Here is a 113718-nt window from a genome sequence, read left to right as displayed (position 1 = left end):
CTCCAGACTGACAAGGATCCATTAATCATCAGTCTTTGGAAGCAGATGTTGAGTAGCTACAAATACACTCCACTGTCCTATCATCCAGCCTATATTTCCCCATCTTGTCAACAAGGATATTATGAAAGACCATCTGAGTCAGCATCAGAGGCACCAGCCCTGAGAGGCTGGGTAGAGAGCAAACAGTCATCTGAAAGGATGTAATTAACCTGTGTTTTAGGGCAAAGAGGAGCAACAATGAATGCTAGTGTTCCTAAATTAAGGTTCAGAAGTAAGCAGGAGGGAAAGAAGAGTCAGAACTCCTCGGGTGACTTTTCCTCAGTGGCTGGCTTTAATCTTCATCATCTTCATCTCAGCTTCCCCTTTATGCTGTGGTCAAGCCCTAATCATTGAATTTCAAAATTAAAAAGCCACTCAGTGGTTCCTCACCCACTGGAAAACCTTCTGTGGTTCTCTACTACAATTAGGATCAATTACAAAATCCTCAATCTGGCAGAGAAGACACAAAATCTGACCAAAATCAGCCAGTCAATAGGCATTTATTAGGCACCTAGCATTTCCCAAGCCCAGGGCTTAGCCCATGGTGAGGCAAGAAACAATCCCTGTCCTCAAGAATCTCACATTCTGATAGAGGAAATAACATGTAAATAACAAGAAACGCGCCAGATATAAAGAAAGATGAAGATGGTGGAAAGGGGAAGACGGGCAGTGAGAAAGACCTTGGGCAGAAGGATGGATTTGAGCTGAGCTTTGAAGGAAGTCAGAGAAATTGAGGCAGAGATGAAAGCACAGAAACTTACTTTTCAGTGCAATTCAGCCTACTTGTATTAAGTGCTAATCATGTACAAAAAGCAGCTAGGTGGTGCCATGGGTAGAACACCAGAATCAGGAACATCTGGTTCAAATCCAGACTCAGACTTTACTAGCTGGACAAGTCACTTACTCCTATTTGCCTCAGTTTCCTCATGTGTAAAATAAGCTAGAGAAAATGGCAAATCATTCCGGTATCTTTGCCAAGAAAACCCCAAGTGGGATCATTAAGAGTGGAGAGTAGGATTCCAGAAACGACTCAACAGTAACAATTGTGAGCAAAATCCCATGCTAGGCAATAAAGATCTAAAAACCAACAAGGAGTTTTTACTTTTCTCACCTTTTTAACTTTCCATACTCCATCCAAACTGCTTTACTAGTCGTACTTCCAGATTGATACTGCATTTCCCCACCCCGGACATTTGTATAAGGTATCTTTCTATTGCTGGAATATATTCTTCTAAGAGGTCTCTTCCTTAATGAAGCTTTCCCTAAATCCCCCTAACGATCCCCTCCTCCTCCAAGGAGCTCCTTACATCTCCTCACATCATTTATGCCTAATCTTACCAATAACTAGATATTTGAGCAGAGATAAGTCACTAAATCTATCTATCCATCTGGAAAATGAGGGTTGTTAAACTCCAATATTCTACAATTGGACTGTGAAATGACTGAGATCCAACCGTGGCCAAAGGCTTGCTTATTGATTTGAAATGACCAGATGAACTACATCCTTAAAAGAACTAGAAATGTGTCTGCTAAGCAATTATTGGTAATTTCTAAAAGACTATGGGAAACAGGAGAGAGACTGTGAGATTTAAGAAGGGCAAATGTTGCCCTAATTTTCAAATAAAAACAAGTGAGAACTCTGCCTATAAACTATAGGTCAGTGAACTTCACTTTCCTTCATGGGGAAATTCTACAATAGACCATTTGAGGGATGGTCTCTGAATATCCAGAAGAGGAAGCAATGATAACAAAAAACAAAAATAAATACAACTTCATCAAGTTCTAAGAGGATAATATTTTGTTTTTAGACTGGATCTAAAAGGACAGCTTTTTATGAACTATGATGTTCAGCTCTAGAAATGTCCTACCCCAGAGCAGGATTGGGAAGAATATATACAGCTGAAGATGGCTAATATTAGAGCAGCTAGGTGGTATGGTGGATAGAATGCCAGGCTTGGAATCAGGAAACCTTGAAATCAGTGTGACCCTGCACAAGTCACTTCACCCTGTTTACCTCAGTTTCTTCATCTGTAAAATGAACGGCAAACCTCTCCAAGAAAAATAGAATCTCGAAAACTAGGACCCAACTCAATAACATGCCTGATATTTGAGAGACAGTCTAATAGACATAATAGCTACTATTTAACTAGATTCCCCATATTCTCTTCCTGTATTGTTATATTATTAGAACACTAAGTATCTGAACAATATTATCTCAGTTCCCAACAGAAATGCTTTCCTTAAGCTGTGAATTAGTGTTATGTTCCCAGGCTTTATATAGAGGGTTGATATAAGAATTCTCTATTTGAATGGTATTTCTGCATCTTTTGCAAAATTTGTAATTGAAAATATCAACCAATGTGTCACCTAGTATCCTTTATTCAAGGACCCATGGGACAAATCTCTGCTAGAGTTTAGTTCTAGGAAGAAGTTTTTCTCTGCAGAGCTACATGCTTTCTTGTCAGAAACAAGAAAATAATGAAACATAATGCATTTTGTAGCTGCCTGGAAACTTAAATTTTAGTCAGTGTCTCAGTATATTTATCAACTTGTTTTTTGACGCCTAGTAACAGCTCCAAGAAATGTACTTAGATCCAGATCCTCCCTGCTCCAAGCTGATGGTTATATTTTTATTGTGACCATTTATACCTCAGAAATCTGCAAATACTATAAATAAGGGCTTAGTTTATTATTTCATTGGTGTTCTAGACTTAAGAAAATTAATAATGTAATAACTTAAAAGTGATTTTTTTTAAAGTTAGTTGTTAACTGTGATGGACTTGGCTCTTTTCAACAATGAGGTGATTCAAAACAATTCTAATAGACTTGTGATGGAAAGATCCATCCATATCCAAGGAAAGACTGAATGTGGATCAAAGCATAGTATTTTCACCTTTTTTGTTGTTGCTGCTGTTTGTTTGTTTTCCTTTCTCATTCTTTTCCTTTTAGATCTGATTTTTCTTTCACAGGATGATGAATATGGAAATATGTTTAAGAGAATTATTCGGTTTACCTATATTGGATTGCTTGTTGTCTAGGGAGGGGGGAGGAAGGGAGAAAAATTTGGAATACAGTTTTGCAAAGATGAATGTTCAGAACTATCTTTGCATGCATTTGGAAAAATAAAAAGATAATATTCAAAAAAGAAAAAAAGTTGTTAAACCTTTACCTGCTCACCACTGCATCTACCTCCTCTATTTTACTCATATGGCCTCTGTTTTGTTTTTATTTCTAAATCTTTCTGCTCTATGTTTAACTATATAATCACAAACATTTCTGTAAGAAGAAAAGAACTAGGGAAGTAGAAAAAGAAAGGGCTCGTCTGGGCCCAGAAGGGTCAAGATATATTTCAAAGTAAGAGAGACTTAGATAAGAGAAAATAAAGGAGTATTTGATGATGAAGAAGAAGTAAATTCTGGGAGGAATGCTTACATAAGAAAGCCCCCTGCAGATTATGATTTAGGTGCTTTTCAGAGATTATTGCCAATTTAACCCTAGGTATCTTGATTGTATTTAATTAATTGAGCATTGCTCCTCATCCCCTCCCCTTAGATTGTTAGAATCTTGAGGGACTTTCTTTGGATCCCTTATGCTTAACTTGGCACATATTTTTGTTGTTCAGTCGTATCCCACTCCATGTGACCCTATGGACTTTTGTCCATGGGTTTACGTGGTAACAATCCTGGAGTGGCTGGCCATTGCCTTCTCCAATGTGTCCTCACTTTACAGATGAGGAACTGAGGTATATAGGGGTTAAGTGACTTGCCCAGAGTAACACAGCTAGCAAGTCTGAAGCCTAATTTAAGCTTCCCAAATTCAGACCCAGTGCTCTATCCAATTCACCACCTATTTGTTGAATTGATTTTTTCCAGACTCCTCCAAAGCCCAAAATGACTAATGAAATTTAACAGGGAAACACAAGGAAACAAAAATACACACATAAATACCCTTCAGAAAATAATCACTCCTCATTAAAATCCTTGCAAATTTGTACTAGCATCTGAGTAGCTAAAAATATTCTTCTGAGCATTTGTTCAGGATAATTTCAGTCCTTCCTACCTTTCTGGGCCTGAGCTTAGGAACATTTTGTGCATTGATTGTTCTTGATGACACTGAGAACTAGGACTCCTTACTTTGAGATTTGAAAGCAACAACAGCAAGACTATACAAATATGAAGTGGATGGTTTTATTCCCCTATAATATTCTAAGTCTTCCAAGGATGCTGTCCCACAGTACTAGCACAAAGGCTGTATCTAGCTTCTCTTTCTGCTTGATTATCGCACTGGTGATAAGAGAGCTTTCAGTGCCCTACAAATAGCACACACTGAAACCTCTGATTTAAAAATACATATATTGGTTAAACCTCCTATCTCTGTGCTAATGAAAACATTATCAAGGAAACAAGCATATATTAAGCACCTACTATGTGCAGCACACTATCCTAAGAACTTTACAAATGTTATTTCATCTGATACTATTCCCTTATTTTTATAACTGAAGAAACTGAAGGAGATAGAGGTTAAATGGCTTACCCAGGACCACACAACTGGTAAATATCTAAGGCCACATTTGAAGTTGGTCCTTCCTGACTTCTATAACAACAATTCAATCCCTCGTACCACCTGATTGCCTCTCAGCTTCCTCAGCTCTGTCTCTTAGGCCTCCTAGCTTCCTTCAAGGTTCAGCTCTTTTTATCACTGGACAAGGCCTTTCTTGATCTTCATCTCTGCCTCCCTCCTTCTCCTCCACCTCTGAATTGCTGGGTTCTGCCCCCCAAAATTACCTTATGTCTGCTTGACAGACATTTTTGCACTTGATTGAGAGGCAGCCTGATTTAGGAGAATGGAAGGTTTAGATTCAAGTTTCACTATGATATAAATTGACTAAACAGCTCTGAACTTAAGCTCTTGGTGACCCCCTGCAATCCACTAAAACTAGTAGTTGCTGTCTGCATAAATAGAAGGAGCTTCCTTTCCTGTGAAATTATAGATCCTGATCCCTCAAAAAATTTTTATTTGTTTTTCTGTGAAGATATTGTTTCCCCTCAATAGAATACAAACTTGTTGATGGAAGAAACTGTTTCCTTTTTATCTTTGTTGTGTCCCTATGCTTATACCAGAGTGCCTGGCACCTAAGAAACCCTTAATAAACCATTATTGAGGGAACTGGATGAATGGCCGGAGCCTCTCCTACTTTCATAATTTCCTATTTCATGCATTTTCAGAGCCCCACTTGTAGACTGCAGGGTCAGACAGGACAAGGCACCCTGAGGCACAATGTCTGGCACTCAGGAAGGAATTTTGTTTTGGCTTTGTTATTTTTGAGTTCTGAGTTGTCTCTCTCCCCACACTGAATCGGAAAAGCCCGACATTTATGGATGTGTGTGCGCTGTATGTGCACAATACCCAGTACCCATACACATGTATGCGCGTGACCCTGCAGTACCCGCTTCCGTACTTCAGTTCCTTTTCTGGAGGTGGATAGCATTTTCCTTTGTTAAGTCCTTCCAAACTGATTTCAATGATCCTATTTCTCAGAACAATTTAGTCAATCAGTTACTTTTCCCCACAATGTTCCTGTGACTGTAACTTTCACTCTGCATGATTTCACACAAGTCTTTCCAGGTTTTGGTGGTGGTGGTGGGGGGGGTTTCCTCTCATTTCTCGCAGTACTCCATGTATACTATATTTAATCACCTTTGCCCTCAGCTGGATCAGCTACAAATCCAGAAACCAGGAAATTCAGTCTAAAGTCTGGCCCCAGAAATGGGGGTTGGGGGGAGGGAAAGGAAGAGGGAGGGAAAGCAAGGGGGGACATTGTGTGTATGTGTATGTGCGCGCGCGCTCCTGGCTCCAGCCCCTTGGTGGTTTACAAGTTTGGCGGGGTGGGGGAGGTTAGCTGGTTTTTGAAAGTGGTGGTTAGGGACCAAAGACCAAAAAAAAAAAAAAAAAAAAGCCTCGTCCACTACAAACCAAGTCTGTTTCCTGCTAGAACAGGTGTCTAGGGCCCCAGCATTTGAATTCTCTTTCTAATGCCCCCTGGCAGTGGGGGGCCTCCCCACCACCTTTGATGAAAAAGTGGGAGGGGTGCTGCAAGAAAGTTCCCACCCACCCCACCCCCAGCTCCGAGGGGCCCCGAAGAGTCCCATTCATCGCCACTTGGAGGAGATCAGGAGACCTCCCCTCCCCAGCTGCAGTGGAGCCAGCTTTCCCACCCCCATCCCTTATTTGGGAAGTGAGAAATCGGGAGAGCTGTGGATTTTCTCTCTTGCTTTGGGAGGTGGGGAGCTCCGCGGGCTGCCCCGGCGCTCCCTCCTCCAGCCCCCCTTAGGATACTAGCAGCCCAGCGGGCGGGGAGCCGGGAGCAGGCGGACCGCAACGTGCAGCACGTGCGCTGCCCGGTGATTGGCAGCCGCGGTCCTCCTCTGCGCCTCCCCAAGGCAGTCCCTTTCCTCGGGGAAAGCGCCGGGTTAAAGGTGCCGCCTGGCTTGGAAGGAACGGGGGAAGGGGAGGGGAATTAGAGAGATGCTTTGGGGGCCGCTCCCGGAGCTTAGAAGGAGACGGGCCGGGGGAGCCCGAGATGCCATCTGCCGGGATGCCCGCCGCTCGCGGTCTCTGGTGGGCGCGGGGCCGGCGCTCCTTCCTCACCTGCTCTGCCCTGAGCCTCGGCGGCGTCTCTGCTTCCCTGGCGGAGGCTCCGAAGGGGAACAATGACAGCGCGATGAGGAGGGAGGAGGAGGAGGAGGAGGACGGGAGGGATGAGCTGGTTTGTGGGGTTTGAACAGGAGCTCTCGTTTAATTACACAAACGTCCTGATTCTTTCTGCCGTGGCTAAAAATAAGCTGGATGTGAGGCAACTGTTAAAGAAAGAAAAAAAAAAAAAGTAGGGGGAAAAGATTCTCCGTAGGGGTGGAGATATTTCTTGTGAGTGATGGAAATCACTTTATTGAGTTGTGGTCTGTGACCCGGAATATTTAATCACCTTTGCTCTCAGCTGGGTCAGCTACAAATCCAGAAACCAGGAGATTCAGCCTAAGCCCGGTCCCAGAAATGGGGGTTGGGGGGAGGGAAAGAAAAAGGAGGGGGGGGGAATATATATATACATATATATGTGGGTGTGGGGGTGTGTATGTATGTGTGCGTGCGTATATACATTTGTGTGTGTTATGGATACATGTATACTTATAGATAATGTGAAAATTCTTGTGAGCGTTGGCCAAATAACAGACGTAGGGCTTAAGCAAATTGCCGGGACTGAGAACTGCCAAAAGGATGCTAGGTAAAAGAACAATCGGAGTGGGTGGGGCTTAATCAGAGAAGGGTTCCCAGGAGAAGGGCTTTGAGCCGGTCTAGCGTTTGCAAAGGATTGGGAGGAGGAGAGATTTGGGTCGGGGGGATGGCAGGACGGCAGATTAGGAGATGTATAAATGGAAAGGAAAGTACATTGTAGACGGGGGAAGCAAGATAATGAATTGGATGGGGGGGGGCAGGAATGATGGAGGGGAAAGGAGTCACAAACGATTCTGTTCGCAAACCTCAGATGGTGTCCAAGCCTTCCCAGTGGGGCAGGAGCAGTCATTAGTTCAGAAACAGTCTCTGAGCCAATGAAATGGGGAGTCGGAGATTGTTCTTGGACCAATAAGGATCCTGCATAATATGCATCATTACCCAAGAGAGATGGCTGTGGGAAACCAGCCAGGGAGCCTTCTGTTTGGGGGCTGCCCTGTGGAGATGTCCATTTCATCACAGAAACCCAGAGTGTGTGTGCCAAGGATTTAAAACAACAAAAACCACTCAAAGATAATACCCAGTAGGGCAAAGGGACTATTGCAGATACAAAGATGTCTTTCAAAAAAAAAAAAAAAAAAAAAAAAGTAAAAACAGGGGAGTCCACAAAGTATGATTGGTGAACGAGAATTTTTCGGGGTGGGGGCGGCAGGGAAAAGAAGGATTTCACTGATGTAGGCAAGCTCCTTCCCCAAATACATACATATCAGCTACTTCTCTCTAACTTAAAGTCTCTTAGACAATTGCCTGGTTCTCAAGGATCTGAAGTCATTTGCCTGTGGTCATAGCTAGTTATGTGTCAGATAGGACTTGATTGAACCTAGCTTTCCTTACACATTACCCTGCAGCTTACACTAGAAATTAGGCATGTCAAAAAAAAAAAAAAAAAAAAAAAAAAAAAGATACTCCCAAACAATTAGGAAGATGTTGAAATATGTGAAAGGAAAGAAGCCAAATAGAGAGAACATCAAAATAAAAAAGCATTGAAAAGAAGATGGAAATAGAGGGAAAAACTGAGTCTTTTAAAAAATCTTTCTCTTTATTAAAAAAGAATTAAACTTCTTGATTTTCCAATCTTAAATTCTCTCTTGGAATTAGAATAACACTTCAATCAACCAAAGTGATATGTTCTTTTTTAAATTTATTTTTTTCAATGAACAAAAGCTTATTTTCTCTTCATTCCACCCCCCCCCCCATGTAAAAAAATAAAAGAAAAACAAAACCCTTGCAATAGACATGCATAGTCAAGCAAAACAAATTCCCATGTGGGCCATGTCCAAAAAACGTTTCAAACAGTATCCTTTGTCCATTAGCTCTCTATGAAAAGATGAATAGCACACTTCATCAGTCCTTTGCGTCATGATCCAACCTGGTCCTCTGGTTGGTTATTGTGTTGATCAGAATTCTCCAATTATCTGTCTTTACAATGTTGTTACAATCATATAATTGTTCCTCTAAATCTGCTTGCTTCCGAAGCAAGTTCACTATGTAAGTTCACAAAAGTCTTCCCATGTCTCTCCTAAGTGATCCTTTTTGTCATAAAGGGATGTTTCCAAAGATAGTCTTCCTTGTTATGGATAGCAATAACATCAAAGGCTAGGACCAAGATTCATTTCCTTGCTTCCATGATTCCTTTGTATCCCTACATTTTTTTTGCTTTATGCATAAAAACAATTATTCTAAGAAGGGTACATAGACTTTCATCAGACTGCCAAGGAGGCCAAAATAACTTAATACAAATGGTGTATTTGATACAAAATAATTTAAGAATCTCTGAACTAAAAAGACCAAAGATGGCTTCTTAAAGAATGTAACTTGTTGAGCCATGAAAGAAAACAAGGATTTCAAGATAAATAATTGGTGGAGGCCAACCCCTTTATGTGTTCCTTTGATCCTATCCTTTTCCATCTTCTTCTGCATCAGATTGCCCCATCATCAAAGCTTCTCTCTAATCTTCAGTCTCTCCCTATTTACAGGTTTCTTCCCTGCTGCCTACAAACACACCTAAGTCCTCCCCCCTTAAAAAAATAAAACAACAACAAACAAACAAAAAACCCACCTCATTAAACCTTGTCTCCATTCCTATATCTTACCTCCCTTTCTTAAACTCTATTAAAAAAAAAAACACCTGTCTACACTAAATGCCTTCAGTCTCTCTCTTTGCTCCCCATTCCCACACCCACACACTAGGTTCAAGCTTTTTTTTTTTTTTTTAATCTATCAAGATTATTGTAAGAGATCCTTAATTGGTGTGTGTGCCCCCTAGGCTTTCCATATTCCAATCCATCCTTTCCTGGCTAATGAAATAATTTTGACTATGATAATTTGACTATATCACTCCCCTACTCAATAAATTCCAGTTAAATTCCAATAAATTCAATAAGTTCCCATCGATGGTAGGGCAGAGGAGATCTTTCCTGGTAACTAGGTACTACAGTGGACAGAATACTAGTCCTGGAGTAAGAAAGACCTGAGTTCAAATACAGCCTCAGATACTTTGAGAGTTTTGTGATCTTGAGCAAATAACTTGACCTCTGTTCACTTCAGTTTCCTCACCTATAGAAAGGGGATAATAACAACACCTACTTCCCAGGGATATGTTTGTAAACCACATAAGCACAGGGCCAGCCACAAATCAGACACTTAATAAATGCTTGTTTCCTTCTTCCTTGGCCCAGACCTACCTTCCCATTGTCTTTCCTCAGTGTCCTCCTTAGCAGTGACCTCAAATATCTCAGAATCTTTGCTCATAACTACTTGTGTCTCAGAGTCTTTCCACCAAATTAATTTGTCTTTAAAAAAAATGAATTTGAGACTGCATTTCACGCCATTTGCCTTGGTCCTAGGCGCTAAAATGTCTAGTTATGACTTTGAGTGTGAGGACTGGCAGCTTGTCAGTATGACTTGCAGTCATAAGAAAGGTTCCAAAAAGGAATGCAGTGAGTCTCACTTTCATATCTAACATGCACATGGAATTCCATGATAAAGGAAAGGATTATGGGCACTTGGGCAAACAACCCACTGGGGAGAGGGGGAGCAATATGGTTTCCATAAGGACAAATGATGCCTTAAAAGTCTGGAATTCTAAAAGATGGGAAAAAGCATCGCGAAGACAAAATAATCTATGGATATTAGATTAATTAATCTGTGTGCTCAGATTTTTAAAAACTATTCTATGCTTCATCATGACACAGAAGTGAAACTGGATTACATAAAGTTATATAATAGGAGCATTAGCTCTGAAAAATTCTACCGTACAAGAAAGTTTCAAATCTAATCCTAGCAACAGGCTGGGATATCATATCAATTTAACTAAATTGGGGAGGTTCATCCCCAATAAGATGAGGAGCAAGAGATGAATTTTTTGGCTATGGCAACCTATAACATTTTTTAAAATTAAAAATGGCTCTTAGTCCTATGCAGCTGCCCTCACCCCCTACTCTCCCAACTCTCCACCCCATATGGTGATAGTTAAATAACAGGAAAAGGAGAAAAGGGTATCAAAAAGTATTTTGGTATTCTAATATAAGATCTTTATGCAGTAACTGAATGATTGATCTGCCAAGTGGGTTGGTTGATCAATGCTGTGTGGAGGAAGGTAGGGATTCTACCCAGACAGAAGCATTCTGAATTGGGAGTGACCACAGTCCCAGAGGTAGAAGGGATGTTATTTTAGGGGAAAGAGCTGTCAGGCTTTTTTGACTCCTCATAAGTAAAAAGAAAAAATACAAAACACAAAAAGTCCGACTGATGTTCAATTTAACTGATATACAGACAGAAATATATTTGAAGTGGTTTTCTAAAGTGGGATCAGGGGAGACAGGAAAATGGCCCCCAGCAGGTCCTCTAAGAAAGCAAAACAAGGTAAGAGCAGAGAGTAGAGTAATCAAGAAAACAATTATACTCCAGGCTCCAGAGTACCTAGGTCTGGCCCTGGTTAAAAGCTGCTTATCAACTACCATCATAATTTCCTGTTTCCCAGTCAGCTTAAGGACTGGGGCAGAAGGGACATCTGTTTCTGTTTATTCTTTCTCTTTATCTTAATGGATTTCCCCTCTTACCCATCTTTCCATAGCAGCCTCTCTTCTCCCTGTGTCCGGGGAAGGGGACAGAGATCCTGCCTCCATCTCTGGAGAATTGAGGCAAAAGAGGAAGAATATAGGCAAAGGTTATATCCTGGGTCATAATAACTGCTTGCAAAGTCTTGATGCTTAACTATAGAAGGGAAATTAGATCAAAGAGAAGAAGTCAAAGAGACAACTCATCTTGAATATAAATAACCCATCTTAGAATCACAGCATTTACAGGGGAAAGTTTTCCACCATAGTTTTGATTTTTCAATCAATGGTTTTCAGCCATAGAATGCCATCCTCTTGTTTTAAGTGAAGTGAATTAACTTGCCTGAGACCACATAGCAAGTCCCAGAGCCAACATTCAATCCCAGGTCTTCAGACTCCAAATCCAGCTCTTCCATTACTTAACCAAGTGGAGTAGTCCCCAACTCACAAACAAACTGGGGCATACTCCAACAGTTATTTGTAGGGTTGCTTGGAATTCCAATAGAAATAATGTCAGCAATGGTTCCCAGAGCAATTCACAAAAAGCCTCTTTAATCCACCACATCTCTGAAATACTATTCTGTGCTCTTAGGCCCACAGAGTGATACTCCCAAGAATAAGATTGTCAATGAGAAGATGTATTCACAGGGATATCGAGATTTCAGAGGATGCATGGAACTCCCCCTCTCTTCATTAGGATTATGAATCCTTTGGTTCAATTCAGTAAAAGTTTATTAAATGCCTACTGAATGCTATAGTAAGCTCTGAGTATTAAAACAATACTCAATGTATCGAAGCCAGCTTTCTCAGGAAAAGTGATTGCTAAATTTTCAATGTGAGTATTGATAACATGTTAATTAACAAATCAGGATCTGATCTTGTTTTGTGATTTCTAGATTTTTAAATTAAATTAAAATAAGCAGAATGAAAAAGTAAAAATGTAAGAATAATACAAAACTCTGAGACTTTCCCCCATATTCTGGATGGTTGAGTTCCAGGATCCTCTCAATTCCAAGGGTCCCACAGCAGCTCTTATGGCCTAAGGCAGGTATTCTAGCAGACAAAATTTAGGGTAAATCCTGGGAGAAGGAGTAAAGGGGGGTAAGAATAAAGAGAAAATTTAGAGTAAGAAAATACGAGGTGTCTGTCTAGGACTGTTATCTGGTCTCCTTTCTTTTCTGTGAATACCAGACCTTTCTACTGCTAACACCTATTACATCCAGAAAGGGTTTCTCTCCAACTTGTCTCAGAAGAGACGAGCCTCACAACTTCTCCCCTAATTGCCTCTCCAAGTAGTAATCACTTTTGAAGTTTTCAAGGGATTTCCACTGTGTTGCTAACAGGGATACAGACAGGGGCTGAAACATCCCCCTCCCCTCCTAAACCACTCACAGATCTCTATCTTCATGTTTTGATGCCTCTTAGGAATACAAATAGTTAAAGTAATTCATTTCTATCTCAGAGGAAAACGAGGCTGTCTTGAACATTTTATCTGAGGAACTGGGTTAGGGATTAGGGCTCTGGAATGGAAAGCGGGATGGGATCTGGGTAGGCAGGCAGGATTAGGAGAGAGAGAGCAGAGATCGAGGGTGTTGTCAAACAAAGCCAGGGTGGGGCTGGGAAAGAATAGCAGGTGTCCAGGGGAGGGAATCGAAGCCACAGGGGGCCCCCCTTTCTCCTCCCTCACCTCCTTGCCAATGGCAGATCCTACTCTAAACCTTGGGAGGGGGAGAATTAAGAAGGAATGGAGGAAGGGGAGGAGGAAAGAGAAGTAGAATCTGTGGAGAAAGATCAGAAGATTTGTATTTAACTTAACAAAAATGTAAATTGCACAAGAAGGGGTCTTTAAAATATTAGCACTGAAAGGGTGGTTAAAAATCTTGTCCAGCATGGCTCTTTTCAACAATGAGATGATTCAAAGCATTCCAATGATCTTGTGATGGAGAGAGCCATCTACATCCAGAGAGGACTGTGGGAACTGAGTGTGGATCAGAACATAGCATTTTCACTCTTTTTGTTGTTGTCTGATTGCATTTTATTTTTTTTAACTTTTTGATCTGATTTTTCTTGTGCAGCATGATAATTGTATAAATGTTTACATATATTGGGTTTAATATATATAATTTTAATATGTTTTACATATATTGGATTCCTTGCCATCTAGGGGAGGGGATGGGGGAAAGGGAGATAAAATTTTGGAACACAAGCTTTTGTAAGTGTCAGTGTTGAAAAATTATCCTTGCATATGTTTTGAAAAGAAAAAGCTGTATTAAAAAAAAAGGAAAAAAATCTTGTGCAACCCCTTCATTTGACAGATGAAGAAACTGAGGCAGAAAAAGACCTCTCTAAGATCACTGAGCTTCATGGAAGAGCTAAAACCTGTTCCCCAGATGCTGTGGGTAGTGCCCTTTACAGTATGAAGAAGAAAAGCTATTTATAATTAAAGGCAACACAATGCATTATAACCTGAAGGAGTGAAAAGGAAAGCTGAGAAGGAAGGTGACTGTCTTGCCCAGTGGGGAAGGTGTTGCCAAAAACTGCCAAGGAAGAATGAAATACTGGGGGGAGGGGCAAATGGAGAACGTTCTCCAGCTACCGGCAGGCTCTGGGCTGCTGGCAATACTCCTATGCCCAGGAGGCCACGGAGCTGGTCACCGCCTTAACCCCTTCCATTCCAAGGGCTTTTGGATTCCAGTTTTCTTAGGAGTTTCCCCATATAAACACATTTCAGATTTTTAAAATGGAAATCAACAATATGATCTTCTTTATATAAATCCAATTTATTAAAAAAAAAAAAAAAGAATTCAACATTTAGATAAAGTGTTATTTCTGGGAAAAAGCAATCCAATTTATAAGGCTACCTTTTCAGGAATGCATCTATTCCACAAAAGACAGCACGCTTGGGTCACCATAACCGGAGACAAGCTTGCACAAATGGGAATCATTTCTAAACTTGTTCCTTCCAAAGAAATACTAAGCACAGTCTCTATGTCAGCAACTGCCACAAACCCTGAGATGGAAAGGGAGAGAGGTATTGCTTTAGGCTGTAACCTAAAGCCTTCAGCAACATCACACAATCAGCTGTTTAAAAACTGCAAGGAATCAACTACAATGTGAAAATTTTCAGGGAACAAATTATACTTAAGTGGAAAAACTATAACACTGAAATAGATAGGGTCAGGGGATCTGGGTACAAATGCCGGCCTTAACTTCTCTCGTGACTTTTGGGGAGCTCATCTAACATCTCTGGGTATTCCCATCATCTATAAAACATGGAATTTGGCTCAGATTTTCTCCAAGGCTCCTTTTGCTCTAAATCGATGATTTATGATCCTATAACCCCAATTTATTTAATCTCTCTGGGCTTCAGTTTCCCCAGGAGGGGACTGAATTAGATACCATCTATGGCCCTTCCAGTCCTGAAAGCATCAAGGAATATTCGCTGTGCAGAAAAATGTCTGCTGTGGGCTCTAACACAAATGTCTTCCCCTGGGAAGAAAGAAGGGATTTACTCTTGAATATTTGATGCTGCTCTGGAGTCTTGCCCTTTAAAAAAAATAGAAAAAGAAGGAGAACAAGGAAAATAATTCATTTCTAATGTATTTCAAGGCTCCCATAGCAACTTTCCTTATAAAAACCCCTATGAAATGGCAGGTCAGAGGAGAGATTAGTGCCAATATTACTAGTATTCCCATTTTAATGATGAGGAAACCAAGACAGAGGAAGCAAGCAAGCATTTATTACGGATCTATAATATGCCAGGCCCTGCTCCAAGCACTTTACAACTATTATCTCATTTGATCTTTGCAACAACCCTTTGAGGTGGATGCTATTATTACCCCCATTTGATGATGTTGAGGAAACTGAGGCAGAGGTTCAGTGACTTGTCTGGAGTCAAAAACTGGATTTGAACTCAGGTCATCCTGACGTAAGCTGAAAATAATATCTTTTTTAAATTTTTCTAAACACACGAAAAGATAGTTTTCATCATTCACCCTTGCAAAACCTTGTGTTCCAGTTTTTCTCCCTTCTTCCCTCCTCCCTTCACCCCTAGAGAGCAAGTAACCCAATATACATTAAACATGGGCAGTTCTAAACATATTTCCATAATTATTTTTGCTGCATAAGAAAAATCACATCAAAAAGGGGAAAATGAGAAAGAAAAAAAAGCAAGCAAACTAACAACAACAAAAAAAAAGCTGAGAATACTATACTGTGATCCACACTCAGTCCCCACAGTCCTCTCTGGGTGTAGATGGCTCTCTCCATCACAAGACCATTGGAACTGGCCTGAATCATCTCATTGTTGAAAAGAGCCTCATCATCATATAGTAATCTTCTTGTTGCTATGTACAATAATCTCCTGGTTCTACTCGACTGATAGATATTAAATCTGGGACTTGATTCCAGATCTCTGCCTCTAAATCCTGTGCTCTTTCTGATACATTAATGTGCTTCCCTGGTCTTCCTCATTCTGTATTTTATCTATATGCTCATCTGTGTGCCCCACCCCACTCTCCCCACTCCCCTACTCCCCACCCTTAGCATAAGCTTCCTGAGGGCCAAGGATGGAGTTTGTTTGTTTCTTTTTTTTTTTTTTTTTTTTTAATATCAAAATTCCAAGCTCAGCACAAGATACATTTGTTTGTTGTTTAGGCCTGTGATTTCATTGGAATAAGGATTTCCTCGAAGAGAAAGCCTCTCTAATCAGACAAATCATCAATAGTTCTCAAATTGTATCCTTAGAGAATTGAATGGGAGCATTCAGAAGTTAAAGGACTTTTCCAAAGTTATAAAGCTTCTGCATGTCAGACAGGATGTAAATCCCATTTCCCCCACACCAAGCCTGGCTCTGGATCCAAATTAAACTTTTCCCACTTGTGACCCCTTTTTAGAGAAGAAATTTTACACAAACCTTTCTCGAATCTGAGCCAAAGTGGTTCTGGTAGCATTCATGCAAAGTGTGCACATTCTATGTTCACAAGTAAATCATGATGAGCATGGATGAGCGCTGCTGGAAACACTTTGGATGTGTTACCCATTTAATTCTGAATTATTTTTGAGTCATTGTGTTCAGAAATCTTTTACTGATGCCAGATTTTTCTTGAACCCTCTCCCCATATTCATTTAGGACCCACAGTTTAAGAAGCTTTGCATTATACCATACTCCCTTTCCCCTCATCTCATTCTCCAAATAGAATACTCCACCTCTGGGCATCTTCTCTGGCTGTCCCCTATGGCTGGAATGCTCTGCCCACTAGCTTCCCTGGCTTTGTTTATTTCCCAATTTAAATCCTACCTTCCACAGGAAGTTTTTCCCAACCCCTCTTAATTCTAGTGCCTTCCCCCTCTTAATTATTTCCTATTTGTTCCTATATATAGCTTGTTGTCCATATTTGTCTGCTTATTGTCTCTCCCATTAGGGTGTAAGCTCCTTGCAAGCAGGGACAGTCTTTTGCCAAAGCTTAGCATAGTGCCAGGCACAGAGGAGCAGTTTCATAAATATTTATTGACTGACTGATATAGTAAGCACTTATTAAGTGGTTTTAAATTGAACTGAACTGTATTTCTATAGCTAACAATGTTTTGACCTCCATTTGAATTCATCTTTATCTCCTGGATAAAGTTTGCTGCTCTTCTTCATTGATCTGTTATTTTCTTTTTCCTTTAATAAAGCGTTTTATTTTTCAAAACATATGTATGGACAACATTTTAAACATTAACCCTTGCAAAATCTTGTGTTTTAATTCCCCCCCCCTTTCTCCACTCCCTCTCCTAGATGACAAGAAATAAAGTATATGTTAAATCCAATATATGCATGTATATTTATATAATTATCTTGCCACACAAGAAAAATCAAATCAAACCAGAAAAAATGAGAAAAAAAAAGCAAGTAAACAACAACAAAAAGAGTGAAAATGTTATGATGTGAACCAAACTCAGTTCCCACAATCCTCTCTCTGGCATTGACCTGTTATTTTTAAAGAAATACCCCCATTACATCTTGTCTCAAACTCTTGTTTACTAAATCCTAGCATTCTTTGGAGGAGTTTTCTCCAATCTCTTCATTCCTCTGGCTGTTCAATCAGGGGAAAAAAGCCTTCACCCTAATGCTTTTCACTAGGCAATGGGACCTTTGGCTGGCAGGTAGAAAGGAAAATAGAATTGCAAGTTATCAACTTAGGAGAGGGCTGGAGTGTCTCTATTGGGCCTGTATCCCAAATAGATCACAAAAAAAGGAAAGGATCCACATGTGCAAAAATGTCTGTGGCAGCCCTTTTGTGGTAGCAAGAAAATGGAAACTGAGTGGATCCCCATCAGTTGAAAAACGGCTGAACAAGTTATGGTATATTAATATTATTGTTCTGTAAGAAATGGCCAGCAGGATGATTTCAGAGAAAACTAGAGAGACATGAACTGATGCTAAGTGAGATGAGCAGGACCAGGAGATCATTGTACATGGCAACAAGACTATATGATGATCAATTCTGATGGATATAGTTCTTTTCAATAGCAAGATGATTCAAACACTTCCAATAATCTTGTGTTGGAGAGAGCCATCTGCACCCAGAAAAAGGACTGTGGGGACTGAGTGTGGATCACAACATAGTTTTTTCACTCTTTTTATTGTTATTTGCTTGCATTTTATTTTCTTTCTCACTTTTTCCCTTTTTGATTTGATTTTTCTTGTGCAGCAAGATAATTGTGGAAATATGTATAGAAGAATTGCATATGTCTAACCTATATTGGATTACTTGCTATCTAGGGGAGGACATTAGGGGGAAGGGAGGGAGAAAAATTTGGAACATGGGGTTTTGCAGGGTGAATGTTGAAAACTATCTTTGCATGTATTTTGAAAATTTAAAACTATTATTAAAGAGAGAGAGAGAGAGAGAGAGAGAGAGAGAGAGAGAGAGAGAGAGAGAGAGAGAGAGAGAGAGAGAGATGGCTGGGTTAGTGTTCTCCCCTCCCCTCTCTACCAGCTACAGTTATGTCAGTTCCACTGATCTTTGAGAAAAGAGGCTCCTGGCTGGTTATCTAGGTTCAGCCTGTTCAGTGATGAAGGCCTAAAAGAATCTCCAAGTAATCACTCCCAGTCCCAAGTGGGAGCTTCCCTCTTCTTTGATCCCTACATGCAGAAATGATTCTCCACCAGTCTGTTGGCTGTATCCTGACTAAGCTAATTTTGGGGCCTATTTCTCTTTAAGCTCCTTCTTAACTCAGTTTTTTCTTCTCTACTTGGACTCCCCCTCTCCCCCCACTCACTTCTTTCTTTGTTCCTTCTTATCTGCTTTGAACATTTCCATTTCCCATCCCTACCCTGGACACCAGAATCTCCATTCTCTTGCCTCCTTATTTTATAGAATGAAATGTGTGTGTCTATGGCTAGAGAGAAACTTAGAAAAGATCTAGTTCAACCATCTCATTTTAAAATAAAGAAACTGAGATCCAGAGAGATAGATAGAGTGATTATTATTTAATATCACAGGGGTCAAATCCAGGCCTTCTGCAGTATTCTTTCCTTGAAAGAATTCTATTTAACAATAACTGTCTTGCCTATTACAAATATAGCAAAGCAACCCATGTTTTAACTAAATTATATTACTGTATTGGACCAATATATTGGACTTAAAAATAAATTTCTTTGAATCATATATATATATATATATATACATATATATGATATATTTTAAATTGATCAAATTACTATATAGAAATATTTCTATAGTGAAATGTAAATTAGAATATTAGCTCCTCAAGGGCAGTGACTGTTTTGTATTTTATCTTTGTATCTTCAGTCCCCAGCAAAGTGTTTGGTACACAGTAGGTACTTAATAAATGCTGGTTGATTAGTTGATTGATTTTATTGTTGGACTGAGGAGACTGAGTAGAGAAATGAGTAGAGAAACTGTCTCTGCTGGGAGCCAGAGTGAGGGGACTTGGAATTTGTAGTGACAATGGAAACAAACAGATATTGAAGGGAAACACAGCTCAACAACTCAGTGGGGGGCAAAGGGGCCACTAGGGAATAATTTATAATCTCCAAATTCAATCCTTGCCTCTTATTCTGGGAAGCTAGTGATGGACCAGAAAAAAAGGATAATTAGTTAACAACTATAAGCTTCACTCAAGGTTTAGTTCAAATTAGATTTTTTTTGGAATCTAGTTCAAATCTAGTTCAAATGAAATTTGAGTCGCAGGGAGTGACTGGGACCAGAAACAATATGGCTACTGGAGCAACAGACCAAAATTCTTTGGAGAAAAGGCTTCCTTGAATGGATTTCCTTACACTTGCCCACATTGAAACTCCAATATTTCCTCATTTTGAGCATTTTAATACCAGGAAGAGCTTAGCTCCAGTAACACTGTATACTCACTCAGCCGGATTACTTAGGAAAATGTTTAAAAAGTTCATTTTCAACACTGCCTGGGGGATTTGAATTGTATTATTTCTCCTTCTACAGAAGTGTCCATTTATTCCCAACCCTCTTCCCTTTGTTTCTATCCCTAAGTCATTAAAACTTTAAAATTTTTTTAAAATCCTCCCTTTCTTTATGAAGCTTTTGGTGACTAACCCTGTAAAAATCTTGCAAGGATTCTCTTTTTTCCCTTCCAATCCCTTAGGCTTCCCAGGAGGGAACCCCGGGTAAATGCTTAACCCTTCTGAAGACTGTTGAAGAGTCTCCTGAGCTCCACTATAGCATACCCATTTCACTGTCCACTATCCTTTCCTTTCTTTTCTTTCCTAAGTCACATTTCATAAAAAATGGAGGACCTCCAAGCCACATTTTGGGTGCCAAGAAGCCTTCAAATCAAAATAATAGTCAAATGCTCTTCCTGGGGTTCACTGAACTCTTGAAATCTTGAGTACTGGGTGTGGGCTGCAAATTGCAGTGATCAGATCAAGTTACAAGAGGCCTGGTATTTAGTGAGACTTGGAATGTGCCTCAAAACAAAAGGGAAAAGTTGATCATTAAACACTTCAGGTGCTTAATAGGGCTATTCCCATTGGCTTCTGGCTGGACAACTGGTCCAGACTGGTATTGAGAGTTGAATTTTTTTCAACACTATTAGACAACAAAATTTGTATTTTACCCACAAGTTTTGTACTTGACCTAAAGTTCCTTTCTAAAATTAGCCATGTTGCTTTAGCCATATTAGATATTTCTATTTGAAATTTTACTCTCCTATCACCACAAGTTCAATTTGCAATTTGATACACAAGTGTACCTCACTTTAAGAAAATCTCAAATAATAATTACATGTATAACTGGCATTTCTATAGCACTTTAAGATTTACAAAGTGCCTCATTTTACTCTCACAACAAACCTGGAGTAGGCACTATTATTATCCTCATCTACCGACCTCTTAATTTATGTCAGATTAAAAAAAAATCTTTTTCCTAATTTATTTTATAAGAAAAAGTTCACAGGGTTCCCTTAACTGACTTGATATTTAAGAGCACACATGGAACATAAGTGTTGATGGTAGATATTTCACTATAGAGTTGAAAAGGGCTGTTAAAGGTCCCCTAGTTTAGCATCCTACAAGATAAATATCCCAAATGACCATCCAGCTTCCATTTGAACACTTTAAAGAAGTCTATTATATTTTCAGATAGCACTAATTATGAACTTCATACCTATATTGAATTTGAATGTGCTTTTCTGTCAGTTTCACTCAGTGAATCTATCTTGCTATTTGAACTACAAGGAATAAGTTGAAAACCTTACCAATGAGGTTTTCAAAAATTTGTATACTCTTACCTTATCTTTGATAAGTCTCAAACTTATAGAATCTCCAGTTTGGAAAGGAATTGATGGGATACCTAGGTCAAACTATTACCAAAATAAGAATCCCCTGTATAATGTCTCCAACAAGTGTTTATCCAACTTCTACTTCAAGACCTCCAGTGAGAGAGTATTCCCTACTCCCCAAAGACAGTCCATTCTCCTTTTCAACAGTTCTAATTGTTAGAAATTTTGTTGTATTCAGCAGAAACCTCCCTCTCTTTGGTTTTCTCCCATTGTTCCTAGTTCTTGTCTCCTGGGACCAAGTAGAACAAAGCTAATCCCTCCTTTGAGTGGTGGTTTTCCAAATACTTAAAGAAAGCTATCATATTCTTCTTAAGTCTTCCATTCTCCAGGCCACACAGCCTCAATTTCTTCATCTAATTCCCATATGGCATATTTCCCAGACTTCTCACCATCTAAGTTGTCCTTCTCTGACCATGCTCCAGTTTTTGTTATTGTCCCTGCCACATGGCACACAATACTCTGATACTATCTGTGCAAAAGCACTAATGTAATCTTAGGTTATCATGAATGTCCTGGATGACAGGTATCTGTACAGCCTATGATGACATTGACTTTTATTGTTACACTCTCCCCTATAAAGACTTTTTCCAGGGGACAGCTAGGTGGTGCAGTGGATAGAGCATCAGCCTTGAATTCAGGAGGACCAGAGTTCAAATCTGGTCTCAGACACTTAACACGTCCTAGCTGTGTGACCCTGGGCAAGTCACTTAACCCCAGCCTCAGGGGGAAAAAAAAAAAAAAAGACTTTTTCCAGATGATCTGTTGCCTAACTTGGCCTTCTCCAATCTATACTAATGCAGATAATTTGGGGGGACTGCCCCTAGGCATGGTGGTACACACCTGTAATTCCTCCTACTAGGGAAGACGAGAGTGCTATAAATTCCTTGAGTTTGGGAGTTGTGAACTTCAGGAAGGTAAAGCTGATCACATGTCTTCACCAAGCCCCCATTAATGTGGTAAAACTCTGGAAAAGGGTTGGAGAGCAGCAGGCTACCTAAGGAAAAAAGTAGTGAGTTTGGGCCCATAAGTGGCCCTTGCACATTAAGCCTGAATTAAAGAAAGCAGAAAAGAGAGAGAAAGAGAAAGAAGCAGAGACAGAGAGAGAGAAAGAAACAGAGAGACAGAGACAGAGAGAGAGAAAGAAACAGAGAGACAGAGACAGAAAGAGAGATAGAGAGGGAAAGAAAGAGAGAGAAAAAGAGCAACAGAGAGACAGAAATAGAGACAGAGACAGAGAGATAGAAACAGAGACAGACAGAGAGAGGGAGAGAAACAGAGAGACAGAGACCAACAGAGACAGAGACAGACACAGAAAGAGGCAGAGACAGACAGATAGAGAGACAGAGATGGAGACAAAGAAAAAAAGAGAGAGACAGACAGAGAGACAGAGAGATAGAAACAGAGAGACTGAGAGAGAGAAGGAAAGAAAAAGAGTGAGAGAGACAAAGAGACAGAGAGGGAAAGAAAAAGAGAGAGAGAGAAAAAAACAGAGAGACAGAGACCAACAGAGACAAAGACAGAGAAACATACAGACACAGAAAGAGGCAGAGACAGACATAGAAAAACAGAGATGGAGACAGAGAAAAAAAGAGAGAGACAAAGACAGATAGACACAGAGAGATAGAAACAGAAAAACTGAGAGAGAGAAGAGTGAGAGATAGAGAGACAGAAACAGAGACACAGAGATAGACAGACAGAAAGAGGCAGAGAGAGACAGACAGAGAGACAGACACAGACAGAGAGAAAAAAAGAAAGAGATAGTGAGACAGAGAAAAAAGGAAGGAAGGGAAGAAGGGAAGAATGGAAGGAAGGAGGGAGGGAGAGAAGAAAAGAAAGAAGAAGGAGGAGGAGAGAAGGAGATGGAGAGACAGAGAGAGATAGAGACAGAGACAGAGGAAAAAAATGTGAGGGGAGGGAAAGTCAGTGTTTTTGTCTAGAATTTCAAGAAGTCTTTAAGTCTATGGAGACAGAGTTTAACATAAACTTATTGCAGTCAAGGTCTCCAGAAGACATGTCTCCTGTCTATCTCCCACAACCCTTAGTGTCTCCTTTGGTCCTAGTCTCTGGAGGAGCAAGAGTCCAAGACAGACCAGCTCCAACCAGATCTACAGGGCTGATTAGGATGGCCCAGAACAACTGGGGACTGTAATGTTTTGTACTCAAACAGTGCACCCACAAAGTAGCTGGTGGGCTTCCAGGTAGTGCCATCCAAGTAGGGAAGCCGCTGTGTTTGCACAAACAACATACCCATCCCAGACAAATCAGGAAAACGGCAACACTGACATTGTACAATACCCTTGATGCTGTGTGGGCTTACCATGTGGGAAACCCCCACCCTGCCGCAAAAAGTGCATTAATTCTGGAGCCAGAGAATCCTGTTTTAGACCCCACCATAGCTACCTGTGGACCCTCAGATGTGTTATTTAACCACACCTGTAAATTACCCTGTCCCTTTGGTAGCGGCTGCTGCCATGTCCCGTCCCCTCTATGAAAGGAGAGCCTGAGCCCCATCAGCCTGCACAAATGCTTTTCCACTTAGGCTTATTAAGTTTCACCCAGCCTGGGCCAGATTTTAGCATGTCGACATCCCAATTCCATCATTCAACAGGGAGCTATCTTGCCAAGCTTCATGCCTTCGGATAAATTGTATCCAAAGTATTTCTCTAAAGCCATCAAAAACCCAGATGAGGTAAATCTAGGGTGACTGGTTTTTAGTGAACTTTTCTTAGCTCCCTGGGATCACTGATTTCACATCTATCATTAAGCCAACTAATCCAGAATTTTTCCATGAATCAGCATAGCTTTCACTAGTCTGATTTATGGAATATTTCTGTATTTCTATAACTGAGGCAAACAGGGTTTTTTGTTCAGGGTCACATAGTTATAAGTGTCTGAGCCAGATTTCAACTCAGGTCTTCCTGATTCCAGGCCGCTCTGTTCCTCTATCATCTGGTATAAGGATAGTCCATAAAAAGTCCAAAAAAATCCATAAAAACTCCTTCTCTCCCCTCATAGTTTTCTATCTTTGTCTCTATCTCTCCCTGTTTCTCAGTCTTCTTCTCTCCTCCTTCTCCTTCTTCTTTGTTTTCTTCTTTCCCTCCCTCTTTCCTTTCCTCCCTCCCTCCATCTTTCCTCTCTTCCCTTCCTTCCTTCTCTCTCTCTGTCTCTGTGTCTCTGTCTCTGTTTCTCTGTCTCTCTCTGCCTCTTTCTCTGTTCTCTAAGAAATTTGTCCCAGACCCCATTCTCCAAAGATAGGGCCCTAGAAGATCATAGCCTTCCTTCCCTTTCACTTCCCTCTCCCACAGCATCTTTCCAGCAGCATTTTCTTTATCAACATTTTAAGTACAAAACCCAATTTCTGTAATGTGGGGAAATCTGAGGCACAAATTAAACCCAGATGGGGAATCCACTGCCTGGTTTTGTTAGTCACTTTGGTTCAGTCCAGGTTAATGCATCGAGAAGCATGAGACCAAGCTGAAGAGACAGAAGGGGATGCTTGGAAGTGGGGAAGGATGAAATTCTAGGTTCCCAAGAAGCACCGCTTAACAGACTCATGATTTGGAACAGGAAGCAGATAAATTCCCTTCAGTTCCCCCAGGAAAGCAACCAGGCCCTCTGAAATGTCTCATAGGCTCCAGCCTGGGATACACATCACCCCCAGGACATGGAGGGTCACAATTAGAACAACTGGTTCAGAGAATCCTTTCTGATTCAGAGCTGTCGTTGCTCATCACAGCACTGGTTCTTCTCCTGGGATTTCTCTTGTCCGTGGAGCAGCTTGGCTTTGTCTGCCATCTTCCAGCAAATGCTAGTCCTCTCCTAGTCCTCCCTGGACGTTCTGAAGGATTTCACTTGCATCTCCATAGTTTCCTGGCCCCAGGAATCCCTATATAAAAATCTTTCCAAAAGCAGCCAAGAGCTGGAAGGAAGAATGGACTTTTAAAACACTTTGGAAATGCTGCTTCCGGCTCCTCATGGCATCAGAGCAGGTGAAAGACTATCCTACCAAAGGGAAAGGAGTTTGACAAGGGTAAAAGCCAAGGAGGAGCGTGCCATGCTGAAGGAGGTGTTCATCAACTGAACATTATAGCGTATAAATGTCATGGAATACTATTACTTCAGAAGAAAAGGCCAAAGGGACAATTTCAGAGAAACCAGACGTCTGACCTCATTCAGAGTGAGGAGCAAAACCAAGAGAACATATTACATAAGAACAACAATACTGTAGAAATAAACTTTCAAAGATTTAAGAACCCCGATCAATGCCGGACCTTGATTCTTGAGGATTCATGATTAAGTCCGTTATTCACATCCCAATAGGGAGGTGATAGACTAAGAATACAGACTGAAACACACTTTTAAATATCAGTGAGGGAATTTGTTTTGATTTACTATGAATATTGATTAGAAGAATTTTTTCACTGGAGTTGGGGGAGGTGGGAGAGAAATTAAATGCTTGTCAAATTGAAAAAAAAAAAAAGGCAGCTAGGGTAATATAGTGGATAGAGCACTAGGGTTGGAGAGAGGAAGATGAGTTTTCTTTGTGTGAACCTGGGTATGTCACCTAACTCTGTTTGCCTCAGTTTCCTCATCTCTGAAATGAGCTGGAAAAGGAAATGGCAAACCACGTCAGTATCCTTGCCAAGAAAACCCCAAATGGGAAGTCACCAATGTCTCCAACCAGGATTTCTGAGCAGAGACAGTATAAAAGTATGGATATACATCCATAGTGTGGGTGGTACAGGAACTATTAAAATCAGTTCAGGCTCAGACTAAGATTGATAACTTTCATTTCCTCCTCCCCTTTCTGTCTCTCTCCCAAGGGAACAAGTCCCTTTGCGGGACATTTACTTTTATGTATTTAAAAGTATATTTACTTCTTAAAATATTAAATGTGATAAAGCCATTGATCAACTGAATCGCTAATCTGTGTGAGCGTTGGGGCAAGGTGGGGTGGAGAGTTATTGACAACAATCCAGAAAGGCAGAGATTTAAAACTGCTGCATTTGCCAGAGTAAAATTTCTCCAGAGCCAGAGATTTTGGGACAAAGGAAAGAGTTATTGATTTATTTTAGCAACTTCCCAGAGCAGAGAGAACACATTCCCTAGAGTAACTCCAGATATCAAAAGGAGTCAATGACAGTGCAGGAAGCTAAATGGCTGGCACTGAGTCAGCCATCTGCCATTACCCATGGCCAGGTTTGGAAGGGAACCACTCATGCTGAGAGGAGGAAAAGCAGAGGTGATAGTCAAAAGAGAAAGCCAAGTCCTAAGGAAGGAGTAACCCTGCCCCCCAAGGCATGGGTGGGTGCCAGGGAAGAAAATGACCTCTGTTCTGGTCCCCAGGCACACCAGGACACCCACATCTGTATTATTTTCCTTGCCCAACAAGAGACTCTTCTCTGTACTGGGCCTCTTGCCAACTCTGAAAGTCTCTCAGCTCCCCAAGCACACCTCACCATTAGGAGCATCTCTCAGTCAGCCCTAAATGCCCTTGGGTATCATTCCAGTCTCCTGGAAAATTTCATAACATCTCACTCTCCTATCCTTGATCAGAAGACTGGCACATAGAGCTAATTCCAAATGCCTTCTTGTGGTATCATCCATAGTAGGCCAGCAGCACAAAGCAGAGAAAGCTAGATACTCCCTCCAGCATAATTCACTGAGAAGGGAAAGTTTCACAATTTTGGCTACTTTTACTTTTAAATAAGCTCTTTTACCACCAAGATTTTTTTTAATGTAATTTTGTGTAATCATTTTTCAGTACATGATGATTTAGGGTTTTTTTCCCCTTTTGAAGGACTCTTATTGTAGAGGTCCAGATTATATTCATAATAATACAGTGTATTTTCCCCCTCAAAATATCAATTTTAAGCACATCTGAACAGAACATATTTTTAAACTGAGATATAATGTGATTTTCTCTCGTCTTTCTCTTTTTCCCTAAATGAAGGTCTTATCTTAATAGAATTTCAGAATCAGTCCATTTAGTTAGAATAGATCAAGATGTTCAATTCACTATTATAATTATAGAATCACATGAAGCTAGAACACACTGGTTCAACCATGAAGGTTACATCTGCCCCTCAGGATTATAATGTAACTTGAGGGGTTTGGAAATTCTATCCCTTCTACCAAATGCTTAAGCTCCCACCATTGTGTCCTTTACACTATTAGTCTCAGGAACCAGACCCCCAGTTTTATTTAACCACATAGTATAAATTCGCTCTTACAAAGTGATATAGTAAATACAAAGTAAAACACATTTTCCTTTATAACCCCTGAGGAGCAGCTCCATAGAGCAGTGGATAAAATGCTGGGAAGATATGAATTCAAAGCTGGCCTAACAAACTGTATGACTTTGTGCAAGTCATTCTACCCAGTTTGCCTCAGTTTCCACATCTGCAAAATGAGCTGGAGAAGGAAATGGCAAATTACTGTAGTATTTTTGCCAAGAAAACCCCCAAATGGGGTCACAAAGGGCTGGCCTGATTGAAACAACAACTGAATCCAAGGGGATATCCTTAACTCAGTATCAGATTAGATCATGAAGGTGACTCCAGAAGATCCTCAGGACTTTGAGGAGGCTCTCATTGTAACCTGGACTCTGGAACACCAGCGTTTTGGGGTATTCTGCTGACCTTTCAAAACTTCACATAATCATATGGCGTCATACAAGTGTGGACACCAAAACCAAAGCCTATTCCTCAGTCAGACCCTCTCCTCTTTTAGTGTCCTCACTGGACACTATCAAAAAGTCCAGCGGATGGAGTATCAGGCCTGAAATTAGGAAGATCTGAGTCCAAATATGTATGGCCTCAGATGCTCACTAGCTGGGCAAGTCACTTAATCTCAATTTGCCTTTATTTCTTATCTGTAAAATGGGAGTGGGATAATAGACCCACCTCCTAGGGCTACTGTGAGGATTGAATGAGATTAAGTGTCAATAAAGCACTTAGTACAAGGCCTGTCACTTAGGCAGCACTATATAAATGCTGCTTCTATTAATATTATGTTTATTGTTACTAAGGAGTTGAACTATCATAGCTGAAGAAAGCTGGCCTGAAGATTGTGGGTCAAGACTGACTCAGGCCTTTCTGAAGACACCCCCAGTTTTGGCTTGGTATCCAACTGAAAAGTTCTTTCCTGGGGTTAGCCAAGTGGAACCTGTCACAAGACATCTAACCTGCCCTACAATCTCTCCAAGGCATTTCCAATGCATGTTATTAGGACTCTCCCAAAAGCAGTCTCTCCACATGGAGAGACGCCAACAGAGGCGCTCTGTGCATGAGCCAGATCCTGTGACATGTAAAGTCTCAGAGTTGGAAGGGACTTGGGAGAAGGAATGTGCTCCACAGCATCCCTGAACCTGCCGTCCAGCCTCATTTAGAAGGTCTGTGTGGATGAAGAACTGAATCCAACCCCAAGGCACTCATTCCACTTTCTAGATTCTCTGTTTGTTAGAGAATTTCCCCCCCCCCTCATATTATTCCTTAGATTTAGGGGCAGCTAGTTGGATAGAGCACCCTGAAGTCAGGAGAACCTGAGTTCAAATATGACACTTAACACTTTCTACCTATGTGACCTTAGGCAAGTCACTTAACCCCAGCCTCAGGAAAAACAAAACAAAACAAAACAAAAAAACTTCTTGTCACCCCTGTTTATCTCCCCACCCCCAGTCTTTTTAGCTCCAGGGTAAACTTCCCCAATTCCTTCAACCAGTTCTCTTATGGTATGATCCATGGATGGACCTTGTCACCTTCAACTTACTTTCTTCTATACTTGTTCTAACCTATTAATTCCTTTCAAAATATATAATTCACAACTATGATAGATTTAGCTCTTTCCAGCAATACGTTGATTCTCATAGACTTGGGATGGAAAATGCCCTCTGCATAGAGAGAGAGAATTATGCAGACTGAATGAAGATCAAAGCATACTATTTTCACCTTTTTTTTTTTTTATTTGTTTGCTTTTTCTTTCTTGTGGTTTTTCCCTTTTGCTCTGATTTTTCTTTCACAACATGTCTAATATGGAAATATGTTTGAAATTATTGTACAGGTAGAGGTATAACCTATACCAGATTGCTTGCTGTCTTGGGGAAGGGTGAGGTACGGGAGGAAGGGAGAAAAGAGAGTTTGGAATTCAAAATCTTACAAAAATGAACGTTGAAAGCTATCTTTACATGCAATTGAAAAAAAAAATATTATTGGGAAAAAAAGATCATCCAGAACTGAACACAGAACACTGGCAGAAACAAACATTCTTTTGAGTTCAAAGCACATTTTCTTCCAGTTCTTTGATCGTGGAATACAAGGACATACCAGATATCCCTGACTAGAGTGTTTTCTCTCCTCATCTCCACAACCTGCTTTCCTCCACGACCCAACTAAAATCTCACCTTCTACAGGAAGTCTTCTTTCCCAAACCCTCTTAATTTGGGGGGCTTCCTCTCTGTTAATCATTTCCTATTGATCCTATACATAGTTTATGTGTATGTATTTGTTTGTTGTCTCTCCCATTAGATGGTGAGCTGTGTTTTGCCTCTTTTTTTTTTTTTATCCCCAGCTCTCAGAACAGTGCCTGACATATAAGTAGGTACTGAACAAATGCTTACTGACCTTCTCTGTAGAATAGATTGTTGTAAAGTTCAAATGAGAAATTATGTATGGAAAGCCCTTTGCAAACCTTAAAGCTCATATATATGACTGCTGCTATTTTTTATAAAGCACCCAGAATGTCCATCAGTGTCCTTTAGAACAAGGCTTCCTGGCACAAAGTACTCCTAAATAGCAGCTAAACCATAAGCACTTGAGGGACAGATGCATGATGTATGCATGATATTTGCATTCCTCCAGCCCAGCAGTTCTCAAACTTTTTGGTCTTCTAATCTTTTTAAAATCTTAAAAACTGCTAAAGATACCAAAGTGCTTTTGTTTATGTGGGTTCTGTGTATCAATGTTTACTGTATTAGAAGTTAACACTGATAAAATTTTAAATGTGTATGTATTAATTCATTTTAAATAATGATAAATTCATTATATGTTAACATTAATACCATATTTTTATGAAAAATATATTTCCCCCCCCCAAAAAAAATCAGTGAGATGATGGCATTGATCTACATTTTTAAAAATTTCTTTAACTTCGAGTATTCTCATATCTTTGCTTCTGCAATCCATTATGATATGTTGTTTTGATTGAAGATTATGAAGAAAGTTCAGATTCATACAGATATACAGTTAGAAAAGAGAGGAGAAATTTAATAGGCAAATTGATATTATTATTGGTATTATGAAAAGAGTTTTGATGTGGTGTGCTCCTGAAAGGGTCTTGGGGCATATGTTGAGAATCTGCTCTAGAGCAAAGCTTCTTAAACTGTGAGTTTTGACTCCATATGGCGTCATGTAATTCAATATGGGGATCATGAAAAATTTGACAACAATAAAAAGGTATCAAATATTCTGCCAAGATTTAATTTTTTTAATTAAAACTTTTTATTTTCAAAATATATGCACAAATAATTTTTCAATTTTGACCCTTGCAAAACCTTGTGTTCCGATGTTCTCTCCCTTCCCCCCCACTCTCTCCCCTGGATGGCAAGTAATCCAATATATGTTAGAAATGTTAAAATATATGTTAAATCCAATATATGTATACACATATTTATATAATTATCTTGCTGCACAAGAAAAATCAGATCAAAAAGGGGGAAAAATGAGAAAGAAAACAAAATGCAAGCAAATAAAAAAAAGAGTGAAAATGCTGTGTTGCAATCCACACTCAGTGACCAAAGTCCTCTCTCTGGGTATAGATGACTCTCTCCATCATATGATCATTGGACCTGGCTTCAATCATCTCATTGTTGAAAAGAGCCACGTCCCCAAGATTTAATTCTTACCTTTTTTTTTTTAATTTTATAATTATAAATTTTTTGACATTATATATGCCTGAGTAATTTTTTTATAACATTATCCCTTGTATTCATTTTTCCAAATTATCCCCCCCTCCCTCCACTCCCTCCCCCCATGACAGGCAATCCCATACATTTTACATGTGTTACAATATAACCTAGATACAATATATGTGTGTAAATCCCATTTTCTTGTTGCACATTAATTATTAGCTTCCGAAGGTATAAGTAACCTGGGTAGAAAGACAGTAGTGCTAACAATTTACATTCACTTCCCAGTGTTCCTTCTCTGGGTGTAGTTGTTTCTGTCCATCATTGATCAACTGGAAGTGAGTTGGATCTTCTTTATGTTGAAGATTTCCACTTCCACAAGATTTAATTCTTTATGTAAAAATAAACAAGCACATCCCTCTCATTAGTATAAAAGTTTGCTTTTGTCTTTAACAAATTGTAAAATTATATACCAAAGAATTGTTTTAAAATAAACAACTTATTATGTAATATGTTAACTATTAAGTTACATAGTTACATGTTAGTTATATTATTTATAATGTAGATAATAATATAGTTATATTAGTTATAAATATATACCAGTTACATATTAGTTAACATATAACATGTTAACTAATATCTAACAAATAATAACTAAATATGACTTATTATCAGTAAATGTTTGATTTCTATTCCTCTCTGATATACTCCGGATCTTGTAACAATTTCTTGGGGTTAAAGAGGCCGAATGGGAAAAGTCTAAGAAGCCCCACTCTAGGCCACAGCTCGGGCTTCAAGGAGACTTGTAGAGGGAATCAATGAAAAAGCTGATTCTGGTCTGGAGAAATCCAGGTCTTTAATATCCCCTCCCCCTCCCCTCTTGTCACCTCACACCTTTGCAAGGATCCTAGGAGGTGGTAGTCTAATTGGATGGTTATCCCCTGAAGCTAGACTGTGTTCAGTCAAATGGTCTCTTTCCGCTTGGCTTTGAAGTACACGGGGAACCTTGCTAGGGAAAGGCATAATTCTTCCTCAGCCTGAGAAATATCCTCAGGTCCCCCTCGCCGCCTTCCACAGAGCAATGGGAAACCTTGTGAAAGGACTTCCTCCTCGGCTTCTGGTCTGCCCATCCCCCTCCCTCTCCCCTCCCCCGCCCCATCCCCCAACACAGGAAAATACTCTTTAGACACCGGGGCAATGCTGGAGTTGCTCAAACGGGCCACGTGTGTCTTAATCATTAACTTCAAGGTTGCATTAAATCCTTCCACCAGCCTGGTGCGGGGAGTGTGATAAGTAGAAGTCTTCGATTTATGTGTTTAAAATAAACAGGGCCCCTGAGCTTCTAAGGCCTTTTCAGAGGAGGCTTTTCTTCTTCCTTTCCTTTCAATTTCTGACTAGAGTCCTGGGTCTCATCCCCAGAATATCTCCCTCCTAATACCTGGCTGCCTGCTCTCTGGGAAAGACTCACTCTTCCCCTCCCTCCTCCTCCCCCCCCTTTTTTTTAAACGCTGCTGGTTTCCTCCCAGGAAAGCGAGACAGGCAATTGGGAGAGGGGGAGGGGAGGGCAGGAAAGGAAGGGAAGGGATAGACTGAAAAAGGAGAAAATCAGTCAGCTCACTAGCATTTCAGAAGAGCACACAGCAAGGAGTCAGGTTGCTGAGCACTGAGTACCTGTATTTTTTTTTTCTATTTTAATACCTGTATTTCCAAATATTGCCAGAGCCTTCCTGTACCTCTTTAATAATTAATGTGTTTACTGAAGCAGGGGCTCTTAAGCTAGAGTCCATGAACTTTTTTTTTTAATTGACAACTGTACTTCAATATACTGAAGTTGGTTCCATTTGTGATGCTCTGTTTAAAAATATGATTCTAAGAAAGGGTTTTTCACCACAACTTTCACCAGACTGACAAAGGGTCCCTGGCATAAAAAATTGCTAAGATTTTCTGACTTCAAGCATCTTTAACTGAGCTACTAGAGGACCTGTGATTCTAGTTCCTATACCTACCCATTTATCTCTGCAGGTCTGTTTCTCTGAAAAAACTTGTCCAGAATATGAATGTATGCATATATGTGTGTATATATGTACATACATATATACATATGTGTATATATATGTGTATATATATATGTGTGTGTGTGTATATATATATATATATATATATATATATATATATATATATATATATATATATATATATATGTGGGATAACAATTTATGCTCCTCTTCAGTAGAGTTGAGCTGTTTCCATGATGGAGGCTCAATGAAGGCTTAGTTTCCAAATGGGTGTTATTCCCCAGGAATCACAGTATCATAGATTCAGAGCCAGAAGAAGGACTTTTTGGTCATCTAAAAGAACCCTTTCATTTTACAGACTAGGCAGAGAACTGGATAACTTGTCTCAAAGCAAGTCCATGGAGGAACTCTGCTTGAACCCAGATCTTCCAATTCTAGACTGTACTTTTTCAGATCATCTCATTTTCATGTAATAGTTTTTTTGTTTTGGGGTTTGTTTGTTTTTTGGAGTGAGGTAATTGGGGTTAAGTGACTTGCCCAGGATCACACAGGTAAGAAGTGTTAAGTGCCTGAGATCAGATATGAACTCAGATCTTCCTGAATTCAGGGCTGCTGCATTATCTACTGGGCCACCTAGCTGCTCCATTTTCATGTAATAGAAAGATGCTTATAAACCACTTAATATCGTCTACTTGTTTGGTTGTTTTTCAGACATTCCTGACATTTTATGACTCCATTTGGTGTTTTCTTGCCTATATCGGAATGGTTTGCCATTTCTTAACCAGTTCATTTTACAGATGAGAAAACAAAGATAAACAAGGTTAAGTGATTTGCTCAGGATCACAGAGCTAGAAGCTTCTGAGGTCGGACTTGAATTTAGGTAGATGAGTCTTCATCTCCAGGCTCAGCATTCTATCCACTATGCTACCTAGCTCCAAAATGTCCTTCCTTATACATGATTCTCCTTCCCACATCCTACAATTCAGCCAGACTGGCCTTCTTGTTATTCTTCACACACAATGCTACATCTCTGTACATCTAATGATATGAGCTCTCCTCAAATCTATCTCTGGCCATCTTTGGTTTCCTTCAAAACTCAGCTCAAATGCATGGTACATAAATGACCTTATTTTGTTTTGCTTTGTTTTTTTTTTTTTTAATGTCCACATTAGTCATGTTGTGAAAGAAGAAACAGAACAAAATGCAAAACAAAAACAACAACACAAAAAATGGATGTGGATAGCATTTTCCATCATGAGTCTTTGGGAATTGTCTTGGATCATTGTACTGCTAAGTCTCTCATAGTTGATCATTGTCCAATGTTGCTGGGATGATGCTCTCCTGAAATTATCTTATTTTGTACACATTTTTTAGTGTATGTGCGTTTTCATGGGTGAAGTGGATAGAGCTTGGAGGAAGGAAGCCTTCATCTATCTTCCCCATCTTCAAATCCAGTGTCAGAGACTCACTGGCTGTGGGATCCTGGGCAAGTCACTTAACCCTGTTTATTTCAGCTACCTCATCTGTAAATGAGCTGGAGAAAGAAATAGCAAATCACTTCAGTATTTCTGCCAAGAAAACCTTGTGGACAATAATGGCACACTGTGGTCCACGGGGGCATAAAGAGTCCTACAAAACTGAACACTCAAGCATTTATTAAGCACCTATTATGCTCCAGAGAGCATGTTTGATGCCAGATTTACAATAACAGTACCTGCCCTCAGGGACTTTAGATTCTATTGGGAGGAAACAAAACACATCCTCCTCCTTATGGACTGTGAGCTTCCTGAAGACAAGTACTAGGTCTTATCTCAGTATTATATCTCCTCCTAGCGTACTGAATTTTTCTGATTTTCCATGTAAAAAAAATAGGTTATTCTAGCATAGACTCTTCTTTATGATGTGGTCGGTTTATATAAAATTCTATAAATATATAAATATATATTATTATGCTAGTAATATTATTTCCCTTCAAAGTTCAGCTCCTGTGTCATCTTCAAAAAACCTTGATTTCCCTAATTATTAGATCCCACATCACTATATATTAATTTTATGCAACCCTTTTTTTTTTACTTATTTGTGACCATGTTGTGTGCATGTAAATTCCTGGAGAATAGAAATTGTCTCTTGTATTTTCCTGGCACGTGAAGACATATTTGCTGATGGATTGATCACATACCTGACACACAGACTCTTGTGGTTCACCAAAGCCCTTCATCTTCTATATGTTGACCCTGCTCCCCCTCCCCTCCCAGACACATGTGCCTGAAATGACAATGTAGCTTTGACCACTTCGAGATTTTCAAAGTGCATCACATACATTATCTGGGAACCTAAGGTCCTTTCCAGCTCTGAAATTATGATTCTATTACACATGGCAACAAGAAGATTATACGATAATAAATTCTGGTGGACATGGCTCTTCTCAACAGTGAGATGATTCAAACCAGTTCCAATTATTCAGAGATGAAGAGAGCCATCTACACACAGAAAGAGGCTGTGGGAACTGAGTGTGGGCCACAACATAACATTTTCATTCTTTTTGTTGTTGTTCACTTGCATTTTATTTTGCTTCTTTCTCTCTCTCTCTTTTTTTAACTGGTTTGATTTGATTTTCTTGTGAAGTCCCATAATAGTATAAATATGTATGCAATACTGGATTTAACATATATTTCTACCATGTTTAACATTAAAAAAAAAAGAAATTACGATGCTATAATCTCAGCTGATCCTTACAATACTGTGCTAGTTTGGCCCCATTTTACAGATGAGGAAACTTGAGGCTCAGAAAAGTCATTGACTTGCCCATAGTCACTCAGTTAATAGGCTTGCAAAGCAAGATTCTAACTTGTGTGTTCCAGTGTAAAGGCAAGGCAAATTCCTTACTACCACTTCTCCCTAAAATGAATCTGTTACATTAAAAATTTCTATGACTCCTCAGACTTGATTATAGAAATCTCTATTAATGATTTCACCCCAATGAATCTTGCTTTTAAAAAAAAAAAATTTAAGCTAATATATAAAAATCCAGGCTTTAAAAATCAGGGAAATTGTTATTTGAATTACAAGAGACTTCTTTTGAATAGTGAAATCCACTAGCATGCTGGAAATATGATTCCGTTTCTAAAAATTCCAGTGATAGGCAACTTCTTATAAACATGATTACATAAGATGAGTTTCCCCATAAAAGGGCCGTGCTGATACCTTTAGGGCCCGAGTCCAGTCTTGCCATCCTCCACAGAGGCTTTCCTTAGTCTTGGGAACCCGGCTAGAAACTCTAGCACGTTCATCCATTTCCAAGGGTCAGTTCTTACCCCTTCCACATCCCCTCGAGCCTCTCCCTCCTCCCCCCGAGCAGCTGGCTGAGTTGTCTGATAATGTGGAAGAGATCCGGGGGGAAGGAAGCAGTCTTCTCAAAAGCGGGAGGTGTGGCCAGCTAAAAATATCAAAGCATGAGGCTGGAAACTGTCACTCAGCAGGCAGGCTGGGGGACTCGGGGAGGAATCTTCTTTCTCTCGGATTTAATTCTCTCTCCGATTAGTCCCCCCTCAGAGAATTCTGGGTCAGTTTGTTCATTCCAGACACGTTTTCCTTCTCATCGCCAGGCGGCCCTCCTCCAGTTGGGGATGGGGAAGAAATATCCTTAGGATAAGGAGATCTGAGGGGAAAAAGCCTGAGATTGGGGCTCCCAAGGCTTAGGCTTTTGTCAGCTTGTACCTGCGGTGAGACCCAAGGAAGATCACGGACCCCCTCTGGGCTTGGATTTCCTGCAAGAGATGAACTAAAAATCCCCGCCCCATTCACTTTCCTAAAGACCTGCTTGCTCCCCACCATGTCACAGTGCTCTGCTGGCTGGAAAGCTTCATCTACGGGCACTGACTTTCATGTCGGAAACCTGGGTTCAAATCCTGCCCAAGGTGCTGGCTATATAAGTGACCTTTGACGACTCACCTTCAATTTCTTCATCTGTAAAATGAGTAGAAGGGGGTGGAGTGCTGATCTCTGAGGTGGTCTCTGGAATTTAGCTCTATTATCAGTCATAGACTCTAGTCCCAGGGATCAGACCAATTAAGTTTGGAGAGGTTCACCATCAGAATTGACTGCTTCTAAATCACTACTAGTGAATTTTTTCACCCACAATTCAAAGCAGCGAGGAAAGCAGGATGGATGTGATTTTGACAAGCAAAACGACTTTTCTGTGCTTCCAGCTCCTCATCTATAAAATGAGGATATTGAACTAGATGATTCCTAAATTCTCCTCCATATCTATGATCCTATAAAAAAAAAAACAACAAAAAAACAGACTATTCTAAAGAAGTGATACAAGAATGTATGGACCTCTCCTTTGCAGAGGTAAGGGTATTTGAATTCTTATTGTTTAGTGGTTTTTCAGTTGTGTCCAATTCTCTATGACCCCATTTGGGGTTTTCTTGGCAAAGATACTTAAGTAGTTTATCATTTTCTTCTCCTGTTCACTTTACAGATGAGTAAACTGAGGCAAACAGGGTTAAATGACTTTCCCAGGATCACACAGCTAGTGTTTGAGCTCAGATTTGACCTCAGGAAGATAAGTTTTTCTGACTCCAGAACAAATGGTCTATCCACTGTGCTAAATAGCTTCTATATAACATATGTAGAAATGGTTTAGTATATTCAAGTATGGAAAATTGCTTATGAATAACTGGTTAGTTTTGTGTAACTGATTTTTTTTCTCCCTTTCTTTTTCATTTTTTAATTTTTTATAAGGGCTGGACTAGAGACAATAATTGGGAAATAAACTTCATATTTTTTTTAAAATACAATTTTTAAAAATCAGACTAAAAGAAGAACTAGAGAACATTATGAAATACAAAGTGGATAATTTTGGTTATATTAAATTTAAAAGGGGTTGTACAAACAAAAAAAGTGCAGCCAAGATTAAAAGGGAAGCAGAAAACTGGGAGGGAAGGGATTTACATCTATTGTTTCTGATAAAAGTTTCTTTTCTAAAATATAGAGAATTGACTCAAATTTATAAGAATACAAATCATTTCCCAATTGATAAATGGTCAAAGGACATGGATAGACAATTTTCAGGTCAAGAAATTAAAGCCATTTCTAATTAGATAAAAAAAAAAAGTTCTAAATCACTACTGATCAGAGAAATGCAAATTAAGACAATTCTAAGGTACCACCACACACCTCTCAGATTGGCTAAGATGACATGAGAAGATAATGATAAATGTTGGTGAGGATGTGAGAAAACTGGGACACTAATGTGTTGTTGGTGGAGTTGTGAACTAATCCAACCATTCTGGAGAGCAATTTGGAACTTTGCTCAAAGGGCTGTCAAACTGTTCATACCCATTGACCCAGCAATGTTTCTACTAGGCATATATCCCAAAGAGATCATAAAAAAGGGAAAGGGACCCACATGTGCAAAAATGTTTGTGGCAGCCCTTTTTGTAGTGGCAAGAAACTGGAAACTGAATGGATACCCATCAGTGGGAATGGCTCAATAAGTTATGCTATATTGTAAAGGGCTAGAACTGAGCAATGCACTTGGATGATGAAGCACGTGAGACTAATTGCCAATTGGACGGTTCCCTATTAACTTGTTTAAGGTTGACCCTCCCCAGCTGTTCTGTGCTGACTTGATTGGTGAGACAAAGAGAGGGAAGTGACTTGTGTGGGAGGAGCAAGAGAAACTTGGGTGGTGGAACTCACACTCACTTGCACTCGTGACCTGGCGTTGGAGGCGACGGTAAAGATCTAGAATAAAGACGTTTAGTGATCCTGACTCTTGCTGATTTCTGGAAAGATAGAGTTCCAGCATTTGGTGCCCAACGTGGGGCGCCATTTGTAACGTGCTCTCCTGGCAGTTACAATTACTAGTCTGTCCTAGACCCACCAGAGTACCTTTGACCACTGTCCTTTGCAGTGTGAACTCTACCCGGCTCACCTCCTCTGAGGCCTTCTAAGGTCTCTGGCCACAATCTCTTGAATCTATAGCTTAATAACCGGTAGCGCACTCAAGAACAACCACGTGTAATCTTAAAAGCCTTTATTATACCTACTCCCATAATGCCCTAACTGATGCCCTGACTTGTTGGTTCCCGAGTGAACACCTGGTCAGAAGACCCACGTGTTCACTACCAAAACCCTTACCTCTTTTGGCTACCCATCTTGGCTTGGCCACCCAGCTGGGGAGCCAGGGTGAACAGCAGGAGGTTAAAGAGGGCGGTTGCTGCCTGCAGTGGGCTTATATAGGGCCTGTGAGGTCACACACACAGCCAATCAGCGAGAGAGTCACCCATTACGAAACTATCTCAATATGGCCAGGATCCCGCCCAAGGGCAGTCCTAATATCCACAGAAATTACTTCTGGGCCTCAATCTCCCGATGCACTGTGTCCACCCATTTAAAGGGCCCTTACAAAATTCTCTATTGATGGTAATTCAAAGGCAGATAGCCTTCTAACCATGCTGGCCAGTACTCCTTTATTTCAAGAAGCACAAGAGTCTCATTCTAAATATCATCAGGCTGCCCGAGCTTTACGTTTGCAGTTTGGAATAACAAGAGAAGAAGATAGGAGCATAGTAAAAGCCTGTACAGCTTGCCTTCCTTTCCATGCTCCTACACTCCCTCCAGGGAAGAATCCTCGTGGTTTGAGACCTAATGAAATTTGGCAAATGGATGTGACCCATTATAAATCTTTTGGTCGTCTATCTTTTATCCATGTCGTGGTAGACACCTTTTCAGGATTCACATTTGCAATACCAGCAGCAAAAGAGACAGCCCGAGTGGTCACTGAATTCCTTATACAAGCATTTGCAATTATGGGCGTGCCACAAGCAATAAAAACAGACAATGGACCTGCATATACATCTAAACATTTTACACACTTTTGTGCACAGTATAAGATTTTACACACCACGGGCATACCCTTTAATCCTCAGGGGCAGGCAATAGTAGAGAGAAGAAACAGAGATATTAAGACACTCCTCCAAAAACAAAAGAAAGAGGGAGCCACGGGTAACCCTAGAGAACTTCTAAATTTAGTTCTCTATACCATTAATTTTTAAATTTTTGACAAAGATGCACTGGCTCCAGCAGACAGGTTTTATAACTCACCAGAAGGGCAGTGTCCAGTGCGAGCAGCTCCACTGTCTTTAGATAATCGCCAAGTGATGTGGAGAGATCCAGAAAGTGGTGAATGGAAGGGACCAGATAGGTTAACTGCTTGGGGGAGAGGGTTTGCTTGTATCTCTACAGATGGAGAAGGAATCAGATGGGTGCCAACGAGCCGTATTCGCCTTGTCCATCGGAGAGAGACAGAGCAGACCCTTGAAATGAAGGAGAAGGCCCAAGAAACATCGGGTGGTTCCGTTGCTGACTGTGCCCACCACTGAAAGAACCTGGCAGTTATGGCGTTTGACCCATGGACATCAAAAACTGTTGGACTTGAAAATCCTCAGAAATCATTGGATTCTCTGAGACATCATAAGACTATTGTAGGACTTGAAAGTCTCAGGAATCATTGGATTCTCTGAGACATCATAAGACTATTGTAGGACTGAAATCCTCAGGAATCATTGGATTCTCTGAGACATCATAAGACTATTGTAGGACTGAAAGTCCTCAGGAATCATTGGATTCTCTGAGGCATCATAAGACTATTGTAGGACTTGAAAATCCTCAGGAATCATTGGATTCTCTGAGGCATCATAAGACTGTTGCTGGACTTCAAAATCTTGTGGGGATCATTGGATTCCCTAACATATAAAAAGACTGATGTGGGACTTCAAAAACTTGTGGGAATCATTGGATTCCCTAACATATAAAAAGACTGATGTGGGATTTCAAAAACTTGTGGGGATCATTGGATTCCCTAACAGTGAAGCAATGGACAATAGATTGGTTTTGGACTATCTCTTGGTTGCTGAAGAAGGGGTATGTGTGTCTGGTGTCTACATACCCTCCTTCTAGGACTTCTGGAAATCTCTTACAATACCATGTTGATTTATATTGTTTGTTATATCACTATTTGCATGTACAATTCCTGTTTGTTACACCACATCGAGTCTGCACTGATTGTGGGGAGAGTCACCACTAATAGCCTCTGCGTTATTGCTATGTGCTTGTGTAATAACTCCCATGCTGATGGGTTTGTGCATACTTGTCTCTAATAAGGCCCTTCAATCCAGAAACCCGCTAGCAAATCCCCACTTCTCTTTGGTGCTTCTCATCTCCCTTCCTGAGATGTCAGGGGGGGCGTGATCACCTCCTTTTTGGGGTTCTCATCTCCCTGAAAGGTCAGGGATGGCGCGACCTCCTGTGGTCTAAAACAAAAGAAAGTGGGAGATGTAAAGGGCTAGAACTGAGCAATGCACTTGGATGATGAAGCACGTGAGACTAATTGCCAATTGGACGGTTCCCTATTAACTTGTTTAAGGTTGACCCTCCCCAGCTGTTCTGTGCTGATTTGATTGGTGAGACAAAGAGAGGGAAGTGACTTGTGTGGGAGGAGCAAGAGAAACTTGGGTGGTGGAACTCACGCTCACTTGCACTCATGACCTGGCGTTGGAGGCGACGGTAAAGATCTAGAATAAAGACGTTTAGTGATCCTGACTCTTGCTGATTTCTGGAAAGATAGAGTTCCAGCACTATATGAATATAATTTGTTGGTTCTTACTAAGTGCTAAGTTGGTACTTGGCAATTCTCTAGTTCAGAGTTCACACCTTTAGTTCAAATCTTTAAGGGAGTTTACACTTTTGAAGGAATACTTTAAAGGAGCAAGTTCAATGGTTGAAGTAGTTCTCACAAGCCCCTGCAGTACCCACAAGCCCATTCTCTGGGAGGATATACGGAGCCACCAAAGCTGACTCCAGGGTCATTGAGTTTAGACGGCAGTCTGGAAGGAGAGAGTCTAGATTGGGATAAGAACAAGACTTCCTGGGAGAACTTCAGGGAAGCTCGAGGAGATTCAGAGCCAGGATTCAGTTAGAAGAGGATTCGAGATTCTACCTTCGCTCTGGCTGGATGCTCCAGAAGCCTCCCAAGAAACCTGCTCACAGAGAAAAGGATTGACAGAAAAGAGATCTCCTCCCAGAGAACGATCCACAATTTCTAGAGATGACAAGACACTAACATTTGGCACCCAATGTAGGACAAGGGCTTATTCTGAGCCCTTCAGAGGAGCTAGCCTGGACTTTACAAATGATGAGCAGGCTGATTTCAGAAAAAGGCTGGAAAATTTACATGAACTGATGCTAAGTGAAGTGAACAGAATCAAAAGAACATTGTACACGGCAACAACAAGATTATTATGTGATGATCGATTCTGATGGATTTGGCTCTTTTCAATAATAAGGTAATTCAAGGCAATTCCAATAGACTTGTGATGGAAAGAGACATCTGTATCCAGAGCACTACGGAGACTGAATGTGGATCACAACATAGTATTTTCATCTTTGTTATTGTTGTTGTTGTTTATTTACTTGCTTTTTTCCCCCCTTTTTCTTTTACCCCTTTTGATCTGATTGTTCTTATACAACATAATATATGTGAACTATTTTTAGAAAAATTGCACATGTGCAACTTATATTGGATTACTTGACTAGGGAGGGTGGAAGTGGGAGGGAGAGAGAAAAATTTGGAACACATGGTTTTTCAAGGATGGATGTTGAAAACTATTTTTCAAAAAATAAAGAGCTATTATTATTTTTTTAAAAAGGAAACAACACAAACTAAATAAATAAACCAGGCTATTGTTCCCCAATCAATAAATGATTTAAAAAAAAGAACTATAAAACTATACATATTCTTTGACTTAACACTATTGCTACTAGGTAAGTATTTTGAATGAGATTAATAAAAAAAATGCATTTATATTATATAATTGTGTAATTTATATTGTACAAAAACATTTATAGCAGCTCTTTTCTCAGAGCAAAGTATTAGAAATTGAGAGGATTCCCCTTCCTTGGGAAATTGCTGAATAAATTGTGGTATGAAATTATGATGAAATACTATTAATCTATAAGAAATGATGAGCAGGATGCTCTCAGAAAAACCTGGAAAGTATTTCATGAGCTCATGCACAGTGAAATGTAATATGTACAAAGTAATAGCAATATTGTGGAATGACCAGTTATGAATGATTTTATAATTCTCAGCAATACAGTGATCCAAGACTGCTCTGAAGGACTTATGATGAAAAATGCTATCCATACCCAGAGAAAGAACTTATTGTATCTGAATACAGATTGAAACATTTTTTTTTTTACTTTATTTTTCTTGAGTGTTTTTTTTTGGGGGGGAAGGGAGGAGGCACATCTATGTTTTCTTTCACAACATGACTTTTATAGAAATGTATTGCATAACTTCACATATATCTTCTCAATATGGGGGGAGGTGAGGAAGAAGGGAAGTTTTAAAAACAAATGTAAAAATATTGTTTTACATGTAACTGGGAAAATATTTTTTTTTAATTAGGTTAAGGTAAAGGAAAGGTTTGCAATTTATGTTATTAAGGAAGCAGCTCTACTTATGTATCCATGAAATACTGAAATCAGTCTTTATGTTACACTTTAATTAAGAAAATAATAACAATTCACATTCTATAGTGATCTAAGGTTTACAAAACACTTTCCTCAGTTTGTTAGTACAAGTATTAGTTTCTTCTTTATAAAGATGAAGAAATTGAATCTTAGAGAGGTAACATTAACATGCCCAAGTTTATTCAGCTAGTAGACTGGAGCTGATTAGTTACATAAATATGTATAGATATGTATTTATACACATACATGTATCTATTATATACATATATACATACATATATGTCATAGGAATAACATCTATCCCATTCAGATTAGGCTATTTTTTCCTTAAATGGTAAACTCTGGGTCCACAGGTGTAAGGTTCTAACTAATAATAATAATTACCTTTCAGGTATCCCAAGCACAGCCTAAGAGAAGTTAAGAGCTTTTCTTTTAGACTTGCCTCACAGTGCTGACTCAATAGCATGGTAAACACAAAGAATGGAAAGCTGTCCCCAGCTGAATCAATGCTATATCCTTATTGGATAATCTTTCTAAACTGATTAAGTAAAACATTTTTTTAAACTGTCAGATGATCTTTGAGTATCTCTTTTCATTTCAGTTCCAATTCTAAACCACCAGACTAGCCCACAAAAGATAACATCTTTAGTTCAAGGCTTCTTAACCAAGTGTTCATAACCACCGAGGGGTCCTGGGATAGATTCCAGGGGGTCTATGAATTTGGATGGGAAAAATACAATTACATTTTTATTTTCACTAGACTCTAACCATAATTTGTTATTTCCTTCAATTATTATAAGAAAGAGTCCACAGTCTTCACCAGATTGCCCAAGGGATCCATGACAAAAAAAAAAAAAAAAAAAAAAAAGAGTCAAGAATTCTGGTTCTAGACAAACAAGGTTTCATTATAAGTACAGAAGTATTTGGCCCAGGACCAATAACTCCAAGATGGCAAAAGCTCTGAGTGAAAGAGAGGTTTTGAAGGGAAGAAAGAATGAGGAAGAGATTAATAAAGTAGAAAAAGTCAGGGAGGGAGGGGGATCATAGTCCAGAAATTGGAGATACAGGAATAGTCTGTGATTGGAGATGTTAGTTAATCTATTTGGATTGAAACTACTGAGAGCTGCCTCCTTCAAAGGGATTGTGGGAAAAAGAATAAGAAACAATCTGGAGCTGAACCTTTCCCCAAAGCCCAATAGATTGGGAAATCTCAAATGGTAACTTTGAAAATACATTTCCATAAAATGTTACCTGAGTTTTACAATTTCAGAGAATTCTGTGACTGGTACAAAAATTGCAGCAGCCCACCCACAAAAAGTGGGACAAAGCCCCTTTTAGTTTTAAGATCATAATTCCATGATTCAGTTTCTGCCACTGACTAGTTCAGCAAATAGCCACCTCCCCTCCTAAAACAACCCTAATGTTAAGTTCTCTCTTCTTGATTCCGGCTTAGGGAATGTATTGATGATTAAAGTTATGTTAGGGTTATTTCAAGCTCTGCTCCATTCCAACTTCTCACTGCCTCCTTGAAGTTAATGTTTTACCCATAAAATGGATAAAATTTTAAAATGCTAATCATTGAAAAAAATTAATTTATTACATGTTAACATAAATAACATTTTTATAAAATTTAACTATATTTACCAACATAATTTTTTTTGATAGAATGGCATTGTTTTACATCTTTTTGCAAATCTAATGTCTGGCTTGATGGAAGACACCTGGATTTTCATATCTGCTCTGCATTCAATCTATTGTTTGGGTTGAAGCAGGTTCACACAGATATGTAATTGGAAAAGGGAGTAGTTTAATAGGCAAATAATGTCTTGGTTTTATCATGAAGAGAGTTTTGACCTCACAGATTCAATGAAAGGATTCAGGGCTTCCCAGAGGTCTTCGGACTTTGAAAACTACTGAGCTATAAGAGCCATTTCCCTCTTGATATGGACCCTAAGGGAGATAAAAGTTAAAGTGGATCTTAAAAATGAACTCATAGGCCACTATACCAGTAGAATTATCCCAGGACTTGGAATGAAAAGAGAGAGGGAAGGAAAGAGGGAAAGAAGGAAGGAAGAAAGGGAGAGAAAGAGGGAGGAAGGGAGAGAAGGAGGAAGAAAAGGAGAGAGGGAGGGAGGGAGGAAGGGAAAATAAGCATTTAAGTACCTACTATGCACCAGGCATTAAGTTCTTTATAAATATTATCTCATTTGATTCTCACAGAAACCTGGAACATAAGTGTTATTATCCTTTTTTTTTTTTTTTTTTTTAACACATGGGTTATATATAGCTGGTAATTTCTTTTCTTTTTAATTAATTTTATAATTATAACATTTTTTGACAGTATAAATGTATAGGTAACTTTTTACAACATTATCCCTTGTACTCCTTCTATTCTGAATTTTTCCCCTCCTAGGTACAATATATATGTGCAGAACCGAATTTTGTTGTTGTTATTATTGTTGTTGCAAAGGAAGAAGGTAAAAATAATCTGGGGAGAAAAACAAAAAAATGCTCACAGTTCACACTCATTTCCCAGTGTTCCTTCTCCAGGTGTAGCTGATTCTGTCCATCACTGATCAATTGGAATTGGATTAGCTCTTCTCGATGTTGAAGATATCCACTTCCATCAGAATACATCCTCATATAGTATTGTTATTGAAGTGTATAATGATCTCCTAGTTCTGCTCGTTTCACTCAGCAAGAGTTGATGTAAGTCTCTCCAAGCCTCTCTGTATTCCTCCTGTTGGTCATTTCTTACAGAACAATAATATTCCATAACATTCATATACCATAATTTACCCAACCATTCTCCAACTGATGGGCATCCTTTCATTTTCCAGTTTCTAGCCACCACAAAAAGGGCTGCCACAAACATTTTGGCACATACAGGTCTCTTTTCCTTCTTTAGTATTTCCTTGGGATATAAGCCTAGTAGTTATAGCTGGTAATTTCTGAGGCTGGATTTGAACTGACTCCAAATCCAGCACTCTATCCCTTATACCTTCTAGCTGCCAGATAAAGAAACTGAGGGCCAGAAATAAGAAGTAATTTGCCCAGGGTCATACAGATTGTAAAGTAGTAGTATTCAAACCTAGATCTCCTGTCTCTTACCAAGCTTTCTTTAAATTGGCCTTAAGTGCCACTGTTTCTCTGTTTTACAAACCAATTTAGCTTATAACCTTCCATCATTCTATCACATAAGGCTTTACAAATGAGTTTATTTTAAATCAGTGTTAATCCTGACTGCCATTCCTCTTTGACTGACATGTAAGTCAAGTATTTGCTGATTAAAGTTTTTCTAAGGCTCTTTTGCTCTCTGTTATAGCAATTGATTCACATGTAAATGAAGTCTACATTCACATTTGAACTTCTGTACAAAATTATTGTAATTGGTGCCTCCGTCATTTTATCTATATCCCATTTCCATCATCAATGTAGGTAAAATTGATATTATTTGAATTTTAATCTTTGTTTTAACAAGTCAATGATCTGTTAGTGCACAAGCATTTGAGTGATTACAAAAGGACTCCCACATCAGTAGTAAGTTGTTTTCTGTTCAAATATAATCAATTTCATTTTTTGTGATGTTATTCAGTGATTCTCAAGTCCACTGTTTTCTGATTCTTTTCACAAAGAAAGTATTCATTGCTTCATGCACCATGAAGCTTCTATGTAATCTACAAGTTTCTGGTCTTTCTCTTGCTTTATTCTTGATGGATATTTTCTGACATAATTTTCATGGTTTTTAATTTTACTATGAAGATCAGAGTTATCAAAGTATATGTTGATTTCAGGGGATCTCATTAAATTCTCCATGTAATTTCTTTACCTTTTTATTTTCTTTAACGGATGGTGGTCTTTTTTCCTTTTTTTCTCTTTCTTATCTCTAAACATATTCTTTATTATATTCCTCTCTGGGAGGGGAAGGAAAAGAGAAATTATAGCCATGTTGAAAAAAAAAAAAAAAGATATGCTTGATAATGGGCGGGGGGGGAGGGAGAAGAGAGAAGGAAACCTGGATGTTTTGGATGAACTGATGCAAAGTAAGGTAAGCAGAATCATAACAACTTCCATGGTATCAGCTGCATTGCTAAAACAAATAGCTTTGAGAGACTTAAGGACTGTGATCAATCATAATTCTAGAGCACCAAAAGTAAAGACTACTTTTGAGAGAGAAGTGATGGTTTCAAGGTACAGAATGAGGCAAATTTTTTGGACATGGTCAGTACAGAAATTTGTTTTGCTTGATTAAGTATATCGGTTAAAAGGGTTTTACTTCCCTTTCCTTTTTCAAATGAGAGAAGAAAGGAGGAAGAGAAAATAGACTTTTGTCAACTGAAAAATAGTAAATTTTAAAAAAAGAAGTAGAAAAGGCCGTATAAGACTGAGCGCTATTTATACTTGCCCTTCTATCTTGGGTACACTCCTAAAAAGGTTCTAATTTCTCTATTACTAAAATCACATACATTACTGAAGATATATATTTAGGGTATGGAAATTTCCCATAAAAAGAGTTCTATTTTTAGCATTTCATTTTTCAGCATTTCAGCAATTCCCTCTTATCCCCTTTGGGTGAAATACAAATTCTTTAGTCCAGCATTTAATGACTTACTTAAACTGCTCTCATCTCCCATCTTCCCTACTCAATGTCACTTTTCCATTCACTCTGGTCAAGAGGGTCTCTTTACTCTCACTCCCTTTTCCATTCTCTTCAGAGTCTCCCTGCCTCAATTTCTTTACCACCAATCATATCCTTCAATCTCTTCTTCTTTAGTAAGAGTAATGAGATGAAAATGAATGAATTGAAAATTATTCCAAATCAGTACTGAAACTGATGGAAAAGCTGACAGAGTGTCTGGAGAAAGTGAATGATAATGAACCCCAAATAATAAGATCATAGATTTAGACTGGAGAAGAATGATAATGAACCCCCAAAAATAACATCATAGATTTAGACTTAAAAGGAATCATAGAACCATCTAGTCCAATCATCTCATTTTGAAGATGTGGAAACTGAGGCCCTCAGCAGCTAGACTTGCTCAGGATCACCCAAGAATTGGCTTATTTAAGATCACTTAGTGAGCAGTATAGCTAAGTCAGGATTTTTTTATTCTGAATCTAATACTCTATTCCTTGCCTCATACAACCTTTTTTTGTTCATTCTAATACCTAAAATCAGTATTGGCGATCCAGAAACTTCTTGAAATGAGATGAATACCACCATCATGGGAATCTGAGGATAATGCTTTGAAAATGAATTACTAAGGATAAATCAGTTAAATGTGATTATTTGAAATCTGCTTTACTGTAGATAAAAATTATACTTTTTTATATTCAGTCAGATTTTATTACTTTTGGCTAAAGGCCTTCAGAAGATTTACTCAGTATAGAACATGTATCATATTATGAGCTGCAGAGTAAGTGACGGTTTTAGAGTGAGTAAGAGTGAATAGGAAAATTATTAGAATTTGAGGGAAAAATTTTAAAATGGGGTCTTCAAACCAATATATCACTATAGGATTTCAAATAAATAGAACTATGATTTTCAAATAACCAGTGTAATAAAAGGGAGTGAGACAACATTTTACATAAATGCATGCATCAGAAATTTGCCAACATTAATGGTAAAGAAATATTAGTTAGAATTACCCCCTTAAAGAAGATGGCATTTCTAGACCTCAAATTATACTGCCAACCAATAATCAGCAAAACTCTTGATACTGATTAAAAACATAGAAAAGTAGATCAATAGGCCTGATTAGATTAAAAAAGAATCCAAAACAACTGAACAAAATAGCCCAATGTTCTACAAAGCTGAGAACATAATCTACTTGGGTAAGAACATTCTATTTGACAAGAATTTCTGGGAAAACTGGAAAACTATCTGGCAGAAATTCAATTTGAACATCACATAGCACAATAAGCTTAAAATGTTTTCCCACTGTGAATGTTAAAGATCACAGCATAAAAATTAAAAAAAAAAAAAAAGAAAAGAAAAGAAAAGAGGACCAATAAATACTTTTCATAGCTATAGCTGTGGGGAGACTTCTTAACCAAAGAACAGAGATGATCATAAAAGACAAAATGGATTTTGGTTACATGAAATTTAAAAGTACTTACATTAACAAAATCAATATAACTAGTAAAAGAAGGGAAACTATGGATTATAGGGGGAAAATCAACATTAAATGTCTCTGATAAGGAAATGTTATCCAAGATGTTTTAGAGGAAAACTTACAAAAATATAAGAACCATTCACCAATGCAGAAATGATTGTCCCAAATGACTAATGATAGAGGAAAAGTAAATCAAAAGGACCCTGAAATTTCATCTTACATTCAGAAAATTGGCAAAAGTAACAAAAGATTGCAATAGTTAACACTTCAGGATTTATGGAAAGGCAGGCCAACTAACTGATACAGTATTATTAGAACTCCTAAGAAGTTAAGGATAGAAAAAGACATAGGAAATCAAAACTTTGTAGCCTAAAAAAATAGATGAATGTAATGAACATGGCACATGAAGAATATGTTGGAATAATATGTTACTATAAGTAATAGTGGCTATAAAGAATACAGAAAAGTAGGGAAAGATTTAACATGAACTGACAAATTGAAATAAATAGAATCAGGAAAAAATATATAAATGACTCTAGCAATATAGTCAAAGAACAAACATAACCTAAATTGTGCACAATCATTATAATAATAAGTTTGGCCTTGGAAGGACACATGAAAAAAAAAAAAAAGCATTTCCTCCTTTTTTGCCTTTTTTTTTTTTCTTTTTTGCAGAGGAAGGGGACTATGGGTATGGAACACAATGTATTGTGAGACTTATTTAATGCGTTATTTAGTTTTGACAAATTACTTTTAACCCCTCTTAAAAAATTTTTTTTTATAATACAGGATAGGTTTGGGGGTCAGGCAGGAGAAAAGTACATAATTGGAAATAAAAATGATGTAAAAAACAAAAGACATCATTTTTTTTTTTTGAAGAATTACTCCCAAGAAATCTCTATTGGGGGGAGAGGGAGATTTATAATCATTGGGCAGAAAAAAAAAAAAAAAAAAAAAAAAGGAAGATCACAGAGCACATGGATTCAGATAAAGCTTTGAAAACCTAGAAGAGTTCAGCAGTATCTGCCTTTGATCATTTCATAAGCACAGTGGGGAAGAGGACAGCCATAAAAGTATCTCTCAGTTTGGGAAAATCAACCAGATAGTGATCAACTACAATAATGTTTAATTATCCTATGCCATCTGTAGAAATGTGAGCCTAAAATAGGCTATCTTTCTTATTAGTGTTCTGGCCTAGGAGAGATTAACATTTGTGAACTCACCACAGTACTTTCTGCCAGTTCTTTTGATTTGTCAAGACCTGCCTAGTTGACCTGAATTCTCTATCAGGCCCCTTCCCACTCCCAAGCCCTCCCACCTTATATACTTGGTTTCCCAAAAAGATATTTTCAGCCATTGTTAGATCCTCTAGTGTTAGCCCCCTAGACCTTAATAAGTGTCCTGCCAAAATGACTCAGTCTGGGATGGGGGGTAAGAGGCAGGGATTGAAATGAATGGAGATCTCTAAACATAAACAAAAAACCTGGCCTTGCTCTCTGCAGGATCATTTTCCAGCTCATCATTTTCTATTTTAACTGGGTCACTGACTGGTCTCTTTGAACTCTTTATTCATTATTCTCAACTACCCACAATCAGCATCTATGGAAATTTGTTGTCCTTAATGGGGCTCCTTATAATGGCACTGATGTAGGATGGAGGGAATAGGATGCTCTTGTTGGCTTATAAAAACTCTCAGACTATACCAAGAGAGAGCCTTCCCTATAGTAAATCTCCAAAAATAGCCATAATACATTCTCTCAGGCTAGAGAGTCAGAAGTACTTTGGCTCAAGACCTGTCACACAGTAACTGAGGGACCTTGAGCACATCATAATCTCTCTCAGGAACCCTCATAACTCTCCAAGAGTTCCTGACAATGTTTTAGTTACTCAGTTGCAGCTGCCACAATCATCAGTGGGACTGAGTTGAATTTTTGTCCAGGTTTGGGCCAGATCTTACCACTGTGTTTTGGCCCATAGAGTTTCACCCACTCTCATGCCACCTCCAATCTATACCCTTCCCCACAAAAACCTGATCTCATTAAACATGTTATGTATGATTTCTATGTCACGTGCAATTTCTTTTTTTTTTTTTTTGACCAAACCTTTGATTTTATTGGCATAATAAATTCACTGGTGAGGAAACGCCTTCTACCAATGTAGATTGGCACCTGTTCTACAATTTATAGTTTTAATGAATTACCTAGAGCATTGAGGGTTTGTATAACTTGCTTAAGTTCAACAACCATTGTGTCAGGAGTGTCCTTACCATAATGCCTCTAGTAATATGTGAAATAAAATTAAAATGAGAAATGCAGACTTTTTGTTCCAATTCCAACTCTTTACCTAACTTGTTCAGTGGCTTTGGACCTTACCTATGTTCATTCACTTGTACAACAAATGTGTATTGCTCATGATTCATTTCCAAAGTGATTCACCTCTAAAGGTGAGGATGACTGAGAATGATGAGTCTTAAAATTTGCTTCATATAGGAGATGGTTTTAAACCTCTTTTCCTCTTCCAGATTTTTTTTCCCCACAGCATCTCAGTGTAGACTGGTAAACAGTTAGCATGAAACCTGTTAGCTTGGTTCTTTTCCATGTCTATAAATTTCCCTTCCTAAAACCAAGGCAGCCATTTTGTCAATGGGTACTGGTAATTACAAGAAAACCCAGATGAAAGCATGTAAAAAGTGTGGGACAGCCCTTTTTCCAACTCTAGGGAAAAACATCTCAGAATACATGTCCTACCTTTTTTTTTTTTTTTTTTAAATTAGGAGCCTGAGGAAATGACAATTATAGTCCAAATGTTTCTAACTATAGCTTTTAGTCAGTCAATGTTTAGTTTCAATAGTATGACATGAAAAAAAAATGCCTTATTCAAAGATTGGTGCTATCCTTCCTACCTCCTCCTCACTAAAAATTTGGATTCTGCCCCTGGATTTTGATTTTGGGTGCCATTATTATGTTATTTGGGTAGCAGCAAGGTGGCAGAATGATTAGAGTGCCAGACCTGGAGTAAGGAAGACATCTTCCTAAGTTCAAACTGGGCTCAGACACTTACTAGCCGTGGGACATTGGGCAGGTCACTTAACCCTCTTTGCCTCAGTTTCCTTATCATAAAACAAGCTGGAGAAAGACATGGCAAACCACACCAATATCTGGATAAAGAAAATCCCAAATGGAGTCTCAAAGAGTCTTGACTCAATGTCTTTGGTTTGTAACTAGTAAATCTTCTGGCTGGCTTATAAAGTAAATACTCTGGTGGGGGCTTTTGGTTTTTGAGTGAATGCTGAACTGGAATGCTTTGAACCTAGAATATCTTTTCTGGGTTCCCATATGAAGGGTACCCTAAAAGTTATGCTAATTACTCTATCAGTTTATTTTCTTACTGAATATTCAGCCCTGGGAACCCCTACCAAATTAACCCTTCATTCCTCATCTCAACAAGGATCCTTTTTCTAGAAATGCTGAAGCTTCTCCACAAGCTGCTGAGAACTGCCCTGACCATTTTCATGTTAATGTTTCGAGATTGTATTCTAAACATTCATATTAACCAAGATTTTGACTCATCCTCCAACCAAGAACCTAATGAACACAATTTAGTATTCCTCTCTACACTCACTCCTCAGTTGCATTAATACACGATGTACCATTCACACTTTCAGCATGAACTCATACTCTTTGCACTTTCCCTGGACGGCTAGCTAGCCTGTTTACAATTCTACCAAAATCACTCAGGGAGCCAGCTCACCAAAACCTTTTCACAATTCAGAGATGTGGTGCAGCTAACTCAAATAGCTTCTGAACATTTCCGCCAGAAAAACAGGGTGGAAGATTTATTGTTTTGTTGATAGCCTAGGTTTGAGGAAGTGATAGATAAAATGTTAATAAAACAGATTAAAAGCATGATGTTCATACAATGCCCTCAAGTCCTACTCCCTGGGACTTGTAGTTAAATGTTTACCAGCACACAGCTGCAATAAATCCACCTTACTGCTTTATAACTCCAAGGAAATTAAAGATAGCAAACATCCGGTCTTCAGGGGCTTTTTGTATTTCCCTCATTTTAATGTTCCTGTAGGATTCCCTTAATAAGGTATAAACTCCTGCAAGATAGGGATTATTTCATTAATCTACCAAGTGGCAATAAAGCAATACGACAGTGTCACTCTCTCCCCCTCACTCAATCTTGAGTTGCTCCCAATCACCTCCTTGTGCTTCATCTCATGTGACTTTAGACATGTTTATTAGCTGTCCACCATGCCTGGAAGTCTCTTTTCATCTCCACTTCCTACAAGGTCTACACCTTCCTTCAAGCCTTAGCTAAAGTCTTTCCTGCCAAAGAAAGCCCTTTCAGACTTGCCTTAATTCCACTGCCTTCTCTCTGAAAAGCTCCTCAACTTGACCTGGATATCTTGTTTGTAGAGTTATTGTCTGCCTATGGAATGGGAGCTCCTTGAGATATGAGACTCTCTAAATGGTTTTCCTTTTTGCCTTTCTTGATATCCCCTGCACTTGGTTGGTTGGTTTTTGTCCTTTGTTCTCGAAGAACACCAAAATAACATCACTATGTTAGAATTTAGTCCAATAGTGACTGAGCAGACCAATATGAGCTAGGAATACAATAGGCATTTAATAAATACTTTTTTTACCTGTCTACTCTAAGGGATACAAAGACAGCTGAACAAGCCATACCCTTAAGGAGCTTACATTAAGTGGGCAGAGACTAACTTTCTCTCTTCCTTCTATCTCACTATCTCTTTGTACATGTATGTGTGTATGTATACATACAAAGCAGCTTTGAGGAGGGAGGGCTTGGGTGTAGGCTGAGAAATCAAGAAAGGCTTCCTGCAGGAGGTGACATTTGAGCTGAGACTCCATGAGAAAGGTGTGGGGAGCTTTCTAGGCCTGGAGGGGGACATCCCTTACAAAGAGAGATAAATGAGAGGTACGGCAAGAAGGCCGGTATAGCTGGATTATAGTGGTCACAAGAATGAGTAAAATATAAAAAGAATCACAAACAAAAGAGAGGGTTGGCTTTCAGTGCCAAATAGACGAGTATATGCTTGGTCCCATAGGTAATGGGGGCCACCCAATTTTATAGAAGGGTTTTTATTTACTTGGTGACAAAGTCAGATACATCCATTTAAGAAAATCATTCTGGTAGCTGTGTGAAAGATGTATCAGTGGAGAGACTCAAAATTGGGAGATTTAACATTGCAAGAGTCCAGGAGACAAGTGATTAGTTTCCACCAGGTGACTGTACTAGTGGGGAAAGGGAGACTGATGCAAGAGACATCAGGGAGAACAAATCAGTCAGATTTGACAAATAATTAAATATGTGGCAGGATGATATCTAGGATGATACCAAGGTTGTAAATCTGGGTGACTAGAAAGACAATGGTATATTCAACAGCAATTGTTGTTTAGTCATTTCAGTCAAGTCTGACTCTTTGTGAACCCATTTGGGGCTTTCTTGGCAAAGGTATTGGGAGTGTTTGTCATTTCCTTCTCCAGCTCATTCTACAGATGAAGAAATTCAGGCAAATGAGATTAAGTGATTCGCCCAATAATCTAGTAAGTATCTTGAGGTTATTTGAATTAAGATGAGTTTTAATTCTGAAGGATTTATGAAAAATGCTGTCCACCTCCAGAGAAAGAACTGATGAAGTCTGAACACAGATCAAAGCATGCTTCCCCCTCCTTATTTATATGTGTGTTTTCTTTCACAATATGACTAATATAATATTTTGCATGACTCACATGTAAAACTTATATTAAATTGTTGGCCTTCTTAATGTGGGGAGCAGGGAAAGAGGAAGAGAATTTGGAACTCAATTTTTTAATGGGTATTAATTGTTGTTACATATAATTGGGAAAAAAAAACAAAATATTTAAAAAAAAATGTTAAGTCTTCTTGACTCAAAGCTTGGTACTCTATCCACTGTACCACCTAGTTGCCTTCTAGTTCAACAGTAATGAAGACATTCAAAAGAGAGGTGAGGAATAATAGTTCTGATTTGGACTGCTGAGTTCGAAATAGCCATTGGATATTTAGTTCAAAATGTCCAATAGACAGATGGTGATGCGTGATTAAAGCTCAGGGTATGGGTAGGGGACCAGAGAAGAATCAGCAACACAGAACTATAATTGAACCCATAGGAGCTGATGAGATTCCCACATAGGGAATTTTACTGAGAAAAGAGGGTACAAGACAGAGTCATGGGATATGCCCAGTTATAGAAGATGATCCAGCAAAGGAAACTGATAAAGTGACAGGTAGGAGAAAAGCCAAGAAAAACCAGTACCATTAAAAACTCTGGAAAGGAGGGTATATAAAGGAGGAAAGAGTGGTCATCAGCATCATATGTGTCAGCGAATTCAGGAAAAGTGAGGATTTAAGAGAGGTTATTAGGCTTGGAAATTAAGAGATCATTGCCATATCTGCCTATCAGATTTCTGGGAGGAAAAAAACAAGGAAATAAATATGAAAATGATTTGAACTCTTTCATCCACCAGGCAAAGAATTGGAAACTAAAGGAAAGCCCATTAACTAAGAAATGACTGAAGAAGATGTGGTATATTAATGCAATACAATTATTACCATGCCATAAGAAATGACAAAAAGGATCATTTCAGAGAAACTTGGGAAGACTTATGATGCAGAGTTAAATAAGCAAATAATTTATACAACAACAGCATTGTAAAGACAATCAATTTTAAATGACATCTCTCTTCTCAATACAATGACCAGTCCTAATTCCAGAGGGACTGATGATGGACCATGCTCCACTACGTCAGAGAGAGGTGATGGATTTAAGATGTAGAATGACACATATATGCTTGAACATGGACAATGTAGGGATTTGTTTTCATTTGATTACGCATTTGTTAGGAGTTGTTTTTCTTTTTTCTAAGTGTGTGTATGTGTTTGTGTGTAATAAATGAGAGGGGACCTAAAAGTAAGATTGGAAAAAAAAAAAGAAAAAGGAAAAGATAAGAGTATCATAAACATATTTTTTGAAATGCACAAAAGAGAAGGCAGGCCAAAAAATAATCACAGCCAAGATATATTTGAAAGTAACATGTTGGATTTATTATATACTTAAAACTAAAAGCAAGCTGTACATAATAAAGATTTACCATTTAATTTGAAAACCTCCTCTTTCTCCTCTGTACATAGAAGTGTTCATTTTAGCGAGTTAAAAATTCAGAATAAAAAAAAAATGGAAGGGGAACCCATAAATGCCACAGGTCACACTCTATTAAACAGCAAATTCCATGGAAACAGTATATTGTGGTTTTGAAATTTTCGGTGATCCAAAAATGCACTCACCACAAGATTTGACCCAAGTCCAAATGCAAAGGCTCAGTCTCACCTCTTCTTCCTGCTACTGATTGTGACCCTATCAGATGTTCTCAGTTTTGGCACACCCAAGAAACAGGGTGTGTTGTGCAGAAGAGCAACAAAAGATGGGCTCCCTTCTCTAGAACTCTGAATTGGAACACTTGCTCTGGTCCTGATCACTTTAGGCAAATCACTGAACTTGCTTGGGTTTCTGTAAAGTTCCCTGGAATGATTCTGATTAATGATGTAGGAAGCCATAGGTAGATAAGCTGGCTTAGGGAAGTCCTTCTGGGGACACAGTCATTTATAAGGACATTGCCAAAGGGCAGGGGGAAAGAGAAAGACTACAGAAGGAGCTGAATTGGGCCATTTTTCTGGTTTCACTCCAGTGGACCCAAAGAACTCAGCGCTTTACATGTGGCAAAGAAGAAATGAGCCTTGTCCTGCAGGCATGGAACAAAGAAGCAGCTGGACAAGGGTCGGAGCTTTGGAAAGCTAATTGTGCATTAGAACCATGGATTCTAGCAGACATGGAACTGGGCCAACATCCAGGTGACTCATTAGCCAGAAGCATCATCTTAAACTACATCCTGGGATTGGGCTCACTGTCAACAGAGACTGGAACACAGCAAGCATGAGCTTATGCCCAAGGATGAGGAAAATGGATCTCTCTTTAGGGCACTGTTGGTGGGGATAGAAGAAAATGATGATGGGGCTTATCCAAGAGTCTTGGTGCAACAACAATAATATTGACATTTACCTAATGCTTTGAGTTTTGCAAAGCATCGATTTTCACAGTAGCCCTATGGGATAGGTCCTGTAGACAATATTATATCCATTTTGCAGATGAGAAAACTGAGGTCCAGAGAGGTTTAGTGATTTGTTCATGACTACACAGTTTGGTTATTTAGATCTGGATCTTTCTGACTTCCAGTTCAGTGATTTTTTCCATTTTACTAAGAATATAGAGAAGAAAGGAGGGGACACACAAAATGGGTCAGGAAGGGTCAGTTCAAGGAAGACAGCACACTAAGAATCTAGGACTGATCTTCCTGGCTAGGTAGATGGGTCAGTCTGTTCCTGCATTTCCCTCCAAGCTTCAGTATTTCCCTTGTTTTCCAGACCCACCCAGGGTGCACTTCAGGGAAGAGCAAAAAGCCAAGTGTTCTCCAGAGACCAGTTCCAGGCCTGAGTCAGAGCAAACAGTCCTGCCTCCTGCCTCCTCAGCTTCCCTTAGCCACATCCTAACAGCCACAGTGTCAGCAGAATGGCTGACCTGAGATGCTGTGGTGAGTAAGCCGTGGAGAGACCTGACTCACCCTGTCCTCAGTCATTGACATCACTGCTGGAATCGACTGAAGGAATGATGAGTCACTGGGAGCTGGGGATTCTATTCCTAGCGCTGCCAAGGGCACGGGTGTTCTGGCAGACCCCTTGGCACCCTCCCAGTCCTCCTTTCCCAGTCTGGCTGCCAGGATACAAGTGCTCACATGTACAGGGTGCCTTGAGCAAGCCTTCCAGCTCCTGCCGCCCTGTCTGCTTCTCTTCATGATGCTTCGAAATCACTATTCAGAGGCTGGGACTAAAATCATCTTTCCTTCATCCTGCAGATGAACCAATAATAATAACAGCTAACACTTATATCCACTCCAGTATCTTCGCCAAGAAAATCTGAAATGGGGTCACAACTGAAGGATAACAAAACCAAACATTTATACAGCACATGCTATGTTCTTCATGATTATTATCTCATTAGATCCTCACTACAACCTCATGCTGCTATTATGTAACAGGTAAGTGCCATTATTATTCCCATTCTACAGATGTGGAAACTACAGCAAACAGATGAACGCAGAGCTACTAGGTGTCTGAGGCCAAATTTCAAGTCAGGCCTTTCCGACTCTAGGCCAGCACTCATTATCCATTGTTGGGCCCAGCTGCAGTGGACAGCTATTCCAGGAAAAGGAAGGGTTTGTGGAATTACTCAACTGGCTCACCTGGTGATTTATTTTAGCCCCAAAGACCCAAGTAGTATCTAAGTTTGAATTCTAGACCCCACAAGCAAGACTCCGATAAATACCTACAGACCCACATAATTACACAGGACAGAATTTATGGCCCACTTACTTAACTCCCACACATGTTGTGACAACTTGATTGCTCTCAGGGTCTAAAACACCCGTCACATAAAACATGCAAACACCCCTAGATGTAGTAGTAGCCAACAGAAATCTCAAGAGGAAAGTAGTTGTGGCTTCTCCCAAGTGGCAGGCGGCAGGCCATCAGGAAATAGCCACTGGGTAGGTCCGGAATGCCCCATAGTCCCTTTGAATGTCTATGTGTTTGTATGCGTACAGGAAGATGGAGGTTTATCATTAGCTAAATGACAGCAGACTTTGCTGCTATTGGATATCAAAACAGGAACGTGAGCTAGGGAGATGAAGGACTCTGACTGCGTCTCCTTGGGTTACCTTTTGTTCAGGCTCAAATGAATCATGATTGTAGAGGCTCTTCGGTGCATGTAAAAGTGGTTAACCCTAAATTATCTATGATAGAAAGTTTCTTGTCTCCAGTCCAGACTTAGGACTATAGAGAATATCTAATCTTAGCTTGCGGCCACTCTGACTTTTGCTAGCTGGGGATGGAGGCTATGACACAAGGCCCTCTTAAAGTCACCATATAGGCCCTTAGCACACTGCAGAGAGCCAGCCTGCCAGTGAAAAAAAGGCCCAGCAACGATTGCCTTAATCTGGCAAGAAGTCCTAGTTAAGAGCTGTGTGATCATCACCCAGACTGGGTCTGAGTCATCCCTCCCCTCCCGTGTGACCTCCCCACTAACGACGGGCACATCTGTTGGAGAGTATGCCCAAAACGCTTGTTGGGAAGAGCATGTTATGATAACATTCTATTGTACATGTTCCTTAAGTGCCTTCGTCTGTCTTCTGGCTAACTGGAGAATAGACAGACATCTTGGGGAACGCATGCAAGTTATTTGGGTGATAGGGTGTAGACACACACTGTTTTGCACCTAAGGCCTGGGATTGCACGTGATTTGGCACTGGTAATATATATGGGCTTGTTATTCTATTAGAACATTAGCTTCTTGAGTATTTAATACTCAAGTATTTAATAAACATTTGTCGATGGCTACCCTGTGAAAATTTTATGTTTTTGAGAAAACAAGGCTGGCATAAAATGAAGCAGGCACAGATGCAACTGAGATAATATGATTGTAAATCTAGAAAAAAGCAGTTAGAGCTTGGAATCAGAAGATTCTTCATGAGTTCAAATCTGACCTCAGATACTTAGTCTGAATCTAGGTAAGTCACTTCTTCCTGTATGCCTCAGTTCCCTCAGCTGTAAAATGAGCTGGAGAAGAAAATGGCAAATCACTCCAATATCTTTGCCAAAGATTTTCTTGGCAAATGGAGTCACAGAGTGTCAGACATGACTGAACCAATAATATCTAGAAAGTTCTATAGACTCAATAAGAAATTTGAGTTTTCTTAATAACTGAGTTTTCTCAATAAATTAATTTAGCAAGGTATTTGGAGAAGAAAACAAAACTATAAAAAATAATCAAAAAAATTTAATAGTAAAAACTGAGAAGAAAAATACTATCTATAATACTAACAAAATGGATCAAAAACTTGGCCATTTAACAACTAATGCTCACCAAAGACAACTTTTAAAAGATTTAAAAAGAAACAGAAGAACTGGATAATAAGTACAATACCCAAGAATATCTAAGTTGAACCCATATGATAAAAATGTCAACAATTTCAAATTGATTTATAGATTCAATGTAATACCAATACCAATAAACTACTTTTTAGAATTGAACAAAATATCAAAATGTACATGGAAAAACAAAGGGGCAAGATATTGAGACATGAAAAAATTCAAAGAGCAATATGTCTAAACCAGATTTCAAAACATAATAAGACTATAGGAATAAGAAAAAAAATTATAAAAATAAGTGCTGACAAGGGCTTCAAAAACTAGTCCAAGACTTTATTTTACAGATGAGGAAACTGAGACCCAGAGAAATTTAGTGATCTGCCCAAGATTATACTGATAATCATGAGAAGCAGATCTCTACTCAAATCCAGGTCTTGTCTCCAAATCCAGTGTTCTTTCCACTATGCTACTATATCTCAGTAACTCATACTATATGCAGATTTCAATTGAACAAGTGACTTAAATATTAAATAACTAGAAAAAAATTTTCTTAAGATTTTTATCTCAACTGTGGATTTAAAAATCTCAAATTATTACATACAAAATTAAACAAATTAAGTTTCATAAAAGAATTATGAACAAAATTTTTTTTAAAGTTTTGAAATTTAAAATAATATAAGCAAAATAGGAAAAAAATAAAGAAAAATATGGCAAAAATAGATCTGGAAAAAATGCAAAATTCAGAATCGATACAAATTTTTAAGAGCAATATCCATTCCCCAGTGAATATGGTCAAAAGACATAATGAGGCATTTTGAAAAAGCACAAACTATCACTCATCACTTGAAAAAATGCTCAAATTAATTATCAGAGAAAAGTAAATTAAAACAATTTTAGGATACCACCTTACACCCTGAAAATTGGCAAAGTTTTTAAAATGACAGAATTAAACATTAGTGGTATTCATGGGGAAACTGACAATTTATTACATTTTTGATAAAATTATAATTCACATAGTCTTTTTGATTTGCAATCTGGCAATATATAATTAATTCATTACAATTATCCATATAAATTTAAATGCCCAGAAAATCCATTACTAGTAGAGGGAAAAGAAGATATTGGTAACCGCTTTTTACTACAACAACAAAAAATCTCTAAAAACTACCTAAATGGTTAGTGATTGGAAAATAAATGAATTATGTAGAAGACCAATTACTGTGTTAAGAAAATGACAAATACAAAAACTGAAATATAGTTTGATTTTAATGATGAGTTCCCCCCATTCATTTTATTTGGATGTTCATGTTTGTGGAGAAAATATACAAGCTTGTAATAAGAGATTATTTAAAATACAGATAAATGAAAGATCCATTTACAGGTTGCAAATCAGGGTCAGGAAGTTGATCTGTTCCCTAAAGAATTGTAGAAAAGAAACAGCATCTCAGACTTGTCTTTGGAAGAAATCTAGGTGGAGACCATGAGGCAACCCTTAAAGAGAGAAGACCCTGCTATGACAGGAGCCAAAGATGTAAAAAATTTCAAAATCAAGTATAGCAGGGAAGGAGAACTGTAGTCACTGAATTCTGCAAAGATGTGGTCACTGGTGACTTTAGGGCAGTTCACAATGGAGTTAAGAGAATAGACAACATGCTGTTTTCAAAGGTTTGAAGAGCCATAATATAGAAGAGAATTAGGTACTCTCTGTGACCCCAGGGAGAATGAAAACTACTAAGTAGACATTATAAGCAGCCAATTTTGGCTCAGCATAATGAAAAATTAACAAGTTGAACTGTCACACAACATACTTATTTGATGTCCCACACAGTAAACTCCCCACTCACTGGCAGTATTCATCAAAAAACGAATGACCTATCAGGATTGTTGAAGAAATTCCTACGCTGGGTGAAAGGCTGGGTTAATGATTTCTAAGGTTCCTTCTAACCTCAATTCTATGATTTTAAGCCAGACTCCCAGGATCAAAGAAGGAGTAGTTGATGAGGAAATGGAGGTAAGTAGGTACAGACTGCCCATATGAAAACCATTTGTCCTTGAAAAGTAAAGGATAAATGAAATGTTACTATTGGATTCTGGGAGCAAATGAAGGCTTTTGGAGGAACTGAAGAAATGTTGCTTAAAGGTTAAAGTGATAGAATGTCAATTTATTAAACACTAAGCAAAAGAGAGAGGTTTTCTCCTTTCCCCTCTGTAGAGACTAGGGGAAAGGATAAGATAATACAAAAACAGCAGTTTTGAGGGAGAAGGGAAGATAGCTAAGGGAGCTGGCCCCAGATGATCTCAGTGAAGTAGGCTGGAAGACATCAATTATAATTAAGGGTAGAGAGAAAAAGAGGGAAAGGGTAAGAGCAAATAGACAAAAGAAGGATTCTATAAAGCCAAAATGAACAGGGTAATAATAAAAACAATGTGGCACCACTTCTGCCAAAAAAATTAATGCATGGCAGGGTCTTTGAAACTTTGTCTCCCTCTGCTGAGCAATAGGGCATAATACAGTGACCAGCCTCCAGAGCTATGTGCTGATTAGAAGTGAAATTTAAAAATTTTTGTACACACTCCAATTTTCAGGGGTTTATTTAGGATTGAAGTATCTTACCATACATTATGCGTATTCTTTCAGACACTTGATTCCTTGCTAGATATATCAGAAACAGCATTGTTCTGAGCAATAAAACAAGGCATAAAACAGGGAAATATTCCAGAAAGGTGCTAGCCAGGCCACGGCGGGTATCCTACAAGGCATACAATGCCAGTTTACAGATAGTATGTTGAGTGCCCCAATCTCCAGACTATTAAAGTACATTTTTAATGAGATCCAAGATTTCTCCAAAGAGATCAGCAAGAGCTATTATCTAATAAATACTCAAAGAAAAAGCACAAACTTTTCAAGAATTTCAAACTATAAAGAACTACATGAAAATATGCTCCAAATTACTAGTGTTAAGGGGGAGAGGGAGTAAATGTAAATAAAAACAACTCAAGTTTCACATCACACTATGCAAACATATGTTGGAATACAAATGGTCCTGTGGAAAGGCACACTAATGTTTAGTTAATGGATCTGGGAAGTGGCCTAATCATTCTGCTTTGTTTGGAATTATGCAAGAAAAGTGACTAAACCAAACTATCTGGTATGTTCTCCAAGGAAGACAGACAAAAGACAGGATTCAATATATACTAACCTATTTACAGTAGCCATCATCTTGTGATACTTAAGAACTAGAAACAAAGTGAATGCCCATTGATTGATAAATGGCCACTTCCCCTCTCCCTACAAGAAAAATCATTGTGGAATGTGAATGAAATGGGATATTCCATTCAATTAAGAAATGATGACTATGAAGAATTCAGAGAAATTGGCAAGATTTAGGTAAAATGATGCAAAAATAGGAAGAACTAAGAATAGATACACATATTACAGCAGTATAAATGAAAAGATCACTAAAAAGAAATTGACTTCTGAGTAAAAGAAAAATCAGTGGCAGTTTTGGAGATGGAATGAGTCCTTACATGGCAGGGAGATGGGAATTAAGATAGAATTATGTGATAGTCGGACTTGGTCTACCTTTAGCATTGAGTGAGCGTTTTTTTTGTTTTTTTCTTTTTTGGTCATAAGAATAGGTTCAACAGGGAGCAGTGAGAAATGAGAAATAATTGAATTAAAGACAAAGAATATCAATAAGACCTTTTAAAATTAGTCTTATCAATCTATACAGAAAAAAACAAATATTGCCTATGATCCAAGCTATTATGTACATTAGTTGGATAGGCAGTCTCAGTCTATCAGCACAAATATCTCAGTCAATGAGCTGAGTTCAAAATTCAAAAAGACGAAGAGTGGGAAAGATTGCATTTGGAAAATAATGCTGGATTTTCAATGATCCCAAAGTACTCCTCTCCAGATGCACAAAAATCTATATACCACTATTCTTCCCAAGATATTAATAACTGTAAATCATGAAACAATCTCAGAAAAAAATAAACATTGTAGGTAAGGCAAAAGGCAATGCTGATGCATAGCAAGAACAAGCTATAACATATGCACAATTTTAAACAAGTGTTCTAAATACTATCAACCAAGAAATGTATGATGAAGTTAAGTCAATCGTACAGCAAAAAGGAAGAACCTCATGTCTAAAGTCTTTAATTTAAGATTTAAAGTAAGTCTAAATAATTTAAATCTAAATAGTAATCTAGACATTCTTTAAAACTACTTTATTATTTTTAAAAATGCAATTTTCAGAAGGAAAAAGGTAATTCCCCTAAGAAATAAGTAGACTATAAAATTCCCAAATCAAAAAACACCTACTTAACCTCTAGAACCCAATTTAGTGCTAATCAAGAGAGAAGAATAAGAAAAAAGGTTAAAATAAAAGGGAATAAGATTTCTTGAGTCCTCCAAGGTGAGCATATCTTGATCAGAATTTTAAGTAAAATCCAGCTGGAGGAAAAACTTAGTTATTTCAGTTATATCAATTATCAAAGTTTTCTCTTGCTGTCCTGAGCTACCTCCCATACAGGATCAAAAAGATGTTAAAAGATCAAAATAAAAATGAAAGGAAACTCTAATGAGAAACTGAGTGACTTCAAGCACAGGTTAAGGTTAAATATCTTAGGCAAACTAAGATAACTTAGACCTTTTAGCAGCTAAAAGAGGAATCTCACAAAAAAGGCAGGCCAACCACTAGTCCTAAAGAACCTTCTACATCTAGCAGCCAGCAGACTTCCTCTTCCCTCACCCCAAAAAGATGAGAGTAGATTGAAAAATGTAAGCTTTGTATTAATCTGGGAAATCTGGGCCCAAAGGAGGTATGGAAACAAGAGGGTTAGAAAGCAAGAGAAAGGACACTGTCTTCCTTTAAAACTATGGGGGGAGGAAAGAAGTAGAGGAGTGTGCAGGGAGGAAAAGCAGAGGAACTCACAAATCATTTTACTTTTCTCAGGGAAGAAATACAAATACCAATTTCATTTCATTAAAAAAAATTTATTTATGAGACCTCATTTTTTTTTAATAACATGTCAGAAGGCTCCCCAACCTGATCTTTCATGCAACCAAAACTGTTTCAGATTTTTAAAAACAAAATGATTAGGAATTTAGTTTCAACAGGTATCTGAGAACCTTTTGCATAGCAAAGGATGAAGGCATTTTATAGTTGGTCTTTATTAAAATACTTATTTCCTTAAGGGAGATAAAAACAATAGGAAGTAAAAGGTACCATACATGTTATGTGTCCATCTATGCATACTCACATTTATGTCTGTATATAAATGTATACATATATGTATATTCATAAGTTGATATGCATGTCTATATATGTGTACACACACATCTATGCATTATACACACACACATATATATGTTCTTTAAAAGTGTATCCCTCATTTCAGACTATGTAAGACCAAAGATTATGATGAAAAACTCTTAATGATACATTTAAATAGGAAGTACACAGAACTATAAATCTTAAATTACTCCACATAGTTAAGATTTGATAAAACAAATAAGGACTATGAGTCTTGAAATAACACAATTTAAAAAAAAAAAAAAACTCTTATCAAATGCCAGAAAATAAAGATTAGACTGAAGTTGGTCTACTACCTGTAATTAAATTCAAAGTATGCAATTTATCTAAACTTAGCTGAAAATAGTCCCAATATTAAACAAAGGGGAGGGAAGGCCCTTAAATAACATAACAGAAATGAGGTCATTGCTTATTTGTACCAAGTAGAGGAGCCATGAATCCTCCCAATAATGAAGTACTAGAGATTCATTCCTGGGATCAATATCTGGAAAATCTTAAGGCACTAACAAAATTCTAATTCTTACAGCTCACACGATGAAATGCTTAAATACATAAATTTTTGAGAGAAAAAGTCATCACCCATATAATTGGGTAGAGTATTGCTTGCCTTTTCAGTGGGTAAGGGAGGGGGTGGATGGAGAAAGAGAATTTGAACCTGAAAAAATTTAAAAGTATATATAAAAGTTAGTATATATATTTTTTTCTTCCCATGACTTCCCGGCCTTGTTAGTAAAGGTTTCCCTTTTTGTCAGCAAGAAGCAACAAAGTGATTCTTCAAGTCCATAAATACAGCATATTACAGAAAATAGGGAAGCTGAACACTGTTCCCTAACCAATTCAATGATTTAAAAAGCCTGAAAAATTGCACATTTCCCCTCAGCTAGCAGGTTTACATAATTTAATTCTCTCCCCCCTCCTATGCACACAATGATGATAAAGCTGGTGACTAGTCAAAAATGCTTGTCTTTGAAGATGGTTTTCATTTTTTCTATAATTCAGTTGCCTCCCAGACCTTAGCAATTTTCTAATATTGATTCTCAACTGTTGCATGCTATCTTCCACACACAGTCTCTGCTTTCTTTCTAATTCTGATTCTTTGCTGAGATGACTTAGGGAGCTCACCTGGAACAGATATCAACCTTCTAATAATTTACATTAGTTATTAAAGTCCCTTGGCAGCAAAGTTGAGCCACTAAATACTCAGTTGTTAGTTATACTTTGGAATGTCCAAGATAATTAATCGATCTTATAAATCCTTGGAAAGGAAGGCTAATCGGTACTTCTAGGAGTTAAAAGTAATTCTTAACGAAGCCAAGTGGATTGAAAGAGTGGTCATCAGAATGATTTAAAGCTATAGAGCTAGTGATTATGTTGTATCATTTCCCCCCAACAAATGAAATGCCAGAGGAATTTTTCAAACAAGGAAGACTTAAAACACTTCCCAAGTCCTACTCATGTACTTGATGAGAACAGATGCTTCCAGAATCACTTACTCCTTTGCACTGCCACCACGGACAAAACCCACGGCAAACCACAGCACTGAAGCAGTTCACTAACCACGATTCCTCATCTTCTCTTAACTTTCTGAACTTGAAAGCTCAAGGTTTAGTGTTGTTTTCTGGAGAACAGATGCAACAATCAAGACGGCAGGTATAAACTGACCAAGGTCCAGAAGAGTGGGAGAGTTAAAAACGGAAAGTCCTATGGCCATTCTTGTAGTGTAGCCAGTTGCTTTATTTTGTGGCTGCTCAAAGTCTGTTTCTCCAGTGGCTGATAGTGCTAAATGTTGGATTAGGCTTAACTTAAGTTTTATGCCAAGTCATTTTGGAGGATTTCCCCTTCCTCCAATAATAATGATAATGATAATAATAATAATAATAATAATTACAGCTACAATTTACACAGCGCTTTTAAGATTTAAAAAGCACCTTACATAATGTTATCTCATTTAATGCTCACAACAACTCTAGGAGGTAGAGACAGGCAGACAAGGATTAAGTGACATGCCTGGGAGTCACAGAGTTCATGTTTGAGGCAGGAACAGAACTTAGGTCTTCTTGATTCCAAGTCCAGCAGTTTATCCCACCAATCACCTAATTTCCTCCAAATATGGTAACTTAAAAGAAATTTAAATTAAGTAACAGTCCAGTTTGTGTCCTTTGTTTTATCTACAACAGCCTCTCTCCGAAGAACAATGGTCATTCATTCAACATATCTTATCTTCTTAGCACAAGAGATCTTATTTCCCTCACTATTAATGGTGAGATGAACAGAACTGTACAACTTGTCTGTGAAAAGAAAACAGTATCAGAAATACACAAACACTAAAACTTAATTTTGCTAAGAATATTATTAAAAAAAAAACTCATCTGGATGTAGTCTCTTCTCAGTTGGTACTACTTCCATTTTATATATGAAAAAACTGAGGCAGAAAAATAAAATCATTTGCATAATTGATGGAATTGGGATTAAAACAAAGGATTTCTAAATTACTGGTCAAGTTTTCTTTCCACTATGAATACTAGAAGAATAACATGAGACATTTTCAGTGCTATCGATGTTGAAGCTTATATGTCCTTGCTACAAATAAAACATTAAAATGTACCAACTTTGAGACATTGGAAGATATCATAGGGAAGTAAAATGTCTTCTGTGAGACATGTAAATGTAGTGTGGCATTTCTCTACTCACTATCACTGCCCATCATCCATCTTTATCTTAATGTTGTAAATCTGGAATTAGCTTCCAATGTTGACCACAAGCACAGACTGAGGCATCCAAGTGGTCTTTCCGCTGAAGTTCTCAGAGTAGATTGTTATGGAACATAATAATTTAGGGATAGATGATTAACTTTCACCAGGGAATAATCCTGAATAAATAATCAATGATGCTAATTTGCTCTCTATTATTCATTTTCCTTAAATCAGAGATCCAATACTGAATGGACTAAAAAATGTAGGTTAATTTTGGCCCATTTTTCCCCTGAAAAGAGAGAGACCTTATGGACTGATAAACATGGTGTATTTTTATAAATGAGTCTTTTAGGAAAAAAAAAAATCAGTTCTCTATTCTTGCTTGAATGTTTTTAAAATACAGTCTAAATTTAAGACAAAATGGAATGTTTTAAAAATTGGTAAAGAATATATACACTTACCATTAAAATGAAGAAATAGAAAACCCACATCCAGCCTAGGTTGTCCTGAATCAAAGACACTAAAAACTGAACATAAAAGAACAGATTACAATATGATTGTGTATCCATTATTAAAATGAATGGCTAAAATAGAAGATCAAACACAAGTATCTGAAAGGATTAAAGTGAAGTTCTCTTTTAATGCCCAGTTTTGAGAGTCTGATAATTCATTCCACACAGAAAAGTCTTTTTCAACCCCAACTGTCTCTTATCAGGTATGACAGGTAACAATTAATGGTTCAAAAGGCTTAATTTTGATCTGCTTCACCATTTAGAAGAACAAGATGAAGTATTCAGTCAACTTTTTTCCTCATTTAAAATGCATTAAGCTATATAAACCTTTTCTAGGCTTGTAAATTGGTCTCTCATTTTTTAAAAAAATTTACATTTAATTTTAAGATGCAAATTTTCTCCCTTCATTCATCCCTCCCCTTAACCATTGAGAAGTCAAGAAATATTACACAAAAGTTATATAAGTCATAAATTCTGCGTTAGTTTTGTGCCAGGGAGAAAAAAAGAACAAGACAAAATAAAGGAAAAAAATATATTTCAATTTACACTGAATCCATCAGTTCTCTATCTGGAGGTAAAAAGTATTTGTTATCATAAGGACTTTAGAGTTGTGCTGAGTCATTATATTGATCAGTTACTAAATCTTTCACAAGTGATAATTTTTACAATATTGGTATTGTGTAGATTTTTCTTCTGCTTCTGTTCAATTCAATTTGCAACAGTTCATATAAGTCCAGATTTTTTGGAAACTTCATCATTTCTTACAGCACCAAATTTACTTATAACACTAATTTCACATAGCATAACTTGTTCAGCTATTCCACAATTGATGGACATCTTTTCAATTTTTATTTCTTTGTCACCACAGAAAGAGCTGCTATAACAATACTATATGACGATCAATTCTTATGGATGTGGCCATTTTCAAAAATGAGATGAACCAAATCAGTTCCAATACAGCAGTAATGAACTGAACCAGCTACACCCAGTAAAAGAACTCTGGGAGATGACTATGAACCACTACATAGAATGCCCATTTTTGTCCACTTGCGTTTTGAATTTCCTTCACAGGCTAATTGTACACTATTTCAAAGTCCGATTCTTTTTGTACAGAAAAATAACTGTTTCGACATGTATACATATATTGTATTTAACTTATACTTTAACATATTTAGCATGTATTGGTCAATCTGCCATCTGGGGGGGGGGGGCGGGAAGGAGGGGAAAAATTAGAACAAAAGATTTGGCAATTGTCAATGTTGTAAAATTACCCATGTATATATCTGGTAAATAAAAACTATTTGAAAAATTAAATTTAATTAAAAAAAAAAAGAAAAGAAAGAGATGCTATACATATTTTTATGCATATGGATCTTTTTTTTTGTTGTTGTTGTTTTCCATGGGGCAGATTTAGTAATGGTATGCAAAGAATATGCAAATACCTCTCACTTTTTAAACATGTTACATTATAACTAAGGATTTCACCACCATCTTATAGAGTGCCTTAAAAGTCTTGATAGAATCTTAAGCTTTAATAACTTCAGAATTTCTGATAAATTATATTTAGTAATAATATGCAGGCTATGGAAATATTATCTGAAAAAGAGAAGGTGCATATCCGAAACCCAATTAGCCATGGCTGAGATTTGAAAAGGTCAGTCCCCTGTTTCATGATACATGCCTCCTCTATCATCACTGCAAAAAGCTTTGAAAGAGAAGCTCATCCATCCCCTGCTGAAGTTTGAAAAGGCATATGATTTCATATAAAGATTTCATTTGAATTGTCAGCTTCTGGTCCAACTGTGCATATATGTATTTCTGTGCATGTGTATATTTATATGTCCTGTTCATCCCTCTGCCCCTACTTTTCCTTTCCCTCACTGAAACTGGTTCATCACTTTCTGACTCATCTTACATAGATTGTTGTCATCATTTTACTTCTCTTTCTCTTTTACTTCTGGCATTTCCTACCAATGCTTCCATTATCCTTGTAATTCAAACCATTGCTCAAATCTTTACTTCTATGCTGCCTCCATCTGATTCCTCATACCCCTCTCTCTCACCTCTCATCAAATGCCACTTGGTATCATCTTTTACTTAGCCCTCTGTATTTATCAATGGTCCTCAAACCTTTTAAATAGAGGAGCAGTTCACAGTCCCTCAGACTGTTGGAGGGCCGGACTACAGTAAAAATAAAAAACTCCCATTCTGTCTCCGCCCCTCAGCCCATTTGCCATAACCCAGCAGGCCTCATAAATATCCTCGCAGGCCATAGTTTGAGAACCCCTGGTATTTATCCTAAACTTCTCTCATTCTTCCTTCCCTTGCCCTTATATTCATGATTTGGTCCTAAAGGAAACACAGACCTCCCTTCAAAGTCAATAAACCTCAAAATCCTTCCTCTTTCATGGATGTCTTATTTCTCCCCATTCCTCAGAATTTAATGGGAAATACTTTCCAGTGTCATGTCAACATTGAACTACCACCATCTCTCAGTTTCTCATCATTTAACTGCCATCCTCTCATTAGGTAGAAACCTAATTCTCATCTCATTCTCATTAGGTAGAAACTATCTATCTATAAGAATTTCTTCAAATAACTGATATTGCAATCGCTCTCTCCTTTGGTCCCAATTCCACTTTCTTTGAAGACTTTAGCACTAACAAGACATTTAGGTGTAAATGTCCAACAAAAGTTAAAGACATGGGACTAAAGCTCAAGAGAGAGATGGATACATAGATCTGGGAATCATGTGCATAAAGATAATAGCTGAGTCCATGGTAATGAATGTGATTAGCAAGGAAGAAAGCACAGGAAGGAAAGAGGATCAAATGTCACTCATAATTAGAGGATCAACAAGAAGAATGGTTACACAAATAAAAGGAATATCAGGAAAGAAACAAGACTTTTGAAGTCTTTGTCAATGAAAGGGAAGAAAAATAGCATGTGAACTCAAAAGGATGGCTAAGAACATGTCTGTAGGTAGTAGAGGTTGGCAAAGCAGAGAAAGAAAGGGAATGACTGATGCATGGGGGTCAAGATCCTGAAGGAGATGGAAAAAGATGAGTTCAAAGGCATAAAGGTATTTAGCCATTCAAAGTAGGGAGATCCTCATTCTCAGAGATCAGGGGGAAAAAGGGACTATGGTTTGTTCCTATTATAGAGGAAAAGAGAAGAGAATGAAGGACTTATCTAAATGGCACTGTTACTGTAAGGAGCAGGATTTCCTCACAAGTCACAAGGTTCTGACACCAATGAAGATTAAGAAGTTGAAGTTCAGGATAGTGAAGTATCACTTAGTGTAAAGATGAATTTCTCCATCTTCAGAGATGTACTTAATATGTTTGAACATTAATTTTTCTTTGATAAATCTCACCTGTCCCATTGCTGCTCCAATACTCCCAGTTCCATCAACAATTCCTGTAACCGTGGCCAAAGCTTCACTGCTTCCTTGTACTAGCTCCTGGTGACCCAAATCCGCAGAAATAGCAGCACTAATCATATTAGAGGGTCCTCCGATGAAAAACCCTGAAAATATAACAGGATAGTTTTGGATAAGTCACAGAGTAAAAAAGCAAATAGAAAAGGAGGGAAGGGAATAAGCATTTATATACCTCTTATGTGGTAGGTACTATGCCTATGCTAAGTGTTTTATTAAATATTATCTTATTTGTTTTTCAGAACTCTAAAAGCTAAGCACTCTTCAGGATAACTCCTAAAATCTCAAAATATAATCCTTATCTTCTGACAGGAAAGCATTCTAAAATAGAAGCAAAAAATAACAAGAAAGCAAAAATAGCAGTGCCTTCAGCTTCTAATTTTCTAAGGTTTTTATTTTCTTCAAACTGATCTATCTAGTTAAACAAACACTTATTGAGGCCCTATGTACATGTCACTCTGCTACATACTAAGGGAGATACAACATGAATGAAAAAATATTCACTAAACACTGACTATATGAAAAAGCACTGTGACAAGCACTGGAAATACAAATAGGAAAGTGGAAATGTTAGTATCTGAACAAGAGAAACAACACACATGGGGGGGGCTTTTAGTTGCATGTCAGGTAGGAAAGGTCCCATGGTCCTCAGAGTACAGTGACAAAGCAGAGGGTAAAACATCTTCAAAGTCCATTTCCAAAACCATATCCAATTATCCTACTGAACTATTTGGCAATGCCAGACTTTGGTGATAAGAACTTTCTTTTCTAGAATGACAGCAGCCATGACTACTAAGGAGGCAAGAGCCACAGCCCTGGCTATTAAGAACAACTCATCAGCAGTTGGCATTCTTGGTAGCAAAGATGGTAGGTTCCTTCACAGGTAGGGGCTATGGATTGGAAATGTGGGGTCACTATTGTTCCAAGGGCTTTAGAGTTCAGAGTCCAGTGATATCTCCATCAGGGGTTGAGTGTGAATAGAAGTAGGGTCTTCTGTCTCTCCTCAAAAGTATCTTGTTTTTATAACTTAGTTGTCTGATTTGCTTGCCCCAGAAGTAGCTGTTAAATATAAGAAAGATATAGTCTTTGGACTCAAGGGGTGCATATGTGGTGGGAGAGTGTTGAAAGAAGTAGGATACAAATACACAAATACAAAGAAAGCAGTAGCATAAATTGGAATATGAATGTGAAAAAGATGACTCCTGAGGATCAGAGAAGACTGCATTAAATTAGTAGCATTTGAGTTATTCCTTGAAGAACAGATGTTGGGGAAGGACATTGCAGGCACTGGAAATGGCATAAGCAAAAGCATAGACTAGATGGCTTCTAAGGTTCCTTCTAGCACTAGATCCTATTATCCTGTGACCATATGGGGATAAGAAAATAGGGGATAAAAATAAAATGACTAGACTAAGATAATGCTGGAAAAAGTTTGAAGGCCCACTATGAAAGGTCTTGAAAACCAAAGTAAGAAGTATCCAAATTCTGAACTCCCTCCTTTTAAATCATATGAAATTCAAATATATAAAGAACTCCCACAGTATGGTTTCCACAAACTAAGTAACATTACTGTATAGTCAGACAAGATGACTGGGGCAGTGATATAGGATGCCCAAACAAAATACCTGTCAAAATTCAGAGGCCAATGGGAAGCACCCTCCAGCAACACAGGAAAAAAAAAAAAAAAAAAAGCACTAAACTAAGAAGAATTAGTCAGAACAGAAAATTCTCAGATTATCCTGGGCTTCCTCTCTCAGTCTGCTAAACCCTTGGGTAGCAAAGCACCCCCACTGCTGACTAATTAACCTAAGATTTCTTTCTATATTCCCAAATTAATTTGCCTTAAAAAAAGTTGATTTCAGAGTATTTTTCACACTCCCATCACCTCTGAGTATTCATTAGAGAACAAGAAATTCTGCTGGGTTGTCCAATATAGGTCACATCCTCACATCCAATTTTCAAAAACACAAACCTAAACTCATAAAGAATTCTAATTTACAAAGCTTCTGTAACTAAAATGCTTCCAAGCCTACCAAAAGTTGATGTATTTTGAGCAACAGTCAACATTAGAAAATTCCAGTAAAAAGAAATAATTTGGATAGTTCCTTGAAATGTGCTTCAGTAGGATCTCATCTATGCCATCAGGATATGCAACAGCTCCTGAAATAAGTTTACTAGCATCACTTTATGACCACTTCACTGATAAGCCTCTCACTTCTTTATATCATAAGGCTTCAACAGAAAGGGACATCTAAAGAGGGAAGCATGCATTCAATAGAGAAAAGTAATTAAGCAAACGCAGGAAGATGCTATTCCTCCAAGAATCAGTAGCATTCACGCAATAGCTCTTGGACAAAGAACACCTTAGAGGTATCTGGAAATCTGTGTCTGTGGCAGGGGCAAAGCAAGTGTCAAGGTTGGGGGAATTGGGCACATGCAGCTTGAATATTGGACTAAGTTAGTTGAGCATGTTGCCTTGCTGATAGTTGTGTCCTACAAGTTCTACAAGCCCAGAGTTCCCATTTCTACACAGTCTCCACTGTTAATCTGCTTATTCTGCATTATTTCAAAATAGGAAGAAATTGGGCACAACAACTGCATAAGAGATGCCTAAACTGTCACAGATTTGCTTTTAGATATCAATTATAGACAGCTTCTTTTATACCCATAATTTTCTTCCTTCAGAGTAAATTAGAACTTTTGAGCTAAAAAAACAAAACAAAATAAAACTCAATTTTACAGATGAAGACACTGAGAATTAGATTAAGGAATTTGTTCAAGAATGCAGTGTTACTGGGGGCAGCTAGGTAGCCCAGTGGATAGAGCACCAGCCTTGAGTTTCAAACCTTTTCTGGTTTGAAGCTAGGATCCTTCATTTTTTAAAAAAATTTTTATTTAATAGTTTTTATTTACCAGATATATGCATGGATAATTTTACAACATTGACAATTGCCAAACCGGGGGCAGCTAGGTGGCGCAGTGGATAGAGTACCAGCCTTGAATTCAGGAGGACCCGAGTTCAAATCTCAGACACTTAATACTTCCTAGCTGTGTGACCCTGGGCAAGTCACTTAACCCCAGCCTCAGGGGGGGTGGGGGGTAGGGAAGAATGCAGTGTTATTATTATTTATTATTAAAGGTTAAGCTGTACCAAAACTTTATAAGAATTTCACATCTGCAGGTAAATGAATCAAGACAGATAAGAAGTGTATCTGCTAACATGAATATTCAAATGAGAGAGGGAGTATATATGGTTTGGGGCCATGGACCTCACTGATACTGGTAATATCAGTGTGATAATGATTACCCTTGGGCCACTACGTGGTGATACCCAGAGAGAATTTACTATGTCCATTCCACAATTAGGAACTCTAGAGTGCAAAGGAAAGGTGCCTAGCCTAACCTGAATCCAAGCCTGGGAACCCTGTGTCAGCTACTTGTCTTCCTGGGCTCAATTTATCTAAGAATCAAAGGGCAATTAGAGAAAAAACAATAAGTCTGAAGTCACAGCACTCAAGTTCATATTCTGGTTCAGCCACTCATGTCTGTTAAGGGAAAGTTAATTCCCTTGTCTGGGTCTCAGTTTCTCCATCTCTAAGAGACTGATTTCTCAGCATTTTTCAGCTTTAACTTCTAAGAGTGCCTTTGAACTAAGCCTCCCTAGAAAATTCAATTGCCTCTTCTGAAAACGATGGGTTTGACTACATGGCTCTTCCACCTCTACTAATCCAATATTTTAACATGAAAGATCTGGTTGCTGGGGCTGAAAAGATGAGAACTTTTGTGAGGAAATCACTATTCTGTCTTATGCAGGAGAGGAAAATTGGGAACTGACATGTGCTCCAAACTTGAAGGTAACAGACTTCAAATGTTCAGAAGAAAGATAAATATTATCCTATGATCTAAAATTTTGAAAGGAAGGACATGCCAGGATAGCTGGAAAACTGAGAAAGAAACCTAGGGACACTAAAGAAATGAGCAAGAAATAAATAGGGAGGCTACTCTACACAGAGATTTTGATGTGGATGCCCAGATTTTAAAAACACATATGTAAGACTGAAGAAAGCAGGAAAAAGAAAACCCTGTTATTTAAAAATAAGAAAAGAGAAAATTACCAAGTCACAAATAATTTGAGTCTTCCATGCAAAGGCATTTCCTCAGTGTTTGAATGCACCCGGTCATGTGTGACAGCTCTGTTCTTCAGTCATCCAAGCTCACTATCTACCAGCTATACCTTCCATATACTTCCCCTTCCCTCCACTTTCCATTCTAGAACAAAATTTTCTTTCTTAGTCACTTTTCTACCTACTTATGATTTTCCTACTTTAGAATGTAAGCTACTTGAGGACAAGGAATGTCTCTTAAAAAAAAAAAAATCTGTATTTCTAAGCTAAGTGCTTGAAGTATAATACACAATTAAATATTTTTTCATTAAACCATGTGAGACAGAGGGCTGCTTTAAATTATTTCCAAAAGAAACTCTGAAATTCTCTAGTACTGTCTCCATAAAGGTGGACCTGCTTAGAAAGATTTTGTGGGGTTTTTTTTTTAAGTAGTTTCTATCCTACTCTTCCTACCTCCTATTTAGAGGGTAATCATTCTCTTCAAGTCCCTAGCAAATTATTTCCTTTCATTTCACTCACATCACCATTCATTTAAAACAACATCAACATCTGATGCAATAACTAATCTGGGAAAAATTTTCAAATCGATAAATTACTAATTCTGACATTAGTCCTCTATCAAAAGGAAGTTTGTTTTTTAAATGAACAAATCTCCATATACCATTTGCAGAAATATAATTTGGATGAGTGCACGTCTTTCTTTTCACTTAAATCAAAAGGTACCATTAAATAAACTTGCAACATAATCCAAATTACCAAATGAGAAGAGATACCTCTCTAATATTGATATCACAATGACTTTGATCAAGCACACCATACCTGTAATAGTCATTAGAAGTGCATTAATAGTTTTATTGTTTGGAGAACCTGCAAGAAATAATGTTTTGTTAATGCATTGGCTTTTAAGAGTTCCATCTGCCATAATTCAACAGCATTAAGACCTAATATTCCCTAAAGTTTGCTCACCACACACCCCACAGAGTTTGTAAACTGTTAAGATCCTGCCTCTTCTTTTCTTCTCCCTTTCCTGTTTCCCCCACTTTCTGACTGGGAGACTTCTACCTTTTGCTGGAAGTCATAAGTAACAAGACTTCTATATACCAAGAAGGAACTTCTCCCACCTCAACATTATCTTCAACCATATATACCACACCTACTAATTACATCTCTTCTCTTGGGAAACTTCTGGCCCTTTTATTGTTTTATTGGCTGCAATGCTGACTCTCCAAAGCCTGTCAGCCTGTCCTTAAACAAAGCATGTATGCTAAAAAGAATGCTCTTTTTAAAAAAAATCCACAAAGCAATGAGATGCTAGTTTCCTCCAAGACAAAAACCAAAACTACATGATGATGGTTTTTCCAGACGTTTACAATCAGTTGCAAAGGCACTATTTTATCCCTGGGTAGCCTGCTTCAAGGCAAATTCCCCCAAACTGGCCTCAGATTAAAGGCTAGTACTTTTTCTTCAAAGTCCAGAAAAGCACTTTTTGTGAAAAGTATACTCACGGCTATATCCAACCAGGGACCCAATTGCCAGAAGCAGACTCCCAGCAAGCACTGGTGCTCTCTTCTGTAGCATGTCCGAGATGAAGCCTTGTAAAGTTCCACCTTCAAGTACAGAAAATAGATACATTTTAGAAACATTCTCAACTTTATTCTCTTGAGTCTCCTCAGGCTAGTATATATCTTATTCTTTTCCATCTCATCATTTAGGATCATTCACAATCTGTCCATCTAAAAATATGCTTTATGTTCTTGGAAAACTTTTCTTATAAATGAGTTCTTTTATGAAAATTTCCCAGAATGTTGTTTCCATGAAAACTATGATGATGGACACTAACATCAACCAAAAAAACCACAATGTCCTTATTGCTGTACTTCTAAAGCAAATGCATATGCTTCCCTGATTTTAATTTTTTACTCCATTTAATAAAAATCTACCAAGCAAGGAATATAAATGTAGCAATTATAACACAGTTGTTCATAGCCCAGGGATGCATGGGAAACCAGCTGAAGTGATCCATACCCATCAAATTCAACTTTTACAAGCAGCTTTAAGTTCTAGAAGCTATAAACTCATCCAATTATTTCCTCATCAGCAGGTAAGACTGAAACACTACTTTAAATCACAGGGAAGCAGCAAAACTAATCCTTCAGCTTATGGCCTAAGAATAAGTTGGAAATAGTTGCAATGGAACAGGATACCACTCGAGGTAATGTCTTTTATGTGCTCAAAGCACTTTCTGACTTTATCAATTCTAGGTTTAAATTTTTTATAAGGGGCACTCACGATTTCTTTAGTTGTATCAATATTCACCTATTTAAAATGTTTTAACTGTTATGAAGAGACTTTTGCCTGCTGATTATGGACTGAGTCTAGCACCTTCACACCATTAAAACAAGGTGCTTAAAATGAAGGCCCCGTGGAACATTCAGGAAGATTCCCCACTGTTACTATTTTATTGCTGCTTCTCTAATCTGTAACTAGGTCATTATTTTGCTTTTTTCTGAGAAGGCTGGAAAAAATGGCCATAATCATTCTACCTTTGATCTAAAGAAACAAAAAATTAACTATAGTGCTCTGAAATAGCATTAGATAGGAAGGAGGAGGTTATTACACTCAAAAGAACAATATGATTTAAAAATACTATTAACAAGCTTAATTCAAAGGAATAGTTTAATAAATAAGAGACCAAGGAGCTTCAAAACAAAACAAAAAAACAAACAAAAAAACAACCCCACTGGTTGTTTTTAATTCTCCTGTTCCTTCCTAGGAAGATTTTTCTCCCTCTGCAGGATTTGACTATTTTCTGGAGATAGAAAGATTTAGAAAACAGGGCATGCAATTAAAAAAAAAAAAAAATTTACATTTCATATTATTTAAATTACTTTTTTCTAAAAATAGTACAAAAAATTAGACGTTTTCCAAGCATACCTATAATTCCTCCAACATCATACCAAATGGAGAGCTTGTCAGCTTCAGCCTCTTTCCATTTAAAGTTGTTGCTCAAATAAAAGGGCAGCCAGAAGAAGAAGGAATAATTCACTAACTTCAAGCAGGCATAGGCCAGGGAATACTAGGAAAAAAAATATTCAACAACCAATAAAGAATAAAACACAAAAAGGCAACTTAGTAGTTTTTAACACGATGGTGTTAAGTTCTAAAAGTATTAGAAATTAAACACTTTTGTAAATCCTTGCTTGCCTATTTTTATCCCATTCTTCCCCGACACTCTTTATCTGCCCCAGCTTCTAGAGAAGCATGGGAATGTGATGCATTATTAGTAAAGGATATATACAACACTTTTATTTCATATTTGGCCTCCCCCCACTATTTCTTTCAGCCTTCTAGAAGGAGTACACAGCAGTGGCTGGAGTCTTCAAGAAATGGCACACATATCTATACTATGATTCAGAAAGATTGCACTTTATCTTGCACGTGCAAGATAAATCTATTTATTATAGTTCTATTGTATGAAGCAAAGTATTTTGATTTTCCTAAAAAGTTTATATAATACATATACTTGGATACTATAACTAAACAATAAGTCAATCATTAAAAGCATTAGTTATTCAAATACTTCTACATTAATAATTTCTTTTTCTTTCTTCTTTTTTTTTTTTGGCGAGGCAATTAGATTTAAGTGACTTGCCTATTATCATATAACTAGTAAATGTCAAAATCTGAGACCACATTTGAACTCAGGTCTTCCTGACCCCAGCACTGGTATTCTATCCACTGTGTTATCTACATGTCCCCAGGAAAGATAATTTAAGAATTACTGAACAACCTAAAAACCATGATTAAAAAGAGCCTAAATATCATGTTTATGGAAATTATTAAGAAAGACTACCCTGATATACTAGAACCAGAAGGTAAAATAGAAATGGGAAGAATCTATCAATCAATAATCAATATTCTCTTGTGTTCTGTATTTGAGGATCATATTTTCTGTTCAACACTGGTCTTTTTATCAGGAGTGCTTGAAAATCCTCTATTTCTTTAAATATTCATTTTTTCCCCTGAAGAATGATACTGGGTATTTTTCTGAGTTTCAATATTCAGATATTATATTCAGGATAACAATGAATTTAGCAGCTTCTACGTGAAAGGATCAGAGGACTTAGGATATTCTGGAATGCAAAAAAGCTAGGATTTCAACCAAAAATCACCTACTCAGAAAAATACCCAGTATTATTCTTCAGGGGAAAAAATGAATATTTAAAGAAATAGAGGATTTTCAAGCACTCCTGATAAAAAGACCAGTGTTGAACAGAAAATATGATCCTCAAATACAGAACACAAGAGAACATAAAAAGGTAAACAAGAAAAAGAAATCATAAGGAATTCAAAAAGGTTAAACTATTTACATTCCAACATGGGAAGATGATCTTATTAAGAACTTTATCACTATTAGGGCAGTAAGAAGGATTATACATAGTCAGAAGGCAGGTGTATGAGTTGACTGTGATGGAATGATATCAAAAAAACAAAAACAAAATTAAGGGATGAGAAAAAGGAATGCACTGGGAGAAGGGGAAAAGAAGTAAAACAGGGAGATAAGCTCACATAGAGGAGTTTTTACAATGAAGAGGAAGATTAGGGGAGGACAAAGTAAGAAGGAGCAATGTGGCAGGCAAGATTTGCTGCATCAGAATTGGCTTGGAGAGAATAACACACTCAATTGGGTATAGAAATTTATCTTATTCTAAAGAGAATTGGGAGGGGAAAGGAATAACAGAAATGTGAAAAGGGCTTATGGAAGGGAGAGAGGATTTGAAGAAACAGTGGTCAAAAACAAAACATTTGTGAGGAGGGACAGGGTAAACAGAGAAGGGGAGAGAGAGGGAGAGATGGGAAAAATAGGATGCAGGAAAATTACTAATCATAAATGTAAATGGAATGAACTCACCCATAAAACAGAAGTGAATGGCAGAGTAAATTAAAAACCAGAATCCTACCACATATTATTTACAAGAAACACACTTAAAGCAGAGACACACACATAGAATAAAGACAAGAGGGTAGAGCAGAATCTATTATGCTTCAGTTGAAGTTAAAAAAAAAAATTAGTAATTATGATCTCAGACAAAGCAAAAGCAAACAGATCTAATTAAAAGAGATAAGCAAGGAAACAATATCATGAATTGGATTATATGATGATCAACTGTGATGAACTTGGCTCTTCTCAATCATTTTGTAATTCAAGTAATTTCAATAAACCTGGGATGGAAAATGCCATCCACGATCAGAGAGAGAACTATGGAGACTGAATGTGGATCAAAGCACTACATTTTCACTTTTTGTTTGTTTGTTTATTTTTCTCATGGTTTTCTCCTTTTTGGTCAGATTTTTATTGCACAACATGACAACTATGAAAATATATTTAAAAGAATTACACATATTTGACCTATATCAGATGACTTGCTATCTTGAGGAAGGGAGAGGTAAGAGAGAGAGAGAGAGAGAGAAATTAGGAACACAAAGTCTTACAAAAACAAAATGTTGAAAACTATGTTTACATGTATTTAGAAAATAAAATACTATGAAATTTTTTTTAAAAAACAAAAATACTTTCAAACACAAAAAATGTTTTGCATGACTGCATATGTATAATTTTTTTTTTTAATCAATTGCCTGTCTTCTCAATGATAGGGGAGAGGAGGGAGGGTGGGAAAGAATTTAGACTTCAAAATTGTAAAAACAAAGGTTAAAATTGCTTTTACATGTAATTGGGGAAAAAATATCAATTTCTTAAAAAAAAGTTTTAGCATATTAGTTAAATAACTCGTATATTAGTTAAATAACTTTGGCTAAACAATACCTAAACACCATATATATGTTCTGAGAAGCTGGCCTAAAAAAAAATTTATCTTTCTATTTTATATCCATTATTATAGTCACATAACAATAACAAAAATAACAGCTAATTATTATATAGCACCTTAGGGTTTGGGGACATAATATATATTATCACATTTAATTGCCAACAGACAATTATGCAAATTTGTCTTTAGGCACTAATTCACACTTAACCTTCTCTATGAAAATATTTGTAGCCATTGTCTGGTGAAAATAGGTAATAATGGAGTTAGAAAGTGTGGTTGAGGCCACTGCAATCTGTTCATTTGAAAATGTTGCACCTATTTGGAAAACTGCAATAATACTTTATGTTTATATTCTTATGCTCAAGAACTTTATAGTCTCATACTAAAATTTAAAACAAAATAATCTAGTGTGATATATAAGAAAACCATGGTATTACACTTATTCCACAAAGCAGGAAGGAACTAAAAAACAAGACAGATTAAGTGGCCTATACTAGGCCATACTGAAAAATTATTAGGCCAACTTGGAAACATAACCTAATTTCTTATTTTCACTGTAGTGTTTGACTTCATCAAGATTGGAAAAACTGACAGAAGAGATTTATTTAGTTAAGGCACTAGGAAAAGTTTTCTTAACCTCCTTCTACTACCAAAGAATGTAGGAACACTGGACTGCATCACCATCACCAACAACAAAAATCCCCTACAATTTCTCATTTAGGTTTTAAGCAGAAAAGGCAAAAAAACCTCCCAATCTTTTTGGGATATTTAGGGTAACTGAAAAGAGAAGCATTCAAGGTGGTTTCAACAGCAAGCAATGCTGATCTTCAGAGTAAACACAGAAGGGCAGACATGAAATAGTCCTTACCAGCATAACTCCAGGAAGGCAACAAGCCTGATAAAAGCTGATTGCTTTGGGCTGTTGGAGTGTACTTATTTCTTGGATTGAATAATTGGGTTCATGTTCTTCACTGTCAGTATTGTGAATTAGTGGTCTACAAGGGTCATCTTCAGAACTTTCTTCTTCCTCAGTCCCTGGAAGACCTAAAATGAATAAAGATAAGGCCCCAAAGCACTAAGTTAAATATTGACCATATGATCTTTCTCCTAAACACACACAAATTCCATTAAGCTTAATTTACCATCATCTTTTTTAAAATGGAAAATCTTAACTAAAGTAGTTAGAATGAAAAAAGCATAACTAAGGGAATGATGTATATTAATTATATCTGTTAAAGACAATAGTAGTAGTAATAAATCCACATTATATATATATATATAAAGAAGCCTAAAATGACAATGCAAGTTATGTTAAATATACACATTTTAAGGGATAGGATGAGTAATTGGCAAACAGATAAAGTCTATTAACACATGTATAATCATTTACAATCTTGGGTTTGGGGTCTTTTCATCTTGCCTGTTCATTGTTCTTAGTTTCTGTTCTTGTTCCCTTGATAATATAATTCGAAAACCTTTGCTTGTCAGAATAAGATTAAATTTAGTTTCTAAAAAGACAAAACAGTTATAGGATAAGTAATGTATGCCTCACTCTGATTTCTTTAAGACTCTTGTGACTGAATAAATATTAAACAGTGTGACATAGATAAACTATCCCTATTTCCTTAAGCTAATCAGATAATTTATATAGTTACTTAATGTTAAGATCCTAATAAAAACATTCAGTTTTTTAAAGAGACAGTTTATACAATGGAATATCGAGAAATCTACACCAAGGAGTGCTTTGTTATTCCTAGGGAGTAATGATAATCTAGTTTAATTATATTATTTTGAAGTATACTTCATTTTCTAGTTTAGGATTTTCCTTTTTGTTGACTGCTGTGGACCTGAAACAGATGAATGATTCAAAAGCTGGGTAAAGACCCAACACGTATAAGCACAAAAGTCATACAAAAGAGGCAGCACCTCCCTATTCCAACAACTCCAGTGGCTCCTAATTACCTCTAGGACTACACATAACAATCCTGTTTACTGTTAGACCTTCCTAATTTGGCTCTCCTACCTCTCAATCCTTTAACACAGTACCCTTCCCTCCACATCTTCTATATTCCCATGACAATTGACTCCTTATTGCCCTTTGCAGGACATGCCATCTCCTGACCCTAGGCCTTTTCACAGGCTGTCCCTAATGTCTTGAATGCCCTCTTTGCTCATCTCCAGCTCCTGGCTTCAGTCTCAGCTAAAATCCCACCGTCTAAAGGAAGCTTTCCCTATTCTCCCTTATTACAATGACCTTCCTTTGGAGATTCTTTCCAGTTTACCCTATTTGTAGGTGTATCTCATATAGATAGCTGTCTGTATGCTACCTCCCTCATTAAACTCAATACACCAAGACAAGAACTTCTGCCTTTCTTTATATCATGAATACTCAGCAAAATGATTGGCATATAGCAAGTGATTAATAAATGCTTGCTGACCACCTAACTAAACCCAGTGCAATGGAAAGAGCATTGACTTCACTAAGGAAAATCATTTACTTTCCTATTCCTATCTTAAGAATTTGAAAATCACAAATCAGGATCATCTTTCAATCTTTCTGTGGACCAATGTGGTCTTTTGGTTATTTCACAACCAGCAGAAAAGATGGTGTCACAATTTTTACAGCAAACAAAAAGGGCCCCCAAGCAGTATACCAGATTTCACAATTTTCCCTTTCTAGACTAAATATTTAAAAATTCTGCCCTGAATTTTCCCTAACAGTGAGGAGCTCTGATCAAATCAGACTACTTCTCCTTACCAATTTCTTCTGGAGATATCAAAAGCCCAAAGAAGATAACAATTCCACCAGCAAACTGTATTGATGCTGTTAACAAGAAGGCATACTAGGGAAAAGAAAAAAAGTTTTTATATATCCACTATTTATTAAGCAAATACATTTTATTCAAAAATATGCTCCAGCAAACTCAAAAAACATGAATTCCTGCCCTCAACCTTACATTTTAACTGCATAAAAAAGAAACTTACATCAAAGAGAATTAATAAAAGATAGTGCACACTAGATTTCAACCCAATGTCCATAAACTTGTTTTTAGAAATATTTGGTTAACTATGGTTTCCTTTGTAATCTTTTACACACACACACACACACACACACACACACACACACGCACGCACGCACGCATTTAAAAATATTATTTTGAGATAGAGTCCAGGGGCTTGAGGTCCAGGCCTGAAGGACCCATGACACACAAAAAAAGATTAAAGAACAATGTACAGTGATTCTACATAAATTTAAAAGATTGAAATATGATTGCTGGTCAAAGTAACAAGAATAGGTTTTACAAAAGATCTAGGACCCAAAGCAGAGCTCAGCTCTATAGCCCACACCTAAAATAGATAAATCAATTCCAAGGCACAGAGGTAGAAATGAAGACAATGAATAGGAGAATGAGACAGTGAGGAAGATAAGGCTGGACAGAAGGGCAAGTTTATGTTGGGGAAAACTAGGGTAATAAAGCAGACTAAGAAATATGACAGAATGCTAAGTAGCCCAAGAAGAAGAATCCTGCATTTAAGATTAAAAAGCCATTATCTGAATTTTAGATTTTTTTAAAGGGAGAAAAATGCTGTGATGAAAAGTGTTTCAAAAAGTACAATGGCAATGTGAAAGGTCTTACTATAAAGAACTTTGAATCAGGTTAACTGTCTACAAATCCCATCATGGATAATCCATGAGCATGAAAAAGCCACAATTTGTCAGAAGGTCAAATTTTTCATCTGAAAAAAAAAAAAAAAAAAAAAAAAAAAAGACTATTTGCACTGTCTACCTCATAGGACTGCTGTAAAGGGATCTGCAAACCTTTAAACTATGCAAATTATTATTAATTTGCAATTCTATAGGAGGAAGAAAAGGTGGCTTGGGGAAAGAAAAAGCTAGAAGCCAAAAGACTTACTAAGAAACCATTACAGTAACTCTGAAATAAGGTGATAAAACAACAAGAAATGGTGGTGCCATCCATTCTCTAATGGAGAAATTAAAGATATGAATAGGTAGTTTTCAAATGAAGAAATCTAAGGTATTAATACCCATATTAAAAAATGATCCAAAAAACTACTAGAAAATTGCAAAGTAAAGCAACTCTGAGATTCTATCTCACATGCATAAGATTGACAAAGATGACAACAAAGGAAAATGACAACTGGAGAAAGCCTGCAGAAAAACAGACACCCTAGTTGTCTGCTGAAAGATCTGGGAGGTAGACTAGCAATTATGGAAAGTAAAAAGTATCTAAATATTTTCAGATATTTGTTCTGCTGCAGAATCCCACTATTCAAAAGAAATAGTATCTACTTTCATATTTGTGAATAGGGTCCAACTGAGTTCAAGAATCTTTTATAATGTAGCTCATCACCCCTCAGAATAAAAACTTATCTATATATTTCAAAGATCATCTTATAGGAGAGAAGATTCTGGGAAGATGATGGAAGAGGTCAGAAAATTCCAAACTCTCCAGATTTCCTCCACAAAAACAAGACAAAAATAAAACTTCAGGGTGAACACAGAACAGGTCTTATTTGTATCTCTAGCATTTAGCACAGCGCTTAATACATAGTAGTAACATACATTAATAAATAATAAATGTTTACTGACTGATTTTCACGACCCAGAAATAACACTACTAGGCCTACACCTCAAGAGATCAAGGAAAGAGAAGGGCCTGTATGTATGAAAACATTTATTACAACTCTTTCTGGAATAGCCAAAAATTAGAAATTAAGGGTCTGTCCTTCTATTAGAGAATGGCTAAACAAATTATGAAATGTAAATGGAATGGATTATTCTACCATAAGAACTGAAAAATTAGAAATGAAAAATTTCAGAGAAAAGCGGTAAAGACGTGTGAACTGATGCAAAGTAAAATGAGCAGAGCCAGAAGAATACTATCACAAAGAAAAATTTGAAAGATTTTAGAACTCTGAGCAATCCAGTCACAAGATCAAGAATGAAACACACCACTTACCACAGGCCAGAGAAATCATGAAACTGAAATGCAGAATGATACATCCATTTTTTGGACACGGTCAATTTTCCTGACTATGTATAATTGCTACAAGGGTTTGCATTTTCTTTCTCTTTTTTGTTTAATGGAGGGAGATGAAAAAGAAAGAAAATACTTGTCAAATTTTTTAAATTAGTAAACTTAAATTTTTTTTTAAAGTGCTGACATTGTGAAGAAAGAATTGGTAGATCTTTGTTATTATGTGAAAATCATGGAAAAGGAGAGGAAGTCATTAAATTTGGTTCTAAAATATTGGGCAAGTGATTGAAATAAGTGCCCAGTTTAAGGAGGAAGATCAATTTTTAGATATCTTGAGTTGGCAATAACAGTAGAACGTCCTAGTAGAGACTTCTTAAATATGTGATACAAGTTTAAAATGTAGATTTATCACAGAGATGATGGCTAACGATATAGGAGGGATATGCTTTCAAGGAAGTAGATATAAAAGAGCAAAAAATCAAGGATCAGTACTTGGAGGAAATGAATTCTTAAGAAATATAGGAAAAAAGATAGTGAAAAAGAAAAATAAATTTCTCTTCCAGAGAAATTAGAGTTCAATAGTCAAATGTGGAGTTTCAAGATGTTTGATTTCTAAACAAAACATTTAGAGTAATCTAGTTACGATGGAAAAATAATAGTTCAACAAAAAAGCTTAACATGAAGGCAGATTTGAAGACAGATTTGAAGACAGATTTTTCACTCTGCCTGACAGCAGAAAGAATCATTCAATGGCAGAAATTGTGACAAGTTGATCAATTTCTAATATAAGATCCAGCTGAGTTAAGTTTTAGATAGATGGGGGCAGCTAGGTGGCGCAGTGGATAGAGCACCACCCCTGAATTCAGGGGGACCTGAGTCCAGATCTGGTCTCAGACACTTAACACTTCCTAGGTGTGTGACCCTGGGCAAGTCACTTAACCCCAGCCTCAGAAAAAGAAAAAAAAAAGTTTTAGATAGATGTCCAAATATTGCTAAATCAAATATAATCTAACTTCTCCCTGAAAGCTTCTTTGATATAAAAGCAGGAAATACCCACCTCATATCCATATTGCAAAACTGAAGATGCTAGGCATGCTCCCAAAATATTGCCCACTGAGGCACAAGCACTCCAGAGACCAAAAATGACTCCACGTCTAGGAAAGAGAGATTAGAATTAAAAGGGGGAGCTTACATGATTATTAAATGTATCTTAGCATAGAACACAATGACTTTCCTCACCACAAATTATAATACATTCAAATATATTCCTATTAAAACTATTAATTTTACTGTCTTCAAAAACAAATATAATAAGGTAGACTTCTAAAATTAATATAACTATATAACACTTATGGATATTAAATAATTTAATTATTTGTTTATGGGATATTTATTAAATAAACTACGTAGTAAAATAGATCCTTAATGGATCACTAAATTTAATGTGTCAGTCTTTCCCCCTTCTCCATTCAGGTGAAATACAAAGGAAATTAATAAAGTGTTTCACTTTTGTTTGAGCAATTTTTTGTAAATAGCATATCTCTGATGTTTCCTTCACTGGTTGAGGGTATATACTAAGTACCTTGAGGATGTTTTAGTTAGCCATAAAACATCTGATACCAGATAACATCTCCTAGCAATAAAACTAAAAGGATGTGTCAATATTCCTACCTTGGCTTATAAAATAAATCCTACTTATTCATACTTAAAAACAAAACAAAATAAACACTAAGTTTTTCTAAGAAAAAGACTACTGACAATTTTTTAAGCCACCTGTAGGAGGCGGATTTGAATCACAACCAGTTAAGGACTTCATTCTATCATCACAAAAGTTATTATTCAACTAAAAGTCAATAACAGTAATGCTTGTTCTTTCTCAACCATAATGATAATTACAAAGCAGATATTATTTTTACCTCAGATTTCAGGTTCTAAAAATGAGTTTTCAAGATGGGAAAAATAATTAACACATCTGTTAAAAGTCTACACTTGGCACGTTAAGCTACTATGTTCAAAAGCTAAAAATACAGTCCATATTCAGAAAGTTATAAGAAATGTGAAAACAGTTTACACATGACAAAATCAGATGCAGAAATGTTACATTTTTTAAAATTCCAAAATCTGAATGACTTTTACAACCTCTGGATGAAATTCACTAGCAAGCAATGGGAAAAATTAAACCAAATTCCAATTTGGGTTGATCAAACTCTAGAGTACTTAGAAGATCCATAAGATAATGTAGTATGTTTACCCTAGACTAAATAAAGGTAGTAGCTTTTTATTAGATTTAAAGAATTTTCTATTCTATTCAGATTCCAAATATGGGCAATGTATGAAGGTGTACACCTTCAATAATCTAAGTGTAAGTATCTTGTCTATCTCTGAATATACTTCCTACCAGCAAATTAAGGTATATGATTCTACATGTCCCTAAAGGTGAAAGACGAGGAAAACATGGTAGGTGAGTTTTTACAAGTCTGAATAATCTATTTTATAAAGTACTTTAGTAGGTAATTAAAAGGAAAGAGTGACACACCCACCCAGCTTTCCCAAACCAGTTGCCCATTACTGCAACAACACATGGCCAACCAGTGGACTGGAGCAGGCCATTCAAAATCCACAGGGAGCAGTAGAACCACTTGTTATAGAAATGAAGCCATTCCGTGAGGGTGCCAAAGCAAAATACCTTAGGAGAGAAAACAAAGACGACAGCATAATTATGACATTACCAACTATAATTTAAATGCAGCCAAAATTAAATTTCACATTTTTTATTTGGTACATCCCATATGGCTAAGTAAGACAACCATCTGGATATCAGTACCTAATGAGGTAACACCTGAAGGAAAAGGTAACCAATTCTCAAATGTTACTATATGAAGCCAGCTATGACCAACACAAACACAATTTCTGATTGTAGAGATATTCAAGTCAAAAGACATAAAACTCAAAAATCATTTTATACCTTGATATACATTTAGATAGATTTTAGAAAAATCTTTTATTTCTCCTCTCTGCTCTTCTCTTCATGTTCTAAATGAAGAAATCATATCTATATCAGTCTCCTCATAGGTTTTTTCCATCTTCCTAACTTAATCCAACCTGTTTCACATCATCCAAATGTAGTTATACACCCCCTGATTCTAATACTCATCTGCAGGAAACTGCTCAGGAAGTTCAAAGTCATCAACTAAAAAAATCCATCCTGAACAACTAATAGTCAACCTCATAAAACAACAGGGAAATATAGTATCCCCACTTAAACTTTTAATTAAAAAACCCCAATTTCTTATGAAACAAATTAAAATTTAATAATAATATACATTCCATGTATGACTGAAAAAGAAGTTGGGGTAGTCACATAGCAAAAATGAGAAAACCAGTGAAAAACTTCAAGACTCTACTAGCATATTCCTCATCTCAAGAGAAATTAAAGATGGTTTTCAACAACCATCATTCTAGATGAATCTACTATAAAAGACATGAAAGGAAAAGACAAAAAAAGCCACAGGATAGACAGGCATTGGTGGGTTTCAACCCTAGTCACTAGAGAAAAAATTCACATACATAAAAGCAGTTCCATCTGAATATAATCATACAATTTAATTCTGATTCGCTTACAAAATAACAGAACATATCCTAGAGACTAGATGTAATTTCCTTACTTTACTCGAGTAATTTTATGGGGAAAGAAACCCCTTAGTTTCTTTTGATAAATTACCAAATATTCAAACAAATTCAACCTACTCGTCTATCTTTTACTCCTCAAACATTAAAACAGAGGTCCATTACATTTTCCTAAAAGGAAACAAGTACTAAAAAGAATAAAGTTTTTAAGAACTGAATTTTCAAAATAAAAGAAATAAACTAAACATAAGGGCTACATTTGGAGCTTACAGCATTTGTTTTAAAGATGTCTGAAATTTTATCTTTTCAAACATCCTCAATTTAAATCAACAGACATCAATTATAATCACATGAATATGCAAAGTAAAATATACTTCAAAAGGATGAATGAATTACAAATAAACCTAGATAAGGAATATTTCTGGAAAGCCATATAATTACATTGGAACTATTAATTTTTTTTTTTTTTTTTTTTTGCTGAGGCAATTGGGGTTAAGTGACTTGCCCAAGGTCACACTCTGGTTTTCCAGACTTCAGGGCTGGTGCTCTATCCACTGCCCCACCTAACTGCCCCAAGCCATATAATTACATAAATTAACTCAAAAAGGAATTGAAAAGAATATGGCTACAGTAAAAAAAAACAAAAAACAAAAAACCCAAATCACACTATCGTTTGGGATGGGAGAGAAATATAGGAAGAGTGATTAAGAAGTTATCTCTATTCTATTTCTTACTTCCCAAAAGCCAGATAGAATGCAGTTCTCCCTTTTCAGAAAATGTAGCCCCTTAAAAGGAACACATCCAAAATATTATTTATGAGTTCACAGGTTATAATTAATGATGATGTGCCTATTTTTTTCCTCTAAACTACAGAATAATTAATCTATTTCAACTTCCAAAACTACAATGTGGATGATGATAACTTTATCCAGTATTTTTAATTAGGAATGACCATAAGGAATCTTTAACCCATAATGACTAGGTTTGTCATTCAATTGTTTCAATCATCTTTAACTCTTATGACCCCATTGGAGTTTTCTTGGCAAAGATGCTTGTAGTAGTTTACTATTTCCTTCTCTAGCTCTTTACAGATGGGAAAACTGAGATAAACAGGGTTAAGTGACTTGAATAGGATGACACAGCTAATGAATATCTGAGGCCACATTTGAACTCAAGTCATTGGGCTCTAACCACTACATCACTTAGATGACCACGAGAAAGGGAGATCTAGTTTCAACACAAGTGTATGCATGTGCATGTGCACACACATGTGTACATATTGTATGTGTAAAAAACTAGAGGAGCTTATGGATCCTTTAATGTTTAAGAATTATTTGTAATTGGCTAATGAATTGTTTTCGTATAACTATCACATCTCAAGTCCTTGAAAACAAGGTTTTTAAGTACTTTTAATAAGCCTTCTGGAATTCTGTTACACAATCAATTTACCTTTATAACTACAGTGCAGCAATTTGTTTTGCTAAGTAAACTTTGGCTTGTGTATCTATCTGAACTATGCAGAATAAAAACTCACCCATTCATGAGCTCAACAGAGGAGCAGGAGGAAAGCAAAGATTTCTCAATCACCAAAGGAAATATCACAAAATGTGCAGATTTCATTCACTGGAAAAAACCAATGGCCCTTACCCTGGTGCAAAGCCTCTTTATTCTTCCTTTATACACAATTTTAGCCAGCTAAACTAACTGGAAAATCCTCCATTACAGATCTGAACCAGCAAACTACTGCCGGGAAAAGAATGCAGGAAGGAAGGGGATAATAGGAAAGGCCACTTCCAACACACAGAATCTACAAAAATCAAGAAGGAAAAACTGACACTATCTATAACAAGACTGTATCAGGGTCTGTTTCAATAAATAGCCTCTAGGAAAAAATATCTGGGACCAAGATATGTTCTTATAAAAGGATGCATAGGGCAGAGACTGAAGACTACATCGGTGAAGACCCATCTCTCTGGAAAAGCATTAATCCAAACACCAGATTTTTCAGACTTACCACCACTGCAGAGGAGCACATGCCAAAGGAGAGAACCCATCGCATATTGAACCGATCCCCAATTATCCCACTGATGAAAAGACCCTGAAAAAGGGGAAATATTTATTTAGAAGCTTTGAATAAAAGCAAAGTAATGAGGAGATGCTAAGTGCTCCAGATGCAAACAGATACAGCAAATGATGCTGTATTTAAATTCCAACTCAAGCTAGACTGCCCAGGTCAACTTCACAAAATTTTGGTGAACTCTAAGTTATAGGGAGGGAAATTCAGATGATTGTAAAGAACTCCATATCACAACTAAAACTCCTCATATGTCAAAGGAGAGAGGGGATGACAATCTATTAGTTGTCTTGTAGACAGGATTCCTGCTCTCCCTAAGAATTTGGCTTGTACAACCTTTAAGATCTCTTTAAATTCTAAATCTACATTTTCTTCTTCCAAGAAAAGACATAGAAACTGCCCATATTAACAAAACTATTTAGAGATTACTCTATAACCTTCATCCAACATTTTCCATGACTTGACCATTCAAAGTAAAATGATGATCTCTTTTTGACATGTTAGATCACACATAGGTAGAAGGAAGCCCCCCAAAAATGAAGGGAGTCATTGACCTCTATTCACATATTTCAGTGCCAATGTGAATGGCAACACTAAACAGTTGTTCAAAATCAAATAGGTTCAACAAGTACCTCTGAAAAATTTTAGCATCCACTGAGGATTCCAATTGGCCAAGACAAGAAAAAGGGCCTTGATATACAAAGAATTTTTAGTCAAGTGCTAAAAAAGAAAATGGGAAGGATAGCAACTATCATTGACAAATGGAAAACTATTCAAATCCAAAACACCAAACTTTATTAGAAGAATCATTCCCCTCTACCTCTTTCCTTAAGTTCCCCATGCTAAGAATTCTAAAACTTACCACAGCATAAGAGAAGAGAAAAATAGTGTCCAGCGTTCCTAGGAAAAGAGTTGCTTCCTCTGCATTTGGAAATAAATGGTTGCTGGTCCAAAGCTATAAGAATAATCATAAAGAACAAGAATAATCATCTAGTATACATATATTGTATTTAACATATACTTTAAGATATTTAACATGTATTGGTCTACCTGTTATCTAGATGAGGGAGTGGGGGGGAAGATGGGGAAAAGTTGCAACAAAAGGTTTTGCAAGGGTCAATGCTGAAAAATTACCCATGCATATATCTTGTACATAAAAAGCTGTAATAAAAAAATAAATAAAAAAAAGAATAATCATCTATATAGTACTTTATATTTTACAAAGTACTTTCACAAATGTTATCTCATTTTGTTAACACCAACCATTTTCAAAAAGATATGTGAAGAATTGTTCATATTTAATAGGTTAAAAAAAAGCAAAAATTAAGTGACCTGGTTAATAACAAACATTTAAGTGGATCCATTGTTTCTAATACTTACTCATGTCATTGTCACTTACCATCATCACCATCACCATTAGCTAGCATTTGCAAAGTTCTTTAAGGTTTTACCCACACAACAATCCAGGGAATTAGGTGCTATTATTACCCCCATTTTATGAAAAGAAAATTAAATCAGACACAGGTCAAGTGACTTGCCAGCCACAGCCAGGAAGTATCTGAAGTCAAATTTGAACTCAGGTCTTCCTGATTTCAAGTCCAATGATTTGTCCACTGTGGCACCTTGTTATCTCAAAGAAATGAGTAACAAAAGAATAATCCCAGACATATCAAAATATTCATAACTTTTTTTGTGGTGGCAAAATAAAAGCAAAGAAAGTCTTCAACTAGAGAACAGCTCAACAAATGGTGGTATATGAATATAATAAATTATTAATGTTCCCTAAGAAACAAATATGAGCAAACCATAGAAACACAGGAATGGAAGCAGAGAGAAATAAGCAGAACAACATATCCAAAGAACACAACAATATGTCCCTACTATCTAACCAAGATTATTACAGAACAAGCAGGAGGAAAACTGAGGGTTATGACAGTCTTATGTCACTTGTCTACACTCATTCAACTCCAAAAGAATTCCCCATAGGTATCTTAAACTCAGGATGTTTTTTTTTTTTAATTGACATTTTAACCACTGATTTACACCAAATTTAGCAAAAAAACAAAAACCCAAACCTGCTCTTTTTTATATGAACTATTAAGACTTTATTATGAAATGATATCTTTTAGATTTAGCCCAATGTCCTAACCTGCTGAGATCTTTCTGCAGTCTCTTTCTATTGTCCAATGTATTAGTTATCCCTCCAAGCTTGGTATCACCTACCAATCTAATAGACATGGCATCTAGCTTCTTGAGACCAGGACTTACTTTATTCTTTATATATGTACTCCTAGCATCTTGCACAGTGCCTCAAACAAAGCAGACTTACTAAATGCTGGTTGATGTGAATCAATATAAAAATGTTCAACATGACAAGGCCAATGAGAGAAATCAAGGCACTCCACCTGCCATCTGAAACCTTTTCTCCAACAAGGTTACAAATAGACTATATTTAAAAATACATTTTAAAATTCATATAAGCTGGATGCTTCTCTTAAGAAATTTCTCATTTACCATTTAAAAAAAAATTTTCTTTTCATCTGACACTCATCTGACTTCCTAGTCTTCTAAAATAGGATTTGTAAGACCTCAGATCTTGTTCTGCTTCTGAACTTAAGGTAGTGACATGACCACAGATAACATCTCAACCTATATGTTTATGAGTCTCAGTTTTCTCATTTTTAAACTGAGATATTTGGACTAGATAATTCCTGAGATTCTTCCTAGATCTAAATTCTGTGACACTTCTGAATATTCCAGGTGTAGCTATAAGTATTCCTGAGTTATTTAAAAGCATATGTTTCATAAATCATACTATTTTCTCCCCAAATTCCATTAAAGTTTCAAAAATGTTTTCTTTCAGGGGAAAAAAATTAGTCTTAGGACTTTAAAAAATTCTGCAAGAATTCAGTAAACCTTTTAAAATCATATATATTTAACAGAATTTATTCTTAAAGTTAACAAGATTCATTAAATTAAATATCATACCAACAGCAGACATAATTAGAAAACAATGATTATAGTTATGGCTTATTGTTTTATAGTCCAAACCTTACAACACTTTACTAGAAAACATGGTTCCTGCTAAAAACAGAAAGGGGCCTATGAGCTACAGAGAAATAGACGGTTTGGCTTCAAATGCCAGCTCTGCCAGTGTGAAATTGACCTTAGTCAAGTCACTTCTCTGGGGCTTCAGCTACTATCTGTAAAAGGAGGAGCTGTCCAGTTCCAACTCTAAACTGGATGAAAGGGAGAAAGAAGCCTAGTCTATCTAGGTGTAAATGAAGGCCCTTTAACCAATACATCTTCAAAGATAACTTCAAAGATAACAAAGATAAATTCAAAGGCAATCACTTCCCTTTAATTACATCTTTCATGGTGTTATCCCAAATACTATGCACTCAAAGTGACTAAAATTCTTTTGAAAGAATGAAATGCAAGTGGAGAGAGTCAGAGCAAAGGCCTTATATAAAATTTCTGTAAGGCTATGGCCTTTTTCTTTTATTTTCTATTTCTCAGAGAATGACAGATTCCTTGCAAAAGCTGCTTTCACAACAACTAGCAGCTTTTGACAAGGAGAAAGGGAGACTTAAACAGCTGGCTTTTTGTTTGGTTTGGTTTTTTGATGAAGTATTAAAACTATGCCTTAGGGAAAATGCCATTTTGGGATGTTTGCCTACCAAATGAGCTTAAAAAAAAAAAAAAAAAAAAAAAGACGACCACCAAAGCAAAATCACAAGAGAAGATAATAAAAGCAAGCTACAATAAGATTTACTTTAACAAGAAGGAAGATTACCCAATGAAGCAGAAATTGGTCTGATTGTATATGATGAATTGTTTAATGTGCAAGTACCAGATATGATGACTCTAAAACATTACTAAGTACAAGAAACATGTTAAAAGTAGGTTTTGCATCTTGGTAGTGTATATATCTATATCTATATCTATGTCTCTATATATCTATATATCAATACTAGGAGTCTAGATTTGCAACAGAAAATATGCTAAAAAGCATAATTTTAGAAAGTAATTTTACATATAAAGTGTTGGTGTGTATTCTGGAGCTCCCTTTACATCAAAATGTAGGTGTGTATGTGTTTGGGTGTGTGTACTTTCCAGTTTTTTAAGACTTTACTCCCTTCTACACACTTAAAGATCCAGCTATACTGGCCTAGTTAGAGATCCTCAAACACCATTCTCCACTGCAGACTTGTGTGCCACTGCAATGGCTATCCCTCATCCACGGAATGCTGGATTCCTTCAAGATTCAGCTCAAACCTCACCTTTTACATATATATATTTGTGTATACATATATATAAATACTCCAAGCTAGATCAAAGTGTGAACAGGCACATAAAAACAAGTAAATCTCTATATACATGTAAGGGCAAGTTGTGACACATTTGAAAAGCCAGTTGTCGATATAACTGTTTATTAGACTGTAAGAGTCCAATCTAGTTAAATCTAAAGACTGGACTAGAATACAGGGTGATGCATTTTAAGGCTACAGCTTCCCTGAAGATTGGTGATTTGTGTTTTAGAATGGTTAAAATCTGCACTGGGTGGAGGAATATACCAGCAAAATCTGAATGGAGGAGATTAAGAGGCTAAACTTGTAGACATCTAAGAAAGCAAAAGCACAAGAGAAAGACAACTAGATAGATCCATTTAGGTGCCTCTCTTTCCTGACAAGCCTTGGAAAAAGAGAAATGAGGTAGAGGAAGTAGCATCAGTTCTATCTGAGGGCAAGTAAATGAATGGTTACAAATTCCTTTATGGAGCTACAAGTATTTAGTTCATTCACAATTTGTTAAGATGAAAGAGTTACTAACCTGGAATCATGATAGATTTCAAGAAAGGAATTTGTGAACTTGAAAGGAACAAAAACATCACAATATTTAATCATAATTGAGTTTCTTTTGTAACTCTATATATTTTATTTAGTATATTTTAAAAACATTCTCTTTTGAGGAGTTCAACAGTTGCCAAGGATATGTCCATGACATAAACAAGTTAAGAACTCTGATTCAAACTTCTGGAATTAGCCTCTCTCTAAAAAATATGATTTTCTATCTTAATAGTATTCAAATGAAAAATGTCTGGAGTATTATCTGACTAAATGTTCAACAAGAGTTAATTGTGATAAAAAAAAAAAAAAAAAGAAAGCATTCATGATGAAAAGATCAGAGCTGAATTAAAAAAAAAAAAAAAAAAATAAATAAATAAATATTCACAGAGAGAGAGAGAGAGAGAGAGAGAGAGAGAGAGAGAGGAGGGGGGGGGGGGGAGAAAACGAGAGTGAGAGAGAGCAGACACATAGAGGGCACAGGTATGAGTAGAATAGGAAGGGATAATGTAGAGGGCCAGGAGTTAAGTCCTTAAATCAGTAAGAGTCCAGTTCAGGTTTCATTTGAGACCAACTCTCTGTTAGGGATATTTCAGATTCTGGCTCACCATCTTTTCCAATAAACAATTGTAGAGACAGACCTGTTAAAAACTTGATAGCGGGGGCAGCTATATGGTGCATATTTGCATGCTGTATCTCCCATTAGATAGATGGTTAGCTTTTTGAGAACAGGGATTGTCTTTTGCTTTTTTGTATCCTGATGTTAATTAGGATAATCACTGTGCCTGGCCCTTAGTGGATGTTTAATATGTTTCTTGAATTGAATTAAGAATAATAATATTGGGGCAGCTAGTTAGTGTAGTGGATAGAGCACCGGCCCTTAAGTCAGGAGGGCCTGAGTTCAAATCTGGCCTTAGACACTTAGACACTTAACAATTTCTAGCTGTGTGACCCTGGGCACCAAAGCCTATGCCACAATTAGATTCATCAACTTGATTCTACATAGCTGGCTTTACCCTAAGTCACCTAACCCCAATTGCCTCAGCAAAAGAAAAAAAGAAAAAACAACAACAATAATAACAACTGCAACTGGAACAAATTCTCTACTATACAATAAATCAAAGAGATTCTTGGTAAATTTAGGATGGAATGAATCAGACTTGAGGTAATACATTAGTACAATAATTTCTGCTATGTAGTGACAAATATCATATTGTTTACAATTCTGTTGGTGTTGCTGAACACCACAACTATGCTATTTGTAATTCTGTGGATAGGCTTTGTTAGTTAAGGAGGACACGGGAATGTCAAAGTTTGGATTGTGTATTGATTGACTTTGAAAAGCAAAGGATGCTAGTGACAATCAGACTGGAATGTATAAAATATTGACACTCAGATTAATAAAATGAAGACTGCACAGCATATCTTTTGCCTGGTCCTCGGTTATTCATTCACATTCTTAGTTTTTCACTGGAATTGGACTCCAACAGGATAATAACCAAAAAATAAATAAAATCAAGGAGTAAGAGAGAAAAGGGAAAGTTGGAATAGTGTAGATTATCTGCCATAAAAGTAACCAGAAAAAAGTTTTTACAATGGAGAAAGGAGAGAAGGATCATTATAATTGGTTCAAAGAGGAAATAACATATACTCAATATGGAAATAAAAATACATCTTACCCTACAGAAAAGGAGGAAGAGAAGGCACTATAAGAAGCACAGGGATTTAATCTTGGGGGAGGGGCTGGAAAGGAGCAAAACACTTTTGAGGAGGGATAGGTGAAAGGGAAGAAAAAAATAGAATAAACAAGGGGGAAATACAGTTAGCAATAATAATTATGAAAAGAATCAAGTTTTTTTCATGAAGACCTCATTTCTCAAATTTACAGAGCACTGAGTTAAATTTATTAAAAATAAAAATAAAAATACATATAAGCCATTCCTCAATTGATAAATGATCAAAAGGCATGATTTATGCCCAAATAGTTGTAAAATCATGCTTGATCTAACAATAACACTACTAGGCATCAATACCAAGAGATTTTTTTTTTTAAAGAAAAGAACCTATATGATAAAAATATTTTTAGCAGCTTTTTGCCCATCAACTGGGGATTAGCTAAATAAATTATGATATGGGATTATAAAGGAAAAATACTATTTTATAAGAAATAATGAGCAGGACACTATCAGAAATATCTGGAAAATGCTCCATGAGCTTAAGCAAATTGAAATGTAAAGAGTAATTTATACAGAAATAGCAAAGTTATGGGATTGTCAGCTGTAAATGACTTTGCTATTCTCATTAATATAAGACTACTCTGAGAGACTAATGATGAAAAATACAATCCATACACAAAGAAAGAACTGATTCTGTCTGAATACAGATTAAAACATACTTTTTTTTTTTTGATGAGGGTTTGTTGTTTTTTTTTTGGTGGGGGGGGAGATCTATGTTTTCTTTTGTATTTTTTATGGAAATATTTTACACAACTTCACTAGGGCCTTCTGAGGTGGGGAGGCATGAGAAGGAAGGGGGAGAATCTGGAACTCAAAATTTTAAAAAACAAATGCAAAAAATTTGTTTCACATGTAACTGGGAAAAATAAAAAAATATTTAATTTTTTAAAAAAAGGAAACAAAAGTTAATGTTAGCAATGTTCAGGAAGGAAGCAGTCTCACTTTTACTTTGCACTAACCGGACCACACCTGAAATAGCATATTCAGTTCTGGATATTATGAAGAAAGACCCTTATCAATGGAGCATGTGATGAATCCCATGAATCAGAATCACAGAAGTTTAGACTTGGAGGGGACCTAACTAACCATCTAGTCTATTGAGGGTGCCTAACTTAGGAAAGAAAAAGATAAAAGATAAGAAAAAATAAAAATATCACAAAAGAACAAGAGATCAAAGCTGACATCAAAATATTTAAAGATATGAAACCCCAAAATTAGAAGAAGAATTCTGTGCATGGAAAAAACTTCATGAAAGAGGTAGAAGTCACTTTTTACTCCTTGATAGGTGAGCAGGAACTGAACAAAAAAGAAGAGACAATTTCCAAGAGAGGAAACCATTAGGGGCATATGCTCAAAGCATTACATATATAGAATAGTCTGGTTCAAGTCAAGTCTGCATTTTTTTTAGAGCACTGAAATTAATCTGTTCATTATGTTGGGACCAGATTAAAAGTCTTAAAAACCAGAAAAAGGAGTTTATGACAGACAAAAGAGAGTCAAACAAGGATTCTGAGCAGGACAAGTACCGTATAAACACCATCAAAAGAAATGGAGACACAGAGATGTAGTTCACTGAGGTACACCATTCTCCTTACCTCAACAGGCTCCAGTTTCACAGCAGTTTTGTTTAAGTATGTTGGAGTCCATTGGCTAGAAATGCTGACCTTCACATTGCTAAAGGTTTTTCTTGAAGCATGAAGAAGTGAATAACTAAAAAATAAAGAAAATTGAGGTAAATAACAGGGAGAAAGGAAACAGCAAACAATAAAATCATGTAGTTATGCCCATCTGGTTCTGTTTTATTCTAAAGTTTTCATTTATGATTTTCTCTCTATGGAGAGAAATAGCTTTACCTTAGAACAGGTTTGGCTAAGCAACATGGCAAATAACAAGTCGACTATGTATCTTCCACTATTAGCCCATATTGACATACATACTTTCAGACTGATTCCAGTTTTAAACTAATGCCTTCCCATAATTATATTCTTACATTCCATTTAGTCAAATGGAATTAGTTAATGAAACTTAATTTCACACAAATGAAATTATAATTTCTATGCTTTAGAAGTGGGTACCAAAATGGCTGAATTTCTGACATTCAGGCAATATACCTTTGACACTATTAGTTCAATTTGCTAAATGACTACCAAATCCCAGGTTTCTAAGAAATAAATATAAAGAATATAACACCCTACTTGCAAGGGAAAAAAATACATGTAAAATATAGAGCAAGAGACATACATATATATAGCATAAAAAAAAAATCAATACACATAAATAATTAAATAAAAGGTAGTTTAAGAAGGGCACTAGCAGTTGGAGGAGACAGGGAGAAGTAATTAGAAAAGGCTTCAGGGACAAGATGGTTCTTGAATTGCATCTTTAAAGAAAAAGAGAGATTCTAGGAGGTAGGACATTCTAGGTATAGGGTCAGTCAGTACAAAGACATGGGAATAAGGTGTTTTATATGAGGCAGAACAGAAATAAGGTACAAGTGATCTGTTGGTATGAATCCCCTTAAATTTATACAACACTAACAGGAGTCTTTCAGTTACAGTCACTGGCTCTTTTAAGAGGAATTCTTGAAAAGATTTGCTCAGTAGTGGCTACCAAAACACTAGAAACAACAAGAATTAAATAAATGAACTCTTCCAGTTTCCATTATTTGAAAACCCTATTCCTAAATACCTAATTCTTTTAAGCAAATAGAAGCAGCTCTCAGATCCAAGTTTTGGGGGCAAATGCACTGGGTAGATCCAATTTGATTCAATTGAATATTTATTTGTACACCTACTTTGTACAAAGTACTATGCTGGCAGATACAAAGTTTAAATATAATCAGATCTCTGCCTTCATGAAATTTATAAACTCAGGACTGAGAAAGACTACAATTATGATACAAAATAATATATTAATACTTAACAGAAATACTATGTGTAGAGAGAAAATTCACTAGTGAGGTGAGGATTTACATACTAAGGACAAGAAATAGCATGAACAAAGGAACAGAAATAGAAAAACAAAAGGTATACGCAGCGGTAGTGTCAACTCCCTGCTGCATCATATTGACTTAGAAAACATGTTAACATTATGTTGTGTAGCATTTTTTATTTATTTTGTTAAACTCTTCTCAATTACATTTTAATTTGCTTCAGGAACTCAGGAAAAGGGGAGAGAACGGCTTGTTTTGTAGCTATTGCAGTAATATAAGCAGGCCATAATAAAAATTTATACATGATTAATGAAAACTAGTGAGTGAGAATGGATACAAGAGACACTAGAGAAAAGAATAGCATTTGGTAATTACATTAGAGGTGAGAAAGAGGAAAGCAGTAAAGATTAAGGTTTGGAATGTGGGAGAACAGAGAACTAAGGGCAACAATGAAAGCAGCAGCTATGATAGAACTAAAAGTTCTAGTGGGAAAATAAGCAGCTTAAAATGTTAAATTTGACAAAGCAATAGGATATCTGGGTGTGCGTGTGTGTGTGTGTGTGTGTGTGTGTGTGTGTGTGTGTGTGTGTGTGTGTATATATATATATATCTTCTGTATTCAGCTGGAGTTGTGGTTTGGAATTTGAAAAAGAAATCAGGGCTCTTAATTCTATTAGTAATATAGATTTGAGCATTACCTAACATAGAAACAATAATTCAAAGACTGGGAATGAACCAACAATGAATAGGGAGAACAAATTTCAATAATACACCTACCTGAAGAAAGTGAGCAGGAACACAACAACATGATGATGGGTAAATCTGGATATCCAAGTTCTACTTTGGAAAGTATTAGGTCCAGCCATGCTTTCTTCTTGGCCTTTCTACTTCAGCCTTGATCTTAATGCTTAGAAAGTGAATGATTTTAGATCATCTTTCCTGTGTGACAAGACAAAAAACTTATTAGAATACAATTCATAAAGGTTATTTTAATAGATCAACCAAAAATGTATGTAGAGATATAAATTTACTTAGGCTTATAACAAGATTATCTAATGACCTTTAGATAGTCCTGATGAAGTACAGCCTCTAGGGGAAATATAGCAGTGATCCTGAGGTCCCCTGACCTTAGAATGCTATTGTTCTAACAATCTGTCAGTCATTCTAAAAGTCTTCTAACCTTAGAATGGTCCTACAAGCATTGCTGACTGTCAGATTATCTGCTGGTCAGTGATAATAAAGTTCCTCAGACAATAGTGAATAGACTACCCCTCAAACCTACTTGTAAGCCATAAAATTACCAAATAAATAACAAAGCTTTGGTCTCTCTAATTTTGTTCTATAAATTTATCTTCTTTCCTCCTGGTTCTTTGCTAAATCTTTTTAAAACTTAGGCCACTTCAAATGACATTAGAATTACAAGCTCTTGACTTGAAGAAGGGTTCAAGCCTGCAAATTCTTTTGAGAAACTTCATAACACTGGTCTGTGACCTTTTGGGGTCTCCTTCTGAATCACAACGATCCTAACAAAATTACATAAATTTCCTTAAGATAATGAAAAAATTGCCAAAATACTGATATTGTCAGATATATTATAAAAGGTACAAGAGAATTTCCCAGACCAAAGAATAACATCTTCCAAGTTTGCATTCACAACTTCTCTCTTACTTATTTTTACCTGTATATAGACGAAGTAAATATATAAAAGCCTTAAAAGCTATAAACTCATTTTAAGTCTCATTTTAAAAAACATTTTGATGGGAAGATTATAAATTTGAGAGCATGGGAGAGAGGCTAAAGAACTAGAACTGGATGACTACTGTTCTGATCTTCCAGAAAAAGAAAAACATGGATTCTTAAAACTATAGACCAATGAGTGTAATTTTGATATCTGGCAAAATTCTGAAACATTAATAGATGCTAAAGTGATTTACATATATTGTTACAAATGGGGACACAAAAAGCTGCAAGTGACTGAAAATGGAAGTGAAAAAAATCTGGATTTGAATTTTGCCTGAAGCACTATTTCTATTATGTCATTTAACATCTCTAAAGTTTATTCATTTATATAATGGAAAAGTTAATATATATAGTAAATATCTTATAGTGTAATGAGGATCAAAAGATACATACAAAATAACACAACATATGTCTAATATTATCTCTACAAAGTAAAAAAATGCATCAAATCTAAAAAGATTACATTTAATAGAAGAAATGTAAAACTCTATACAGGAAAGCAAAAATCAACTATGAATATCAAATCAGGAAGACAAGGATAGGCAATAGATTCGGTGAAAAAAGAAGGGATGATCTATAAGCTCAATTAGAGTCACAAGGAATCAGATGCCACACCAAAGCCTCCAAAGCAAATATAATCAGGCAGTAAAGATAAAAGCATCCATTCCAAAAGGAGAGAGTCCAATACATTGTCCTCCTCAGATTATATCTGATGTGCCTGAGATCTGCTTCAGAAACACATTTTTAGGAAGGGTATTGATTTAGTTGTTCATCATGTCAAACTCATAGTTTCCCTGGAGTACAGTGGTGGTCTAAGATCACAAGTCCTTGGTGTCTAATGCTGGATTTGAACTCAGGTCTTCCTAATGCCAAGTCCACTGTCCTATCTACTAAGCCACCTAGCTGCCTCCTAGGAAGAATAATAACAACTCTTCCAGAGAAGTATCAAGGATAAGACACCCAACAATGCTGGGTCCCCAGGTTGAAATCACAGGAATGGTGAAAGAATTCCCAAATTCATTTTGTCTCCAAGTTGTGGGCAAAGATTTATTTGGGCTAAGTTCCAAGAGAAATTAGCAAAGAACTAGGAGCAAGATAAATATATAGGAAAAAGAGAGATTAGGTTCTTCATGTCACTGATATGCTAATTTTATGACTCTGAGGAGTGGTCTCATATATACAATTATAGTCTCAGAAACTTGGTTATTACACAACAGATTGTTATCTGACAAGCAGTATTTTTTATGGAACTACAGCATTCCTAAAATCAGTTGGCCTTAGGGTTAAGGTCAGGTAGCCTTAGGGTTATTGCTGCATCCTTCCTAAGAGCTATACTATATCAGAAGAGCACTAAAAATGGTTAAGATAGATGTCATACCAAGCCATATCATACAAAGGGTATACTGAGGATGCAAGGGATTGTGTATGTAGCCTTACAAACAGAAAAGGGTCAGAGGAGATGAGAAGGGGTGAGCTCTAGTAGAGGATGGAGAGAAAGAAAGAGATATGAGGGCTGTCTTCAAGTATCGGAAGAACTCTCATGTGGAAAAGGGATTAGCCCCAAAGAACAGAACTAAGAGTGAATTTTTTTTTTCAAAGAGACAACATTGGCTCCATGTAAAAAAAATACTTTAACAATAAGAACTATCTAAAGGTAAAATGGTTTATCCAAGAGGGATATGGGTTTCCCTTTTACTGAAGGCTTTTAACCCAAAAGTAGATAACTACTTCAGAGGCTGCTGAAGTATTAATTTTTACTATGGGTTGAACTAGTAGATTTCTGAGTTCCTTTCTAAAACTATATGATTTGGGGAGTTAAGTGAATGTATAATAGTACAGCTCATCTATTTTTAATATTTTACATGTAAATCTATATGATAATCCAAACCATTTCCTTGGGATACCAATTAGTGCACATTACTTTTATCTCACTCAATTCAATAGGCATTTAAGTCTTTACAAGTGTCCAGACATAGATGCTGGGCTCTGAATATACAATGGCAAAAACCTCCAAATTTCTGCCCTCAAGGAGTTTGCATACATAGAAGAGTAGCTTAGGAATAATTTCTAGAAGGAGAATTTGGACTAGTTCCTCTAGGATATGGCAAACAAAATGAGTTTTGAAGAAAGCTAGGGATCCTGTGACAACTAGCATTTTATTGCACCTATAATGTGACACGAACTTCAATATTACCTCATTTGATCCTTACAAGGCAATTAGATAGTATTATTATTCTCTCTTTTTTTCTTTCTTTCTCCCCCCCCCCCCCAGGCAATTGGGGCTAAGTGACTTGGCCAGGGTCACACAGCTGGGAAGTGTTAAGTGTCTGAGGCCACATTTGAACTCAGATCTTCCTGACTTCAGCACTGGTACTCTACCCACTACATAACTAGCTGCCCCAATATTATTGTTCTCAATTCAATTCAAGAAATACATTAAACACCCACTAAGGGCCAGGCACAGTGATGTACACCAGGATACAAAGAATCAAAAGACAATCCCTGTTCTCAAAAAGCTAACCATCTAATGGGAGCTACAACATGAAAATATCTACAAAGTAATTTATATACAGTACAAGAAATAAAAGAGAAATATGGTAATCTAGTAATTGAGAGGTTAAGCAAGGCTTGCTGTAGAAGATGGGATTTTAGATAAAGGAAGCCAGGGAAACTAGTTGAGGAGGAAGAACATTAGAGGCACGAAACTAGGCAAAGAAAATGCCAAGATGGAGTATCTTGTTCATCAGAAGGCTAATGTTATTGGACTGTCAGAAAATTAGAAGACTGGGGTGGGGGTGGGGGGGTAGGAGTAGTAGTAATAAAGGGCTCTGAATGCCCAATAAAGCAGTATGTATTTGATTCTGGTGATAACAGGAAGCTACTCTAGTTTGTTAAGTAGAGGGGGGTGACATGATCAGACCTTCAACTAAGGAAAATCACTTTAAGTGGTTGAATGGAAAATGAAGGAGGAAGAGATGTGAAGTACAGACTATAGCAGCAATTCAAACATGCATAATGAAGGTCTGCCTTGGAAGAGTGGCAGTGTCAGAAAGAAGGGGGTATGTTGCCATTTTACACATGATGGAAAACTGGGCACAGAGACTAAGGTCACCACAGCTGGTGTCCCTAGGCTGAATCTGAATTCCAATCTTCCAGAGCCCAGGCTCAGCCTTTAAGGGGTAGCAGTGAGAAGGGGCAGCTTTCCAGGGATGAGAGAAAACCTGAGCCAAGGCACAGAACAGAATGTTACAAATTGGAAAGATCAAGTAGGCCAGTCTGACTGGAATGTAAAGTACACATACACACACAATAGAACTCCTCAAAAAGAACCTAGAAAGGTAAATTATAAGCCAGATTGAAAAGGGTTTTAAACATGTGATGGAATCTTGTATTTTACCCTGAAGGCAAGAGCTAGTCCCTGGAGCTTCCAGAGCAAGGGGGTGGAATGGTCAGATCTGTTTTTTGGAAAGGATAAATTTGAAAGGGGTAGAGTCAGAGAGTTCAATAAGGAGGTTACTAAAGATCTAATCTAGGGTGATGGGAAAAAAAGACTGATGGTAGAGACATAAGAGAATTTTGAAAAATGTAGATGTCTAAATTACCCTTTTTCTCAAATGGATAACTTCTATCTTTATCAAGTTTTTATCAGTTAGGAATTCTCCCAATCAACCTGAAGTTCTAGAAACCAAATTGTTCCTTCCAATTGGTTTAAACGTATGCTAGATTCTCAAGATGGACATTTTCTAAACTCTATGTGACAAAGAATGTGTAAGTACATGTGTATATAACTGTGTGCACATATATGTATGCACACAGGTAAAAACAAAAACCTTTATAAATAAGGAACAAAAATACATCCTGACAGATGCAGAATTTTGTAAACCTTTAGTCTATAGTGAAATTAATGTTTAAATTGTTAATTTTCTGTATTATCTTTTCTCTTAAAAAAATAAATAAAAGGGATATTGAAGTGTTAAACCCTAAAAGAACACTTAAAATCATTTAAATGTATAGTGGAACAGCAGTCCTACTAGAAGGCAAAGCTCCAGTTTGAAATCATATGATTTTTTGAGCAGAACCAGGAGATCATTATACATTTCAACAACAATATTGTATGAGAATGCATTCTGATGGAAGTGGATATCTTCAACAAAGAGAAGATCTAATCCAGTTCCAATTGATCAATGATGGGCAGGAGCAGTTAAACACTCAGAAAAGGAACACTGGGAAATGAGTGTAAACTGTTTGCATTTTTGTTTTTCTTCCCAGGTTATTTTTACCTTCTGAATCCAATTCTTCCTGTACAACAAGACAACTGTTCGGTTCTACACACACATATATTGTATCCAGGATATACTATAACACATTTACTATGTATGGGACTGCCTGCCATCTAGAGGAGGGAGTGGAGGGAAGGAGGAGAAAAGCTCAGAACAGAAGGAGTACAAGGGAAAATGTTGTAAAAATGCATATGTACTGTCAAAAAATGTTATAATTATAAAATTAATTTTTAAAAAGTTAAAAAAAAAAGAAACCATATGATTTTAGAGCTCAAAGGGACCGCTAAAATATAGATCTAAGTCCAATCTAAACTCAGATCTTCGATTCTAGCTCCAGACCCTGTTCTCAATTCAGTACCTGGAGTCAAAACCGCTTATTACTTTAAGATCACAGGGAAGGACCAAAATCTCTCCCAAGCTACCAGACATCCTCCGTGTAAGACTCCAAAAGCAGGGCGCTACGGGCTTTGTAATAACCTCGCCAGGGAGTGGAGAAATCCTTTTAAGCTCACAGGTATTCAGCGTTGTGATGTTGTGAAGGGCTGATGCTGTCACATTTCTATCCCCACCTCGGCGCCGGGAGGTGACTGTTAGGCCCACTTTACAGATCAGGAAATTAGAACTGGCCCGGGTAACTCGCTGGATCAGGGCCCCAGTACAGTATCTGAGGTAGCCTGCACAGCGCCACTTAGCCATCGCGCCAGAATCACCTTCATCCTCCTCCCAGTAGTTTTATCTCATTACTAAAAAGCGGCCCGCCACTCTAGTGGGCAGCCACGTCTACCCGAAAGGGCACAATCACCTTCTAAATCTTCCCCCTTTTGTGAAATTAGGGACGCAGTAACCCGGGAAGCCTCCTTCCCTCCCCCTTTGTTCCAGCTCGACACTTAGGTGTGGACTAGGAAAGTATGTCCCTGAGGCAAATGCTGGGTCTCCCCTCCATCCAGATTCCCGCCCACCCTTCGGACTCTCGAGTCTCTCTGCCCACCGTCCTCTAAGCTACCTTGTCTTTTTCGTTACCATCTTACCAGCCCCATCCCCCAAGCCCCCAACTCTGCCCACGGTCCTAGAAGCTTCAGCTTCTTTCTCGACCCCACCCTGCCAGTCCTCAACCCCACCCCCCTTCTGCCAGTCTCCCACTCGGCCACCCCCGCCCCTGACCCCTCCGTCTTCGAGGCCTCCCAGTCTTTCTCGACCCTCCCCTGCCAGTCCTCAACCCCACCCCCCTTCTGCCAGTCTCCCACTCGGCCACCCCCTCCCCTGATCCCTCCGTCTTCGAGGCCTCCCAGTCTTTCTCGACCCTCCCCTGCCAGCCCTCAGCCCCACGCCCATTCTACACAGCCCCCCTCCCCCTTCCTCGCTGCCACAGCGTCCTTCTGGTCAGCACCCTGCCAGCCTTCGGGCCCACCCCCATTCAATCAAACCCCCCAGCCCGCCGTCCAGCCCCCGCGCCTCTGGCTCGGCCCGGCCAACTATTCCCGCGGACGAAGCTCGGGTAGCACGGAGGCGCCCGAGAGCGCGGGGGTGGAGAAGGGGGGGCGAGGTCACCGCAGCGGGGGGGAGGGGGCGCCAGCCCCGCCGCCCTCTTCTGGGCATCCCCTTGTTTCCGAGACGCAGCCGGGCTGCATCCTCCCTTCCCTTTCCCTCCCTCCCTCCCCCCCCCCCCCGCCGCCGAGCCGCGCCCAGCCACCGCCAACCCTCGAACCCTCTTACCCAACACCCATCGTCCACAGCTGGTGACATCGCTGCCGTCGCCCGTGCCTCCGCATCGCCCTGCCGCGCCGCCCCGCGCTTCGCTCAGCCACCTCACCTCAGCCTCCAGCCTCCAGCCTCCCGGGCAGCGTTTCCGGACGGTCACGTGACGGACGGGCCCAGCCGAGCCCGAACGAGGAGAGACACAGGCTCTGGGCGTGGTTTCCGTGGGGCATTCTGGGAGTTGTAGTCCCGCCCTCATCTTTCTCACCTGCTTCTCAAGGACTTGTTTTTTTGGTTTGTTTTTTTCTTTTAAAAAAAATGTTTCAACGTACAAGTAGTTTTCTTCCCACGACCACATAAATTAAAAAAAAAAAAATTATGTTTAGCCAAAACAGGACAAATCCTCTCATGACTCTTGACCGGAGATGGTGTGTTTCAAACGTAGTCTGTAGAACCTTAACGTTCACCGAGTTCTCTGCAAACACAATCTCACCCGATCTTCCCAAGAAACCTGCGAAGTAGATAGTAGTAGTAACCCTATTTTACAGATGAGGAAACTGAGGCAAACTTAGCCAGGATCAGCCAGCTAATACATCTCTGAAACTAAAATTAAACTTCGAGTTTTCTTAATCCAGGCAACGTAATGCCGCTTAGCGAAACAAATCCCGCATTGTCTATATTAAAAAATGTATGTGAGTTACTACGTATGGGACTGCCTGCCATCTAGGGGAGGGGGTGGAGGGAAGGAGGGGAAATTCGGAACAGAAGTGAGTGCAAGGGATAATGTTGTAAAAAAATTACCCATGCATATGGACTGTCAAAAAATGTTATAATTATAAAATTAATAAAAAAATAAGATATGAAAAAAAAAAGTGCGTGTCATTCCGAATCTGGAGTCTGTCCACTCTCCTTCAGGAGGCACACGACATATTTCATCATCAGTAGTAACTGGTCACCGAGTTACTTTGTGTTCTTAATTCTCTCACAATTGTTTTTATTTGCCGTTGTTTGTATAAATTTTTCTGATTCCTCCACTTCACTCTGCAAAAGTTCCTACAAGTCTTCATTATATTCATACGCCATAATTTATGTTGCTTTTCCCCAGTTGTTGGGAACTCCTTTAGTTTTCAGTCCTTTGCCACTACAAAAAAAAAAAAAAAAAAAAAAAAAAAAAAAGGAGGGGGATGAAGATGCTATGAACACTTTATACAGCGAGGCTTTTCCTCTTCCTTTGGGCTATAAGCCTAATAAAGGTATTGATGCTCCAAAGGTAATGCCCAATTTAATAAGTTGGGGGCGTGGCTTGCAGGATTTTTAAGAACTGGAAGCTATTTTATAGATATGGAAAACTGGAACTGTGTAATGACTTGCCCAAAGATAAATACGCGGAGGATTTAATTGTGTATCTTCCAAGTCATTCCCTATTTCTAAAATTAAGGGATTGGAATCTCTTAACTTCTCTTTCAGCTATTAACCCTTTAATTCTATTTCAGATAGCAAAGGTGTGACCGGTGAAAACACAGCACAAACCAAGGGAATGCTTTTGGAATGGATTTAACAAAGTATGGGTGTTGGGGGAGGGAGAGAATTGTCATGTACTAGAATATTTAAGACCTTAATAGAACAAACTATTATTTGCCTGTAAATTGGAAAAGGAAAAACCAACTGGGGAAATGCTGTAGTGTTGAAAAACTGTTTGCTATTCACAGTTTAGAAGATAGTTGTGTCCCTATGGTAACAAGGCTTTGTTGATCTTGTCTAAAAGGAATTGTCGTTCATGAATAATTAAACAGAAAACAAAGTTTTCCCTTTCCTCCTTTCCCCCAGTCCTTGTCCTTGTTTTTAAAAATTAATGTACAAATTGATTATAAAAGAGTTTGTCTCATGTGCAATCTTTTCTGTTCATGCTTGCCAAGTTCATCATTTTAAAAAATTAATATGCTGTCCTTATTTACTGTCCCACCCTCTCATAGAGCAAGTGGCTTTTGTTAGTTATCTCCCCACCACAATCTCATTTAAGTATTAAGACTCCTTGTTTAGGTCCTGTGATCTACATCTCTCATTATTTTTTTTTTCTAAATTAAGTCTTAAACAATGGCAGAAAAATTTGTCTTCCAAAGCACTACATTAAAATGCAAATAACTCTCATGGGAGAGAAACTCCCTCCTTTCCTGAGTCATAGTTATAATAATAACCCACATTTATACAGCAGTGAGGTGGGTGGTACGATCCTTATTAAACCCATTTTATAGGAAAGGGAACTGAGGATAAGGCACTTAAGAGAATTGCCTAAATGCTGGGGCAAGCAATCCAACTTCTGACTCCAAGACCAAGACGTTTCATTAACAACCATCTCAGTGCATGGCAGGGTAAAAGCATAATGAAAAAAGAGTGAGATCAGATCACCTCTAAGATCCTGTTCAGGTCTAACAACCTATGATACTGGGCTTCTCATGAGACAGTGGCCAATTCAAATCATAGAATAACATTTTCACCTTTCCCTCTCCTACATTGGGGATTCCTATAACTCTTCCAACTTGGGGATTCATGAAGTCATTTTTAAAAACATGAGTTTTCATAGTTCAAAAGAATGTATAATGAAGCATACTATCCATTTCCAAATGGAAAGCTGATGATACAATTCAAGGGAATTTTTACCTTCCAAGGGAAGATGAACATAATTATCAAGAGGCAATCTATACTGGAAAGAGCATTTCCTTAAAAGTTCAAAGATCTGAATTTTAGTCCTAGCTCAGCAATTTGCTAAGGTCAAGATATTAGAAGAGACCTTAGCTTTGGAAGCTAAGGTCCAGCAAAAAAGCTGTGCCCTGAACTTGACATAATAATAGTCTTTTGCACTCACCTTCTAGAGCCGATGGTCCCAAGCAAGCCCAGATAGGAAACTCTGCTATGAACTTGCCTTACTATTGCTATTGTATCTCACTACTGTTGCTACACTGTACTATTTGTCTCTTTGTCTAGCCAAAAGTATATATATCAAGTTTTGAGTGTTTCCCAACTAGGGACTAGGTGGCAGTGCTTGTATCTAATCTGTCCCCTTG

The 113718-nt window shown here is 37.4% G+C and overlaps 1 protein-coding gene across 2 annotated transcripts; it reads right to left on the bottom strand.

The window, feature by feature from the left end:
* Positions 1-37191: 37191 nt before the first annotated feature.
* On the bottom strand, positions 37192-110805 carry SLC37A3 (solute carrier family 37 member 3). Of its 2 annotated transcripts, XM_074267745.1 has the most exons (15): positions 110675-110805; positions 103719-103880; positions 101605-101719; positions 94289-94381; positions 93367-93450; positions 90266-90411; positions 88783-88879; positions 85484-85568; positions 83594-83769; positions 79832-79973; positions 78403-78504; positions 77717-77764; positions 72711-72862; positions 69284-69349; positions 65795-68417 (listed from the first exon to the last, which is right to left on the bottom strand). In XM_074267745.1, exons 2-15 carry the CDS (start codon positions 103805-103807, stop codon positions 68346-68348), a joined length of 1467 nt encoding a protein of 488 aa, XP_074123846.1. In that variant the 5' UTR covers positions 103808-103880; positions 110675-110805; the 3' UTR covers positions 65795-68345. The 2 variants fall into 2 exon arrangements, with proteins under 2 accessions (XP_074123845.1, XP_074123846.1); XM_074267744.1 differs by lacking the exons at positions 65795-68417; positions 69284-69349 and adding an exon at positions 37192-37396.
* Positions 110806-113718: the final 2913 nt, after the last annotated feature.

The sequence above is a fragment of the Sminthopsis crassicaudata genome, chromosome 5 (assembly GCF_048593235.1).
Source record: "Sminthopsis crassicaudata isolate SCR6 chromosome 5, ASM4859323v1, whole genome shotgun sequence".
In the NCBI taxonomy this organism is placed as follows: Eukaryota; Metazoa; Chordata; class Mammalia; order Dasyuromorphia; family Dasyuridae; genus Sminthopsis; species Sminthopsis crassicaudata.
Note: the sequence above shows the minus strand (reverse complement) of the source record. Positions and strands in the feature narration are given on the sequence as shown.

Bases quoted from the DNA above. Each gene is read 5' to 3' on its own strand.
- SLC37A3 (XM_074267744.1), bottom strand. From the start codon at position 103,807: ATGGCTGGACCTAATACTTTCCAAAGTAGAACTTGGATATCCAGATTT. The intron at 93,451-94,288 runs GTAAGTTTTAGA...CCCCTTTTTCAG, and splicing joins TTCTCTTCTCTTATGCTGTG to GGTCTTTTCATCAGTGGGAT. The intron at 77,765-78,402 runs GTGAGTATACTT...TATTTCTTGCAG, and splicing joins GTCCCTGGTTGGATATAGCC to GTTCTCCAAACAATAAAACT.